General features: G+C 38.7%; 3 protein-coding genes across 6 annotated transcripts in view; 1 reads left to right on the plus strand and 2 right to left on the minus strand.

Moving 5' to 3' along the window:
• Window positions 1-180: 180 nt before the first annotated feature.
• Atp6v1d (ATPase H+ transporting V1 subunit D) lies at window positions 181-16737 on the plus strand. Its single transcript, XM_052185591.1, has 9 exons — window positions 181-339; window positions 4036-4153; window positions 7793-7872; window positions 9650-9717; window positions 10220-10264; window positions 12588-12691; window positions 13446-13512; window positions 14552-14630; window positions 16116-16737. Exons 1-9 carry the CDS (start codon window positions 299-301, stop codon window positions 16255-16257), a joined length of 744 nt encoding a protein of 247 aa, XP_052041551.1. The 5' UTR covers window positions 181-298; the 3' UTR covers window positions 16258-16737.
• Window positions 16738-19450: 2713 nt separating this feature from the next.
• Window positions 19451-115898, minus strand: Pals1 (protein associated with LIN7 1, MAGUK p55 family member). Of its 3 annotated transcripts, XM_052185593.1 has the most exons (16): window positions 115736-115898; window positions 109423-109605; window positions 68345-68427; window positions 65317-65841; window positions 52687-52895; window positions 46750-46827; window positions 46285-46431; window positions 44700-44861; window positions 43215-43292; window positions 37192-37375; window positions 35978-36049; window positions 35426-35497; window positions 30282-30449; window positions 29207-29409; window positions 27816-27926; window positions 19451-22679 (listed from the first exon to the last, which is right to left on the minus strand). In XM_052185593.1, the coding sequence occupies exons 4-16, from the start codon at window positions 65681-65683 to the stop codon at window positions 22503-22505; spliced, it is 2028 nt and encodes a 675-aa protein (XP_052041553.1). In that variant the 5' UTR covers window positions 65684-65841; window positions 68345-68427; window positions 109423-109605; window positions 115736-115898; the 3' UTR covers window positions 19451-22502. The 3 variants fall into 3 exon arrangements, with proteins under 3 accessions (XP_052041553.1, XP_052041554.1, XP_052041552.1); XM_052185594.1 differs by lacking the exon at window positions 109423-109605 and having other exon boundaries at window positions 65317-65604; XM_052185592.1 differs by lacking the exon at window positions 109423-109605.
• Window positions 115899-137022: 21124 nt separating this feature from the next.
• Window positions 137023-144179, minus strand: part of Garin2 (golgi associated RAB2 interactor family member 2) — a 20102-nt gene continuing 12945 nt past the window's right edge. For both annotated transcript variants that reach the window (XM_052186781.1, XM_052186782.1), the window contains 2 exons: window positions 139031-139059; window positions 137023-137087 (listed from right to left, as the gene is read on the minus strand). In XM_052186781.1, coding sequence (XP_052042741.1) covers window positions 137023-137087; window positions 139031-139059 — 94 coding nt within the window. The remainder of the gene's footprint in view (window positions 137088-139030; window positions 139060-144179) is intronic.

Consider the following 144179-nt stretch of genomic DNA (forward strand, 5'->3'; position numbering starts at 1 on the left):
ACGCTGAGTGCCGGCGACTCGCCGGAGGGAGGGGCGGTGAAAAGACCCGGAACTCCGGACCTTGCGCGCTTCTACATCCGGGCATTTCTAAAGCTCAGCCCTCTCTTCCCCGCCCCCTCTGTCCTCACGCAACAGGAACAGGAAGTTGGAACCGATTTCCTGGTTACCTCTTAGCAACGCAAGGGGTCACGTGACACAATCAGCTGACTCCGGTGGAGGAAGGCACTGTGGTGACTAGTTCTGGAGCTGTTGCAGTCCCGGTTGTCTGGCTGGGGGCACGAGCCGAGTCGCTGTCAGAATGTCGGGCAAAGACCGGATTGAAATCTTCCCTTCGCGAATGTAAGTTAAAGAATAGGACAAGCGACACCATGTTCAGGCACTTCTTCCTGGAGCGCATCCCTGCGTACCCTTGGCCACCAGCGAGGTTCCTTGTTTTCTGTGTCGCTCCTGAGCTTTCCGCAGGGTCTTCTGTGAGCTCCGAGCGAGGCTTCTTTCCGCTCCTCCTCACCTGCTCCTTCTGAGTCAAGAGGCTGCATCCAGAAAGTAGTTCTAGTCCACAGGAAAGGGGGTTCACCTGCTGGCAGTTTTTGGAGGTCGATGTCTTTACTCACTCATTCCACACAGAGTTTACATAACTGAGCCGTCGCCATCTCTGCCTCTCAGGGCTCATCAGTGCTGCGGGTTGAGAAGTAGAAGCTAAGGTGATCTGACAGGAGCTCTCAGACGCGAAGTTATGTGATGGGAAGCATATAGAAGGCCTCTAAGCCAGTGACATTGTGTCACCCTCTCGCAGCTGTAGGTTTCTGTTTTTGTTCCCGTCAAATGTCACCTGCTGTGGGAAGATATCCCTGCATTTCTGGGGTATTCCTACAGCCTTGTGATGACTTCACTCTTTATCTCTAACAATGTCACTCATGACACCGTCACACGGATATTTATTTGGGCTGTCTCCTGGATGAAGGAGGCATATTTTTAATGCCTTTCTGCACAAAAATGCACAGAAAAAATTTGTTCCTTGAACCCTTGCCTTGGGATGTGCCCAGTTGCAGGCTGCCTTTCTGCTTTGGCCTAACATCTTTGTTAGGAGAAATGGCATTTGTAAATGAAAACTAAGTTTTCTCAAATACACATAATAACTTGTGGAAAATAAAGGTTATTCTTATTTGTGCTCTCATCTTCAGTTGTCTCTGAAGAAGGAAACCAGATTTTACTTCGATATTTAGTTCTTTTCATTGTGGTCCTGTTTTGGGGCCGGTTTAGGTGTGTGTGTGATACTGTATTGTTTTCCTCATCCTATGCTTTTTTTCTCATGGATCTGAGGACTCTGAAATAGTTATATTTAAACCCTACAGTGAATTTCTGTCTTTGCCAGGGTGTATGTAGTTCTGAATGAATGAAAGGGTTTAATTATTATTTTTTTAAACCTTTTAACCTTTTCTCCACTGACATTGAAATGGCAGGTTATATTTACTGTACCCAAAGATCAGGACTACCCCAGGGTGATCTCAAAACCCAGAGTGTAATGACCTCATCCAAACTTTACTGAGATACCAGGTTCCAACATGGCTTCTGGAAACACAAGGCTATGCTCCTAGGATGACCACAGTTCTACCCCCCAGCCCCCAACCCCAACTATAATACCAATGAGTAATATCTCAGAGGCAGAGCTCTTGCCTGGCATAAAAAAGGCCTGGGGTTGAATCTTCAACACCTAAAAGTAAAAATAATCATGCCTGCCTCAAACAAATAAAACTCAAAGCTGACAGAAGAATTAAATACTTGTTTTAGGTAACACCTGATTGATAATAGTTCCTAGACCTCTCTTTGGAAGAACATTTATCAAAAAGGGTATTTAATTGAATATATAGTTTATATAACTCATACATGTGTCGGGGATCTGGGAGAATCCTTCTTTACAGGGTAATCAACGGGAAGGACAGGTCTCTGTGTCTCTGAGGGAAGCTAGAATCCTGACTTCTGTAACTGTCGGAGAGCAGGCACAGTTGACACAACCCCAGGTGGACTCAACCAGCCCTTCTGACTCTCACTTTTCTAGTCTGAGTGTTACTTATTCTCTTTAAAATGCCCAGGTGTGTCTGTGTGAGCCACTCACCTTTGCTTTGCTGCCCATGGTCTCACTGTTAGAAATAATGTCTGACCATATTTAATCACTATTCATAATGCTGACATGTTTTTATTTTTACTTTGGAACTTTTAATTTAAGACTACAAGGTGAAAAATGGGCTTCTTTGGGCTCAGACAGGAGAAATGATAGGTTTGTGATCATGAAAACTGTTATTTGAGAGCACTTGGCTTGATGGTTGGAAGGAAGTCAGGGGTGGGAAGTAAATATTTTCCCCAAAGCTTGACAGCAGGTTCTTTGTCATATAGTCAAATGTCTTTGATTCAGCAAGAGACAAAGTCATTGTTTTAGTTGAAGGTCAAACTTCTTGTTTCTCTGGGGGTTTTTGTAGGGCTGAGCAGCTCTGAAACAGAAAAGAGCAGGGTTAATAGCTGCGGTCCAGATCACACAGACCTGATTTTAGTTTTTTCTTCCTTCCCTTGGTGGTATTGTCCTGTGGAATGTTGCTTTCTTTCATGTGTCACCATAGAACACAAAACAAGTTTGGAAACAGGAGGCTCAGAAGGGATGTGGTTCAGATGTTAGAGCACTTGGCCAGCATGTATGGTGCCCTGGCCTTCACTTACTAAATCTGGGTGTGGTGGCACATGCCTGAAGCAGAGCAGGATCAGGGGTTCAAAGCCAGCCTGGGATACATAGACCCTGCCTTAAGGGGAAAAAAGCACAAAAACTGGAGTTAATAGAAGTCAGGTATATCTTTTGTAAGTGTTGAGCAGGTCACCCCTAACTCATTATTATATATCCCAGACTGGCCTTCAGCTTCCAGTCTTACCTTCAGGTCCCAAGTCCTGGGATTACAGCTCGTTACCACTCCATATGTTCCAGTCGCTCTTAAGTCTCAGTAACTGAAAGCTTCCTATTTGCAGAGGTGTAGTCATCTTGAATGACCTTTACTTTGTCAGTCAGTTCAACCATGAGCTCCAAACTTGGAGGAATCTGCAGTGCTGGGATCAACCTAAATTTTATCTTAACGTTCTTCCTGCCCCCGCTTCTTGTGTGTGTGTGTGTATTACATTCAAGTACCTGGGTGCATGTGCCTGTGGAGGTCAGACAGGATGTCTGGTTTCTTTTTCATTTGCTTTCCCCTCTTTGCCTTGAGACAGTCTCTTATAGAACTGCAAGCTTGTGGTTCAGGCTAGGCTGGCTATGAAGGTGCTCTCAGGATGTCTGCCCACTAATGCTGGGGTTACAGGCACATACAGACACACCCGGCTTCCTCCTGGGTACTGGCTCTTTAAGCTCAAAGAGCAAATGCCCATACACACTGAATCATCTTCCCAGCCCCTCATCCAATGTTTTGAGTCTTAATTCTGGTATGTAGTGTCAACAGTGCAAAATGTTCAGTATACACATTGCTTGGGCTGGAAACTGAACCAGCTTCACTGGATTAGACTCCGGTGAGAGCGGTCACTGCAGTCACCCACTGCTAACTACCTCTCAGATGGAAATCTGTTCAGGTGGTATAACGCAATATCTTTTAGGGATGCAGTGTGGAACTGGGGTCTAGTGCTCCTAGGTTTAAGCCTTCTTTTGAGTCTTGGGTAAGTCACTAGAATAAAATCTTGTTCAAATTCCTGCCTGCCTGATCTTCAGTGATAATAAGATCTTTGTATATGACTTTATTGCCACAACAGTACTAGAACTATATCATTGTGGATAAAGTGTAGAATATACAAAATGAAGTAGTAAAAGAGTAAGCTCATGTTTTTCCTCAGCCTTGTTTTCCAAAAAAAGCCATTCCTAGTTTCTGTGAGCACTTTGTAGATCTGTTCTTTGCACCCGAATAAGCACATTCAATTCCTAGTTCATATAAAATAGCATAGATCTCTCATAGTGGTATTTGTTGCATCTTTTAAGTGGTGACAATAAATGTTTGCTTTTGTGTTTTGTAGGGCACAGACCATCATGAAGGCTCGATTAAAAGGAGCACAGACTGGTCGAAATCTCCTGAAGAAAAAGTCTGATGCCTTAACTCTTCGATTTCGACAGATCCTGAAGAAGATAATAGAGGTAGAATGAACTTAGCTTGGAGCAGGCTATCTACCTAATATACATCTAAGGAAAATAAGTATGGCCTTTGGCAGTTATATTTTTCTTCCGTCCACCTCTCACCCCTCCCTTCCCCCTCCCCTCCCTTCCTCCCCCTCTCTCTTCTTTCCCTCCCTTCCTTCCCTCCTTCCTTCCTTCCTTCCTTCCTTCCTTCCTTCCTTCCTTCCTTCCTTCCTTCCTTCCTTCCTTCCTTCCGGTGCTGGGAATTAAACATAGGACTTCATTTATACTAAATATATACCTTACCACAAAGGTAAATATCTCCTTCCTAATTTTTCTTGATATTATTTAAATCAACTTTTCTTCTTTCAAAAATAATACCTCTATAATAGGCATAATAATATAGAACTGCTGTGTACTATGTAGGTATATGTATACACAGAAATTTAAGTTTCAGAGAGTTCCTTATAAAACCCAAACTCTGTCATGTCTGCAGAGCTACGTAATCAGATCTCTACCACGCCTGCCTCTTTCACCTCATGTGGAGTGCTCTTTCTGATGTCCTCTTCCAGGGACTTTTCATTATTTTCTGTGATTAAAATGCTTTTACTTTTTAATCTTTTTTTTTTAACCTTTCTAAATTGAGATAGGGCCTTGCTCTGTAGGCCAGGGTAATCTTTTGCTTCAGTTTCTCACTGCTGAGATTTCAGGTATAAGAGATTGTGTCTAGCTCCCTAGAACTTCATTTGGCTGGTTTCTCTGGTCATTCTGATCTCTTCAGAGAGGCTGTTGCTGGTCATCCAATCTGAAGTGACTACTATTTTTACTTGTGTCATATCTCTTCATTTTATCTTATGCTGCTACACACTACTGTGTGATATCTTATTTAGTGGTTTCACTCCTACTACAGAATTTAATTTCCAGGGAGTAAGGACTTGGTCTTTTCATTACTCTATTTTCAGTGCCTGAAATAGTGCCAGCACATAGTAGGTTCTGTTCAGGTTTTTTTTGGGGTGGTGGTGGTGGTGGTGGTGGTGGTAGTAAATTGTGTATTATACGAATAGTATATAAATCATACAGAATCATTCTCAAAACTAAAGGTTCCCTTGCTAGGTTTCTTGCTTCTAGCAGTCCCATCTTTCATTTTTCTGAGTTAGTTTTGACACTTTCTAAATATGAATTTGTTTATTGTAGCTTTTGTGCATATGCACTTGCCAGAGCACATGTGTGGAGTAAGGTCAACTTTCAGGAGTCTCCATGTATCTGCTGGCCAGCTGGATGGTTCTTGTAGCTCCACCTGCTGTCTCTGCACAGGAGGACTGGGACCACTCTGATTCTGAGCATCTCTTTTCAGGATTCTGTTTGTACTATATAGTTCTGGCTGGTCTAGAATTTTTTTAAAGAATTATTTATTTAATGTATATGTGTACACTGTAGCTGTCCTCAGACACACTAGAAGAGCATCTGATAGCACTGAGTGCCTCCAAAAAGAAGCTTTAACAGCACACCTGAAAGCTTTAGAACAAAAAGAAGCTAATACACCCAAGAGGAGTAGAAGGCAGGAAATCATCAGACTCAGGGCTGAAATCAACCAGGTTGAAACAAAAAGAACTATACAAAGAACCAACAAAACCAGGAGCTGGTTCTTTGAGAACATCAACAAGATAGATAAACCCTTAGCCAGACTAACCAGAGGGCACAGAGACAGTATCCAAATGAACAAAATCAGAAATGAAAAGGGAGAAATAACAACAGAAACTGAGAAAATTAAAAAAAAATAATCAGATCCTACTACAAAAGCCTATACTCAACACAACTGGAAAATCTGGATGAAATGGACAATTTTCTAGACAGATACCAAATACCAAAGTTAAATCAGGATCAGATAGATCATTTAAACAGTCCCATAACCTCTAAAGAAATAGAAGTGGTCATTGACAATCTCTCAACCAAAAAAAAAAAAAAAAAAGCATAGGGCCAGATGGTTTTAGTGCAGAATTCTATCAGACCTTCAAAGAAGACCTAACACCAATACTCTTCAAACTATTCCACAAAATAGAAACAGAAGGAACACTACCCAACTCGTTAGTTTCGCTGATACCAAAACCACACAAAGATCCAACAAAGAAAGACAACTTTATACCAGTTTCCCTTATTGAATATCGATGCAAAAATACTCAATAAAATTCTTCCCAACTGAATCCAAGAACACATCAAAGCAATCATTCTCCATGATCAAGTAGGCTTCATTCCAGGGATGCAATATATGGAAATCCATCAATGTAATCCACTACATAAACAAACTCAGAAAAAAGCCACATGGTCACTTCATTAGATGCTGAAAAAGCATTTGACAAAATTCAGCATCCTTTTATGTTTAAGGTCTTGGAAAGAACAGGAATTTAAGGCCCATACCTAAACATAGTAAAAGCAATATACAGCAAAACAGTAGCCAACATCAAACTAAATGGAGAGAAACTACTGGGCCATCTCTCCATCCCTGGTCTGGAACTCTTTATGAACACCTGGCCAACCTTGAACTCAGATCTGCCTGCTTCTACTTTCTAAGTGCTGGAATCGAAGATGTTCAGCACCGTGCCTAGCCCTTCCTGCTTTTATATGGCTTCTGGGGATCAAGATATAGAAAGTCATTAGGTGCTTTTACCCACTGAGCTGTCTCTCTGACCCCAGTATTGTACATACACATGGATCTTAAAATAACAGTAGTATTAAGTTCTATAGTATTTTTGCCTTCTCCCTCTCCCCTACTCTGTGACATAATACAGACAACTTTTTATATCAGTACATAAATCTGTCTTAGTCTTTATAATATGGTATTTTATTGTGGGTAATGGAATTAATGATGTGGCTGTAGTCCAGTATTTAGTCTTAATAGTACCTTGGGAGGAGGAAATGCTTAAATCCTTTTGTGCATATATGCTGACATTTTTCTAGAAAATAATTTTACAATCTTCTTCCAGGGTATAGGTTACTGCCAAGATTTAATGCTAATTTATAATTAAATTCTGCTTGTTTTCATACATCCTTCCTAATGGGTATTAATGAAGTTTCTACTTGTTGCCAATCTGCTGTGCAGAAGTGTTGTCTTCAGTCTGTGCTATTTTCAGTTATGTGTGAGCGTTTACAGCTTTTCATGGTAACTGGTAATTTGATTCTCTTGGAGAGTTTCTTTTCATTTGAAAAGGTCATTATACATTCTGGTAAATGTATAAAACACTAAAACTATTTTCTTCATATTTGTAAATTAAAGGACAATTGTAGTGTTTTGAATTCCTTAGATTCAAACCTAAGGATTTATATGTGTTAGGCAATGTTCTTCCATTGAACTTGGTCCTGTGCTTTTTAGTCTAAACAAACAACACAATTAAAGCTCCTTAGGTTTTATTTTGTTAAATACAAAGTTCGCCCTTTGTCTCCCCTCCCCACTTTTCTTAGCCTGGATCTCACTCTCAGACTGGATAGAGCCCGTCATCAGGACTATGACCAAAACTGTTCAAAACTGGAGTTTTCTCATTATCAAATCAGTTTTTTTGATGCTGATACTTTATAATTAGCATAAAATACTGATGATTATTAAAAGGAATTATGGCATGATTTTTGTGTAAGCTCTTGACTGACTGTTGCCGTGTGCTTTCTCAGACTAAAATGCTGATGGGTGAAGTGATGAGAGAAGCTGCCTTCTCATTGGCTGAGGCCAAATTCACAGCAGGGGACTTCAGGTAAGATGACAAAAAGGTGTTTGAAAAGGCCCACATTGCCTTCAAGTTCAATTAATAAAAAACTATATAAAGGGCTGGTGAGATGGCTCAGCGGTTAAGAACACTGACTACTCTTCCGAAGATCCTGAGTTCAAATCCCAGCAACCACATGGTGACTCACAACCATCTATAATGAGATCTGATGACCTCTTCTGGTGTGTCCGAGGACAGCTACAGTATACTTACATATAATAAATAAATCCTTAAAAAAAATTATATAAAGACAAAGCATATAGTAATAGGAATACTTTACTGTCATAACCTTAACTGCTTCTACCTTCCTTATAGGTAATTGCCTCTTCCCTTCCTAATGGTTTGTTATAAGTGCCAAGCACAGAATACTTGCTATTTTGAAGCCCATTTTCATTTAACATTTTGCCCTGTTTTCATAGGTTTGTATCTAAGAAGCCTTATAATTTATGAACCATTTCTCCTAGTGCTGAGTCTGAGTTCAGTCCTAGGTTTTTGAATCTGAGGGAATGACTGTGAACATTTTCATGTTTCTAGGATACAATTTTGTTGAGAATGGAATCCATTATTGAGTTGGGAGCTTTATGGCTTTTATCACGTCATTATGGCTTGACAAAGCATGCATATCGGTTTGAAAATAGATTATGCCAGTTTATTCCCTCATGATTCTCTTAGTAACACTGTGAGGCAGATAATGGTGTTACTTAACTCAGTTTAAAGTGAAAGTGTTGCTGAGAATTCTTGGCTAGACGGAGGTGGAAGTGGTTTTCTGGACTTCTTAGTGTTCTTTGTGATGACACAGGCCCTTCCTGCTATAGGAGCTTGTCCTGCCATGGCGGCCTTACCCCCGTGGGCCCTGACGCTAGTTAAGTGGCAGGTTTCCCTGTCTGCTAGTGCAGTAGAAAGATGTAGTAGGGGAATATAATTAGTTGCTCTGATTTTTCCAGCAGAAGGGGACCAACAATAGTTCTTTGTTTTTCTAACAGATGGTGAGTTGGATGATATCAGAAGAAAGTTAGGATAAAGATTGTAAATAGTAGCTTCACCAACTGAACAGCAAACCTAGAAGGAGAGAAAATTTTCTGCTAGGAATACATCCTCTAAAGTCACATGTCCACTCAATGAAAACACAAGCCATTCCCATACTTTAAATTTGCTTATCCTGAGGCTAGTGAGTTAGCTGTTGTTAGTTCTGCACTGAGGGCCTCCACTAGCTTTGTTGAATTTTCTTTTCTGGAATAAAGATGATTACTGGGGCCTGAAGAGATGGCTCAGAGGTTAAGAGCACTGGCTGCTCTTCCAGAGGTCCTGAGCTTTGTGTGTGTGTGTGTGTGTGTGTGTGTGTGTGTGTGTGTGTGTATGTTCTCTGTGTTCAGTGACACCAGAAGAGAGCATTGGATCCCATTACAGATGGTTGTGAGCCATCATGTGGTTGCTGGGAATTTTGAATTCAGGACCTCTGCCCACTCCGGCTTAAAGATTTGTTTATTGTTATATCTAAGTACACTGTAACTGTCTTCAGACGCATCAGAAGAGGGCGTCAGATCTCTTTATGGATGGTTGTGAGCCACCATGTATGTGGTTGCTAGGATTTGAACTTAGGACCTTCAGAAGAGCAGTCAGTGCTCTTAACTGCTGAGCCACCTCTTCAGCCCCCAGTAATCCAACCCTTGACTTCTTATTCCTAGTTTCAACCTCCAGTGGGTCCTTATAGAGTCATTTTTGCAAACAAGACTAAATAAAGACTCACTCTTTCTCTCTTTTCTAGCACCACAGTCATCCAAAATGTAAATAAAGCCCAAGTGAAGATCAGAGCAAAGAAAGACAATGTAGCAGGTAAGTGACCAACCCTAATCCTTGGAGGAATAAAGGTGACAATTTACAGCTAATCAGTTGCATGACAAATCCCCAGTTTCCCTTAAATTAGGAACAAGCTGATGGCCTGTTAAGACTTTAGCAACCTAGTTCTAGTACTCAGGATAATTTGAATTTTGAGAAGAAGCAAACTCTTGAGAAGACACATTCTTAAGTATATTACTTGAAACCATTTATAGTTCTGAACTTAATCTCTCTTTTTTTTAGTATTTGATTTTGCATTTCTTGTATATGGTACTTAGTATAGAAAGCAGTACCCTTTTAAGGAGGCAGAGGCTGGCTGATCTCTTAAGTTCTAGGCTAACCTGGCCTACATAGTAGAATCTTGTCTTTAAAAAGAAAAACAGCTTGCCTGGGCTACATAGTCTGCTCCAGAGGAACCAGACCCAATGGAAGAAAAGAAAGAAAAGTACATCTGGCCCAGTCTGAGTCCAGATACACATCTTCATTATCTTTCTCACAGGTGTTACCTTACCAGTGTTTGAACATTACCACGAAGGAACTGACAGTAAGTGCAAATATCCTAAGATGTATAATTCTAACTGAGAAATACATGTAGTAGCAGTCATTTACTGTTTAAAAATATGAGGCTTTGTTTATAACCAATTCACTACTTAGACTTCTGCACTGCCTTTTTGCTTAAACTGCATTTACCATGGATTATTTATAATTTCTGGTTCGTGTCTTTTAAAAGAGTAAGATCTTATGTTCTATGACACATTCTGAATGCTGGATCTTTCTAGATAGTTTTAACTCACTCTAAGCTTTTTGGAATTTTCCTTTCCTAATTTAGCAGGATTTGTGGGGATAAGTATCATTTGCTTAGTTGTTACAAAGTAACTTTTTCTCATATATTCTTTCTTCTGCCACTTCTGTCTCATTGGTTCATGTACTTGTTCACTGAAGTGTACAGAATGATAAATGTGGCTCATATAATAAAGTAATAGTCACCTGTACAGAAAGTTTCCTGTGCTAATGGCATTGGCCACGATTAGCATATCCACCAAGCTTGTAAAGTGGTGAAGTTTCCCCTCTAGGGCTGGTGATAAGCTCTGTGGTAGAGCTTGTCTGGCATGTGCTCAGTTTTGGATTCCATCTTCAGTGCATACCTCTCTCTCTCTCTCTCTCTCTCACACACACACACACACACACACACACACACACACACACACACACGTCTACGTCTTCTGTCCTTCCATCTCCAGTGCACACATGTCACACACACACACACACACACACACACACACACACACACACACGTCTACGTCTTCTGTCCTTCCATCTCCAGTGCACACATGTCTCTCTCACACACACACACACACACACACACACACACACACACACACCCCTTCTGTCCTTACATCTCCAGTGCACGTGTGTGTGTGTGTGTCTCTCTCTCTCTCTCTCTCTCTCACACACACACACACACACACACATGTCTTCTGTCCTTACATCTCCAGTGCATGTGTGTCACACTGTCACACACACACACACACACGTCTTCTGTCCTTACATCTCCAGTGCACACGTGTGTGTGTCTCCCTCTCTCTCTCTCTCTCTCTCTCTCACACACACACACACACACACACACACACGTCTTCTGTCCTTACATCTCCAGTGCACGTGTGTCACACAGTCACACACAGACACACATACACACACACACACACACACACACACGTCTTCTGTCCTTAAATCTCCAGTGCACACGTGTGTGTCTCCCTCTCTCTCTCTCTCTCTCTCACACACACACACACAAACACACACACGTCTTCTGTCCTTACATCTCCAGTGCACACGTGTGTGTCTCCCCCCCTCTCTCTCTCTCTCTCTCTCTCTCTCTCTCTCTCTCTCTCACACACACACACACACACACACACACACGTCTTCTGTCCTTACATCTCCAGTGCACGTGTGTCACACACACACACACACGTCTTCTGTACTTACATCTCCAGTGCACACGTGTGTGTGTCTCTCTCTCTCTCTCTCACACACACACACAAACACACACACATGTCTTCTGTCCTTACATCTCCAGTGCACGTGTGTCACACAGTCACACACAGACACACAGACACACACACACACACACACACACACACACACACACGTCTTCTGTCCTTACATCTCCAGTGCACACGTGTGTCTCTCTGTCTCTGTCTCTCTGTCTCTCTGTCTCTCTCTCTCTCTCTCTCTCACACACACACACACACACACACACACACACACACACACACACACACACACATCTTACTTCTGTCCTTACAGTTACTTTAATAGTCTTGTAAAAATAAAATCTTTAAAAAAACCAGCTATTACTATCCCAATCAGAGAAGTTGTGGTAACCTGCAGGAGACTCTCAAAATTAGGCTTGTGGACCTTCCCTCAGAAGGGGAGAGTAGGGATTAGATCCTTAGCCGAGATTGTAGCCATCCCTCATGCATTTCTTTTCTAGCTCTACATGGTGGTTTCTGGGGGAGCTAGAATAAGAGAGGATGGAGGACCAACTTGAAGCAGTGTCTAACTGTGCAGCTAGCTATGAGGAAGTTAACCATGCTAGGGGGAGACTTTCCTGTGAGGCAGCTTTTGGGGTCACTACTTCTCTAAGTAACTCATGCCTCTATAATATAAGCCCAGTAAACTCATTGGTTCACCAAGCAATTCTTAAGGGGGATTTCCTTGGTCTGTCACTGGCACCCTGCTGGGTAAGTAGATACCTGCTCATGCGAGCTGGGAGTGGGCAGTTTTGTGATTGGCACTTGCGTGTAACAGGAGTTAGTGGATTATCTGCTCTCTAGTTAAAAATGTTGTCTGACTGGCTCTTTCAGGCTATGAACTGACCGGCTTAGCCAGAGGTGGAGAGCAGCTGGCTAAACTAAAGCGGAATTATGCCAAAGCAGTGGAACTACTGGTGGAACTGGCTTCTCTGCAGGTGGGTCGCATCACAGAGTGCCCAGCCCGGCTTCTGACAGTCATGTGGGACACTCAACTCAAATGATCCTGTGTGAAACAAGCCTATTGATCTGACTTCTGAAGTGGTGGCTTCTTTGCTTCTTATTAATAAAATGCATGTGTTAGTGGTAAACTCCACTCTGTTAAATAAGAACAGTAATGGTCAGTACCAGACTTAACACAAATATAACATGGTTGGTGTATGCGTCCAGGTAATACATATCTAGGCTATGAGGGAATGTTTCTCCATGGGAATACCTCTAGTTCTATAGAAATCTGAAGTGAATTTCACTTTCTTTTTTTTAATTGAATATAGTCTTCATTTACATTTCAAATGCTAAAACTTTTCCTGATTCCCTCCTCCCAGAAAACCCCCAACCCCTCCTCCCACCCGTCTCCACATATATACCCCTCCACCTGACCCACTTTCACCTCCCCCCCTCGATTTACCTTTGTTGTGGCATCTATTGAGCTTTCACCTGACCAAGGACCACTCCTCCCACTGATGCCAGACAAGGCCTTCCTCTGCCACAGTTTTGGCTGGAACCCTGTGTACCCCTTGGTTGATGGCTTAGTCCCTGAGAGTCCTGGGGCATCTAAGGCAGGCTGAAAAGAAGTTAGTTGTCTTTTGGGTTACCAAATGTTTTATACAAGTATAGTCTGAGTAGAGCCAAGTGTACAGGAATGGCTGATCATGGAGATGTGCTTGTTATTAATTTGTCCTTTTATCTTAGACTTCCTTTGTTACCCTGGATGAGGCCATTAAGATAACCAACAGGCGTGTAAATGCCATCGAGCACGGTGAGTCAGTGCTGGGAGGTGCTTTGTTCGTTTCCTTGTCCTTTCCTGCCAACCTGTTAGGCAGCTAGGAAGCAGCAGCACACCAGGCTGAAAGGGAAGACTGGCCTCTGTCACAGTGAGAAGTGTCCAGCAGCGTGAAAACATATGGTGCATCCTGAGGGAGTTCCAGGTTACCCACTGTCAAGCTCCTCTGATCACCATGCAGTTACTGGAGAAGTATTCTGTTCCTTAAGAGCCTTGTGTTTTCTTAGGTTCTGTCCTTATTCTTTAAATCTTCACCTTTAGGCTATTGTCTCATTTTGCTATATTCTATATCTTTTATTCTATTATTTAAAACAGTACAGTTATGCTAACAATGTTGTTGGCTGAAGAACTCAATTTCCACTAAAGAAACATTTATTCAGCCTTGGGTAAGAAAGGAGCAAAGACTGAAGCAAAGAACTTCTTTCAGCTGGTGCTCTAAGTTCTATTTAAAAATATTTATGGACATTATTACTTGGTAGTGCTTTTGGCACAGGCTAGGCAGGTATTCTATAAGTGAGCTACATCCTTGTCCCTGAAACATACTTCTTGTCTGCTGTTTATAGTGTCAGTCTGAACTCCCACCAAAACAAAATGAATGAGGTTAATAGTTCTCAAATGTGGGGCGCTTCCATTCCAGAAGGATAGTATGGAAAGCAGAACTGAATTACACATACAGCGGTCACAGCACTAACATAGGTCTCGTGTATTTTAAGGTAACATCTGTGGCTTACTGCTATCTGTCTATGTATACTTAGAGTCCATTATTGGATCTGTTTTGGCTCAATATGGTATCTGTACATAGAAAAGATACTGGAAGGGTACATACCAAAATATTTATAAGGTAATTTTATTTAGCTCGATTACATCTCACTTTTTTTGTTTTGTTCTCCAAGTTTATTGCATTAAGTGTACATTAATGCTACAATTAGAAAATAGTAAGTACTAGTCAGATAAATACTGGGGATGTTTTTAAAGGGCCGTCAAGTTCTCACATACCTATGTTCTTAAACTCCAGTCATCATTCCACGGATTGAACGCACCCTTGCCTATATCATCACAGAACTGGATGAGAGAGAGCGGGAAGAATTCTATAGGTTTGTTGAAATTTGCACTTACTAGGTTTTTGTTTTCCATATGTACAGTTTTGGTTTGCTCAGTGACTAATGTACTTAGTATTCTTTTGAATAAGCACAGTTGGTATTTTATTTTGTTAAATAAAGAGCCAGAAATAAACTTTGGACATATGGCACTTGCTTATAACCCAGAACTCAGAAGGCAAGACTGTAAGCTGCTTAAGGCTGTCCTGGGCTACATTAGAATATACACTCAGAGGAAAGAAAACTAAAAGAAGAAATTGTAACAGTAGTCCCCTTTGCCTGCATTTGTTTTTCCATTTCAGTTGACTCTGGCTGTGGTCCAAAAATGTGAAGTAGAAAATTACAGATCTAATATTTGGGTTTTCAATTGTATGTTCTTCTATGTAGCATGAGACTTTGCGATCCCGTGCTGACAGGTGAAGCATCCTTTCATCTAACACACCCATCCTGTACACTGCCTGCTGTCAGTCACTTAGTACATGCCCGTTAGTTAGCAGAGCAGGTACTGGCTGTCATGTTACAGTGGTGCTGTGTTTCCTTTAAGAGATGAAAGGTTTTGACTTATGGCAATAATTGTTAATCCTTACTATAATTAATTTTCAAATTAAACTTTATCAATTTTTAACTACATTTGCTTTAGTATACAGATAGAAAGTTTAGTTACAAAGGGCTGACCACGCATGAAAAAGCATTATATACACACTTTTGGATCTGCAGGTCTTGGGATGCATTCCCTGCAGAGAGCAGAACTACTATATTTTCAAAGGCTGTGGAAAGCAGTGTCATGTTTTGCATATAGATTAAACATGGTTTAAAAATTTATGCCTCTCAGAAAAAGTAGTAAGACTATTCTTTAAAACAAAAGAGTGATTGGGTTGGTTATTTCTACATAAAACCTGAGATAAGAAACTAGAATGGAGCAGCCATCCTGCAAGCAGTATTGCACCTTGAATATGTGTAGGTAACAAAAAGTGCTTGGAAATCCCAGTGGGTGGACCACAGCCCTGGAGAATTAGCACTGTATGTGGTGAGAAATAATGATGCCCACTGGCTGTTTATGAAGATTTAGAGCAACGTGGGGAAAGCCATAGTAAACACAGGGATTGTGCTCTAGGGTTACATTCGGGGAGAGCAGGTGAGAGGTGTGCTGAGGGAAGAATGCTGGTCTTAGCTCTTGCAGCAACTCAGTGTGGTGTAGAATTGTAGTTATCATTAATGTTTAGGGATGCAGTGACTCAAAAATGTAAAAGTGGAATGCTCAGAACCTGTTCCATTACCGAATAGATTTCAAGTTTTACTTAATATAGGATGGGGTATAGGACTACTGCAATCAGATCTTAGTGTTTTTCTCAGACATTTTGAGATGAGTTTTAAATTGAAAATGAAAGTCAGAATCCAGTTTTCCGTGTTTATTGCCTAGTTACAGAACCTGAAGACATTTCTTTGCACTGAAATAGCATTCAGAAAGCCCCCTTCTTACAGGTTAAAGAAAATACAGGAGAAGAAAAAGATTATCAAGGAAAAATTTGAGAAGGACTTGGAGCGGCGGAGAGCAGCTGGAGAGGTGGTGGAGCCTGCCAACCTGCTGGCTGAAGAGAAGGATGAGGACTTGCTGTTCGAATAGCTGCTCTTCTGCTCCCTTCAGACTGAACATCAGCTCCATTTTAACTCTGTGTAGGTTCGGTATGTGTGGATATTTATTTTGGCATAAGAATTTCTCTGGCTGTAAGATTTATCAGAATGCCTTGTGAAACTTTTTTCTGCATCATAATTCAGCAACCTGAGATTTGTAAAACCTGCCCAGTAACTTAGAGTATTTCCTCTGTGAAGTGTCACACCATTCTATTCACAATAGTTTGACTGATCTGCCAAGACTTTAGGAAATACTGTAACATTAATGGTCTCAGGCAAATGCTGAGAGCAGCTTTCCTTCCTCCCCACTTGCAAGCCTTGCCGCTGGTGTCCGAGGCTGTCAGCCATTGTGTTCCTGTGGACTCCTCAGCTCTACACCTATTTTTATTTGTATGGTATGTCTGTGTGTAATGGAAGCAGTTCTTCCCATTTAAATGTGACTTATGAACAGAGTAAAATGATTTAAAAACCACGTCATTTCTTTTTCTTTTTGAGAATTAGCTAAGAATAGTGATTGTGTCCTTACGCTCAGATCAGTGACCTTATCACCACCCTAATGTGTTACTAGATTTACTTTGAGATAGTTACTGCATTTTGGGCTACAAATTAAGTGATCACGAATACTACATAGGCTTCTTAATACTTCCTTTCTAATCTAAGAACACGGGCTGGAGAGATGGCTCAGCGGATAAGAGCACCAACTGCTCTTCCAGAGGTCCTGAGTTCAAATCCCAGCAACCACATGGTGGCTCACAACCATCTGTAATGCTATCCAATGCCCTCTTCTGGTGTGTCTGAAGACAGCTACAGTGTACTCACATACATAAAATAAATCTTAAAAAAAAAAAACAAAAAACACTATTCATTCCTATTTTGGACTACTAAGATAACTTTTTGCAGTCTTAGAAGCAATAGCATTTTGCTGTTTTTTATGAAGATGAGATGCCAGTGGATAGACCAAGTGGTGTTTTGAGATTATTTGTAAAGGTACTAAATGATTCGGTAAACATTTAGGACGATTTGCTAAGTACTTACTGATTTGTATCTCAAGAATCACTAGAATTTTTTTTTTAAAGTAGTGCTAGGGAGCCTACTCAGGGCCTCATGCTAAACAAGTATTTAAGTCACACCCCCATGTCCAAAAATATGTGTTTTAGCCCATTCCATAGAGAAAAGATTTGAGACAGGGTGCCTAATTGCTTTTAAATTAAAAAGCTACAAAGTGGTGATAGTGAATCTAGAAATTAAGCCAAAGTAGTCAAACTTAAGTTTTATAAACACTGTGTGTGTGTGTGTTTCCTCTGGATGGAACTACAGTTGGGATTTAGGGGCAGGCACCTTCATCCATTTAGCCATCTCACTGACCATAAAAGTTTACTCACTTAAGTTTTTGTTTTTTGGTATGTGCAGGAGGACAACCTTTGGAGCTGTTCCTTAGGACCTGTCCATCTTTGTTGAGATGATCTCACTGGCTTGGAACTTGCCAAACAGGCTAGACTAGCCAATAAGCTGTAGGGCATCCCCATGCAGGAATTATAAGCATGCACTACTGGGCAGTTCTTTTCTACGTGAGTTCTGGGGTGGAGTACTGAACTCATACCCTTTTGGCAAACCCTCGAGTAATCTCCCTAGCCCACAAGCTTTTTATCCTTTACATTTTTCCATATTTAAAATTCTAGGTATTTATGAGCAAGATAGAGAGCCTGTCTTAGAGGATCTCATTTGTAGGAAACCAGATGTAGCTCAAAGAAAATGTCAAATTCATGTGCACACACCAAAAAACAAAACAACCCTCTTCCCCAAAATTAAGTAAACTTCTATGGTCAGTGAGATGGCTCAATCCCACAACGTGAGTTCTATCCTGGGACCCACATGATGAAAGGAAAAACTGACTTATGTGAACTGTGTGCAGTGACCTGTGGCACACACACTCCACACAGTAACATTGAACTGTTAAGCATGTAACTTCCATGAGGTGTAAATTGTACCATTTCAGTTGTGCATATGGAGAAATCAAGCAGCTTCTTTAGGCTAAGTAGCATAGGTGGCATGAATCCAAGTCAAGGGAATCTAGATTTCACAGGCATAATCCTTGAGCTAACTAGGCACTGCTTTTAGTTTGAAGATAGCCACATTTATTTATTTATTTATTTATTTATTTATTTATTTATTTATTTATTTATTTATTTCCATTTCTTTGAAAGTGTTGGACCAAAGGCATTTAGAGTTCTCATGTAGCTTTAGTTAAGCTCTGGTGTATTTGCAGATAATTTCCTATTGAGATACCATCTTATTATTATGCTCCAGGGTGGTCTAGAACTCAGCATCCTCCCGCTTCAGCCTCAGAGTGCTGGGATTGTAGGCAAACACCTTCACATTCAGCTAAAACTAGATGGCTTTATGGTTTCACATTAAAAAGTCAAGATTAAATCGTGTTTACATTGTTGAGTTTGGCTGGGAGTGGGAGTGAGCTGAACCAAAGGATCAGGAGTAAAAAGGAAAGCTGCAGTACTTCAGGTTGCATATACATCGTTAAAACTTTGTGATGTGACCTTTGGGAGATAAACAGCTCGAGAAGTAGGTGTAACAACTTACATTCTCTCTCTCTCTCTCTCTCTCTCTCTCTCTCTCTCTCTCTCTCTCTCTCTCTCTCTCTCTCTCTCTCCCCTCTCTCCCCTCTCTCCCCTCTCTCCCCTCTCTCCCCTCTCCTCTCTCCTCTCTCCTCTCTCCTCTCTCGTTTTTGGATTTGGTTTTTTTCGAGGCAGGGTTTCTCTGTGTAGCCCTGGCTGTCCTGGAACTTACTCTGGAATTAAAGGCGTCCACACAACTTTAAGTCAGATACTTTCAATACTTTTAAAGGCCAGGGAGGGGTGTGGTGCATACCTTTAATGTAAGCACTCTGGAGGCAGAGGCAGAACTGTGCGATCCAGGCCAGTTTGGTCTACAATTTAAGTCCCAAGAGTCAGGACTGTGTATTAAGACCCTGTCTCAAAACAATAACAAAAAGCTTATTTGTTCCAACCAATAAACAGGACTATCTATGTCAATAAAGGACATCCTACATTTACACTGTAATTTGTATTCCATTTAGAGTTTCCAGCAGTGTTGATCCTGACAATCCCTTGGAGAATGATCTGCATGTATACAAACCTTAGATATAAACATAAAAGAAAATGTCAAGTGGCTTTTACAATTTGAAATATAGGTTTACTTTTTATTTTTATATACATTGTGCAGTATATCTCAAAATAACGAGTGCAGAAACAAGACAGTACAAAGAGGATCAACAAATGTCAGTGGCTACCTTCATTAAGAATAAATCCCTGGTTTATACTTTCCACACATTCGAAAAAATTACATTCAAATCATTCCTTATCAATATTAACTCCTTAGGCCACGAGAGAAGGAAAACAATCCATACACTAGATTTTCATCGAAAGCTAATCTGGACCAGTCTAAGTACTAACATCCTATTTATTCTGAAGTATGAAAATCTAAGAAATGAAGGTACGTCCTTGTTTGGATTTCCCCGAGGACATGTTACTAGCTGGTATTACCTACTTTGTTTTTGAGACAGGGTCTCATGTAGCTGATGGTAACTTTGAGCTGCAGATTATTCTGTTTCCACTTTCCAAGTGTTGGGATTACACTCATGAACACCCATGCTGGCTTTCTGCCACAGCAGAAAGAGTTTTGTGTATGCTAGGTGATACTCTACCAACTGAGCTGTGTTCCCAGCCAACCACAATATCATTTCTATAAGTGGCTAAGAATTCCCTGGCACGGCAGTTTCCAATCAGAATCTCAGAGGGATATGAAATTGAATTGGCCCTAATGGCTATACTATCACATGTAAAACAAGGCTTTTTGTTTGGGTTTTTTTTTGTTTTTGTTTTTTTTTGTTTTTTAAGCACTGCTTAACTTTTCACTGTTTAGGGACTATGTTGAGCATTAGTACATTCATCACCATTAGGATTTACAAAGCTCAGGATAAACACTATCCTACCATTACTTACAAGTAAAGAAAAATGATAGGATCTCACTGACCTTGAGAATCTCAGTCTAAAAACTACATGATGGTATGGCATGGGCCTGGGTTTAGGCTCTGCTGTGAAGGTCTGTGTGAGAGTCTTGATAGCACATAGCCCCACTGTCACCAAGTGGCATTGACACTAACTTAAAACTTTACTCAAATCCAATATTCATCCTTCTATCCATGCTTTTCTTTCTCTTTAAATTTTTTTTTTTTATTTTTTTCAGACAGTCTTCATGTAACTCAGACCAGCCTTAAACTCTAGGCCTTCCTATAGGGTTACAGGTATGCACCAAGTCTCACCAGTCAGGATTTTTAGTTGGCATGCAGATCACAAAGATCTACTGACTACAGACTACCTTTCATTCCTGAGGAAAAAATCCAGAGAAAAAAATGAAAAGATTTAATCCTTTAAGTGCTAAGTGAATTGACCTTCAATGCTGACAAGGGTGTGAACCTTGCAATTTTCCAGCTGTAAACTGGGAGTGTTCAGACTTGAGACTGTATATAGCATTCCTTCCCTCAACACAAAAATGTGCTTTTATTCCTAAGGAAAATTATTTTGAAAGTATTTCTAATAGACATACTTGCCAGCCAACTACAAAAGCCATGCAAAACTGAACATAAAAAGACATCACAAACACTCTGCATTTGTTCCAATAAGATCCAGAAGAGAAACCAGACACAAACAGCACTAACAAGACATTAACACCAACTGCTTGTGCTAAGTGGCAAGTCAGTGTCATTCCAGTGTTTAACTTTGGGAACATGAAATTCTGTAGCTACATAAAATCAAGACATTCACATTTGAGGTTGGTTGTCACACAGAACATTTTCCTTAAAGGCTTGAGAAGACTACAAGTTAACTTTCTGTGTGGATTTGTAGACAATGAATTTTAAAGCTATAGCTAAAGAGACAGTACAAAAATCCCATTAGCATGAACATTTAAGATTTAGCAAGCTTCTGTATTTCAGTCACAAGGAAGACTGTTAGGACAAAAATTTATCTGTACACGCTTAATAAAACTTTCCTCTGATGCCCTTTTCTAAGATGCTCAATGACTTCCTTCTGATCTCTAGGTCAGTTGTCAGTATTTCCTCAGTGTGTATGTATGTATAAAACTTTAGTCCAATGAAGAACACAACTATTTATTAATCAATTAACTATCAGTATACAGTACAGATTTCCAGTTTGATACTTACATATGTAGCACAGGCCTAGATATAATTCTGTGCTCAGATATGAAAATGCAGAAACTGTCAAATGTGTTATGATCTTTCACTGACATAAAAATATTTGCATCACAAGAAAAATTAATGGTCAACATAGTTTATATGAGCTCTTTATCAGAGCAAGGAGGTCAAGGCTATCAAATCACAATTGACTAAAGTAATTCAGAAAATTCTATCTTTTAAAAATGTCAGCATCTTTTGTATACTTGTAACTACACTGGAGGCTGCATTCTCAGTCACAAAAACTAAGCTAAAGGGCTGGACTAATTTTTTTATTTTTGGTTTTTTGAGACAAGGTTTCTCTGTGCAGACTGGAACTCACTCTGTAGACCAGGCTAGTCTCAACTCAAGAGATCCACCTGCCTCTGTCTCTTGAGTGCTGGGATTAAAGGCGTGCACTTCCATGCCCAGCAAAACTGGTACTTTTAATGGAATGTTTTTCAGAATGAAAAATATAACCAATAAATTTAAACTTGAAAAGTTGCTCCAAACTAAAGTGGCACCTTTTTTTCTTTTTTTTTTAAGAGAAATATTTCTGATTACTAAGTTAGTTGTTTAAGAAAATACTGTTATTCTCAGTGCACAGAAGCACAGCCCCTTCTCTCAATAATCCCATGAATTCATTGAAGTTAAATGTTAAGTAATATTAATATTCATAACTGTGTGACAATGGACTATTATGTATATACATACATGTTTTTATAGATATCTGACCCAGAGGCAAAGAGTCAGAAAGGCGAAAACAAAAGGTTTTACCAAGATAAATCCGAAATGCTCTGAAGAAAGTTTCCATTTTAAATCTCCAAACAAGCCAAGGCCCCCTAAAGCAATGTGCAGGAAGTGTTGTGTACAAACTGCCTAATGGACCTTTCTTACTAGTTTAAGAGATTAACTCTGAGTATTAAGACTATCCTCCTGTTGGCGATTTGCCAAATAAAGTTCATGGTGACAACTCAGAACAGCCATTCCCTTCACCTTAGCCAGGTGGACGGCACCCACTGAGGTTCTGTGTCCAGTTTGTTAATGAGCCTAAGCAATTCCTGATAGGCTTTATCAAGATCTGAATTCACAATTGCAGTGTCGAAGTAGTGGCCATTGTTCTGCTCCATCTCTCTCGTCTTCTCAATGATCTCCCTTAATTCTTCAGGCTGCAAGGAAAACATAAAGACTGAGAGTTCAGAACACAGGATGAGTCAGGGGCCACTACATAGCTTCCCTGTCTGATGTAGACTCGAGTGCCTTCCCAATCCTTCTCTTGAGCCACCTTGGTACCATCAGCATCTTCAAAATTCTTGTTTAAACCCTGCTTTATAGCACATTTTGTTTTCATGTATTTTCATTTTATCTTTATGCCTGAAAAACATGGGTGATTACCTTGATATCCCTAAAAACTTTAATTTTCAAACATTTTAGAACATCATAAACTTTAGCTAAAAGTAGCATTGGGACTGAAGAGATGGCTCAGCAATTAAGAGCACTACTTGTTCTTATAGAGGACCCAGGTTTGATTCACATCATCTACACAGTGATGGTTCACAACTATCCCTAATTCTTGTTCCAGGGGATTTGACATGGCCGTCTGACCTTCTACGTAACTGTAGGCATGTAGTACACAGACATAAATGCAGGTGAAACATCTATACACATAAACATAAATCTTTTCCAAAAGTAAGTAATATCTAATATGGAGTCCAACTTTCTAACTAGAGTCAATGCCTCTAAAACATTCTTTACAAGAACGTTTGGTTTTGCTAGGGCTAGTGATGCACATGTTTAATCTCAGCACTCAGGATAGGTGGATCTCTGTGAATTTGAAAGCAGCCTGGTCTGCACAGTTCCAGTCCACCCAGGGGTACACAGTAAGACCCTGTCTCAAAAACAAGAACAAATATGCCTTACCTGTACTACTTTAGATAGAATTAACATTATGGGAAAATTAAAGGATTGATATATTGTGTAATCTTTTCTAAGAAAATCTTGTATCAATCCTAGATTTAATAACATACTGGGACAATTTAGACTCTTTCAATGTACAAAGGATATTCTCTCATTCACATTCTCTCTGTCTCTATTTATCCCCAGGTGCCTAGAATTCTTGTCCTTCTACATCAAGTACTGGGATTACAAGTATACAACAAGGGCACAACTAAAAATATTTTATTTGTTATTTAATCCCCCCCCCCAGGAATTTTTTTTCTATATGGCTCTAGCTATCCTGGAATTCCTATGTAAACAAGGCTGGTATCAAACTCGTAAGAGATATGCTTACTTTTTGCCTTCTGAATTCTGGGATTAAAGGTGTAAGCTGCTAAGATTAACCTACCCAGGCCCTACAAAGGAGAGTTTTAAGATGTAAAAACATAGAGGCTACTTTAGAATACTGAGTAAAGTAAATATTTAAATGGAGACAAGCCAGTGGCAAGGCTATGTGCAAAATTATCCAGAACCCTGCAATCATCCGGCTCATGGTCAAAAAACGGAAATTACCCCAAATCCCCCTTGTTGATTTAGATGGCTAATTAAACTTCAGACCAATGTCTTGTGTGATTTTTAAGTTTGGGCCCACAAAATGATTGCACTCAATTGTAGAGGAAAACACAGTAAAAGCATGACAGCTCTGGAGCAGTTTTAATTTGGAATGCTGTGATTTAAAATGCTGAAGATCTATGTTCACAGCAGAGACCTTATTGTAACCAAGCACTATGACAGTTTTGCTGAAACCTGTCTACTCAATGCTTGAGATCAGTTGTCAGCAAACTAAAAGCCTGAAATCTAGGGCAGATCCAAAACTGACAGTACATACGTTCACTGATGGTTTATATTTTGGACTGAGTAAGCAACACCATTACAAAGATTCGTGTTTACCCATTAGTTACGCGATAAAACTACTGTAAGAAATAACACTAGACATACATATATAGTGGACTAAAAGGTGGTATATATAATATAAAAGGTATATTATATATACCAGCCTCTAGCCAGCAAGTGCAAAGCAGAAACTTTTACATTCAGAGAGGGTGATGGGCCATAAAATAAAACTCACATTTCAAAAGATTGATATCTCTTTGGATCTGTTCTCTGACAACAATGGAACTGTAAATCAGTTATGCATTCTTTAAAATCACCAAATAGTTGAAAATTAACATTTTAAAATAACCCATGAATTAAAGATAAAAGTGACAACAGAAGAAAATACTGTAACAAAATAATTAAAAAAATTACGGATGCAGTTAACAAGTTGCTTACAGGAAAATTATGACAAATGCCTACATTTGAAAAGAGGAAAGGCTTAAAGATCATGAAAGGTTTCATCTTCAGAAGTTAGAGCATGTGTGAATTAAAGTCAAAATGACGGAGAAGTGATTTAAATAGAAAAGACAAAAAAAGACAGAAGCTCTTGGGTTTTCTAAAGTAATCTCAATCTTCATAACAGTCTACACAGTTTCTACAGCAAAGACTAATGGGGGAAAAGTTAACAGTTTTCTTGAGATAATAGTTCACTACACTTCACTAATTTAAAATATACGAACCCACAGTTTTTCTTATGGTTAGAGTTCTGCAGTTAACACCATAATCAACATTAGAAGATTCTTCACCCTCACTTGTGGTGACTTGAATGAAAATGGCCCCCACAGGCTCATATTTTGAACGCTTGGTTCCCAGTTGGTACAACTATTTTAGGAAGAATTAGGAGGCATGGCCTTGGACAAGGAGGTATGTCACTGGGGCTGGGCTTTGAGGTTTCAGAAGCCCATACCAGGTCTTGTCTCTGTCTGCCTCAAGTATAAACTCTCAGTTACTTCTTCAACACCATACCTGTTTGCCATGCTCCCCACCACAATGGTTATTGACTCAATCTCTGAAACTGAAAGCAAGCTCCCAATTAAATGTTGCCTTAGTAATGGTGTCTCTTCATAGCAATAAAATATTTATAATGTAGTAGCCATTAACCTTGTTTTCCCATTCCTAAGGAATTACTAAGCAATTTATGTCATGTATTCAGATTTGTCTGTTCTGGACATCCTAAATGTATAGAATCATACAACTTGTCTTGGACAGAGCCATGTTGGGGTGTCATGCCACAAGGTAGGAACTTGACATTGGCCAAGGACCATTCCTGGCTTCTGGCAGGAATCTGAGGTTAGGGCATAATAGGTAAGTTACAGCAGGAATTTTTATCCTAGGGTAGAGTGCTAAGAGTGTACTTGACATTGGTCAAGGTGAACTTTTCCCAGACTACTCTGAGCATGTCAGGATCCTGCTCCACCTAGGGCGGAGCAGCTCAGAGTGAAGGTTAAGCTCTTCGTTCCTCCAGGTCTACAAATTCCTGAATTAAGCAGGTGACCCACCCAGCTGCCTGAGCAGTCGAGACAAGGACCGCCAGGAGAAGCCAGATGACTTTGCTGGAACTCAGCCTGGTGTCTGGGGGGAGGGGCTTGCCCAGACTGTTAAAAGGTCTGACCGAGATTAAAGTTGGGGCCTCGATCTATAAAGAATTGTCCTGACCTCGGTTCTTTTCGACCCTTCCCCATCTATCCCTCAGCTTCTGTTCGTTCTAGCAACCCAGTTCGTAGTAGCTGCAGAGAGCTACGGAATACAACATGGTCTATTGAGTCTGAGGTTTTTTTCAAATAGCATCTAGTATTTTTAGGTTTACCCCTTGTTGTATTAAGCACTGGGACTTCATTCTTCTTTATTGTCTGTTTTTCAAGATGTAATAATAAAAGTTAAAGTGCCAACACAGTGACTCAGCAGGTAACTGAGACCTTGACGTGTGCTGTGGCACATGTAAACCCCCAACCATCATACAAACTATTTGTACTGTGCCAAATAACAGAAAAGACAGACTTTTCAACAAAAATTGCTGGAACAATTTGATATCCATATTATTTAAAAAACAAAACTTCCCTGTCACATTACACTAAGACTATGAATAATTTAACCAAAATACAGAAGCTAAAATATTTAAGAAGAAAACACAGGATAATGACTTTATAATTCTTTTAGCCATGTATAAAATTCATTAGCCATAAGTGGAAAAGTGATCTTCATTAAAATTAAACATTTCTCTGGCAGGGTCTTAGGGCACATGCGTATACTCCCAGCACTTGGGAGTCAGGGAATGGCAGGAGGATTGACAGTTTCATATCATTCTGAGCTACACAGCAAGATCCTGCCTTACATCCAAACCCAAAAAAGCCAAACAAAAACTTTCTCACCATCAAAGGATGTAGTCTAAAAAAAAAAACCAAAATAACCAGAGCTGGAAGTGGTTATGTATGACTTACAACCCAACTCTGTGAGATGTAAGTAGATAGATCTCTATGAGTTCAAGGCCACTCTGGTCTACAAGCAAGCTTCAGGCTCTATATCTCAAAAACAAAGAAAGAAAAAACCAAAACAAAAAGCAAACTGAGATCTGGAGGAAGTTACTGCAATATATTACATGTACCAAGGGGATACCAATACAGCTCAGTGGGTACAAGTGCGTACTCTGCAGCCTTCTAAGTTCAATTCCTGGGACCCATGCAAAGACGGAAGGAGAGAACCAATGCCAAAAAGTTGACCTCTGACCTTGATATCCATATCATAGCACACATGCACCCACCTACACAAATGTACACATACATGCACACAATATGTACACATACACACATAATAACAAATAATACTAATAAACAAATACACAAGCAATTTAACTTTAAAATTATAACAAGGCTTGAGGCTGCACAGAGGAATATGCTCAAATGTTCACACCAAAAGATTTTCATTATTTTCAGGAAAATGCGGATGAAAACCATGTGTATAACACAGTCTCCAACACATCCAGTAAATATCTAAAATAGTTTAAATGCTTTCCCCCCTTTCTGTTCCAGATCATGTGGGAAAACAAAGAGAAAAATAAAACAAGGTTTGGGTGGAAAAGTAGCACTCAATTCTGGAACCCTGCAAATGTGGAACGGCTAACAGAAGTTTGCTGTGACCTTTGGAGTGGGGAGGAGGCGGCCCTGTCAGGGGTATGTGGAGATTAAAGGGTTTTACGACATTCTAGAGGGACTCTAGATCTGAGGCTAGCAGTTAGAGATGTGTGGGGAAGACAGGAGTAGCCCTGTAATATGGAGAGCTGCCATCGTTCAGCTAGCTGCAGCTGTGGCAGTTTGGGGACAAGTGACAGAGATATCAGCTTGATAGCTGATGCTGTACAGCTTTGCAGCTCCAGCAGCTTAGGTGAGGGTGGAGTCTTGCCTAATGTCAGCGATGACACAGCACCATGACAAGTTTACCTTTGGGTTTTTGCCTTCCTTGGCTAACAATGCCCGAAGTCTCTCTTGTGAAGGTGGTGCAATGAAGATGATATATGGTTTCAAATCTGAATTCCGGAGGGTCTTCAAGGACTGTAACAAGGATATTTGGGTTGTTAAAATATCTGCTATCACTCAAACTACTTCTCAATAATATGGATTGTTAAGATGTCTATAAATGTTTCCAAGCATTTTATCATAAATAATTCATACTATCTTCATTCATTGTAAATGTATTTAAAATATAAATTCATATATATTACATTAGCCTAGTGTTCTAGATACTGAAATAGAGGTAAAAGACATTGAAGGGATTACAACTGTATGATAATGAATCACGTGCATTATAAAACAACAGTAAAATTCATTTTTGAGGAATTAGAATCCAGGCAATTGTCTTTCTAGGTAAAGATACTAAAAAGCAAAACCAGAGAGAAAAACTTCCCATATAGAAGCCAAACACTCCCATGAGAAAGCAGACTGTATGCATTAAGACCTTTGGACTCACACTGTCTTGACTCTGCATTATTAATGTGCATTTTCAAACAGTAGTACTCTAACAACTGATTATATACATGCCCTTTCCTAAATGAAGAAACATTAACATGCTAAACTACTTGAAGTCTTGTGGTAATATTTGTTAATCTAAATAAAGAATTCTGAAAGAAATAAGTTTCCTTAAATAAAATATTAATGGTTGAGATAGCACAAACCTCTGCCTCTGCAAGCCAAAAAACCAAACAAGCAAACAAAGGAAAAAAAAAAAAGAATTGCTATTTTAGCAAGCCATTTTAGAGTCAATTCTGTCTATGTACATCTACTTAATGCACACTTGATTTTGTGGTTTAAATTGGTATCAGCAAGAGACCCAGCACATTAATCAAAGTTCTGTTAAAGCTGAATTGTTTATAAAAAGCAAAAGGTTTCCACAGCAAACACCATTTTTAAAATAGGAATCTAAGACGTATTGGCTAGCAATTTTGTTTGGCTTACTCTGTCAAAGAGGTGAATCCAAGTTTTATTACTCAGACAACACTGAGCTTTCACTGTGACATTTGTGAATCCTTGAAACAACGGCTTTTAGCAACCTAAGAACAACTTTCAAATTTTCTAGTTTTTCTCAGATCAAAAACTATTTTCTGAAGACTTTTTAAGTATAGTCAGTACCAGAGTTAACTGTATTTTAAGTTTCTAAAATATATACATGTTGAAAGTGAGATTCAGCTACATATTCGACTTTACAAAGTGAATAGAAAATCACAAGAGGACTTAAATAATCTGTCTCATTCTTGGATCAAACAGTTTTTACTAGATTATCTTACAAAATATGCCCTCCAAGTTTAACACTCTAAAAATCACAATTCTAGTTGTACCTGTGTTCGAAGACTTAAAAGACATATTTTGCCAGAGTTGATTACTTGTCGTACAGAATCTATACTGGTTCCATACAGATTTTTCTCAAATTCACCATGTTCAATGAACTTGCCAGCTGCTATATCTGCTTCAAATGTTTGCCGTGACACAAAGTGGTAATCTCTCCCAGCTACTTCATGATCTCTCCTATTCCGAGTTGTATCTAAGCAGACAAAATCAGATAAAATAATAAACACAATGGTCAGGAGGGATGGATCAGTGGTTAAGAACATGTACTGGTCTTTCTAGAAGATCTGAGTTCAAGTCCTAACACGCACAACAGGGAGCCTACAACTGCCTGTAACTCCAGCTCCAGGGTAATGTGCAGTCATCTTCACAGGCAAGTGCACTAAAATGCATATAATGGTCCCCCAACATACATATAAATAAAAACAAAATAAATCTTAGTAGTAGTAGTAGCAGTAGTAGCAGCAGCAGCAGCAGCAGCAGCAGTAGTAGTAGCAGTAGTAGTAGTAGTAAATATGGACCAGTGTGGAGGATAATCAACTCAGGAAGATTTTTTATTTTATAACATAAATTATGAAATAATGAAGAGGAAATGTTAAGGAGCCGTGTGTTTATTACTGTTCCTAAGAAGACTACTGTTGCTATGAAGTCATGAACAAATACTGTCTATTGTGTTTCAATGGTTAACTGTAGTTACCATGATCCAGTTTGTTTATACTGTAAACCACTGCCAAGTCATCATGCCTTAAAGTTTATTTCTGATATAGTAGGTACCATGTAATCTTACAGTTCTTTTCAGAAATTAGTTTTAAATTTTTATCTTCAATATCAGTTTAAAGAATCAAGAATTGTGTTTTCTTTGCAATAAGGAAAGGAGCCTAAACTATAATTTACTTAGAAAATGCCTTAGTGCCATACACTTAGGAAAAATTTAAATTCCTCAAGAACAACCTTTAATAAAAATTTGACAAGTTTGGTTAAACAAATTTCCTTTTGTTGACACTGTGCCAATAAAGTGAACATTTTCCTGTGTAGTTAAAATTCTGAGAAAAGAACAGGAAAACTTACGAGGAACTGCAGATGCAAAGCGGTCTTTTTCTTTGTTCATGAGTCTCTGGCGAAGTTCATTCTGGCCACAGTTCTGTGGACCAATCAAGATGATAGGTCTTTTCCTATTTGCTGGCTGATGGTAAAGTGACATTTCCTCATATGTTAAGATCTCTTCATTGTCATAATCTTTGGAAAAAAAAGAGTTAAGACTTTCAGATACCATTAGTGTCATGTCATAAAGATGTACTTTTATATAGCGAAGTTTCATTGGTATTGTGTTTTTTTGAGGTAGGAGCCTGCTCTGTAGCCAGGCTAGCCTCAAACTTTAGTGATGCTCCTGTCTCAGCCTTCCAGGTGCTGGGATTATGGTATTTAAGTCAACATGCCTAATTTAAAAATAACTAGTTTGTAACACAGGAGACTGCCAAGGGATATATTTATGATAATATGTGTCATTTTCATAGTTCATAGGGTTATTCTTAGGATCAGATATAATGGAGAGCAAGTATGGATAAACATTCACATACAGTACAAGTAGTATATATGAGCGTGCTAGAGTGCTTGGCTGGATTTACAGAACTTAAAAAATAAGTCATACTTGTGATATCCATCCTTTAATACAAGGAGAAGAGTAACATTCCTAAAGCCCAAGATGAAGCCACAGCTATCAAATCAGAAAAAGTGTAAGCAACTGGCAGCCTGGCATGCCCTAGGAAGAGCACCAGTCCCATGAACGGGGGCAACCTTTTAGTCTAGCTAGTGCTCAGCATAAAGTAGCAGCCCAGACTGTATTTGTTTAAATTCCAACTTGACTGTTGAGTTAGCTGTGACAATTTAAGCAGAAACTTTAATATCTGAATCTGAATCTATTAGTCTGCAACCTCAAAAAATGTACTGTGAGGTGAAAGCACACCATTTATTGCCATGGAGCACAGCAGGTACTTTAAGCAATTAGAAAATTGCTTCCTTTCTTTTTTTTTTTTTTTTTTTTTTCCGAGACAGGGTTTCTCTGTGTAGCCCTGGCTGTCCTGGAACTCACTCTGTAGACCAGGCTGGCCTCAAACTCAGAAATCCACCAGCCTCTGCCTCCCAAGTGCTGGGATTAAAGGCGTGCGCCACCACGCCCGGCTAATTGCTTCCTTTCTTAAAGTCATTTTCTTTCTTCTGAGCTTCTTCAAACATGTACAATCAGTCACCCTGGTATCACTCTGATTTCCCCACTTACTCATTGCCACATCTGGGAGCTTCAGATTTGCCAAGTATCCTACAGTATAGGAGCTCTCAGAGCTGGCTTGATCAATTTGGGTCTGCTTCAAGGAATGAAGTAAGAGGTGCTAGGATGTGGCTCAGTAGTACAACACTTGCATGAAGCCCTGGATTAATTTCTCAGTATACTGAGAGATTCGAAGTGGAGGCAGAAAAGAAAAAAAAATGGGCACAGGGGAAAAGTTCCTGAACAGAACACCAATAGCTTATGCTCTAAGATCAAGAATTGACAAATGGGACCTCATAAAATTACAAAGTTTCAGCCGGCTGTGGCACATGCCTGTAATCCCAGCACTCTGGAAGGCAGAGGCAGGCGGATTTCTGAGTTCGAGGGCAGCCTGGTCTACCGAGTGAGTTCCAGGACAGCCAGGGCTATACAGAGAAATGCTGTCTCGAAAAAACCCAAAAAATCAAAAAAAAAAAAAATTACAAAGTTTCTGTAAGGCAAAGGACACTGTTAAAAGGACAAAACGGCAACTGTCTTAGTCAGGGTTTCTATTCCTGCACAAACATCATGACCAAGAAGCAAGTTGGGGAGGAAAGGGTTTATTGAGCTTACACTTCCACGTTGCAGTTCATCATTAAAGGAAGTCAGGACTGGACCTCAAGCAGGTCAGGAAGCAGGAGCTGATGCAGAGGCCATGGAGGGATGTTTCTTACTGGCTTCCTTCCCTTGGCTTGCTCAGCCTGCTCTCTTATAGAACCCAAGAGCACCAGCCCAAAGGTGGTACCACCCACAAGGGGCCCTCTCCACTTTATCACTAATTGAGAAAATGCCCCACAGCTGGATCTCATTGAGGCACTTCCCCAACTGAAGCTCCTTTCTCTGTGATAACTCCAGCCTGTGTCAAGTTGACATAAAACCAGCCAGTATAGCAACCAACAAATTGGGAAAGGATATTCACCAACCATACATCTGATAGAGGGCTAATATCCAATATATACAAAGAACTCAAGAAATTAGACCCCAGGGAACCAAATAACCCTATTAAAAATGGGGTACAGATCTAAACAAAGAATTTTCACCTGAAGAAATTCAGATGTCCAAGAGGCACCTTAAGAAGTGCTCAACACCATTAGTCATTAGGGAAATGCAGATCAAAACAACCCTGAGATTTCACCTCACACCAGTCAGAATGGCTAAGGTCAAAAACTCAGGAGACAGCAGGTGTTGGCGAGGATGTGGAGAAAGAGGAACACTCCTCCACTGCTGGTGGGGCTGTCAGATGGTACAACCACTTTGGAAATCAGTCTGGTGGTTCCTCAGAAAACTGGACATGATACTTCCGGAGGACCCTGCTATACCTCTCCTGGGCATATACCCAAAGGATTCCCTGGCATGCAATAAAGACACATGCTCCATTATGTTCATAGCAGCCTTATTTATAATAGCCAGAAGCTGGAAAGAACCCAGATGCCCCTCAAAGGAGGAATAGATACAGAAAATGTGGTATATTTACACAATGGAATACTACTCAGCAATTAGAAACAATGAATTCACAAAATTTTTAGACAAATGGTTTGATCTGGAAAATATCATCCTAAGTGAGGTAACCTAATCACAAAAGAATACACATGAAATGCCATCTCTGATAAGTGGATATTAATTAGCCCAGAAGCTCTGAGTACCCAAGGCACAAATAGCATAACAAATGACTCCCATGAAGAAGTATGGAGAGGGTCCTGATCCTGGAAAGGATTGATCTAACGTTGGAGGGGAATATAAGGACAGAGAAAAAGGAGAGAGGTGATTGGAGAATGGGTGGAGAGAAGAAGGTTTATGGGACATATGGGGAGGGGGCATCTGGGAAAGGGGAAATCATTTGGAATGTAAACAAAGAATATAGAAAATAAAAATATATAAAAAAAAAGAAAACAGGGCTCATCCCCAGACTTAATTCTGTAATGTACTAGTAAATAAAGATATTAATCACAGCTTTAGTCAGTAAGATTAAAAACTTATTGAATCCTTCTTAGTTACATAACATGCCAAGCATAAAGAATGCTTGCCTTAGAAAGCAATTATTGAAGCTGATTCAATTTTAGATTCAGTAGTGTACAGAATATCTAATATTTCTAGCTTGGGGGTGTATGTGGCAGCAGCAAACGCCTGGTGGATCTGAGTTCAAGGCCAGTCTAGTCTACAGAATGAATTCCAGGACATCCAGGGCTACACAGAGAAACCCCATCTTGAGAAACAAACTAAATATCTAATAATAAATTTTTCTTTATTAGCTTAATTTATGCTGTATATAAATGCAGAGATAATATCTGTCTATTGTATGAATGCATCACCTGTTATTTAAAAAGTCTATGGCCTATGGCTTAGGCAGAAAGAAGGTCAGACATCCAGGAGGCAGAAAGAATTCTGTGATAGTGCCAGATATAGGAGATTCACCCAGGAAGATGTGACAAGACAGATATGTGCTTCCACATGGCAGAATGGAGATTAAAATAAATGGGTTATTTTAAATTATGATCTAGTCAGAGAAGAGCCTAGCTATATGGCCAAGGTATTGGTAAATATATTTTGAGTCTGAGTTTTATTTCTGGGAGCATGAGGATGAGAGGAAGAACCAGAACTTTTACACATAAATGCTTCACATTCTTAAGAAATAAGCCTTGCAGACTTTTAAACAGTACTGCTTCTGACTTTAATCTGGATTTTCTAATGTGTACCAAAGCAGAGCTAAGAAATTCAAATGCAATGAAGATCAATCCAGAAGGTAATGCATCCAGAAAATAAGACTGAATTCATAAAAATGGTAAGCAGTGGTGACGCCCAGCTAGATTGTAAGTGTACCAATCAGGGCAACAGCTGTCAGTCAGGCACAGCTGACTGCTGTCCCAAGAAAACAAGCCCAGAGGTATTAGGACTTTAAAACTTTCTAATCTTAGCATTCTGTCAAGATAAAATAAATATTCCCAGTCTTAGCCAGTAAATAGTGTGCTCTGTAGAATGACCTGCCTCTTTAAGATACTCTAGACAAATTATTCATATTTTACCCAACATATTTTGTGTGTATAAAAAAACTGTTAGCTGAAATACCCAACAGCAGGGAGACAGAACCTGAAGAGACCACCTCTAGTAAATAGACATGGCCCCCAGTGAAGGGATGGGGCTACCTACTGATCAAAAAATTTTAATCCAAAATTGTCCCTGTCTGAAGGAAATGCAGGAACAAAAATGGGGCAGAGGCTGAAGGAAAGGCCATCCAGAGACTGCCCACCATATGATCTATTCCATCTGCAGATACCAAACCCCCACACTATTGCTGATGCCAAGATGTGCTTATAGACAGGACCCTGGTATGGCTGTACTCTGAGTGGCTCTGCCAGTGCCTGACTAAGACAGATGCAGATACTCACAGCCAGTCTTTGGACTGAGCCTGGGAACCCCAATGGAAGAGTTAGAGGAAGGACTGAAGGAGCTGAAGATCCGATTGCAACCCCATAGGAAGAACAACAATATCAACTTACTGGACTCCTCAGAGCTCCAAGGAACTAAACTACCAACCACAGAGTACACATGGGTAGGTCCATGGTTCCTGTTACATACGTAGCAGAGGACTCCCTCATCTGGCATCAGTGGGAGAGGAGGCACTTGGTCCTGTAGAGGCTTGATGCCCCCGAGAAGGGTGACGCTAGAGGGTGAGGCTGGAATGGGAGCACCCTCTTAGAGGCAAAGGGGAGGGAGATAAAGTGTAGGGGGGTTATGGAAGGGAGACTAGGAACAGGGATAACATTTGAAATATAAACAAATAAAATGATTAATAAAAATTTTGTTAGAGACAAGTAATAATTTCACAAATAACTTAAATAGAAAAAAAAACCTTACAGGAAACAATATCACAAATGTCATAAATACAACTGCTATTTCTGAGATTAGAACTTACCATCATTTTTATTGGCGTTATATAAAACTTTTTTCCTCTTCTTTTTATTCTTCTTTGCACACCACAGTTTTCCTGTTGATCAATCAAAAATAGTTATGAACCTTGTATCTGTGTACTAAAACAATGCTATTTCAAATTGATTTAAGATTTATTATGCTGTTGATAACTTTTTTAATTTATCATTTTCTATTAATTACACATTTTAGACATGTGTAGTATTTTCATCTTTTCGTACATCTAAAGATAATGAATTTAGCCTCTTCGATTACTCCTTCAATGCCTATAACACCTTTCTTACTTGACAGTTCCAGTGTATAAATTCGACATAGTTCCAGATGAAAACCCAAACACTTGCTTTTTTTTAAATTTGATATATTTTTTATTTACATGTCAAATGATTTCCCCTTTTCAGCCCCCCCCCCACTCCCCAAAAGTCACATAAGCCCCCTTTCCTCCCCCTGTTCTGGTTTTGCCCTATACTGCTACACTGAGTCAAAGACTCGCTTTTACTAATACCAAATGTAAGTGTAATAGCAACTGTAAGTGCCTAACCTGATTTTTCTGGCTCCTTATCTTCTTCTATAGTTTGCTTCATAGCTTCCCTTTGCTGCTGAAAGCTTTTGCCTAATAACACAAAAAGAAAAAACAGAAGGATAAACATTTTTTAATCAAACAGAAAATACTAGAAGTAATTTCATACTGCCTTCCGAGCCCTTCTGCCAACATAAGAATAATTCAGGCTAAGACACATAGCCTATAAATACCCCCTTTAAAGAGAAGGTTTATTTTTAATTATCAAGTTTCAGTCAGTCTTTCTAGTGTAAGCTTGAAAAGGTTTGTTTTGACCCTGCTTATCTAATCATATGTTTTATTTATCACTTATTATAAAAAGATGAACAATACACTAATATCAGAAAACTTAGTAGTTCACCTTTAAAAAAAATTCCAATGAACATTGCTATGAAAATTTTCAATGACCTTTGTAGTACCCTGCTAGGACATATAATAGTTCTCATCATTGAGGATTATCTCAAATCAAACACATCAATTCTAGACATTAACTGTCAAGTAGTACACAGGCATTCATCATGTTCTGATTTCAATACACCATTCAAAATACTTATTTTAATTTATTATTCATAAATGTGTGATAATGATCTATTTCCTTTCAACCTCTGTTACCCATGGCACAAATAAATATACAACACAGTTTTCCTTGATGGATTAAGATTTTTTGTTTTGTTTTGTTTTTTGAGACAGCATCTCACTATGTATCTCTGCTGTCCTGGAACTGGCTCTGTAGACCAGGCTGGCCTTGAACTCAGAGAGACCCACCTGCCTCTGACTCCTGAGTGTTAGGATTAAAGCCATGCATCATCACACCAGGCAAATGATATATTTATTTTTATTTTATGTGCACTGGTGTTTTGCCTGCATGTATGTCTGGGTGAGGGTATCAAATTCCCTAGAACTGAAGTTACAGACAGCTATAAGATGCCATGTGGGTACTTGGAATTGAACCTGGATCTTCTGGGAGAGCAGCAAGTGCTCTTAACCACTGAGCCATCTCTCTAGTCCCTAATGGATTACGATTTTAATGTAAAAGGTTTTTAATGTGATTGATCTTCATCTTCTCAGTTCTCTATCTTAAAATAACCCCGGGAAGGAGATGCAACCGATTTTGATTCCCGGCCTCTGCACAATTAAATGCAAGTTCTACCACTGGGCTTGGCCCTCAGTCCTTTAAATGCTTTCAATCCTCTTACCTGGAACAAGTCCAGCGAGAGGTTGATTATCTTCATCTCCCTCTCTATAGGCCTGCCACCAATTTGGATCTTCTTGACTGATCACATGAAGTATATCTCCTTTTTGAAAAGACAGCCCTAACTCTCGACACGGAACATAAGGGTCATCTGAGGGATCATAGTCAAAATGAGCTTTCACATGGATCTGAAACATAAAGAGGGTACAAATAAGAGCAAAAATAATAAAATGGTAAAACAAAATATCCAGTAACGTATGTGTGACATCAGTGCAGAGAAATGAACTGGAAAGACACTTAGTTAAGAACAGCACTTCATGGTAGCATTTGTTTAGCTTATCTATTGACATCTCTGTAGACTTAAAGAAGTAGGGAGTAGTTCAAGCTTCGTGGTTGTTAACAGCTAACAAACTGAAGTACAGAGCTGCCTCAAAGGCAGGTAACCAGAAGAGAAGCAAGCAGTCTGACCTGTGAACACAATGATCCTCAGTAAGGCATGAAGCTTCTGAACCACCACTATGAGAAAAGGCAGATTAGTGTCACCATGTACCATTAGTGTCAGCTTCCGTGCATCTGTCATAGCTAGTTGATTTGATGACCAGTATAGCTGTGCCTTACCTGCTTAGTGTTTCTTTTAAAAGTGCATGTAAGTAACATGTTCCACACTGAGAAATGGTCTAAATCAGAATGATTACTGGGAAATTTTTTTTTACCTATTTGATCCAAAACTATGCGATCCATTTATAGAAAAAAATATGAAGGAATTGGGTATTTCTAGATATGAGGAAAATATTTATGCTGGGTGTGAGGTTGACTACAAGATGGGCAGGGGCTAAAGGGGACATAGGTGGGGATTTTAGATGAAGTGACATTCTGGTTCTTTGGGTGGTGTTTACAAATATGGTAAAGATACTTATTCTAATTTTAAAGTAGGGTCCTATTTATCTAACTAAGATAACTTTATCTACCTTCTATTCTTGACATGAAGATAGACATTAGATTAAAATCTTGAATACTTAGTACCAAAATGAATTTTAAAATGTTCTGTGGAACAGCAGGGAATCAAAACACAGTTGAACGGTGCTTAAAAAGAACACACATACAAATTATCAACTCAGTATAAGAAAAATAGTATGAGCTGGAATTGTTTTAGAAACTGGGTGAAAAGTGCTTCCAAAATCTATTTAAATTGTTACCTTTTGGGAGATGTGTGTCCCCAAACTCTGGGAACCAAAAAAAAAAAAAAAAAAAAAAGTAAAATTTTAAGTCTTACTACAAGTAGTGGAAATTACTTTAATAGGCTTTGTAGGCCTACCCAACTGGGTGATTTGTCAGGCTGATTTTATTAACTCGTTGTCTGAAAGCAATACCCAACAGTTTTATGCAAAGTGTATTGCTGGAGTACCACTACAGATATTTCTCAAAAGGCTGAACTTTCATTCTTGTTTTTGAGACAGGGTTTCACTGTGTAGCCCTGGCTGTCCTGGAACATCATATGAAGATGCTGGGATTAGAGGCATGTGCCACCACCAAAAGGCTGAAATAAAGAAAATATCAAAAAAAAAAAAAAGGAATAAAAGCTTTAGAGCCTGGAGACTGAAAAAAAAAAAAAAAAAAAAAAAAAAAAAAAAAAAAAGACTGAACCCTTAATGACCCCTCAGATAGACAGTTGGGTGTTAGATAGAAAGGTCTTGTGACCTTATCTTCTGTCCTCTATTACACCAAGGGAAGTCAAAAGACAAGGGAGGGATGAACATAGTTTTATGATCTCTTCCAATGGGAAGAAAGTCACTGAAAGATGCTTTTCAATTTACTCTAGGCTACCCAATTCATTTTCCGGTTATCCTAATTTAAATGGCTGGTGATATGAAGGGCATGTAGCAGAGGACCTGCTGTGTTTACAGGACAAGCACATCTAGACACATCTGAAATGTGTCACATGAAGCTGAGCCTTTTATTTCCTAGTAACTAAAGGTAGAAGAAGTCCAATGGCCTCCACAGGATAGGCTACTTCTTTTTAATTTTTTTCCTCACTAACCCAGGCTACCCTCTAACTCACAGTGATTGTTTGATCTCAGCTTCTCAAATGCTGGGACCAGTTATGAGCCATCATTCCTAAATAGTTATTTTCACTCTTATGTTTGTAAAAACAAACATGGCTATGCACACCTTTAATGCCAACACTTGTGAGACAGAGAAGAACTCTGTGAGTTCGAGGCAAACTGGTCTACAGAGTGAGTTCCAGAATGGCCAATACTACCCTGTCCCCAAAATATAAAAATAACCAACAGCTGTGAAGAATGAATTATTTCAATACTCTGATTTTACAGTTGCTGAAAACAAGTGATGACAGACAACATTAACTAAGAAGCAGCAGCATCAATACAGCATGCTAATATTATCTATTAAAGTAGGTTTAACAGGCCAGCAAGATTCCGCAGTGAGTACAGGGGCTTGCTGCCAAACCTGATGGCCCAAGTGTGATTCCTGGGACCCACATGGTAAAAGGAGAGAACTGACTCCCCGATGACCATAAAAATGTTGCAGTGCATATGTACCCCTAAAAAAAAGTGTAACTGTAAAAGAAATAACTTTTATTAAAGGTAATTCCAGACTGCATGAACAACAGAAAAGAAAAGCTGATAAAATATACTTCAACCTCTGACACTCATTCTCAAGAGACAAAAATCATTTCCTGAGAAGGGATGGGTTCTCAGGAGCACTTAGAGGAGAGTATGTTCCAACCCTCTCGTATGCAGAGCCCCTTTCACACCTGAGGCTTATTTACAAGACACATGGGAAGGCATAGCAAGCACAGAGAATGACTGAACTCAGAGGCCAAGTCTGTTTCATCATGTCTCTTCCTACAGAGAATTCTAAACAGAAAAAAGGTTGCAAATGCAACATCGACTGCGATATATTCTGGAAAAAATAACAGAAAACAGAAAGAGTCAAATAAAATGACACACCTGAGGTGACAAGAGAGAGAAAAATAAAACTGGTCTTTTTCAAATAGTTAAAATTTTACAAGAACTAAAAATAATAGATGTAGAGGTAGATATGAGCAAAGCACAATGTTATACATGTATGAAAGTGTTATGATAAAACCTCTATTTGATATGATAACTAAACAAAATAATGATAAAAAAGAGTAACAAATATATAAATAAAGATCAGGCTTCCATGTCAACCTAGGAACTTAAAGCCTAGTTTTTAATTGCTTATGATATAATGAGTATGGTGTACCATTTATGGTCTTAGTGTCTGCAGAGTCAGAGGCTTACCACTGATACTGTTAGAATCTTTTCATCCTTTTGGACCCAATACTGACGAGGGGTTATTCCCAGCCTCTCCCAGTTCCTCAACTGTACATTTAAGGAGTCACCGAAAAATTTATGTTTCTATGGAATTACCTATTTTGGATATTGTGTGTTTAACTCCTACACCTGATAAACAACTTCAGCAAAGTGGCTGGTTATAAAATCAACTCAAGCAAATCAGTTGCCTTCCTATACTCAAAGGATAAGCAGGCTGAGAAAGACGTTAAGGAAATGACACCCTTCACAATAGCCACAGACAATATAAAGTATTTTGGTGTGACTCTAACCAAACAAGTGAAAGATCTATACGACAAGAACTTCAAGTCTCTGAAGAAGGAATTCGAAGAAGACCTCAGAAAATGGAAAAATCTGCCATGCTCGTGGATCAGCAGGATAGTTAAAATGGCCATCTTGCCAAAAGCGATCTACAGATTCAACGCAATACCCATCAAAATCCCAACTCAGTTCTTCACAGAGTTAGAAAAATCAATTCTCAAATTAATCTGGAATAACAAAAAACCCAGGATAGCTAAAACTATTCTCAACAACAAAAGAACTTCTGGGGGAATCAGTATTCCAGACCTCAAGCAATACTACAGAGCAATAGTGTTAAAAACTGCATGGTATTGGTACAGTGAAAGGCAGGAGGATCAATGGAATAGGATTGAAGATTCAGAAATGAACTCACACACCTATAGCCACTTGATCTTTGACAAAGGAGTTGAAAACATCCAGTGGAAAAAAGATAGCCTTTTCAACAAATGGTGCTGGTTCAATTGGAGGTCAGCATGCAGAAGAATGTGCATTGATCCATTCTTATCTCCATGTACTAAGCTCAACTCCAAGTGGATCAAAGACCTCCATGTAAAACCAGACACATTGAAACTAATAGAAAAGAAACTGGGGAAGACCCTTGAGGACATGGGCACAGGGGAAAAGTTCCTGAACAGATCACCAATAGCTTATGCTCTAAGATCAAGAATTGACAAATGGGACCTCATAAAATTACAAAGTTTCTGTAAGGCAAAGGACACTGTTAAAGGGACAAAATGGCAACCATCAAATTGGGAAAGGATATTCACCAACCATACATCTGATAGAGGGCTAATATCCAATATATACAAAGAACTCAAGAAATTAGACCCCAGGGAACCAAATAACCCTATTAAAAAATGGGGTACAGATCTAAACAAAGAATTTTCACCTGAAGAAATTCAGATGTCCAAGAGGCACCTTAAGAAGTACTCAACACCATTAGTCATTAGGGAAATGCAGATCAAAACAACCCTGAGATTTCACCTCACACCAGTCAGAATGGCTAAGGTCAAAAACTCAGGAGACAGCAGGTGTTGGCGAGGATGTGGAGAAAGAGGAACACTCCTCCACTGCTGGTGGGGCTGTCAGATGGTACAACCACTTTGGAAATCAGTTTGGTTGTTCCTCAGAAAACTGGACATGATACTTCCGGAGGACCCTGCTATACCTCTCCTGGGCATATACCCAAAGGATTCCCTGGCATGCAATAAAAACACATGCTCCATTATGGTTACAGCAGCCTTATTTATAATAGCCAGAAGCTGGAAAGAACCCAGATGCCCCTCAAAGGAGGAATGGATACAGAAAATGTGGTATATTTACACAATGGAATACTACTCAGCAATTAGAAACAATGAATTCACAAAATTTTTAGGCAAATGGTTTGATCTGGAAAATATCATCCTAAGTGAGGTAACCCAATCACAAAAGAATACACATGGAATGCCATCTCTGATAAGTGGATATTAATTAACACAGAAGCCCTGAATACCCAAGGCACAAATAGCATAACAAATGACTCCCATGAAGAAGTATGGAGAGGGTCCAGATCCTGGAAAGGATTGATCTAGCATTGGAGGGGAATATAAGGACAGAGAAAAAGGAGGGAGGTGATTGGAAAAGGGATGGAGAGAAGAAGGTTTATGGGACATATGGTAAGGGGGGATCCGGGAAAGGGGAAATCATTTGGAATGTAAACAAAGAATATAGAAAATAAAAATAAAAAAAAAAGAAAAAAAGAAAAACAAACAAACAAACAAATAAAAGTAAAGGCCTTGTGATTGCCGTAAGTTTTCCAAGGTCCTCTATTTTGTAGCATATACTTACACTTCAGCCCTTTTTAATCAAATAAGATCTCAGTGTATAGATAGATAACTATGTTGTATTTTCAAATTATCACTGGTGGCTGTAGCTATTTTTAAGTTGGTTTTACATTTTGGGTCTTATAAATAATACCGACATGAATACTCATGTATGACTGATTATTCTCTAAGTATTTGTTTTCAATTCCCTTAAATACGTACTTACCAGGAATTTCTGGGTTGTACAATAATCAAGTCTATCATTTAATAGAGCTCTGCTAAATATTTCACATAGAAACACACCAGAGTAATGACTTACACATATTTGTAAAAGTACCCTTTTTTATGTGACTGAGCAAACCTCAATTATAACTGAAGATAAACAATGCTAATAATAATAAGTCTAAAATTATTGTATTTTTATGTATTTTACTTTTAAAAGTTCAAAATTTACCCAATTTTAAATGTTGATGTTTTATACTTAAATATAATTACATGATTTCTGTTTTTATTTGAACATACTATATTCAGTGAAGTTTCTGATACAGAAAAGTAGAAGACTAAAGAATAAATATTTTAAAATTACTTACTACAGTTTCTTTGGCAGGAGGGGGCTTGATCTGTTGACTAGGAATCAGAACAAATGTCAAAGTACCATGCATATCAGACTGTAAGAGAAAGGTTAAAATACTTTAAAAATCATCTATGATCTTAAAACAGGATGCAGAATTCCCTAAGTCCTATAGGAAAACATTTCCCAGTCCTAGCTATTTTCATTATTTAGTCTTCTTGTCCACTGTTTACTGTATTGAGCTGTGCAGCTAGATTTGTAATTACTGCCCAGTACAGCACTAGCTGTATTCAGACATAAGCAGCCTAGACAGCACTCTTCATAGCTTTTCATATTGACAAAACATGAAACAGTGCTCAATGCAAGACAGTACCAATCAAATGGGCTATGAGTGAGAGATTTGGTGGAAATAGGGATATGGACATTTCCTAGCTTTTACAGTAGATATCAGCAGGTAGCAGACATACTACTGTAACACTTCATGTTAAATAATACACAGTGGTTTGTAGACGGGAGTACTGGCTGTTGCCATAGGAGAATCACCAAAAAGATCAGTCTGGGCTATATAATGAGTTTTACTTCAGACCTTGCCTCCAAAAAAGAAATAAAATTGTAATTTGTGTTGTATACAATATGATTAAACATCATTTTCAAGACACTTAGGCTAAGCATGGTGGCTCATGCCTTTACTCCCAGCACTTAGGAGACATGGACAGGTATATTTGAGACCAGCCTAGTGTACATAGTGAGTTCCTGGCCAGCTAGGACTTCATAGTGAGACATCAAAACAAACAAACAAACAAACAAAAGACAGTTCATCAGTTAAGAACACTTGTGGCCCTTGCAGAGGATCTCTGTTTGATTTCCAGCACCCATATTTTGGCTTACAACCACATGCAGCTCCAGCTTTAAGGAATCTAATGTCTTTTCCCGACTTCCTCAGATACCAGGCATGTATGCAGAGCACATACAAACAGGTAGGCAAAATACCAATAAGGCATAAATTAAGTAAATCTTAAAAATTATCTTCCTAAGAAGGTAATTAGAAGTGAGTACCTAATTATAATAGTACTGCACAGCAGAATGTGCTCAACACAAATGTGTAGCAGCTATCTCAGATGACAGCCATTAACTACATAATAAATCTTGTTCAACTACAGCTAGTGAGAATAGGAAACTGAGTTTTAATTTAATTCATCAGGCATGCTCAAGGTCTACAGACACACATAGAAACAAATCTTTAAAAAGTAGTAAAAGTAAAAATAAAACATAATAAAGCTCAAAATAAATAAAAATAAACCCAAAACCAAAAATATAATAACAAAAATTGACAAATCCTGTGAAAGTTCGGCTAAAAACCACCTTACATTCACCAGTTATTTTTAAAAACGCTCTTTAGCACTCCAAGTCTAATAACAAAACAAGCTGTGAGGTGACTGGCACTCCAAGTCTAATAACAAAACAAGCTGTGAGGTGACTGGCATCCTCCGCAGCCTGAGCGTACCAACAAGTCAAAGACCTCGTTGACGTCCTTGCCCCGGATCTCGATGCCGTTGACCTCCAGGACTTCATCCCCTTCGTGCAGGAGCCCGCTCTTCTCTGCGGCGCCTCCTTTCACTATCCGGCTGATGATGACAGAATCCATCTCATTGCGAACTGTGGCACCCTAAAAACACCCAATATCTAATTTAAACATAAAAATGCAATTTTTTGTTAAACATTTCATTTTTAAATTTTATTTTTTAAATCTAATAAGACTAGCCCTTAGTTTATCTTAAGAAAAAAAAAATCCTCACATTGCTACAGTAACAAGTGTAATTGTAATATGAAAACTAAGCATTCCCATCAAACATTTCTGTTTCAGAGACACTTTATTCATTAGAATTCTGGAGTACACAAATTTCTGAAGCATATAATAGCAGGAAAAAATATACTCTGAATTTAAAGACATAAAATCAAATTCTGCCCCCTCCATGGATTCTAGTCCAACATCTAGAAAACATCTAGGCATAACTAATTAACACAGTAACTAACTATAAAGAATTTTTTTTAATTCAAAATATAATTAAGGGATAAATAGCAATATGGCTAACTATGCAAATGTTAAACACAGCTGCATCCAAATGTATTAAATACTTATGTTTATTATACAAACTGGAAGAAAAGTGGGAAAGTGTATACTCAAAAGCCAGAACAGTAAAATAACTTATTTTCAAGGGCTCAATGGTTAACAGCACTTGTTCCTGCAAAGGACACAGACTTTCGTTTCCAGCACCCATACTGGACAGCTTACAAAGCCCTGTAACTCAAGCCTGGGGATCCAACTCCCTTTTGTCCTCTGCAGGCACCTGCATGCATGTGGTACTCATAAATGCACTCAGACATATACACATGATGAATAAACACATCGTTTTAAAAAACTCCTAATTTTCTCAAGTATTTACTTTTAATACTGTCAAGACTTTTCCTTTTGTTCTCCAAGAAGGAACTAGTTACATAAAGTGCTTATGCATTCTTTTTAAAAATTATTTTTATCACACTCTAGTGTGGTGTGTGCGTGTCACTGTGCATGTGCGTGCTGGACATCTTCAATCTTTCTCCATCTCATGTTTGGAGCCAAGTCACTTAACCTGGAACTGACTGATCTGGTAGGCTGGTGGCTAGCCTGCAAACTCCGAGAAGTCTTCCTCCCAGTGACAGAGCTGGATTACAGACACATGCAGTCTTTCCTGGCTTTTCACATAGGTGCTGGGTCCACCCTCTCCATCCTCATGCTTGTGTGCCAAGAATGCTTCACATTCTTGTGCCTAGCTCCTAACGACCAGATTTTCTAAGTAAGTTGGAAAATTAGTTTTCTCTTCTCGATCCTCAGTAAGTATTTCCTAGGTTATTATTTTTTATTAAATTATGAGAAAAGGTAATGAAATTAGTTTTTCAACCAAATAAGGGTTTTGAGCAAGAGCATATTATAATTGCAACAAATTAACTCACAAAGAGAAACATCTCCAGGAACATAATGGGAACTTCAACTGTACACCACGAGGTCTTTGCATAGAAAACAATCTTAGATCAGACATGAGAACACTTACCAATGGAATATCCCGAGCCTTTTCTATACGAACTATTTTTACAGTTTCTCCCCCATAATGGCCGATACTTTCATAAACTCTCTCATCTGTAATGGGCTCTAGCTGCATTTCCTGCTCAGCAACCTTATCATGGGCCAGTAAAAGTGCCTGTTTCAAAGAAACACACAGTACGAAAAGTAAGAACATGACTTATTTCTATATAGTTTCCTCATGCACAGAGTATTATGATCAAGTCTGTGAGAGCCTAAAACACCACAAATATGTAAGGGACTTTTGCCCAGTTTTTTAAAATAAGCTATTTGAAAACATACTTTGTATAGTTTTACATATGGAAATGTATAACCCAGCAATAATTACTTTGCAGAGAGGGATACAAACTACATGACTAGGTCTTGTCCAACTCTAGGAGACTGATATAAAGAAATGAACACTGGAAACATAAACAATATTCTGTCCTTTTTCTACCTGAATATGTGGAGCATTCAACAAAGCAGCTAATTCTTGTCCTTCCTTCTGATGGACTGGCTTTAAGACAGTTTGTACCTAAAGAAATAAAAAAATATTTTCCTCATTCATAGGAATTAGCAGTAGCATCTATGCAGGAGAATATTTTTAAATGAGAAGAAAATGGCAAAAAAAAAAAAAAAAAGAAAAGAAAAAAGAAAAACACTAAAGAAACATGAAGGAAAAAATATTTTCCTAGAGATCTTTCAATCTTATTATAGATAAAAAATAACATTCCTTTTATAATAGCATACTTCAAATATCATGGTATTTACAACTGCAAATGAACTGTTTTTGAAAGTTTCTTCTAACACAGAATAAAATCCACTATAATAATTACATGACAGAAGATCTGCCTCCCCTGGTAGTTATCATTCTACTTTAGGGATTTAAATCCTATGTTTCAAGAACTACATTAAAAATCTGAGATGAAAATTTAAAGTTACAGATTTACAAGATAAATATCATGCTGGACAGTGTTTCCTTACGATAAACTCCTAGTTACAATAGGTTTTTCAGGCCCCTGTGTCTTTCCTCATGGGCAGGCTGGCCTCCATCATGTAAAGCTCTTCAAAGGCAGACCAGATGACCTCAATCCGGGTCTGCACTTGTGATCTTTCTTTAACACTGCTGGATGGCTTAACTAAGTCACCATATGTGTTTTCTACTTTAAAAGAACTATCTATTATTAATGTCATGATTATCTAGTCTTCCTATTAAGAAATTTAAGTATTCTTTCCCATTTCCTTGGTTTCTAACTACATGAACTAAAAATTAACTCCATTTATTGCAATTTTCAATCTTCTACTGATAAATACTGAGGCAGATATGTTCCTCTGTACACTACTTTCTCCCAAAGATTATCCTGTGTACTCTTACTGTTTATGCCTCTTTTTTGCCTTTGTACCTCCAAACTCCCACTTTAAAATGGTCACTGCAATAAAGTAAACAACAAAACCAAAACCATCACTATTATTTAAAGTATAAGCATAACCAATGATTAAAACAGGAATTCTATATCCTTTATGGTTATTTTATTAGCAATTCCCCAATTAAAATTTTCAGATGATAAAATGAGGACCAATTTTGACCACGACATGCACACCAAAGCAATGCTAAGGGCTGAAGAAATGGCTCCACAGTTCAGGGCTCTTGCTGTTCTTATAAAAAGATTGATGCTTGATTCCCACACATACAAATATAAAATGCAATACTTAAAAACAAAACAAAACAGGACAGTGCTGGGTGTGGTGACACATGCCTTTAATCCCCTCATTCCATAGGCAGGAGGATCTCGGTGAGTTCCAGATAAGCCAGAGCTAACCAGCGAAACACTGGTTAATAAACAAACAAAATGCAGTATTGAAACTACTCTGTCCTCTAGTTGTGGTACCTAAAATCTTTAGGTAAGTAAAAGCTGATTTTAAAGACACTGCTTTCCTTTTGAAACTTTATTAAAACTAATCAAAGTTAATTTGAAATCAAATTAACTGACCAGATACTTTTTGATTGCTGGAGAAAGCAACTCTGAGAGGGAAAAACAGTTTTAAATAAAAAAAAAAAAATCAAGACTTTATAAAGCTACAATCAACTCAGTAATATTTTATGTGAAACACTTTTTTTTCTGTTCACACTTTTAAGTCAGTTCCTAGGCATCTCTGACATTGTTCTACCTATGCTAGTGTCAGCAAACATCACTTCAAAGCCAAGGGAACTGAAATAATGTTCTTATATGTGACCTGCCCCCTCCCACTGCCCAATGAAAACAGATCTGACCACATGTTTCACTAAAAGCAGAGAAATGGCCAATGACTACACAAAAATAGTGTCAGCAATCATGATGGAAAGGCAAATTAAAACAAGACATCACCACATCACATATCTGAGTGTCAGTAGCCAAAAAGGTGACAAGATGTTTTAGTAGGTAAAGGCACTTGCCATCAGGCTGACAACAACCTGAGTTCATTTCCTAGAATCTACACGGTTGAAGGAGGGACCTGACTCTTTGTACATACTCACACCACAGCATGTACACACTCACATGCATATACTCACACTCTGCAAAAAACAATTAAAAAATAGATCGGTAATAGAAAACAACCAATGTCTCTGAATAGATACCTGATTAAACACACTGTCACCCAGTCTCAGAAAGCATCCCAACCTGGGACTGGGACTTGGAGGACTGGTCACATGCCTATCATTTGTGAAGTGTTTGGTTTAATTTGACACATGCACAGAATAGATGAATCTTACAATTAGATTGAGCAGAGGACATCAGACACTGCCAAGGTTTGAATGTGAAATGTCCACACCGACTCGTGTTGGAACATCTGATCCTCCAGGTGGTGCTGTTGGTTTTGTGAGGCTAAAGATGTAGGGCCTACTTGGAGGAAGTGGGCTGCTGATGGCTATGTGTGTACATGTGCCATGTACAACTTTGCTTCTAGCAACTCTATGTTTCCCAACTACTAAGGCAATGTAGCCTGCTGCCCCACATTCTTTCTGCCACAATGAGCTGTCCCAATGCCATGCCTTCACAGCCAGAATAAACTATGTCCTCCCAAATCCATGAGCCCCAACAAATCCTCCCATTCAAGTTGCTTTTTTGTCAGGTATTAAGCCACACTGATAAGAAAAATAACTAATGCAGACACAAAAGAGTAGATATTGCCTTCAATATTCATAAATGGCAAATTAGTAAAACAGAAACCAGGTTTGCAAATGACAAAAGGGGCTAAAGAGTTGCTCTCTTCAGAACTATAAGTGAGCTTTGTGGATAGAGGATTATTTTAGTAACTTGGGTATCAAACACCCATATTTGATAATTGCAAACTATATCTCAATAAAGCTGGACATACTCTATGTATATAACTATTCCTCAGTATCACCCAGAATTAGTTATAGGAACTCTTGTTTCATACCCAAAGCTAAGGTCACTTAAGTTTCTTCTACTAAAGGGCAAAGTATTTGCATTTAACTAATATACCTTTCCAACCATGTACTTTAAAATTTTTTCTAGTTATATCTAATGTGTAATAGTTGTACAGTATTTTTTAGGGAATACCAAAGGCGGAAAAAGTCTGTGTTTGGTAGAGATTTAGATTCTTTTAGCAAACAAAGCTGAATCTGAGGCTATGAAGTACAATGATACCAAAGGACAATTATACTTCATTTTGATTTGTACAGGGCCAGCGACTGAATCCAGAGCCTCACAAATGCTAGGCAAGAACTCAGACACCAAGCTCCATCCTTATCCCTGGGGGGTATATCTCTTACACCTTTTACCAAAATGAAATCATATTGTTCAAATTGGTTTATGAAAGTATTATATAATTTTTGATTTGCGATTTTTAACTGTGAAACATAAATATGACCACTGTCATCCTCACTGCCTGTCTCTCAGCCATCTAGAGGATCAAGTCTAAGCTCCTCAGCACTATCACCTGACTCTCTCCTCTTTCCCAGCCCTCGCATCATTCATGCTTGCAGGGTTCATCACTAAACCATTGCTCTGCACACATGACATAATGTCTCCCTCAATCACTGTGCTCATGCTACCACTGTCTATCTGTCTGTCTCACACACACATATTTCAAATTTAAAAAAAAATATAAAATTCTATTTCTTGACATGCTGGCTTATATTTTACTCCAATGTTTATAGATAAGCAAAAGTTTGTTTAATGAAATTCAAGTTATAAACCTTTTCTTTACAAGTATAATAACCACAAAAAAGCATGAGATAGTTTCTTGTGTGTATATACACATGTATGTACTTTTGGTTTCTGAAACACAGTTTTACTACATATGATCCCGGCTAGTCTGAAATAAGCCCATTCTTTGGATTTCCTTTTGATCCTTCTATGTTTACCTACTAAGTGCTGAGATTGCAGGTGTCTAATCATTACTCCCATAAAAATCCTTCTTTTATTTATTTTACTGTTTTTGTGGTGCCAGGGGTTTTTTATCCAGGGCTTTGAGGTGCTACACAAATGCTTTACCAATAAGCTACACCCTCAGCCAAATTTCTTCTAAATAAAACTGCCTGGTGGTAGTACACACCTTTCACCTTAGCACTGGGGAAGCAGAGGTAAGCAAATCTTTGGGTTCAAGGCCAACCAGGTCAAAGTAATGCTATTTCAATTTCTGTTTTTTTAAAAAAGAAAATTTCAGTTAAGCCAATTAAATTACCTTAAGTAAATAAATTTAAAAAGCTAGAGAAATGATGTTTTAAATTTAATTTTTTTTAATTAAAAAAAAACTGGAAATTTGTATTTCCTCATTGCTAGGGAACCGAACCTAGGGCTGCATATGTGGTAGACAAGTGCTAGAACATCAAACTACACCCAGTGCTCAACAATGCCTTCAATGAAAAGAAACCACACAACGAATTTCAACAGTGAAAGGTGAGCTCAAAAGCCATGAGCTGGTGGCACAGGCCTTTAATCCAAGCACTGGGAAGGCAGAGACAGATGAATCTCTCTGAGTTTGAGGCCAGCATGGTCTACAGAGCGAGTTCCAGAAGTGTCAGGGTTACAAAGAGAAACCCTGTCTTGAAAAACCAAAAGGGTGGGGGGAATACCTCAAGGAATAGTAGTCGACCAGCTCTTTGAGACTCTGGTAGATGGCCAGTTTCCTTTCTAGAAATATGTCCAGATGTCACTCTGCCCTGGGCAATAGTAGACTGCTCTGTCACGCTGTGAAGCCTTCACCATCTTAGGCATTTCAACAAGGAAAACATCTCCTTTTAGGTCCCTCAAATATAAAGTATCTTCTAATCTAATGTATACTATTGGAAATTGTACTCTGAGTTCCTTTTCTATCTTGTATGTGGATTCAATGAAATACATTTATTTGATCAATTTTCAGAATTATTTTTGTAAAATTAAAATAACATGAAATTCTCTAACAATGACAATGTATGTCCCCAAATCTGAGCTTGTGTGTAACACTTTAAAACCTTCAACTTGAAAGATGGCTGCAGATATATTAAACACTGAACATCAATTAGAATCTGATCCTGGAATTTAAAAGCAACATGTTAACAAAAAGAAACTTTTACACAACAGTAAAATTACAAAATCTGGGCTGGGGAGATGGCTCAGTGGTTAGGAGCACAGGCTCCTCTTCCAGAGGACCCAAGTTTGACTGCCAGCACCCAAACTGCAGTTAACAACCTCCAGTCCCAGGGGATCAGACAACCTCTTCTGGTCTCTATGGGAACTGCATTCATAAGGTGTACAGATATACATGGAGGCAAAACACATATACACATACAAGTAATAAAAATAATCTGCAACATTTATACCATTTTCATAACTAAGATCCCCAAACTTTCAACATATAAATATATCTTAAAGAGTTATATATTTATAATCACTGATTATTAGAGATTATCATTTTATATGAGTTTATAATGCATAATGGGTAACTTAATAAAACCATACTGGCCCTGGTTCTGGAAAGACTCAGTGCAAGAGTATAGGGGAATTCCAGAACAGGGAAGTGGGAAGGGATAGATGGAAGAATAGGGGGACGGAAGAGGGCTTATGGGACTTGCGGGGAGTGGGGACCCAGAAAAGGGGAAATCATTTGCAATGTAAATAAAAAAATAAATAAAAATAAAAATGAAAAAAAAATAAAACCATACTAGAAGCATTAAGATCTATACTTATTTTATATACAAAATTAACTCTTTATAATCAGTGTATTAGCTATGTCATATATATTTTCAGAACATGCATGCAACAGTTTTTTTCTCATTTCCCATTACAGTATATTAGCAGGTGACCACTACCAATGACCTCAAACAATAATCTCATCAGTCTTTTTCAATGGTCCACTTTTGTGACTAAAAACTATTTTGTAGATGCCAACAGAATGCTTAGGCACGTACCTCTTGTACAAGGTCTTGTACATTGGCGATAAGAGGAAATGGAGGGCTGGCCTTGTTCATGTGCACTGTGACAGCATTGTGAATCTTGAATGCATTCTGAAAATCTCTATTTTGTACAAGCTGTAAAAGCAGTGAAATATCTTCCTGGCTCTGAGAATCAACCAAAGTGTGTTGGATATGTTTAAGTGAAGAGAACAAGTCTTCAACTTCTAGTAAGAGAAGAAAAGTTATCCCAAAATTAACTGTTTTGGTTTAAATTTGATAAGTTTTAAGATAAAATTTCTTGAACCAGCAAAAAAAATATTTTTAGGGAAAAAAGTTCACATATATTTTAAGTGTTATTTTACCAACATTTCATAAAACTCATAAAGCTATAAAACAGAATAACTTGCATTTTAGAAAAGCATTTTAATTAGAAAAATATATTCTTACTATAAAAACAAATGAGGGAATACAAAATTAAAGTTAAGAATATCAATAATCCCGTTATCTAGAAACATTTCCTCCCCTTAGCATCTTTGCATCTTTTGTCATTAACAGAATATTTAATTGCATCTCCACACCTCTATTGTTAAAAGAACATAACAAGTAATGGGTCCATCATATTTTACATGGCTAATGCACAACTGATAATAATCATTAAAGTTCAACATTTAGGATGCCTCCATTTTAACTATCATAGCAATAATAAATATTTCAGCATAAAATTATTTATATCATTGCTGCATATAAATCTGTAGGAGATTATGTTAGCACTATCAGAAACAGGTACTGAAGAGATGGCTTAGTGGTTAAGAGAACTGGCTGCTTTTCCTGAGGACCTAGGTTTGATTCCTAAGCACCAACATTACAACTCACAACTGTCTTGTAACTCCAGTTCCAGGGGATATAACACTCTATTCTGTCCTCTAGATGCACCTGTCTTATATATGGTGTACAGACATACACACAGGCAAAATATTCATACATATAAAATAAATAAATGAAAAAATTAAATTCTTAGAAATTACTTAAGATTTGACATTTTAAAAGCCACTTGTTTTTAGTTTTTCCTAATTTATATAACATTAATAATACTACCAATATTCAATATTATTTGCAAACCTTTGATTTAACAGGAGCAATGAAGTGTATGCATACTACTAACACCTTAAGGTTTCTGCTGCTGTGATAACACACCAAAATCAAAAGCAACCTGAGGAGGAAAGGGTTTGTTTCACCCTACACTTCCAGAGAACAGTCTGTCACTGAGGGAGGTTAGGATATAAATGGAAGCAGGACAGGAACTGAGGCAGAGGCCATGGAGGAACACTGTTTACAGACTTGTTTCCTATGGCCTGGTCAGCCTGCTTTCTTATACCCTGAAGGACCAACAGCCTGCCTATATCAGTCACTACTTAAGAAAATGTATGGCAGATTTGACTACTGGTCAGTCTTATGAAGGATTTTCTCAATTGTGGTTCCTCCTCAAAGAACTTGCTTGTACCAAGTTGAAACAAACAAGCCAGCAAAACCAACTACTTTAGTTGAATGTGTGTGTCTCCTAAAATGTTCCTGGCCTGTGTGTGTTTTATGCTTATCGGGATACACACACACAGCATGGACGCTGTTTTGGGTAATGATTAGGCCCAAGAACCCTTAGTAGTTTCTCCCCTGCTTCCCAATATGGCTGTGTGTGTGTGGGCTACATAGAGAAACTTGGTCTCAATAAACAAAACAACAACAAAAGGATATATAATTTAAGACTCAACCAAATTAATAACTTTACTTATTAATTATTTATCTATTAAATATTTATCTAGTATCTTTAGAGTGATACAGAAAAGCATTTAAGTAACTTCAAAGAAAAGGTATGAAATCTACAAAGCACTTAAGATAATGGTTCACAGTATTAAGAGAATAACATTTACTCCCCAAAGTGGAAGGAGTCTTATTAAGAATGTTAATAACTGTTAAGAGTCTCAGAGTAGTAGTCTGGGAAATATGAAAAGTGAGGATCCTTGGGCCTGGCAGCTGACTGAAACCAATAAGCAACCTCTAGAAGGGAACTGTTTTTCAGAGTCTTTTCAACTCCAGGGAGAATGAAGTTATTTTAAGATTAAAACAATGCTGGAAGATTTCTTCTGTACACCAAAGCTACTGAACAATGACATACTAATAATATTTTTTTAAAAAAATGTATATTTTCATCTATTTGTTATAATTACTGGCATTACTTTGTTGAGGTTTGGTCTGTTGCTATGCACTGTAATGCTAAATACTGCCTCCCAGGGTCTGGTGGTTCCAGGGATGAGGAAATCCTTAAGTATACCAAGTGATACCATGTAATCTTGTTTCTTAATTTAAAACTATCAGTTGAATAAAGATGCCTATAGCTTCTAGCTGGGCAGAAGACAGGGATGTAGGGCTTCAGTTCCTGGGCTTGGGGTCTGAGGCAGGACCACTAGTTCAAGGGACAGAAGGTGGAGAGAGAAAGACGCCATGGGGTAAGGGTAAGGGATCATGAGAACTGGCCATGAGGGTTGGCCAGCTAGAGTAAGAGTGGTCCAGTGAGAACAATGCAAGTCCTTTCTTGGGGTTATTTACAGGGAAGTAGACAAAACAGCCATAGAGGATTGTTATCTGCCCAGCTCTAATTCTGTTTAAGGCTTATTATAAATATAAAAGTCTTATGTCTTTTATCTGTGAAATGAATAATCAAAGGTGGGGTAGAAACCCCAATTAATATTAAATATTTACAACATTACTTCATACTATGTAGCTTTTCAGAGTTTTAAAAAGGCCAACCTAACCATACAGTGACACTGATAATTTCTGTAATTTAATACTAATTATTCATTAGAATAAATTCCTAAGCTAAGATTACTGATTGCAGAAGTATTTAAAAGACTTTGATACACATTGACAAACTGCCTCCCAGATTTATAGCAATGTACACTGCTACAAGGAATGATTGGAGTACCTACTCTGGAACATACCAAATTAAGGATTACTGATCGGTTATTCTTTGGTGAACATATTTTTACAAGATATGACTATTTGTATTTCTTTTTTCAATTAGTTTATCTTTAATAACTGATATTCCTGCAGTCTTAAGTGGAACACACTGAAAATAATTTTATTTTATTATGCTAGAACAATAGCTTTTAATCAAAAGTATCTATAAAATAACTAAAGAGTAGGGTAGAGAGATGGCCCATAGCACAAACTGTTTGCTGTACAGGCGTGAGGACCAGGGTTTTAGTCCCCAGTATCCACCACTTATCTGGCTCTGGTACACAGGCCATGCTGGCTACCTAGATTAGTTGACTTGGCAGCCTCTGGGTTTAGCCAGGACCCTACTTCAGTAAAATGAAGTGGAGAGCAATTGAAGAAGACATTTGGATGTCAACCTCTGGCTTCCACACATCATGTGTACACATATGTACAAGCAAACATATAAACACACATTTATAACCTCCCCCCCAAAAAAACTGCCAAAGAAAAATTTAAAAGTTGTATGTTTGGTGACACATACCTTTAGTCCTAGCACTAGGACTTCTGGGGGCAGAAGGCAGGTAGATCTCTGAGTTCAAGGCCAGCCTGGTCTACAGAGAATGTTTCAGAATATCCAGAACTATATAATAGAGACTTTGTCTCAAAAACAAATAAGATACATGAAAAGAAATTTTGTAATTAGTTAGAGAGATGGTAATTTTCAATTTTGAAGAAATTAGTAGGCCTTTTCTGTTGATGGAATTGGAAATAAGAAATATAGGTTCCAAAGAAAGGTCATATCTGGTCAGTTTTTCCATATTAATTCTAAGGCTATTAAGTCCATGTATCAATTTAAGACTCAGAGGGGAAATCATTCTGGAGCTGCCTTTTGCTTGGGGGAACTTGAGAACATGGTAAGATCCACAGGTACAGGCAGCCGGAGGAGGAGGAGGAGAATACATCTGGAATTTAGAAGAGGCTCATGATATGTATGGGACCTATGTACATTAAAGAACAAAAGTAGTAGCTGGAGAGATGGCTTTGGGTGAAGAGTACTGGCTGTTTTTCCAGAACTTGGGTTCAATTCCAGCTCCTAACTGTCTCTAAGTACAGTTCCAGAGAATCAAATGCCTTTTTCTAGCCTCTGAGGGCACAAGGCACATGTATGATACACGGATATACATGAAGGCAAAATACCCTCACATAGCAAATTCAAAAGAATGACATTAGTGAGAAACATGAGAACTATACTTGCCTATAAATTTCACCTAGGTGAAGATCAATTTAAACTTGTTCCAAATAGCGTTATTTACACCCATACAGAAGTCTATCAAGACCTATTCATTCTGGCTTTTCTTTAATTAGCAAAAGCTATTCACTAAAACTCCAAAATGCACTGTGTTAATCAATTTCACCCAGAGTAAAGGGAAACCACTTGCACTCAAGCTCAGCCTTTATACTCGGATGTTATCAACCATCATTGAAGCACATGAAGTGTTACTGTGCTTACTGAGCAGTATGACACAGTGTTTATTGTATATGTACTTAATTTAATCATCATTAAAACCTTGAGCAATATTTCTCTCTGTGTGTCTATTCATATATATTTTTGAAACAGGGTCTCTTATAGCCCAGACCAGCCTGGAACCCACTAAGTAACTGAGTAAAACCTTGAAGTCCTTGATCCATCTCCCAAAGCTGGGAGGAGTGCAGAACAGTGCTTGGTTTTGGAAAGGATGACATAAGCCTTATTGAAACTAGTATAAATAAGTCAATCCCTTTAAAGGATATCTAAAATTATAATGCATTTGCTTATAATAAGTTTGTCACATGAAAAGTAATACTTATGTATGGCTTTAAAATGATAAATAAAATTTGTTCATTACTTTTCTAATGAACATGAGAAAAGGTTTTATCTCTGAAATTAAGAATGATGTAATAATTGGTAATTAATTCTATGGAGAGAAGAAGACCCTCTTCTCTCTTTTTAATTCACAGCTTTCCTATAAAGCAGCTCTTCATGTCTAGATTAAATTCCTCAATGCTACAATTTGATTAGTTCCTCCTTACTTGATTTCATATAGAAAGTATATTACGTTCTCAGTATCTAACCTAACATTTCATGTGACTTAAATGATTATAATATATGCTAATAGAAATCAAATATATTGGCTTTGGGAAATAATAATCATAATCATACCATTCACACAAATCCTTAAATTCACCTCCTAATGTTTTTTTTTTTTTCCAGTCTTGGCTTGCTCCTAAGAATAAAACATAGAGTGAAGACTCTAACATAGGCAACAGCATCAGGCATGTGGGCACAGCCTTATAGTTCTAGGTTTCAGAGGTGAGAGGCAGAAGCACGGAAGCCGAGGGCTAGCATGGTCTACACAGGGAGCTCCAGGCCAGTCTGGGCTTCATAAGGAGACTTCACAAAACACACAAAACACAGGTTAAAATAAGAAGCAAGGGTCTATTTTCAAATATTTAAGATTCTGGGCAACTATCTGAAGCATTTTAAAATTTTTATTTCTATTTATATGTATGTCCCTCTGTGAAGCTATGTACACATCTGTGATAGTGCTCTCTCAATCATCTCTCTCTAGCCCCCAGAGACTTTTTATCCTATCATCAAGATCCCCAGGGATCAAACCCAAAGCCTTGCTCACTCTGAGCAGGTGCTGCACTGGAGTCACACTCCCAGACCCTCTTCTCTCCTCTTCTCTCTCTCTCTCTCTCTCTCTCTCTTTTTTTTCTTTTCTTTTTTTTTTTTTTTTTGAGTAAGGGTTTCTCTGTGTGGTCCTGGCTGTCCTGGAACTCACTCTGTAGATCAGGCTGGCCTCGAACTCAGAAATATGCCTGCTTCTGCCTCCCAAGTGCTGGGAGTAAAGGCATGCACCACAACTGCCCGGCCTTTCTTTCTAAACTAAAGAACATACAGTTCAGATCTTTGAACTTTGGTTTTTAGTAGACTAGGTTAGTATGAATTTGTTTAAAATTATGAGAAACTTAAGACATATCCTGAACAGTAATTAATCATTAATAAGTTACACTAAATTTAAAAAACGTTAGAGATTTTAACATAATGCTTGCCTAGCATGTGCCAGACGTTGTTAACTTAACAGTGCAACAAGTAAAAGCAACAACAAAACTTCCAAATACAAGTGTACCACTTGTTTACATACAGTCTTCTATTTGAACCTCACGAAAACCTTAATACTGAGGTTCAAAAAAAAATAAATAACTTGTCCAAAGTCAATAATAACTGACAATAAAAATTACTTAAAATTGAGAATGAGCATGAGTTGAGTCTCCATACACTCACAGGAGTCATTAAAGATCAGGAGAAGTCATCGGTCCTCTAGAAATGGAGTTACAGGTTGTTTTAGAAACCTTCCACCCTCGCTCGGCAAGAGTAGTAAGAGTTCTTAACCACTGTGCCCTGTCTAGCATTTAACACACCATAAAAAGAAGCAGCAAATTTTTGCAAAAGGGAGAGAAGTTACAAATTATTATTACTTAATAGAACCAAATCTCAGGTATGTGCATTTTTTATTTATTGAAATTGAATGCTGTAGCACTGAATTACTTTTAGTAAAATTATGTTGAACCAAAATTTATAGGAGTATGCACATAATCCAATGAACTGTTAAATCTTCAGGGACACTGTAATTTTAGTGATCTCACTCAGAAACTTCTCAAGTGGTCTCAACACTTCAAACTATTTTCAATCAGTTAACCATTTTATTTGTAGAAGGAAATAACAAATATCCATGAAAAAAAATGGCTAATTGTTTAGAAGTACCTAGAACAGGGTAAGCAAACATTTGATAGTAAAAGTAACTTTAGAAGCTAATGTAAAAAAGAATGATTGGCCCTGAATTTTTACTAGCTTTAAAGAAATCTTATTTTTAAGAGTTTATGACAGTGAAACAAAATTGTAGTATCTATCTCATGATATCAAGTCAGTTTATGTTAGAAATCTGAAAGAGATGTTACTTTATTTCATTCTTTATTCACCCTTATTTTCTTTGCTTTTATCTTTATTTTCTTCACATTAAAACATGTGATATACAACAGGAGACTTTAAACACAAAATTCAAGAGTTTCCTATATAATTATCAAGCAGCTCATTGTGTGTGTGTGTGTGTGTGTGCCCTTTCTTGCTGTTCTTCAAGGACAGATCAATTACACAGTCACACACATACAGAAAGCAGTTTTCTCTAGCTTATTCCCTTTATTCTGCCTAGTTCTCTACAACCCTAGCCCTAAATTATATAACTGTTAATACAAAACAAAGGTGAAATACATAACCTGAGAATTATCTGGTTCTATCTCTTTCTATTTTAACCTACACTTTTTTTCAGGATTTCTTTTACAAGATAGTTTACTTTGATGATAAATGAGGACAAAACAATCATTTTATTTGTGATAAAGCAAGGTTTTGAATACACATCAATTTTAAGGAAATTTTAATCAAAATTCTTATAACTTTTAACAGTATTATTTAAGAATTCTAGCTGCTTTTAAACAAATTCATTTATCCCTCCTGAGTATTTTCTGTATCATTCCACTTTTGTGAACGTTTATTATTATATATTACCAAATTTATATATACAATCATTAAAAATAATCTTCCTAGTCACACTTTAAATTCTTAAGGAATGCTTTGTCTACTCACAGATAAATGATGTGTCCTTCGGAAACTGAAGGTGTCTTCTCAAAGAAATAAATGAGTGGCCCTGTTCTTCCCTCACTTATAAAAACATTGTTGTTTCTGGCTGTGAAGAAGGCTGAAGCCATTTCCTGTCATGTGTGTATTAATTAAGATACTGGCAAGTGGACACGTAATTTTAAGGGAGTATTTCTGTTGCAGTCTGATGTGTAAGCAGATTATTAGCAGAGAAAAATATTTGATACACAGTATTACATTTCTTTAGAAATATTTTTTAATTCTTGCACAAAATGTTGAGTTTCATTCAGATTTATTAAATCTTCCAAGAAATAAATTACCAATACCTGGCAATATATTTCAATTTAGAAAATAGGTAAAACAGCCTTAAATTCAAAGGCCACATAAAGGCATTAATGAAAACCACAGTGGATTATAAATTGGAAGAAATAATATTTGTCTTTTAAACTTGTAGAAATGGAATTCATGAGTAGGAACAGAGAAAAGTATAAACAGCCTGATTCGAAGTAATACCAAATGGACAATTACATTACTCTTAAAAGAATTCAAACAGGAACCACATCAATCCAGGTTAAATGAGGGAGGGAGAAATGGTAAGAAATGACAAAACAGGATAAAACATTTCTATCCTAAAAAGCCCTTAGGAAGGGAAACATTAAAATTCAAATAAAAGCACTAAATACTAATTTTTCCTACTGTAATTATATCTGAGGATATGCAGCAAACTTTACTATCTCTGAACACACTATTGGAATAAACCTTGAACAAATTCTGTCAGACCCTGACCAAGGAACTTCCCCTACTTCTAAGACTTGCTGAAATCCTCCACCCCTACTTTGAAACTCCACTCCCTTTCCCTCACCACCACCCCCTCAGTCACCCACTGTCACCAGCATCCTGAAAGCAACAACATGATAGCCCGATTTGGGAGATGGGGCAGCATTTGGAGGCCAATAAGTTTTGAAAGATAAAATGGCCTTGTCTGGACTAACAACTCCATGAAGTCCTTGTCTGGACTAACAACTCCATGAAGTAAGACCGTATGTAGCCCCCTGAAGCTGTATTTAACTTCCCATTCCTACCTTCCCCCATATAAACCAGAGTACACCCTTCCCACTTTGCTGAGGTTAGATGGATTCTTTTTTCCATCTGTCTCTTTATGCTGTCCTAGAAGTCTAACACACATTATTTAAGCACAGACATTTTAAATATGTATTTATACAAAATTTATCAAAGAAAAGTAAATGAGATACAATAGAAACTGTTTCATATTTGGAATAAAAAGACTCATGAGAGAACAAAAGTAGCATGTACATGATGCTTATAGGCAAATTAGGGTTAGCCTAAGCCCTGGCCAGGTTAGTGAAGTGCAAGCTAGATGTCACTTCCTATTCAAATCTCTACTTGCTGCAGCACAGATCAACTCTAGATGTGGCAAATTCAAATATGATCCTCCCAAGTATTAGCTTGATGTCTTAAGCAAGTGATGGGATGGAAATTCAACTGTTGTTTCTTTTGTTTTGTGTGAGACCACAGCCTGTTGTCCTGGCTAGTTGGAACTCATGATCTTCCCACATCAGTTTTCCAGCAGTTAGGATTACTGCACTGATACTGGCTACTGTTTTTATGTCTGAAACAGACCATAGAGGCCCTCTTAACAGGATTATTATAGAAATGGTATTTGCTAAGGTACCTAACAACAGGTTTCAACAAGCACAGGAATGGTAAAGTGACAATAATGTAAAAAGCATGTTTTATTACATCTAAAATTAAAAAATATTTTATTACATCTAGAAAACAGTAACTATAAGAAATAGCACCTAGCTTTACAGTGAACACAAATTAATGCATAAAACAACATTTCTTAAAATGATTTATATTGGCTCCTAACACATCTCTGTGAGGATCAGTGAATGCAGGAGTAAAATTCATTTATTAAATGCTCTACATGTGAGAATATGCATCTGCCATCACTAATCAATCTCATTAGACCCATGCTGCCTGCTAACATAAAGGCTTGAAGAAATTCTTCAATAAGGAGGGATTTTAACCTAGGATTCTCATGTTATTTGGGCACAGAACTTTTTTGAATGTAATTCATATCCTAGATCCAGGTTTTTATTTTTTATCATGCAATAGAATTTAGAGATAGTAAGCTGATCCCACACAAGCAATTCCTGTTTATCTTATTGACAGTTATCAAAAACTAGATTTTAAGATGTAGTTATCTTTATTATTATTCAACTTTATTTTATAGTAGTTTAATAATTAAAAAAACTGTGTTGATATAAAACATACTGGCTTGTAGGCATACTCTTGAATACTGATTAGTGCGGGAGGGCCCAGAGCACTGTGGGCAGTGCCACTCCCAGGCAGGTGGTCCAGGGCTGTGCTGTAAAACAAGCAGAGCAAGCCACAGAGAGCATGCCAGTGAGCAGCTCTCCGCCATGCCTCCTACCCTAACTCCTCTCCATAATGTACTGTAATCGATACACGTAAACTAAGTAAATCCTTTTCTCCAAGTCACTTCAGTTATTGTGTCTGTCAAAGAAAGCCATGAGGACAGAGAGTGGTCCAGGAGCCAGTGCTGCAGTGACAGACCTGACCATATTGCTTTGAGAGAGCTGTGAAAACTGGAACTTATGGCTGGAAAAGCCACTGAGTGCTTAGGGCATAACAGGCTGTTCTGTGGCAGGAGAAGAACTTTTTTGAATGTTCTTGGAGGAGAAGAAAGTCGAGGGAAAGGCAGACAGATAATGGAGGACTGGCAAAGGGAACATTGAGAATCTCTCAAAAATTGTATCAGAACATTCTGGTCATAGTTCCAAATTAGGAGTCTGTGATTTCTGGTTGTTGAGATTGATGAATCAGCAGTGATTTGGTGTAAGAGGAAAATCGACTAGTTGGCTCAAGTTGAAAAAGAGGCTGTGACTAACAAGAGACCAGCAACACCGAGGTGAGATTTTTCTGGCAACTACTTCTTCAGGGGAACACAATAAAACTGTGGTACCAGCTAAGGCTGCATCTCAAGCTGGAAGCTGAAATCAGCAATGTGTAAGTCTCCCAAATGGTAACTGATTTTTTTTTTTTTTTTTAAAGAGAAGGTGAGAAGAGGAATGCTTACAGTATGGGATGGAGTAACCTCTTCTTTTTAAAAAAAAAAAAAAAAAGAATTATTTATATATATGAGTACATTGTCCCTGTCTTCAGACACACCAGAAGAGGGTATCGGATCCCATTACAGATGGTTGTGAGCCACCATGTAGTTGCTGGGAATTGAACTCAGGACCTTTAGAAGAGCGACCAATGCTCTTAACCTCTGAGCCATCTCTCCAGCCTGGTAACTGATTTTCCATGGCATAAAATTTCAAGATTGAGACCTGGAACCATGTGTCAGGATTGGAATCCCTGAATAGACTCTGAGAAGCCATTGATTAAAGGTGCACCTCCATTGCAGGGGAGACCCCTGAATATTGAGAGATGTCAACCAGTACCATGGAGTAACTACCAAGGCCAGCTGCACCTATAGAGTGGGACCAACTTGAGCTTACGAGACAAGATGTGTGTTTTGCAAATGGCAGAGCTAAGAAGCTGAGATGCCGAAGGCTTTAGTGCTCAGAAGATCACAAAGGAGTCCCAGATAGTGGACACTAAGCTGACACCAATGAGTTTAAAGTTTTGGTTTGATTTCATTGTAACTGTTCAATGTTTCTTCCCTTTTGAAATGAGAAAGTATATAACTTGGTTTTGGTTTTACAAGAACACAGTTAAGAGATTTTGGATTTTTAAGAACTTGGGCTTTTAAATTGCAAGAATTTTAAAGATTGTGGAACTTTTAAAAGATGGATTGTCTCATACTGTGATATTAATACTTACATGATATCTTGAGGACAAATAAGGAAAGGTTATGATTTTAATAGTATTTGTATATCATGTTGGCAAAGTGTCAATTGTGCTGGTTTTCATTAACTTGATATAAACCTATATATTTAAGAAGAATCTACACTGAGGAAGTACCTCCATCATATTGGCCTGTAGGTGTATCTGGGGGCATTTTCTTAATTAATGGCTAGTGTGAGAAGGCCCAGACTATGGTGGGCAGTACCACCATTATACACTATGTTCCTCAGAACTGCAATACTCCTCCCAAATTGAAATGTTCGTTCTAAGAAGGAAAAGGAGGATCAAAAAGACACATGTCAAGGAGAGCAGGAACTTAAAAGATTCAGGCCCCTACCCAGCAGTGAAAGGGGATCAAAGACTTATTGGGGAAGACAGGAGACACTGGGCAGGTAACCTGCCTGAAAAAGAAATTCAGACTGTCAAGCTATCTGATAGCTGCATGGAGGACGTCAAGCAGTTAGGGGAGTTACTACCCACTCTGGGATAGACTTTCTGGCCTTAACATTATCTTTGCTGCTTGTTAAGTAACCTTTCACCCATAGTTTTGTTAGCAAGCCCAATAAAAAGCTCACTGGTTCACCAAATTGGACACTGGGTTAACTGATACTGTCGCCTGTTCTGGTTCCCCTTCTGGGATGAATAGATGTGTGTTGCATCTCCTCAGAAACAGCAGCCACCCCAGCGGCTGCTCCTGGGCTGTTAAAAATGGCAATTTGAGCACACAAGTCATGGCAGGCAAGCCAAGAAGCAGTTCTTCTCTATGTTCCTGCGCTGACTTTCCTTAATAACAGACTGTGACTGGAACATGCAAGCCAATAAATCTGTTTCTCCCCAAGCTGCTTTCAGTCCCGGTGTTTATCACAGCAATAGAAAACAAACTAGGACAATATTTAAACCATTGCTTTTCTGTATGTGACTGAAATACAAAGAACTGATCTTAGTGTTGAACTCAGGTCGCCATCACTTACACCCTCTTAAATCAAGCTCTTCGAATACACATTTTCGTTAAGGTATCAAAAAACCAAAGCGAAACATACTGTGCTATTTTTACTTACCTAATATTTTCACAGCATAGTGAGGACTTTCTAAAACAATTCCTTCTTCTGTGTCAAATATAGGGTTATCTATTCCAGTCTTTGGAGGAATTTGAGCTAGTTTCTTAAGTCTCATGGAAGAATTTAGGTCAAGTTCTTGCTTTTTCCCTTCCTCTTCACGCCTACGTCTCATATCCTCCTGCTGCTGTCGAATACGCTCTAACTGTGCACTTCTTCGCACTGGCATCATTCTGGTGCCCAAATCTCCAGGGCAGTCAACAGCCATCTCTCGATGCTTTGGATATTCCTCTGGTGATGCAAGATCAAGATTTTTTATTCCGCTGTCTGATTCCTCTGTTACATGCCCATTCATATATGATGTTGTCATGGTTATCTAGAAAAACCTGTACCACTTTTTATATATCAAAATTTTCTATAAAGCCAATTCTCTTGATTCTGTAGTATAAAATCCATGTTACTTCAAAGAAAGAAAAATAACTTCTCATATCACATAATAATGCTATGAAATGTATCCATGAGGGAAATCTAAGAGGGAAAGATGGAGGGAAAAGTGTAAGAATTATAATATAAAACAAACTTTACATAGCCCATTTCCAATTTCTACACAATATAGAGAATATCTAATAGGTGCTTAATATAGTTGGTAATACAGAATAAGGTTATTCCTTTCATTTTACAATGCTGAAGACATGAGATATTCTTTTAAAAAGTTGGATCTCAAGAAGCACACTATTCAGGTTTACAGCTGAGAAAATGGATACACTGAAAAGTTTAGCAAAGTGAGAAAGTGAAATGGTTTCCTATTAATTTTGTAGAGAATAGGTGCTTTGTGGATAGAAAGACATTACAACAGTAACTTTAAACATCTCAACTTTATGCTTAATTAAAACACACAGAGTTAGTTACCTGTGTGAACAACTGACTATAATTTGGTGCACAGCACAGGCCATCTTAGTGGCTAACTTGAAATATAGAAAAGTATTTCTAGGTAAAACTATTTTTTTAAAATGGGTTTTGCAATGAAGACCATGCCCAAAGAATAATAAGGTTTATCAAGCAAAGGTATCCAAGGACAAAACTATATAGATTAGAAAAAGACTACATAGAATATCAGCCTTTATCACTGGTAATATATAAAGAAAATTAAAATGAACTTTACAAGGATTCATTTAGAGAAAATATCATTGCACGTATAGCCAAAGGAGCATACAGACAGGTAAACTGAACTTTCATTTTCCCTCTACCGTATTTCCTAGCTTGCTGTTTAAGGACAGCCAATTTTTCTCTCAACCTGAGTAACTTAGAAGACTAACTTCACAGAACTTCTCTTAGTTTTTAAAAAGATAATGTATACAAGTTATAAAATATAGATATGTACTATTAATATTAATTTGACTCTATGTTAAGAGTCCTCCAACATAAATTAAAATAAAAACATATTTTATTCAATGGCACTAGCTTTTTATCAACCCACTTAGGCATAAATATGCAGGCTGTTTATGTGTGCAAACCCACACATTAAATTTAATTAGCTTCTTCTGCCCAGGCTTTAAAAATATTTACACTAAAGAGCTTACTGCCTCCTTGAGCTGAGCATCGTTTCAGCAAGTATGCTTGGAGCACAGAGCTGACTCAGTAAAATCCAAGTTCTGACAGTTTTCCTAATACCAGTCAACCTTCTTTCAAATGTCCTTACAATGAAACTGGGGGAAAAGACAAACTATTTAATACAATAAGCACCTACCTAGGCTCTAGAAGAAGCACTAAGGTCAACAGTCAGGAAAATACATATGAATTACACCAATGATTAAAATGACAAGAATGACAAATTATCCTCCATCCAAACTCTAAGTCTTATTTATAACCATGTGACCTACATATAACTACTTCATTTACCATTAAATTACCTTCTTTACCATGAAAATGAGAGCTATAAAATTAATATTATGTGATCCTTAGGCTTTCTGTGTTAATTACGAAAAGTATAAATTAAACTGGATAGAGTTTATTGTTTTCATTGTAAGTAAACAAATTTATGTAGGAGTTACTATACTGCTATGGCTAATTTTAAAAACCTAGGAGTTTATACATTTCTAAAAATGAACTCTTAATTTTTTCATTTATAATGATTGGATATTTAAAAAGTACATCTATTCACCATGCTAAATCATAAAAGAAAACTATAAATCATTATCTGGATCAGAATTTTCATGGTTAGACTGTTATCATTTCACTTGTATACATGGATCTAGTCTTATTCTCAAAAGATTTTTGCAACTAGTATCAATCAACTTAAATTCTATTTTAGTTCTCTCTCCTAAGTGTTTAGTTTAGTGAGAGACAGAAAAATAAATTAAATGACTACTTTTCTCTGGTTTTTCTCATCAGATTCCAATGCATTAGAAAACATTTTCCTTATATGTCTTATTTTTACATGTCTAGTACTTAGCATAATGTGATAGAAAAAAAAGTCCAAGAAATATCTGTTCAATTAAACTTAGACTATTTTAAGTTCAAAGAGGACACAGACATCTAAAACAGGGTGACAAGAAACAAAGGAAATATAAGGATATAGTTCTTTGTGCTGCATTTTGAAGTACAACTATCCATACAGAAGTAGGGACTGTTGCAGATAAATGGCAATTGTATGACCAAATGATACAAATGGCAGAATCCAAAACTCAATACCAAGAATCAACCATTTGTATCAAAGCTAGGAAACCAACAGTTTACTGGACAAATAGTTTCTTATATAACCTTAAGTTTTAGGCAGAGGGAGATGGGAAAGACAGATTTCATATACATGGATATGTTCACTGTCTAAGTATAGTCTAACCTCATCTTCCCTGACCCTGTTCATCTTCCCTTCTCTTTTCTAGCATGTAAAGCCCTTTGACCAGCAGCTGGAAAGTCTCATTTCAAGTGATCAGCATTCGCCTGGCATTTTAAGAGGCTGGACTACGTTTCCATAGAAACAGCTTTGTCAGCTAATACAGAACTCAGGCCAAGAATAGTGAAAAGAACTTACATTATGCAAACTGGAAAACCTTGTTTTCTATCCGTGTTTCTCTTCTCTGTTTCCCCCCCAATATTCAGGTTAGCTTTCTTATTCTGAAAAACAGAAAAGGAAATAATTAAGTGTAAAAGTATGCAACTAACCAAGTGTAAAAGTATGCAGTGTTTTGTGGAGAAGTGAGAAAAAATGTTAATTCAGCATAGCATTCATTTTTACAGATAAAATTTTTTTGCAGTTATAAATGCATACTACTATCATCCCAGTCATTGACAGATATTAATTAAAATCAATGTTGTTATATATTAGTGTTACTGAAAAAAGAAGTGGGGCTGGAGAGGTGAGGGTGGCTCAGCAGTTACAAGTACTGGCTGTTCTTCCAGAAGATACAGATTAAATTCCCAGCACCCAGAGGCAGCTCACAACTGCCTGTAACTCCAGTTCCAGGGATTCAACACCCTTATACACACATAGATGCAAGCAAACACCAACGCACCAATCTTTCCAGGTCCACTCTTAAGTATAAACCTAAAACATACACATCATCTATACATATACAATCTGTACAATAGTACAAAAATATCTATAGCAGTATTATTTAACATAGTGAAAGCAGAGAACCTACAAATGTCCATTAACTGATGAATGCATAAATAACAAGGTATAGATACATACAAGAAATACTGAATAAAGAAAAAAAAGAAATATTAAAACAGACTATATCAGAGATAAACCTTAAAAACAAGTTTAAAAAGCCTGTCATGATGGGCAAGCATGGTGATAGATGCCTTTAATTCCAGCAGGTGGATCTCTGTGTCAGGTCAACTAGGGCTATGTGAGACCCTGTTTTTGGTGCTGTCAGTGTGTGTGTGTGTGTGTGTGTGTGTGTGTGTGTGCAGGGAGTGGGGGGGGGGAAGCATCTAGTCCAAGAGAAATGGTTCAGTTGGTAAAGTGACTACCATGAAACAGTGAGAACCTGAGTTTATATTCCCAGAACCAACATAAAATGCTCATCATAGCAGCGAGGGTCTAAAAGGCCATAGAGTTTTGGGGAGTATCAAGACAAGGGGATCCTTGGAACTCCTTGGTCAGCCAACCCAGACAAACTTATGTACTCCGGGTTCAGTGATAGACCCTGTTTAGAAACTAAGGTGGAGAGGGATTTAGGAAGACATCAAACATGGATGTCTCCACTTACACATACAAATGTATGTGTGTATACCGACACAAACATATATCCCAAAAGTAAAAAGCTAGCAACAAAAGCCCACATACTTTATGATTCCATTTATTAAATGTCTAAAATTGATGGGATCATAAAGATGGTGGTTGCCTAGGAATTAGGAAGGTGGGTAAGAGAATTACAGCTGGGGCTGGAGAGGTGGCTCAGTGGTTAAGAGCACTGACTATTCTCCCAGAGGTCCTGAGTTCAATTCCCAGCAACCATATGTTGGTGGCTCACAACCATCTGTAATAGGATCTTATGCCCACTTCTGATATGTTTGAAGACAATGACTGTGTACTCATATACATAAAAAAAATATTGTAAGAGAATTACAGCTGATTGTGTAGGTTTCTTTAGGGAATGATATAAATTATTGGTGGTGTTCATATAGTTCTGAATATACTAAATGTTAACAAATTATACATTATCATATATATGAGTGAACTGTTGGCCTGTGAATAATATAAAACAACACAGTGAAGTGATACTAAAAACAATTGTGATTGCTAATCTCAGTGGTCAACCTGACACACCTGGAAAGCAGAAACTCCAATTGAGGAACAGATTCCATCAGATTAGCAACTGCTAATGATAGTTCATTAGCAGTAGGGTAGTTCCATCTTTGGGCAGTCGGGCTTGGGCTTTGTAAGGAAGGTAGTTGCGCACAACTGGGGGAACAAGCTAGTAAGCAGTATTCCTCCTAGATTTTTTTGCTTCAGTTTCTGCCTTTGGGTTTTTGCCTTGAGTTCCTGCCTTGGCTTACCTTATTGATGGACTGTAAAGTGTAAGATGAAAACAGCCTTCCACTAGGCTGTTTTTGGTCTCTGTATTTACCAGCAACAGAAACCAAACTAAAACAACAATAAAATCATTAAAATTGAAAAGACTCGCTGACCTAAGCACTGAAGGAGGGTATGGAGAAACTGAAGCTCCATTTGACAGCTCATAGGATTCAGGTCTCTCCGTCTACTATGTGGGTCCCAAGGATGGAACCTGGGTTTATAAAGCTTGCCAGCAAGCACTGGGTCTTCTCTTCAGCCCTACATAAACTATTTTTAAACCTCACTAAACTGAACACTTAAAATAAAAATTTAATGTAAGTTTTGCCTATTTATCAATTTCAAAGAAAAAAAAAACCTTATACACTTAAGAAGGCATCTCTTAGAGATAGGTATACAGCCCAGTCACTAGAATTCTTCCTTAGTGTATATGCAATTCTGTATTAAAATGCCAGGCAACCTGCCCCCCAAACAAAATATAAAAAAGAAAGAAAAAAAAGGAGCTATTTTTGTTATATGTGAGATCTCTCTCTCTCTCTCTCTCTCTCTCTCTCTCTCTCTCTCTCTCTCTCTCTCTCTCTCTCTCTGTGCCTGTTTGGGGGGGGGGGGTTGTCACAGACAGACTCCTGTAGCTTAGGCTAACCTAGAACTCACTGTATGGCTGACAGTGACCTTGAACTCCTAATCATCTCATTTCTACCTCTCAAGTGCTGGGTTTACAGGTGTGTGGCATATGCTGGGCAGAAACAATTTTTTAAAAAAGACCACTGCAAAAAGACTAAATTCACATCATATAAAGACCCTATTTACCTGCTGAGGATGTAGCTTAATATGGTCTATCATGTATTTAGCAAGCATAAGCCCTGGACTCACTCCTAAACACACATGACTCAACTTATTCAACAAATACTTAAGAGTTTCAGTTTTACAAACATTCACTTAACAATCAATGACTCCTTCACCCCCTTCCTCAGAAAACAAAAACAAAAGTCAGAAACAAACACAAACAAACAAAAAACCCACAAAAACAAAAAACAAAGATCTAACCACATCCAAAACGAAGTAAATACAAGTCAAAACTGAAATACAGGGAAGTTAGTCACACAAGGTATTAATTCAAATTATTACTCAGTAAAAATGGCACAAATTTAAGAAAATCAATCTTCAAGATACAACTGAAAAAATTCTTTTGCTTCTTTGCTTTGAGACAGGGTTACATGTAGCCTAGGCTGACCTAGAATCTGCTATGCAACTGAGGCAGACTTTCAACTGATCTTCCTGCTTCCTTTTTCCAAGTGTGTGGACTACAGGCATACTATTCCTGGTTGGGAAACTGGTTCATAAATTACAAAAGGAAAGACACTTTCATTGTTGTTTTGAAGATTTCTATTTTTATTATTTTTAATTATATATGTACACACACATGCATATATGTATGTATGAATGTATGTATGTATGTATGTGCCAGTTTTTGTGGAGGCCAGAGGCATCAGATCCTTGGAGCTGGAATTACAGATAGTTGTCAGCCATCTGATAATGGGCACTTGAAAGAGCAGTATATGTTCTCAACCACTGAGCCACCTCCCTAGGCCAGGAAACCTTTATAAAGAAATATTCTTTAAACATCTGAAGTAAACTGAACTTGATCAGCTCAACAGCATACTAGTAACTTAATAGGTCAAGTATAAATAACCTGGGTTTATTTTTTAAGTACAGCATAGTCTTGTAAGGTCATCTTTAAAACTTGACATAGTTTAGGTTTCTGATAGGTGAATATTTACTTATTATCATTCCAAAGAACTTATTGCTATTTGCACATCATTAAAACTATCTTAAGACATACAATGCTGGGAAGTTTATAAATAGTGGAAACAATATTCCATTTAAAAAAATTTTAGCTGGGCACCATAGTGCACACTGGCATTTGGAAGGCGATGGAGGAGGATCAAGAGTTCAAAACATAATCCAAGCTAGGCATGGAGGCTCATAGCTGTAAAGTCTTGAGTCTTAAAGCAAGAGGATCCCTGTGAGCCTGGCCAGCCTGGCCAAACAGTTGTGAGCCACCTGATAGGGGTGCTATGAGTGAACCTGAATCACAAACTAAGGATCAGTCTCAAAACAAACAAACAAACAAACAAACAAACAAACAAACAAGAAACCCAAAAAGTGCAAAGTAAAATCAAATAAAGATTTCAAGAAGGACTAATGGTGACATATATCTTAAAGCCATAGAATCTTCTGTCTTTGTGGACAGAAAGTTTTAAGATTCTTGATGCTCAGTTGGATACCAGTAACAAGATGTCATTTAGACATTCTTCCAATATAAACCTTCAAAGATTTAGCAGTATTTACATTCCTGTATGAAATTATACATATATAAATTACATCTGAACTCAAAGAGTTAATTTACAAGGTCCTTATTCTCCTTCTATGATTCTAGGTCATACAACTGCCTTGATATAAAATAAAATAATATAAACCAAATTGCTAAGAAAAATACTGCTATATTCATAATTTATAAAAATCAACCCAAAATGGGTCAAAGATGTAAACATTAAGACCAGAAATTCTAAAGTTATCAGTATTGAATATGGGGTGGGTGAAGAGAATTAAACAGTCACAATAATCTTTTGAGGGATTTACCTAAAAGTACAGGCAACAAAAACTAACATCAAACTAAAAAGGTTACTACAGCTAATGAAGCAACTGACAGTCAGCCCCTCATATGGACAAACAGTATTTGTACAACATATATAAAGAAAGCTGAGTATCCAAAATGTTTACCAAGCCTAACTCTATACCAAGAAAACTCCAAGAAAAACACAGTTACAGGGCTAAAGAGAGAGATGGCACAGTGGGCAAAGTGCTTGTTGTGCGAGCATAAGGAACTGATTCAAATCCTCAGCACTCACATAAAGGCTGGGCAGTGCTCTGAATGTCTGTTTTCCAGCTTGGATGGGTGGGAGTAGGCACAGACAGGGCACAGTGGTCAGTCTGGCTAAAGATGAGCTCCAGGTTCAGTGAGAGACCCTATCTCAAAAAGTGGCCCGGGGGTGGGGAATAATAGAGGAAGATAACTGACATTAGCCCCTGGTCTCTACCTCAGTCCACATAGCAAGGATGCACATATATGGATCATACACACAACAGTTTCAATTTAAAAGAGATGGACAGAAAAAATGGAACACATATATAATACTATTTAGCTTTAAAAAAAAACTTTTGCCACTATATAAACATGGTATCAAAAATGCTATGCTAAGTGACATAAGCCTTGCACAAAAGACAAACACCACATGTCCTCACCCAGATGAAAATTTAAAAAAGCAGACATTTAGGAAAAAAAGCAAAGAATAGAATGTCCATTAGGATACAGGAGGAGTGGAATGTGGACCTCCAAGGACACACAATCTCAGGAAGAACACAAGAGAAATCCCTTTTGAGGTATTCTAAATAGTACAGTGAATACGGTGCACAATAAAGTATTATACATTTCTAAATTGCTAAGACAATAAATTTCAAATGTTTTCACTACAAAACCTTTAACTTAGTGATAGGGGATGGTCCCTGGATCATTCAATCAAAAAGGGGAGAGGGAAATGCTAAGTATTTGAGGTAATGTGCATATTATTTAGCTTGATCTTTCATTCTGTATTCAATAACTTAGTGGTTACTCTATGCTCCCAAAGTACAGCCAACTATAACCTATAAATTTAATAATTTAAAGCAAATGGTAGTAGGAGTTTAAAAAATTCATTCTCGGGGAACTGTGTTATCAGAGAACTGAAAGAACATATGGCAGATAAGCAGCAGACAGCACAACCCAGCTTCTCAGTGACTTAGAAGGGAAAGAAAACAGCCCTGTGGTGAGCGGGCAACAGAAGGCATGCTCTGTATGGACTGCAGGGATCTGAGACCCAGGCGTTTGAGCTCTGGCACTAACTCTGCCCTGGGAATAAACCAAGCTAATCTGTTCAAAGTAAATTTTCTACTGCCAAGGGAACTTGAGTTTGGTGCTACTTGCTATGAGCCAGCAAGAAAAACTGAAAGTCAATCTGACCCACTCTGATGGTGACCCAATGGTGAGCCACACATATATACACACAGAGAGAAAAGGGGACTGTGTCTCAGCTTTTGCCTTTTCCAGGGAGCTCACAGTCAAAGAATCACAGAAAGAAATGCAGATTGGTGGAGGTAAAGAATGGCCATTTCTGCCTGTATAATCTAAGCAGAGATAAGACTTTTTGTTGGTGTTGTTAAAACCTGCCTCTCCCCCTTTTTAGTATTTGCTGACAGATAGTTGGGTTCTTATTTTCACTACATGTATATGCGCATATAGACATTGTTAGATATATATGCTCATTATCCTGGGTTTTGTTGCTTCTCTTCTAATAGTAACTATCCTCCACAGATTGAATGAATATATATATATATATATAATTGTTCTGGGTTTTGTTGTCACTTTTTCTCTTCCTTTCTTAATTCTTTTATTTGTTCCATCTTTCATTCTCCCTACTCCCTTTCTAAAATTACAACCTTTCTTTCTCTTGCCTTCTCCCTTTTCACATTTAAAATACTCAACTTTTGCTTTTTATTTCCCATTTTCTTCTGTCAATTGTTTTTCTTTATATCTTAAAACATTTTAGTTTTTATTATGAGAACACATTCCTGTTGTTAGAGTTGTAGATGCTATACAGCTACAGGATTTACTTTATTTCTGCACCTTATTCATTGTTATTCACTGCTAATCCTACTAGTTTTCTGGCGATGGGCTCAAACACAACACTTTAAGCACAATACTTTGCATACACTGTATAAATTCTCTGTTGCCAAACTATATTCATTGCTAAGAAATAACAATAAACTACTCTATACATGATCTACACTTGCTCAAATGTCAATGAATACTTTAACCCAAAAGATTAGGGAAGATAATCAATCTAGGTCTGGGACAATGGCTCGGTGGGTAAGAAAGAGCACTGGCTGCACAAGCATAGGGACCAGAATTCAGATCTCAGGCACCTGAAAGCCACCTATGGCTACATGTGCTGTGATCCCCGTGATGGGGAACAACACGGAGGGTCAATGGGGCCCCCTGGCCAGCTAGCTGGAAACAAACGTCAGTCAAGCTCCAAGTTTGCTGAAAAACTCATCTCAAAAGAACAATGCAAGAGAGTGACAGAGCAGGACACCTGATGCCCTTCAGCCTCTACACACACGTGCATTGGACACTAGCACATACACAAACCATGCACTGTAGTGACTGGGCTCCAAGCAGGCACGGAGGGGGATGCCAGAAGATATTGTTTTCTATTGAACATAGTTTTCTATTTTTATACAAACAAAATGACTTTATTATGTGGGGAAAAAAGTACTTGCAATACCTTCCTGACACCATTCCTCAGTTTAAATATTAAATTAGAATATCCCTGGACTGCATTATGTCAGTATTTGAATTTGCAAACTGGTACAACCACTTTGGAAGTCAATCTGGCGGTTCCTCAGAAAATTGGAAATAGTTCTACCTGAAGACCCAGATATACCACTCTTGGGCATATACCCAAAAGATGCTCCAATATACAACAAGGACATGTGCTCCATCAAGTTCATAGCGGTCTTATTACAATAGGCAGAAGCTGGAAACACCCCAGATGTCCCTCAACTGAAGAATGGACACAGAAAATGTCATTCATTTACATAATGGAATAGTATTCAGGTATTAAAAACAAGGACATCATTTGCAAGCAAGTGGATAGAACTAGAAAATATTATCCTGAGTGAAGTAACTCAGACCCTTTTGGGTACACTGTATATTATGTACTCACTGATTAATAGATATTAGCCAAAAACTATAGACTACCCAGGACACAACCCACAGACCGTAAGAAGTGTAACAAGTAGAAAGGTCTAAGTGAGGATGCTTCAATTCCACTAAGAAGGGGGAAGGAAATAATCATGGGAGCAAGAGGGAGGGAGGAACTTGGGTGGAAGAGGGGAGTGCAGGGGAAAGGGGAACAGGATCAGGTATGGGAGATAGGAGAGAAGCCATGCCAAGAGAATGAATGGAAATAAGCAGCATAGGGGAATGGGAGGACCCTCTAGAAAGTACCAGAGACCTGGGAGGTGAGAGACTCTAAGGACTCAATGAATGACCTTAGCCAAAATGCCCAACATTGAAGAAAGGGAACTTGAAGAGCCCACCTCTAGTAGATAGACAGGGCCTCACGTGTAGGGACAGGGTTACTAACCCATAGAAAAAATTTCTGATCCAGTACTGTTCCTGTCTAAAAACAAAAATGGAGAAGAGACTGAAGGAAAGGCCCAACTTAGGATTCATATCATGGTAGGGCATCAAGGCCTGACCCTATTACTGACGCTATGGTGTGCTTACAGATGGGAGCCTGGCATGGCTGTCCCCTGAGAGGCGGTACCAGCAGTTCACTTAAACAGAAGCAGATACTTACACCCAACCATGGGACTCCCATGGTTGAATTAGGGGAAGGATTGAAGCAGAAGGGGAGAGAGACTCCATATAAAGACCAACTGTCTCAACTTACCCAGACCCCAGGGAGCTCCCAGAATTTGAGCCACTAACCAGTAGCATTCACGGGCAAGTCTGAGGCCCCTGGCACATATATAGCAGAGGTCTGCCTGGTCTGGCCACAGTGGGAGATGTGCTTAATTCTCTAGGGACCTGAGGCCCCAGGGAAGGGGAGACCTAGTCAGGAAGGAGAGTACCCCCTCTAAAGTAAGGGGGAGGAGGAATGGGATGAGGAACTGTAGGAGGGAGGGACAGGGGGAGGCAATAACAGGAATATAAATAAATAAAATATTGAAATTGAAAAAAAAAAACCCTGCTGTTTGGGGCAAGAGAGACGGTTATGTGGTTACAAATACTGGCTGCTCTTGCAGAGGATCCGGTTCTATTCTCAGTACCCACATGTAGCTCACAACTCTAGTCCCAGGGCACAGATGCTCTCTTCTGACTGTATGCATGCAGTATACAGAAATACATGCAGGCAAAACATCCATACACATAAAATATAGATTAAAATGCAAGCAAACAGCCGGGCAGTGGTGGGCAACGCCTTTAATACCAGCACCTGGGAAGCAGAGGCAGGTGGATTTCTGAGTTTGAGGCTAGCCTGGTCTCCAGAGTGAGTTTCAGGACAGCCAGGACTACACAGAGAAACCCTGTCTCGAAAAAACAAAACAACAACAACAACAAAAAATACGAGCAAACAAAATACAACATGCTATTTGAATTGCTAACTTAAGCTTCATAAGAAATCATCTAATAGTACTAGAGAGGCAGCTCAGTGTTTAAGAGCACTTACTGTTTTTGCAGAGGACTAAATTCAGTTCCCAGCACCCATATCAAGCAGCTCATAACAACCTGTAACCCCAGATCATATTTATCTGACACCCTCTTCTGTGTTCTGGCATTCACAGGCACCAGGACATAGCATATAAAAATACAACAACAACAACAACAACAATAATAATAATAATAGATGACTGATGATTGGAGGATGATGATTGGAGGATGAGGAGGAGGAAGAAGAGAAGAAGGAAAAGGAGGAGGAAGATGATGATGATAATTATAGAAATTATCTAATTCATTTTGGTTTGAGACTGTGATACAATTTCCAGTTTGCAAAATATACTTCTACCATTTTGAACTCTGAGTTTATGTAAAAGTGAGTTTTCAGTCAGTAAAGTCAAAATACTGATCATTTCTGAAAAAGCATACTACTCTATTCCTATGGTATCCAATATTCAGCCAAGATTTCATTCTTGGTGATCCTGAGTCCGCAAGCTGCAGGCCACCTGGTTAAGAAGGCTTTACTGTTTCTGCTGAGGATATGAGTTGGATTCCTAGCACTCAAGTTTGGTAGCTTATAACTCCCTGTAACTTGAGCTCCAAGGGCTCTGATTCCTCTGGCCCAACAGGCATCCATACTCACAGTACAAACCTAGACAATGATAATTATACATACACAAAACTAAAATCTTCTTTAAAGATTGAATTCCTTACATTAAAAATAAAAAATCCATCTCCTTTGTCTTTATGTTTGTTTTTGTTTTTCGAGACAGGGTTTCTCTGTATAGCCTTGGCTGTCCTGGAACTCACTCTGTAGACCAGGCTGGCCTCGAACTCAAGAGATCCGCCTGCCTCCACCTCCCAAGTGCTGGGATTAAAGGCGTGCGCCACTACCGCCCGGCTCCTTTGTCTTTAATAAATGGTAAAATTATATGTATATACAAAATTATTTTAAAATAAACTTCCTTATGATTTATTTTTGCATTTATCAAAGCAAATATTTGATTTGTAAATGTATCTTATATACTAACATGCTGAGGAATGGCAGGAGGTAAATATTAAGGTCTTTGTTTTCTATAATTAACTATTATGTTCCTACAAGAACAAACCTTTTATATATACAATAAAAAGCAGTATAATATACAACAAACAACAGTCTCAAGAGTGAGCATAGGATAGTATTCATTAATGTTGGGAGGTATGCTGTTATATAATGTTATATGTTCACATCTAGGCTGAAATGAAGACTCACAAGTATAGGCTGGCCCTGCTGGAAACACCTTGGATTTATTTGCTTGAATTAATTGTTGGTCATTGTTCATTCTGAGACTACCTACTGTTGCCAATTTCTTCATGAACCTTCACATTCATCACGTCAAATAGGATTGCATTAGGAAGGTGGCCAATAGACTGAAGTTTTAGCCAGAGCAATAAAGTGAGAATAAAAACTACAGGGACATGAATAGCAAGAGTTAAGCTATCTCTATTTAAAGAAAATAGGACCTTATGTTTAAAAGACACTCAAGATTCTGCCATACGACTTAAAGAACTATACAAGAAGTAGCAAATAAACATCAACATACAAAAATCAATAGCAACAACAAAACAGCTTTCTTATAAACACATAAGGACTTTACTAATAGAAATCAGGAAAAGAAACTCATTCATACTAGTATCAGCAGTAAAATACCTAGGAATAAACCCAAGGTCTTAAATGATCTATACAATGAAATGTGTAAATAAACACTGAAGAAACTAAACACACCAGAAGATAAAAAGATAACCTAGGTCCATGAACTTGCAGAATTAAAGTTGTTTAAATGGTCATCTGTCCCCACAATAAATAATAATATAATTTAAAATGTTATAACAAAAATTATTTTGCCGGGCAGTGGTGGCACACACCTTTAGTCCCAGCACTTGGGAGACAGAGGCAGGCGGATTTCTGAGTTCAAGGCCAGCCTGGTATACAGAGTGAGTTCCAGGGCAGCCATGGCTATACAGAGAAACCCTGTCTTGAAAAACCAAAAATAGCAACCACTTTGGAAATCAGTCTGGCAGTTCCTCAGAAAACTGGGCATGACACTTCCTGAGGACCCTGTTATACCACTCCTGGGCATATACCCAGAGAATTCTTTAGCATGCAATAAGGACACATGCTCCACTATGTTCATAGCAGCCCTATTTGTAGTAGTCAGAAGCTGGAAAGAACCCAGGTGTCCTTCAACGGAGGAATGGATACAAAAAATGTATATTTACACAACGGAGTACAATTCAGCCATTAGAAACAATGAATTCATGAAATTCTTAGACAGATGGATGGAGCTGGAGAACATCATACTAAGTGAGGTAACCCAGTCTCAAAAGATCAATCATGGTATACACTCACTAATAAGTAGATATCAGCCTAGAAACTTTGAGTACCCAAGACATAATCCACATATTAAATGATGTCCAAAAAGAATGGAGGAGTGGCCCCTGGTTCTGGAAAATTAGTATAGGGGAATTCCAGAACAGGGAAGCGGGAAGGGGTAGATGGAAGAACAGGGGAGGGAAGAGGGCTTATGGGACTTACGGGGAGTGGGGACCCAGAAAAGGGGAAATCATTTGAAATGTAAATAAAAAATATATCAATAAAAAAATTTTAAAAAAGAAAAAAAGAAAAAAGAAAAACCAAAAATAAATAGATAAATAATTTATTTATACAATTATTATATACTAGTAATTTAAAAAAATTATTCCCTAATATCACAACAGCTCTTCCAAAGCAATTTTGGATACCAATTCCTCTTAAAATTAAAAAGAGTGTGTGGGTGTTTTGTCTCCATGTACATCTGCATATCATCTGTACTCAGGGCCCACGGAAGCCAAAAGAGAGCATGAGACCCCCTGGCAGTTGGATGCAGGCAACTGTTAGCTGCCATGTGGGTACCAGGAAACAACCCCAGGTGCTCTGAAGAGCAGTCAGTGTTTCCAGCTACTGGCCATCATGGATGCCAATTCTTAGTCAGTGGTTATTCTTACTCTCACCACCCACTATTGCCAGGGAAATGCTACATGATAACTAGGCATAATTTTGAGTGTAAGAGTTGCTAGTAGTTGGGTATTGTTGTGCATGCCTTTATTTCCAGTATTAGGAAGCAGAAGCAGATGGGTCTCTGTGAATTTGAGGTCAGCCTGGTTTATATAACAAGTTCCAGGCCAGCAGGGCTACATAGTGGGACTCAAATCTCAAAAACAACAGTGCTACTGGCATCTGCTCTACTGAGGTCTGAATGCTTAATATGCTGAGGACAATGCCTCACAAGAAATACTTATCTAATACAAAATGTCAATAATGCTAAAGTTGAAAAACTCAGAGTTAAACACAGAAATAATAACTAATATTCTCTAATATAAACTCAAAATCGAGGCATTTGTACATCAAGTAGTGTTCATATATTATGTCTCATATATTAAAAAAGCCAAGGTACCTAGCTAAACACTAAGTGCAAAATTTTTACCTATGGTGTACCAATGCATTTATTAAGAGTTGGTTTTCAAATAAGTGCTGAGACTGACTGAAAAGATCCTCATAAATTTAAGACATTGTTTTCTAAAGTGTTCAAGAAAGAACTTCAAGGTACACCCTGGCAATGAAAGGTAAATATACAAGTTCACTTTCATCTTGAACTTTTAGAGGTTCAGGAAAACAATATGCACTGATTTGTTTGCAAAACAAAGAACAGGGCATGGTGGCCTGAGCTTATAATCATTGCTTGGGGCATTAATAATACTTAAATTTGTAGTTTTAATTGAGAATTGTATTTAAAGTACATAAAGTACAGTGCTCTTCAGAGAGAATGTCATAAATGTTAGCCATGGCCATGAATTATTTTGTCCATGCCTGTTTTTTTCTTTTCCTTGTTTGAGTCTCCTTTTCCTTCTCTTTGAAGACAATTTGTTATGCAGCTCAGGATGCTTTTTTTTTTTTAATATTTTTATTTTCTATATTCTTTGTTTACATTCCAAATGATTTCCCCTTTCCTGGATCCCTCCTCCCCATATGTCCCATAAACCTTCTTCTCTCCATCCCTTCTCCAATCACCTTCCTCCTTTTTCTCTGTCCTTATATTTCCTTCCCATGCTAGATCAATCCTTTCCAGGATCAGGACCCTCTCCATACTTCTTCATGGGAGTCATTTGTTACGCAATTTGTGTCTTGGGTATTCAGGGCTTCTGGGCTAATTAATATCCACTTATCAGAGATTGCATTCCATGTATATTCTTTTGTGATTGGGTTACCTCACTTAGGATGATATTTTCCAGATCAAACCATTTGCCTAAAAATTTTGTGAATTCATTGTTTCTAATTGCTGAGTAGTATTCCATTGTGTAAATATACCACATTTTCTGTATCCATTCCTCCTTTGAGGGGCATCTGGGTTCTTTCCAGCTTCTGGCTATTATAAATAAGGCTGCTATGAACATAATGGAGCATGTGTCTTTATTGCATGCCGGGGAATCCTTTGGGTATATGCCCAGGAGAGGTATAGCAGGGTCCTCCGGAAGTCTCATGTCCAGTTTTCTGAGGAACCTCCAGACTGATTTCCAAAGTGGTTGTACCATCTTACAGCCCTACTAGCAGTGGAGGAGTGTTCCTCTTTCTCCACACAGGATACTCTTAAACTTACTAAAAACTACTGCCTCAGTTGCCCTAGTGTAGAAATCCCAGTCATGTGCTACCATAGCTAGACCAATCACTTGATTTATTATTTTTGTGTTTGGTCTTTCCATCCAGATTATAAACAACTGATGGTGAAGAGGGCACAAGAGATCCTTGTGTTTACAGATAAGCACCAGGGAAATCAGGAATGTTAAATGTGGGGTCGTCTCTTCAATGGAAGAGATGTGCACAGAAAGACCTGCTTAACACCCAGCTCTAGGCCACATCTGACTCCCCCAGACTCTTCTGCTTACCCCAGATTCTTAACTCCTTATCCTTTGAGCTCTGTTTCTCAATGGGGAACACATATATTTTATTCCTTAATGTGTATTTATTTTCTTATTTAGACCCCAATATACAAGGTAAAGCAATTTATTCAGCAGTAGTTTTGTTTCTGCTCTGTATCTGCCCTGCTAATGTGAACCTTTTCTTTTTAAAACTGTCACACCTACAGAGAGTTTCAGCAGTTAAAAGCACTTGATGCTCTTCCAGAGACCTCAGTTTGATTCCCAGTACCCACATGCTGCTTCACCACAATCCTTGACACCAGTTCCATTGGATTTGATGCCCTCTTCTGACCTCTGTCCAAAGAGTACCAAGAACGCATGTGATATATGTGCAGGCTAAATACTTATATTTAAAATAAAGTAAATAAATCTAGTAAAAAAAGTAATTAAAATTTAGTAAAAAATTTAAAATCTATCACTAAGTATTTGTATAATGTTGGCTAGTGACTTGAATTTTCCTGGACCTTCTGTCTTCTATTTAAACAAAATAGAAATTTAAAAAGGGGGGGGGGGGACTAGAGAGAGCACTGACTGCTCTTCCTAAGGTCCTGAGTTCAAATCCCAGCAACCACATGGTGGCTCACAACCATCCGTAATGAGATCTGATGCTTTCTTCTGGGGTGTCTGAAGATACAGTGTATTTACATATAATAATAAATACTCTTTTAAAAAAAGAAGAAAGAAAAGAAGCTGTTCAGCCTTTGTTTTTAGGTAGGTTCTCACTGTTTTCAGGGCTGACCTGAATAGGCCAAAGTGATCTCCTTGCCCCTATGTATTACTATGGACATAACAGTTTCATATCCATTATATTACCTAACATTTATAATCCTTGGATGGTAACTCAAATTTTATACAGAGCACAAAGTAGGCAACTATTTAAATAGCTTATGTAAGCACTGACAGAGGCACGGTACAGAAAAAGTAAAGCAGTACCACTGTGTGCCTAGTGTAGGGCCAAGAGCTGACTATACACTCTCCACTATTCCCTTAATGCCCAAGGTTACACTCAGGTTGCAATGAGGAAACAAGTAGGAAGGGGTTAAAAGTTGCCTCTTACGTCTTTTTTTCAATGTTTAGGAACAAAATCTCCATATGTATTCCTAGCTGAACTCAGGATGTAGATCAGACTGACCTCAAACTCAGAGATCCTCCTGCCTCTGCCTCTTGAGTTCTGGGATTAAAGGAGTACGCCACCATGATTGGTCTTAAGTCAGAATCTAGAAAAGCCAAGACTTAATAACAAATTTGTATTAATTCAAAGCAAAGCCTCTATAATCTTTACCATTTAAAAAATTAGTACTATTTGATGCTGAGAGAGAAATACTTCTATTTATCATTAAAATTTGTGCCCTCCTTGCCCACAGCCTTTTAAGGGGGGAATTTCAGACCTCCATGCTAGCCACTACTTCCCACCTAGGGTGGAGTTCTCGCCCATTGTTCTTCAAGGACCTGAAGTTTCCTGAGAGGGACCAAGCCACCTGCTGAACAACCAGTTCCCAGCCTTTGGGGGAAGGATTTTCCCCCACTTTAAATTGGGAGCTTCCTTCTTCTTGAACGTCAATTGGTTTGTGAATTGTATCTTGGGTATTCCAGGCTTCTGAGCTAATATTCATTTACCAGTGAGTGCATACCACGTGTGTTCTTTTGTGATTGGGTTATCTCACTCAGGATATTTTTTAGCTCCATCCATTTGCTTAAGAATTTCATAAATTCATTGTTTTTAATAGCTGAGTAGTATTCCATTGTGTAAATGTACCACATTTTCTGCATCCATTCCCAAGAGTGGTATAGAAGGGTCTCCAGTAGTATTATGCCCAATTTTCTGAGGAACCACCAAACTGATTTCCAGAGTGGTTGTACCAGTTTGCCATCTCACCAGCAGTGGAGGAATGTTTTTCTTTCTCCACATCCTCACCAGCACCTGCTGTCTCCTGAGTTATTGATCTTGGCCATTCTGACTGGTGTGAGGTGAAATCTCAGGGTTGTTTTGATTTGCATTTCCCTGATGACTAAGGATGCTGAACATTTCTTTAGGTGCTTCTCAGCCATTCGATATTCCTCAGTTGAAAATTCTTTGTTTAGCTCTGTACCCCATTTTTAATAGGGTTATTTGGTTCTTTGGAGTCTAACTTCTTGAGTTTTTTGTGTATATTGGATGTAGAGTTGGTAAAGATCTTTTCCCAATCTGTTGGTTGCCCCTATTGACAGTGTCCTTTCCCTTACAGAAACTTTGCAATTTTATGAGGTCCCATTTGTCAATTCTTGATCTTAGAGCATAAGCTATTTGGGCTGTGCTATGTGCTTAAGGGTCTTCCCCAGCTTCTTAATATTGTGGTCCTTCTTAGAAGGGGGTACAAAATACCCACAGGAGGAAATACTGTGACAAAATGTGGAGCACAGACTGAGGGAGAGACCATACAGAGACTGCTCCCCCCAGCCTCCTCCCCAGGGATTCATCCCAAGTACAGTTACAAAACCCAGATACTATTGTAGATGCCAACAAGGGCTTGCTGATAGGAGCCTGATATAGCTGTCTCCTGGGAGGCTCTGCCAGTGCCTGACAAATACAGAGGGGGATGCTCTCAGTCAACCATTGGACTGAGCACAGGGTCCCCAATGAGGAACTAGAGAAAGGATCCAAGGAGCTGAAAGGGTTTGCAGAGCCATAGGAGGAACAACAATATGAAACACCCAGTCCCAGGGACTAAACCACCAACCAAAGAGTACACATGGAGGATGCATGGTTCCAGATGCATATGTAGCAGAGGATGGCCTTGTTGGACATCAAGGGAGGAGAGGCCCTTGGACCTGAGAAGGCTCAATGCCCCAGTATAGGGGAATGCCAGGACAGGGAAGCAGGAGTGGGTAGGTTGGTGAGCAGGGGAAGCGGGGATGAGTTAGGGGATTTTGGGGTGTATGTGGGGGAACCAGGAAAGCAGACATTTGAATTGTAAATAAAGAATTTAACTAATAAAAAAAATTGGTGCTTCCCATTAAACAGTGAGCCTTGATCAGAAAACTTGTCTTGGCTCCTTATTTCTCTCGCAAGCCTGTTCTATTTCAGCCCCAGTTTTCCTTCCAGGTGACCTTGGTTCCCGTAGCCGCAGGTAGCTACAAAAATTCTTAGAGTTTAGTATTTTGACTATTTTCTTGAGTCTATTTCATGTGATCAGAGTTCTCTTATAAGAACTTTTTTGTTTAAAAACAGATGAAAAAAATGAAAAACAAAAAATCACAGAATCGAATATTTAATAGCTTGACCTTTTCCTTCTTTCCCCTTCCCTTTCCCTCCCTTCCCTTCTTTCCTTCTCCTTCCCCTTCCCTTCTTTAATTCTTAGAGAAATTTTTTTGTTATGTAATCCAAACTGGCCTGAAGCTTGAAATTCTCCTGCCTTGGGGAGGTAGGTGGTGGGGATAGGGGAAGTAGGGGTGGTGTTTAAAGACAGAATCGTATTAAGAATATGGGCTGACCTGTACTTGGGCCTCTGTCTACTTGGGCCATGAACTACTATGCCACTACCTTCTCTGTCTCAATGCTAAAGCCTAGCTTTGACTCTATTTCTTGAGGGGGGGTGAGATAAAGCTAAAGATGAGATCACCCTTCACTCTTTACAAATTTGGTCACCATTCTGTAACAGCAGTACCATGCAGTGTAAGGAAGCAGGCACAGGGGAACAGTGCCCAAAGACCACAATCCTTTTTTTGCTTTTTCCTCCGGTGCTAAGGATCAAACCCAGAGCTAGGCAACTGCTACCAAGTTGCCATGATAATTTCTTCTAAACCAGATAATTAGGGCCCTCATGTGCTATATATATTTAAGTAAAAAAGTATTTTGTGTTAATCAGTAGGAAATTCTCTTTGTCCACATCAAACACAAAATTCAAGGTTTTTGGAGATCTCTAAGACCTCCCACTCAAGATGGGAATTAATTAGGAGCCATACAGTATCAAAAGTATCAAATGCTTGGTTACTTCAACTGTGCCATTATCACCTTCAACTCTGACATAATAAAAGAGTGAATGTACCCCTAAAGTTTTTTGAAAAATGTACTAGAGGAAAAGGTATTTATGCCATTTTCAAGCACACTAAAAATGGATTTTTAAGCATGTAGCTTTAGATGACCCATAATATGGCCTTTCTTGATTGGTATATAGCTACCAATCAAGAATATATAAGCCCTAGAGGATAAGAACAGTCTAGACAACATAGCCAATGTAAGAAACAAGATAAAACCAGTTACTTCTGAATACTAAGTTAAACTGTTCAGATTTCTCCCTTAAGCACCAAGGGATTATTGATAGCCAAGGATAGTACAAAATGACTTTTCAGGATATAACTATAAAGTAACTATAGCTGAGTAGAGGAAAACGTAAGTGGAGTAGCTATTAATGACAATTATTTTCATTTTAATTTTAATACTTCACACATGAACAAGTTAAGCAGCAGAAGGAATAAAAAGGGTAATTTTAAAGAATGGCTATTACAAAGGTTTTGATATGGGGAGTTAAGTATAATTCTAAAATACTTAGTGTAATAATTAGACCTAGGAGAATTTTATAGAACTTTAAAATGTGGAACTCAAGAGTCAGGCATCCTTTTTCCCATCCCCAAGGAAGAGGAAGGATGGGTTAAGTACTGACAAGAAGATAACAAATTCTACTTTTAAAGTATCTCTCATGTTACCCAAGTTCTCTTCTTCTAGTACTAGCCTGAAAATAAACTTTAAAATACAAATTTAAGAAGCTAGGTAGACACATGCGTTTAATCCTAGCATTTGGGAGGCAGAAGCAAATGGATCTCTGTGAGTTTGTGGCCAGCCGGGTCTAGATCCAGTTCCAAGATAGTCAGAGGTACATAGTAAGACCCTATCTCAAAATATACTCCCAAATCAAACCCAACCCCCAAAACAAACAACAACAACAACAAAAAAACCAAACTTTTAAAGAGTGTTAATTCCTACTGGCTACATTAACAACTTTATGGCAAACAGGACTTATTACGTGATGTAGTCACTACAGCTACGCTATGAGAACTCACTGTTATGGGTCTGCACTGTTGTTCCCACAAAATATTTGTTAGCAGCACACTGGTATCATGGTTTGCAAAGACCAGTCAAGATTTTTCACGAATAGGATGATACTTTGGGGCCAGAAATTTTCTGTGATGAAAGACTCATTGCTGCAAATCATGGAATGTATTATAAATCTTCAAGAGCACCAGAGGAGTCTCCTCCTCCAATGACTGTCACCATGACTGATGGGTAAAGATGTGTCTATGGTAACTTGATTATCAAAGGAATGTTATGAAGTGGCCTCCCACCTGCAGCCTTCCCAGTACTAATCTCATCTGTCCTGTGCCTTCAGTTTTTAGATGGCGCCCCCTGCAGCACCCTCATTTTTATTCAGAGGCAATTTACTTCATATCTCTACTTGCTACCCAAACTATATGGACTGAAGGCCAGTGCTTGAGAGCTCCCCCTACCCTTTCAGTGTGTCTACTAAAACTAAACAAAAAACTAGGAGTTTTAGCACAATGTTAATTGTTGGATCAGGCACTAAAAGGGACTTGTTTCTAAGTAATTTAAACATTCACATCTTACATTTAGATTGCTTAAAATTTTTATTATCACTTGTGTGTGTGTGTGTGTGTGTGTGTATGCACACGCGTATGTTGGGGGGGTGCACATCACACCTACTGGAGGTCAGAAAACAACTCTGTGGAGTTGGTTCTTTCCTTTCACTTACGTAGGTTCCAGAAACAGCATTCAGACTGCCAGGTTTGTGCAGCAAGTGATTTTTCTTGCAGAGCCACCTAGCTGGCCCAAAATGTTTTCCATAGTGCACTGGAAATGCAATTTCTTAGTCTTATCTCCACAAATTCCTTAAAATGTAGGCAAAATAGACACTCCTTTTCCTAAATAGGCACTGAATAGTTAGTTCATAGGTGAACATTCCTGTGGCTCCACAATGCTGTTTCTAAAGAACAGTAAGTACCATTCAGACTGCATGCTTCCTTGAAAAGTCACATAATTACACTGCTCTCCTGCTTTTAAAATATGGTCAAAGAATATCAACATGTTTTGCTCAGCTGATTGCTTCATACTATCTGCTAATGGATCTCAATCTTATTTTACCACCTGACTTCAGTCACATTTATTGTTCAAGGCTCCTAAAAACTGAGCTAATAAGGGTGCAGAGACAGTCCTATGGAGTAATGTTAGAAATGTGATTCGTTCCCTACTAGCCATGAAAAATGAAACTAAGCTGCCAACATTCCAGCTTCCAAGTGATCTTACATTAAAAAATTACTCTCTATTCTGTATTGTTCCAACTTCAACATAAATTGTCAAGGTGAGCCACTTGTCTCAACCAGATAAACTTTTCAATAAAGGCCACCAGAGACTGCCCTACCTGGGGATTCACCCTATGAACAGTCAACAAACCCCGACAGTACTATGGACGACAAGAAATGTATACCAAAAGGAGCATGCCATGGCTGTCTCCAGAGGGGCCCTGCCAGAGCCTTACAAATACAGAGGCAGATGCTAGCAACCAACTATTGGACTGGGCGTGGAGTCCCCAATGGAGGAGCTGAAGGATGGTCCAGAGGAGCTGAAGGGGTTTACAGCCCCATGGGAAGAATAATGATTTTGGCCACCTAGATGCCCCAAGACTCCCAGGGACTGAACCATTAACCAAAGGGCACACATGGTTCCAGCCCAAAATGTGGCAGAGGAAGGCCTTGTTGGGCATCAGTGGGAGGAGTGGTCCTTGGTCAGGTAAAGGCTCAACAGAGGCTGAACAAAGGGAAACCGAAGGTGGGGGGGGAGGGAGTGTGTCGGGTGGAGGGGCATATACATGGAGGCAGGGGGATGGAGGAGGGGAAGGAGTTAGGGATATTAGGGGAGGGGGATATCGGGAAAGGTTTTGCCACTGGCAATGTAAATGAAAACAATATTCAAAAAAATTAAATAAATTAATTTTCTACTATCTCAAAAATCATTCAATAGTCTATTAAAATATCTATGTCTAGTATTTTTATACCAGACAATTTGAAATATATATTTTAGTTATAAATTTAACATATTCATAGCAAAAGAGAAATAAGATATTACATAAGTATGTTTGTAATCTTATATACTTGGTAACTACTTTTCTTTGTAATGATGTCAAATTCTTCCTTGTGATTCTATATTACTTTTGAGAACTTGAGGTATTATTAATATTAGTTAATATTCATATCTTCATTTATGTTAATTTGATATTAATAAATAATTATTACATATGAAAAATAACTTATAGCTCTAAAAAGTATATTAAAAGTGTTAACAGACCAGCTGATCAACAAACTAGCTATCCCTCCCCCCAACCCCCATGGTAAAATCTGAGCATCTTGAAAATCATTCCTGTAATACCCTAAATATACAGAGCTATCAATTTTAATGGCATTTCATACACCCCAGCTCCTCTCTTCCCATGCCACTCCACCTTCTCTTGCATGGTTTCTCTGAGCTCAGTAACTCAACCTCAGTCATGCTCTTTGTGGGTCATTTCTCACAGTGCTGCCAGATTTAACTTTTCTCAAAGCACCCCAATTACCATCACAGTGCTCCTTTGGAAGATTTTGTAGCCTCTTTCCTTTTTAAAGCTACTGTTTACTGAGGGTTAAGTATGCAACATTCACTCACTGGGCTCAATTCCTGGCATGCATAATCTAAACTAAACCTCACAGCAGTCTCTTTGTTGAATTGAGTGCCTTTAGCAAAGTACAAACTTTGTGCCTGAAGTCTGATTCCAGCCTACTTTACATTATTAGCCAGTAGGACGGTTTGAAATTCCTTAGCCTGACACTTTTGTGATTTCTTTTGACTTAATCCTAAAACACATTCCTAATCTGTTTCTTTTCCCAACTCCCAAATAAAATTATTTCCCATGTAATCCTTATAAAATTCCCACCTCCGTATCACCAATATATTGTTTTTTATACTCGTTAAAAATGTTAGTTTAATTTTTCAACCAGTTAAGTTTTTCTTTTCCACTGGGTGTCTTCCACAACCTACCCTGCTAAGGCACTTCTGTGCATGCCTTTGAGGCACCATGCATTTTCTACCTTGGAATTAGATTTTTTAATGCCAAACTAGATGGCCAAGTAGATTCCAAGCTCTGTCATGGAGTTAATGTCCAATTTGTATCTGCTGCTACATACTGTGTGCAATACAATGGTCCTCCTTGGGTATATTACAGGCTCCAGTCTGCTTTCCAGTTTCCATTGTGAACAAGGGTGAGTAACACGGAATGAAACAAGAGGAAGGAAAAACTATTCACAGAACTTGTATAATTTATGTTGTGTCATAATAGTTTTTTAAACTATTATATATTGATTTCTTACTGTCCCTAACTTATGAACTAAACCATAAGCATGTTTCTTTCTCTGTCTCCCCGCTCCCTCTCTCCCTCCCCCCCTTCAGTATTTTACAGGGCTTGGTTTTATACTCAAATTCTTTAGGCAGCATTGGGTATACCAGCATATGTTCCATAAGAATAAGGGAGACTACATATACTGCGTTATGTATAAATAAGTAATCTTTTGTCTGAGCATCTTTGGCTGAAAAAAATACTTATTTGGGAGGAAGACAGGCTTACTATGCACATCCTCATTCATAATTTTACCAATATAGTTAAATCAACATGTATTGCTAGCAAATGGTGAGGTGTCCTTAAGCCTAAAATTAATTTTAAGGTTAGATTACTATTTATCAAAGTCATATGTATGGGGTTAAGTTATGACCATTCTTCCACTGAATGTATTTTTCCCTTTGAAGTAATGAGCAGTGATGCTAAGTACCACAGGAGTAAAAGTAATGAGAAATGGTTATTTTTTAATATCTCTCTGAGGACACTGTTTCTAAGTCTAAAATTATATATTCTTGTAGGATGACAACATACATATCAGGTCAAAGTAAAACAGCCTTAAGTTCCAAAAATATTAAAACAGCCTTAAGTTCCAAAAATATTAACAAAACACAGATATTATTAAACTGATTTGAATTACAGCAACATCTAACAAACTGTTAAGTATTCATTAAAGGAACTCTATTCTCCACATCCTTTTTTAAAAGGCAGTCCACTGTTTTTATTTGCAGTCACACTGGGCTAAAAGAAAACTAAAACTACAGCAAATAAAGCAGTTTACGAATAAAAAGAAATAAAGTGTAGCTAAGGGTATATCCAATAGTAGCAAGCATGACTAGCACACATTGGCCCCAGTTCCCAGCAAAGAAAAGAGTATGTATACATAAACAGAGAACACAAGTAGAATACTATTCATGACAATGATAAATGTTAAAAGCAATCAAACCAATTTAAAAAAAAAAAAAGGAAAAACCAAAAGAACAGAACTTTTTCCCCCCAGACAGGGTCTCTGTAACCCTGACTGCATTGGAATTTGCTATGTAGACCAGGCTGGCCTAGAGCTCAGACATCTACCTCCGTCTGTTTCCTGAGTGCTAGATTAAAGGTGTGTACTACAACATCTGCCTATGAACAATTTGTTATTAAAAAGTTAATCTCAAGGCTGCTGTCTGATATGCAAAATTATGGGTCCATGTCCTTGTCAAAATTTTATCAATACTGCCAGAACAGCTCAAACCCCAAAGTACCAATTAATGGTTGATTTAATGATTAAGTATTTCCTTTTTATATCAGTACATATGAACTGTATAATAGTTTACTGTACAACACGGTACTGTATCCATATAACAAGTATACAAATAAATGTACTTCTTCCTATCACCCCCCATTATAATCAAGTCTTTAAAAAAATTACTTTTATGAGTCTTTTGCCTACATATATATGTATGTGTACTGAGTGTGTACCTGACGCCTATAGACTCTAAAAGAGGGTGTCAGATATCCCAGAACTGGAGTTGCACATGTTTCAGCCACTGTGTGGTTGCTAAGGCTTGAATCTGGGTCCTCTGGAAGAGCAACTAGATCTCTTTACCCCGTGCCATCTCTCCAGCCCCTATAAGCAAGTGTGAGAGCATACGTTATGTACTACTCACCTTGTCCTTATGGACTTCATGTACTACTTACATGTCCTACCTGCAGGCCAACCAGATGGCCTTGTGGGTAAGGCACTTAACTGTCAATTCTGATGACCAAACAGGGTTTCATCCCTAGACCCACAAGGTAGAAGGAGAGAACTAACTCTCACAAGTTGTCCTCTGACCTCCATATGCATGTCACGGCATGCATGCACCTTCATACACATATACAATGGTAATAATATAAATAAATGTTTTTAAAAACATCTGTCCTATTTATTTGCTCACCTATTTTATATGTGTAAGTACTTTCCCAACCAGAATGCAATAATCGGTAGCAATTCCAGTCTTCTATATTGGCTCTTCTAGATCCTGGGGAGTGCCAGGTACACTCATATTAGAAACTCAGTTAATTGCTGCATTAAATTCGAAGGAATCGTTAAGTTTCTGTAAGGATACAGAAAGTATTGATACTGTCAACTTGGTAGGATTTAGAATCACCTGTGGGGAATGATCTAGATTAGATTAATTGAGGTGGGCCATCAACCACTGTAGGAGGCATCATTCTCTGGGCTTGGGTCCTGGATTACATAAAGAGAAGGAGGCTGGCTAAGCACAAGCATTCACTGCTTTCTGGTCCTTGACTACAGATATAGCTATAGCATTACCAGTTGCCTCAGGGTCCTATTGCTGTTAACTGTCCTACAATAAGGAAATGTAATCTCAATTATGAGCCAAAAATAAGCTTTTCCTTCCTTTAAATTTCTCAAAGTATTTCAGCACAGCAAACTAGAAAGTAACTAAGACTGAAGAGAAGAGGAAAGCCATACCTATCACAAAACATTTAATAGCTCAAAGAGAAATATTTTCCAAATTCTTTAATGACAATTGTAGCAAAGTAGTTAAGTGATACTACTATAGTCAAAGCAGTATTTCACACAATTACTTTACATTTAGAGCTTTAATCTGCAGCTGCGATGTATGTACAATCATAGGACATACAGCTATATTGTATATGTATGTCACCACACGCCAGAAAACTTAAGACAAAAAGTACAAGTCAGCATTTCACCTCTTACCTGAGGTCTGCCTACTTTTACTCTTTCAACTGTTTCACTGTGAATTAATCTTCATATGTCTAGCAACATGTACAAAAATAGCTTATACATACATTATGTACATATACATGTCACTTTTATGACATTACCTGAAGGCCACCTACTCTAAAAAATGAGAACTGGCTCTCTAATATTACAGTCATTCTTCCCAAAAGTTCTATATCACTTTTCAGTGAAACCACTCATATATCCCTGCTTTCTCTAAACAAGAGTTCTTTTAAAATATTTTTAGTTCATTTTATTTTTTGTCTGTATGCATATTTTCCATGCATGTACATGTGTATACATGTTCATGCCTGGTGCCTACAGAGGCCAGAAGAGGTTATGAGCTCCTTGATGACTGCAGGTACAGACAGTGACTACAGTGAGCCACTAAGTAGGTGCTGGCAACCAAACTCAGGGCCTCTGGAGGAACAGCCATTGCTCTTAACCTCTGAGCCCTCTCTCCTGCCCCAGAAAGAGTATTTTTAAAGGTTTACTCTGGTAACTTTCCAGGTTCTAGAAGGCTGACTTCATAGACACCATTATCTTATGTTGTCTTGTCCTCCAATCTTCCACAGCATTGCCAATAGAGAATTATCCACTAAAGGAAGCAAAGAATGGTTGGTTGGGTTTGTTATTTGGTCATACGAGGGCTGGGTCCATTCAGGTCACAATTCTCATCATGTGGCCCCACTCTGACCTCTACAGTTGTAGATTAATTCTAGTAACTAGTGCCTTTGTTCCTTTAGACCTAAGTTCAACAGGCTTTCAGCTGTTGCTATGTTTGGAGTGCTTTACCATTCTTTATTGATTTCCTTATGGTGAACAATATCTTTGTAAGCTTTCATTAAATTTTCTTCTATTCCTGGGCCTGACTTTGCCATCATTATATAGATTATAATAGAAGCATCTTCTGAAAGTGCAGCACTGAGAGTCATTATTAACTCTTCATCCTCACCTTGGGACATTCTCATATCCTTTCCTTCTTTGTCTATTCTCTTTCTGAGTGTCCTCCAAAAGCTTCCTGAGAGAGGATACATTTTATGAGGTCTTGACTGGCCTGGTACCAAAGTAGATCACATTCAGAGATATTCTTTTGCTTCTTTGCCTACAACATGAACTCAGCTTCATCCAAGAACTGCCTGGCATATGCTGGACAAGTGTTCCACCACTCAATGACATTTCCAGCTTCCAGTGACATCTGGCTTTTTATTGTTCATCCCATGGAAATATTTATAGTGAGAACAACCCTTTCCCCAACTACATAAATAAAAGGTGATATAAGTAGAGAGGCACTAAAGGTGGGAGCAGGTAATAGAAGAGGATACAAGAATACAAACAAAGGTAGTATGGCACGTATGCATGAAAATGCTATAAAGAAACCCATTACTTTGTCTATAACTTAAAAAATAAATTGGGGAGCTGGGCATGATGGCACACGCCTGTAATCCCAGCACTTGGGAGGCAGAGGCAGGTGGATTTCTGAGTTTGAGGCCAGCCTGGTCTACAGAGTGAGTTCCAGGACAGCCAGGGCTACACAGAGAAACCCTGCCTCGAAAAAACCAAAAATAAATAGATAAACAAACAGACAAACAAACAAACAAACAAATAAATAAAAAGGGGGTGCTGGAAGGATGATTTGCAGTTAGGAGTGCTTCTTGTTCTTCCATGGAATCCAAGTTTGATTACTAGTATCCATATTAGGCAGCTCCTATAAACCCAGCTCTAGAGGATACCGTGCCCTCTTCTGGCCTCTGGGGGCGCTAGCACACACAGGGCTCATACAAACACTATACGTACACTCATACAAACACTATACACATAAATTTTAAAAAATTAAAAATTAGTTTTAGGGGCTAGAAAAGGGGAAATCATTTGAAATGTAAATAAATTATATCGAATAATAAAAAAAAATTAGTTTTAAAAAAGGTGATATAAACATTTAAAAAGTTTTACTTTCCCATTGTTTTTGTATTGTTGGTATAACTGACCAATAATGTTCACTGTTGGGAACTATATATTGAAATAGACTTTAAATATTGTTGATGCTACTTAATATATTTTAAGAAAAATTTCTACCAAAAGTAATTTATTAGTTCACTTAAGAATTATTCCCCCCGAGGTTAAGATCTCTGGGGGCGCAAACCACCAGGGGTCTGCCTGCGCCCAGGACCTAGGCAGATAGGCAGTTCGTTTGTGTGCCAGCCTGTGTCCTACATGGGGATCGGCACAGGGAGTGACTCCTCACCTCCATCTTCACCTGCTGGAGCAGAAAGACAACACCAGGTACTGAGCTATCTCGAGTTTAAGATCTCTGGGGAGGCAAGCTGCCAGAGGTCTGCCTGTGCCCAGGACGTGGGCAGATAGGTGGTTCATCTGTGTGCCAGCCTGTGGTGGGGCCCGTGTCCTACATGGGGATCAGCAGAGGGAGTGACTCTCAGCTGCCATCTTCATTGACTGCCGGAGCAGAAAGGCAGCACCAGTACTGAGATATCCCAAGTTTAAGATCTCTAGGGGTGCAAACCGCTGGGAGTCTGCCTGCACCCAAGACTTGGGTAGATCAGTGGTTCACCTATGTGCCAGCTGGTCGTGGGTCCTATGCCCTACGGGAGTGATCATCATATGGAGGTGAATCCCTGCCACCATCTTCGCTCCATGACAGAGCAGTAGGGGAGCACCAGGTTCACTGAGACAACCCAAGTTTAACATTGCTTGGGGCAAGACACTGCAGGGCTCCAACGGCACACAAGAGGAAGGCAGCACATCAGCAATCTGTGCCAGGGGAAACCCAGTCATCCAGTGTCACAGAAATAGCCTTACAGGCTCACAGGAGGTTGAAGCACCAGCCAGTGACAACAAGACCAACTAACACCAGTGAGAACTAGATGGCTAAAGGCAAAAGTAGGAACGTTACTAACAGAAACCAAGGCAATATGGCAGCATCTGAACCCAATTCTCCAACAACAACAATTCCTGGATACCCCAACACACCAGAAAACCAAGATTTGGATTTAAAAATCACTGGTCATGATGCTGTTAGAGGAACACACGAAGGACATAAATAAATCTCTTAAAGAAATTCAGGAGAAAAATGATCAAAAGTTAGAAGCCTTTACAAGGGAAACATGAAACTAATTTTAAAAAGTTCAGGAGAATATAGGTCAAAAGATGGAAGCCAATAGGGAGGAAATGCAAAAATCATTTAAAGAAATACAGGAGAACTTTGGTCCACAGGCTGAGGTCATGAAAGAGGAAACACAAAAATCTCTTAAAGAATTACAGGAAAACACAAACAAGCAAGTGAAGGAGCCGAGCAAAACCATCCAGGATCTAAAAACAGAAGTAGAAACAACTAAGAAATCACAAAGGGAGACAACTTTGGAGATAGAAAACCTTGGGAAAATCAGGGGCCATAGATCCAAATATCAACAACAGAATACAAGAGACAGAAGAAAGAATCACAGATGCTGAAGATACCATAGAAACCATGGACTCAACAGTTAAAGAAAATGCAAAATGCAAAAAGCTTGTAACCCAAAACATCCAGGAAATCCAGGATACAATGAGAAGACCAAACCTAAGGATTATAGGCATAGATGAGAGTGAAGATTTACAACTTAAAGGGCCAGCAAATATCTTCAACAAAATTATGGAAGAAAACTTCCCTAACCTAAAGAGAGAGATACCCATGAATATACAAGAAGCCTACAGAACTCCAAACAGACTGGACCAGAACAGAAATACTTCCCATCACATAATAATCAAAACCTCAAATGTACTAAACAAAGAAAGAATACTAAAGGCAGTAAGAGAAAAAGGCCAAGTAACATATAAAGGAAGAACTATCAGAATTACACCAGACTTCTCACCAGAGACCATGAAAGCTAGAAGATCCAGGGCAGCTCTCATGCAGACTCTAAGAGAACACAAATGCCAGCCAAGATTACTATACCCAGAAAATCACTATAGATGGAGAAACCAAGATATTGCATGACAAAACCAAATTTACACAATATCTTTCCATAAACCCAGCCCTACAAAGGATAATGGGGGGGGGGGGGAACACCATTACAACGAGGGAAACTATACCCTGGAAAAAGCAGGATAATCTTCTTTCATCAAACCCAAAAGATGATAACCATTCAAATATAAAATTAACATCAAAAATGACAGGAAGCAATAATCACTACTCCTTAATATCTCTTAACATCAATGGATTCAATTCCCCAATAAAAAGACATAGACTAACAGAATGGATACGTAAATAGGACTCTACATTTTGCTGCATACAGGAAACACACTTCAGTGTCAAAGACAAAAACTACCTTAGAGTAAAAGGCTGGAAGACAATTCTACAAGCAAATGGTCTCAGGAAACAAGCCGGAGTTGCCATTCTAATATCAGATAAAATTGACTTTCAACCTAATGTCATCAAAAGAGACATGGAAGGTCACTTCTTGCTGGTCAAAGGAAAAATCCAACAAGAAGAACTCTCAATCCTGAACATCTATGCTCCAAATACAAGGGCGCCCTCATTCATAAAAGAAACTTTACTAAAGCTCAAAGCACACATTGCACCTAACACAATAATTGTGGGTGACTTCAACACCCCACTCTCCTCAATGGACTGATCAGGAAAACAGAAACTAAACAGGGACACAGTGAAACTAATTGAAGCTTTGGACCAAATGGGTGTGTGTGTGTGTGTATGTATGTGTGTGTGTATATATATATATATATATATATATATATATATATATATAGAAACACATTTCTTCCCAAAGCAAAAGAATATACCTTTTTCTCAGCACCTCATGGTATCTTCTCCAAAATTGAGCATATAATTGGTCACAAGACAGACCTCAACAAATATAAGAAGATCGAAATAATCCCATACCTCCCATCAGATCACTATGGAGTAAAAGTTGTCTTCAATAGCAACAAAAACAACAGAAAGCCCACATATACATGGAATCTGAACAATACTCAATGATACCTTGGTCAAGGAAGAAATAAAGAAAGAAATCGAAGACTTTTTAGAATTTAATGAAAATGACGGCACAACATACCCAAATCTATGGGACACAATGAAAGCAGTGCTAAGAGGAAAACTCATAGCCCTGAGTGTCTCCAAGAAGAAACTGGAGAGAGCATACACTAGAAGCTTAACAGCACAACTGAAAGCCCTGGAACAAAAAGAAACTAATTCACCCAGGAGAAGAAGACAGGAAATCATCTGGAATAACTGAAAAACAAAATTTTAAATTTAACTTTAATTTAAACTTAATAACGGATATAGAAAACTTAAATATTCTGGAGCAGTTCAGGTATTTTATTCTATTTTTTATGCCACAATTTTAATACCATTTAAATGCAGAATAACCATGGGTGCCTCACTTAAAGAGGGAGATAAATTCTTCTTTTCTCTGTATAGCCCTGGCTATCCTGGAACTCACTCTGTAGACCAGGCTAGCCTTGAACTCAGAAATCCACCTGCCTCTGCCTCCCATGTGCTGGGATTAAAGGCATGTGCCACTACTGCCAGGCTGGGAGATAGGTTCTAAGAAGTATACCATTAGACAGATCATTATAAACACCAGAGAGCATAAACAGGAACTTAGTATAGCCAATTCAATGTGGACATTTGATCCAATCAAAACAAAGGGTAAAGATACAATGCCTAAGGCTAATGATGGTGCTGAAGGACTGTTCTATTTTACTGTAAATGTATTTTTGAAAATAAAAAAATACACATTAAAATATTAAGGTACATTATAGTATAGCAAATACATAAATCATTAGGAGTAATTTTTTCTCATTTATGCAACTACATTGCTATATGGTTATATACAGCAAGTACTGTGGAAGGTTTGTTTATACCAGCATCATCATGAACACAGAGTATGTTGTGCTTTGTTACAGTAGCATTAGATGACATCAAATTTTCAGCTCCATTATAACCTTATGGGACCAATATATGGTCTGCTAAACAAAATATTGTTATATAGTTCATGAATGCTTTTAATGAAAAATTATATTCTAATTGAGATATACTATCAGTATAAAATACAGTCTGGATGTCAAAAACTTGTTACTTTAAAGATTTAAACTATATTAGTTTTATATTTACTACATATTGAGATAGTCATAATTTTGATATACCCTATAAGACATACTATTAATTTTCTTTCTGCCTCCCTCCCTGGGGTGACTACTCCTGAGCTACCCCTCCAGATATTTCTTTAGTTTAATTTGGGTATTTTAAATGATGCTCTAGCTACATGAAGTGATAAGATGTAAAAGCATGTGAAAAAAAAACAGTATTTGTGTACCATCTACTTCTGCAAATGCACACAGTTTATAAAGTTATTAACAAAAACTGGGAAGACATATGCAACTTTTTTGAGGTTTTATTTTTATGTGTATTAACATTTTGCCTGCGTGTGTGTGTGGGTGTGTGTGAGAGAGAGAGAGATGAGAGAGAGAGAGAGAGAGAGAGAGAGAGAGAGAGAGAGAGAGAGAGAGAGATAGGCTGGTGCTTTAAAAGGACACTGAATCACTTGGAATTAGTTACAGACATCTGTGAGTCACTGGGTACTGGGAACTGTTGTTTTGTAATTTCAAAACTAATATTAACTTTAAAAAATAAGCATAGAGGTTTTAAATTTCAAGAGCGACACCAACACTTAAAGATATATCAGGCTAGGGATGTATGTGGCTTAGGGGTAGCAATTTCCTGTGTGTGAGGATTTGGGTTTGATTCTCTCTGGCAAAAAGGTCAGATTCATAAATTCTAACAGCATTCTGTTATCATCTTAATGACTCACTCTAACAAGGGGAAGAGAAGCAGCCCATCAGGTACAAGCACTTGTGCAAACATGATCACCTGAATGTGATCTCTGAACCTACGTAGGGTGCAGAGAGAGAACTAAGTTGTCCTTTGACCTCCACATGCAAGTCACAGTACACATTCACCTGTACAGACACACACCCACCTGTAGTCTAAGTAACATTTTTTGCAGATCAATACCTAAGATGACTATACTGTTAATCCTATAAGACCCTCCACACACACCATACAAACACAATAGTGCATATTTAAAAGATACAATTAAAAAATACTCAAGGAATTCTAGTTATTAAACTCGCATGGTTATTGCTTTGTTCTAAATGTATTCACTATGTAGTCTCTCCATTCCCTCCAATTAATCATTTCCCTTAACACATGCTTACATAAAGTTTTACACCTCTAAAACTTTATTACAAGATATTTCAACTTCTTAACTAATTTACAGTCTACTAGAGAAAAAACATTTCAAAGGTCAGTAAATTCGTAGATGACTACCTCTATCTAGATGGCTGGCTGGTATACAAATTAGAAATACTGGGGGAGGGGGTATTGCTTTGTCAATGAAGAAGTACCAAATAACCCGTTTAGAGGACAGGAATATTAACCAAAATGAAAACTAATAAAGACACAGCAAGACTAATCTGTAAGGTTAGACTGAGAAAATTGTAACAATATATTGGATTATAAAGTGAGGATGTGTCACCAGAACAGGAAAAGAATCTTGACAAAGAAGATGGTGAATATATACATATGTCACCAAACAAGAAACCATGAACTTTTGGTACCATGGTATTACTGAGAGTACAAACAATGCTCTAGTTTGCAAGGTCTTAGAGGAGAGAGCAGGAATCTAGTCTAAGTAACATTTTTCGCAGATCAAGTAAGATGACTATACTGTTAATCCTATAGTTAAACGGAATTGGTTACACTTTTATTTAAGAATGTTAAGTACTCAATTGGTACAAAACACTTGAAATAGTCACTGACAAGAAAGAGATAACTAAGGCAGAATTCTTGTCCTTTGTGTTTGGCTGCTGTTGTTTTGAGACAGTCTTATGTGGCCCAGCCAAGACAGCCTGGTACTCACTCTGCAACTTACACATTAACTTGTGGCTATCCTTTACTGCCTTATACCCTTATATTTAAAAAACCTAAAATCGACCACTGAAATCAAATAACAAAAACTCAGTACAATGTTAATTGTTGACCACTGTATCAGAACTACGGAAAGAGAATCCTAGGAGAACTAGCATAAAAAGAAAATATGGGGACTGGAGAGATGGCTCAGCGGTTAAGAGCACTGACTGCTCTTCTGAAGGTCCTGAGTTCAAATTCCCAGCAACCACATGATGGCTCACAACCATCTGTACAGTTATAGTATACTCATATACATAAAATAAATAAATTAATCTTAAAAAAGAAAAGAATACAAAGCTCAAATGATTCATTCTTCGAAGTAGTAACACAAACACATTAATACTAATAAAAATAAATGCTTCTCAAATTTCAACTCTCCCAATTAAAAAATATATGGAATAAGCCATCTTGAATCTCAGCACTCAGGAAGCAGAGGCAGGCTGATCTCTGAGTACAAAGAGAGCCTAGTCTACATAGTGAGTACCAAGCCAACCAAGGCTACATAACTAAGAGCCTGCCCCCCCTCCCCAAAAAGTAAACACATGAGAGGCAGAGCTGGGGGAGACAGTATACAACAGCTTATTGCTAAAGAGTTTGCCTAGCATGTAAAATCCCTAGCACAGGAGTGGGGGGTTGGGGGTGTGGGGCATATATAGTAAATATAATATAGTGGGAAACTCCAAATAATGTTTGAGAGTCAAACAGAAAAGCTGTGTAGAATTTGAATTTATGACATAAGTCAACTGTTTAAGGTAGAGCAACAAACTATTTTCCCCTTCCAACTTTTACTGCAGAGAAAAATACCTGACCTTGATGTACAATTATCTCATCACTGAATCTTGGGATTATGACAACCAATTCAAATACTCCTATAAAGTTACTAAAGCAAATTATTAACAATTATCTAATCTATTTAAAATATATCTAAATATAATGGTAGTCAGGAAGCTGACTCAGTAGAATCACAAGTTTGAGACCAGCATGGGATACATAGTAAACTGAAAGTCAGTTGGGGATATACAAGAAGACTGTTTCATACAAAAAAAAAAAAAGCAAAAACAAAAACAATCCAAATAAAAACCCAACAACAACAATAATAATTTAAAAATATAACTAAATACAACTCATTTCTATCATCATCCTTCACTATACCAAACCTAGCTCATATTCTATCTCCCACTTATTTTTTTTTAACTTTTATGGAGACACAAATATATACCAGAAACTGTTTCTTATTCTTATTTTTTTATTTTTTATTTATTTTTTATTTTTTCGAGACAGGGTTTCTCTGTGTAGCCCTGGCTATCCTGGAACTCACTCTGTAGATTAGGCTGGTCTCGAACTCAGAAATCCGCCTGCCTCTGCCTCCCAAGTGCTGGGATTACAAATATGCACTATCACTGTCTAGCTACTGTCTCTTATTCTTGATGCATCATCTTAGATAACTTTCAAAATAAAACCTATGAGTTAATCACCAGTATAAGTTTATACTGATGTCAACAAAATTAATTCAGAACACGTGACACTCCCACTTCAAATTTCTGGCCAACCTAAAACAAACAGAATTGTCACTAGAAAGATAGCCCATTACATTTGTACACAATCATAAAAACCTGAATTTGATCCCCAGAACAGAGACAGGCAGATTCATGGGCTTGCTGGCTAGACAGCCTAGCCTAACTGGTAAGTGGCAGGCCAGCAAAAGACACTGTCTCAAACAGTAAGATGGACAACTCCTAAGGAACAATACCTGAAGTTGTCTACCCTCCACATACGTGAACCCACAAATACACACAGAGTTAAGAAAAAGAAAGTGAACAGAATTGCCTTCAATTTCAAATTCTTGTTGGGCAGTGGTGGCACAGCCTTCAATTTCAGCACTCTGGAGGCAGAGGCAGGCGGATTTCTGAATTTGAGTTCAGCCTGTTCTACAAAGCAAGTTCCAGGACAGCCAGGGCTACACAGAGAAACCCTGTCTCAAAAAACCAATCCAAGCCAAACCAAACCAAACTAAGAACAAAAAACAAAACAAAAAAAAACAAAAACCCAATTTCATAGTTTATAGGATTAAAAAGACTTCAAATATTAAGTCAAAGTTAAAATTTGAGAAAATTATAAAAATGGAATTAAGTATATAGTATGTTCTATCCTGAACTGTTTTTCACAATAAACTTCTTTTAAATTTCTTTTAGATTTTGGGTGTACGAATGTTTTTCCTGCATGTATATATACAGATCACATGTGTTCCTGGTGCCCATGGAGGTCAGGAAGAGGCTTTAAATCCCTGGGAGTTAGATGGTTATGAGGTACTACACTGGTCCTTTGCAAGAGAAGCAAGCACTCTTCACTACCAAGATCTCTCCAGTTAAATACCACTAAATACCCAACATCAAATGGTCTCTTTCTCATTCCTAGAGATTCTCCAGTTCTTCAGATAGCAAGTGAAAATCTTACAATTTCCATCTCCCTCCATCTATCCACAGTATGGTGCAGAGTTCTCTCCATTTCAGACGTCAGCCTTATGTACTAAGACTCCTGTGATTCTGATCATGCAGCTATTTATTATCCATGAATCCCATGATCCTTCCTCAGGTTCAAGAATTTGTCAAATTGTTAAGGAACTCAAGAAGGTATTTTGCATATAATCTCTGGTTTACATAAAAGAATGCAATTTAGGAAATCCTCATAGGAGAGATGCAGAGGGGAAAGCATGCAGGTAAGAAGACGTCCAGTTCCGGTGGCTTCTCCAGTGCACCACTCTCCTACATATACCAACCCAGAAGATTCTAAATGCAATCAGTTAAAAGTATTTTTAATGTAAGCTTTATTTTCACAGCATGATTGATTTAATCACTGGCTACTGGTAACTCTACTCCATCTTAACTCCTCTGAGGTACAGAATTAACCTCTAATCATCCCTTGATCTTTCAGGTGGCCAGTCCCAACCTGAAGCTATTTAAGAGTCCAGGCAAGAAGTATGTCATTGCAACAAAAGACACTCTTATCACTAAGGAAATTCCAAGAGATTTAAAAGCTCTACGTCAGAAACAGAGAACAAAGAGCAAACACATTTCTCATTACATCACTGCCACACTAAGCAGTAAGATACTCAGATAAAAAGACATTGTTTCTACCCAGAGCAAGCTTAATTAGTAATCTGCTCAAGATTCTTTACTCTAATTCAAGTATATTTTGAATACCAAGTAAGTTGAAGGTATCTTTCTTCAAAATGATTGTAATCTTATCAAAAAGACAATGTTAAGTAAATCTTAAGTAGGCTACACTACAAAGAAAAAACAGGGTTTGAGGTTAAAATGAATTTCCAATCTTCACTATCACTTACAATATGATTTTGAATAAATTAATTTGAATCTCAATTTCCTCATTTCCCAAAGAGAGAATTCTGGTTAAAACTTGGAAATGTGGTTGGTAATACTTAAGGATGAGATACAAAGGCAACCAACATAGCTTAGCACATCAAGAGATGAAACAAAGAATAGCACTTGAATTAAAAGTTAGGGGAAAACAAAAAACAAAACAAAACAAAACAGAAAAAAAGCCGGGCAGTGGTGGCACACACCTGAAATCCCAGCACTTGGGAGGCAGAGGCAGGCGGATTTCTGAGTTCGAGGCCAGCCTGGTCTACAGAGTGAGTTCCAGGACAGCCAGGGCTATACAGAGAAACCCTGTCTCAAAGAAACAAAAACAAAAAACAAAACAAGAGTTAGGGGAAAGCAAAAATCCGCCTCCCCCCCCCCCCAATGGCAAAGGTGAGCTAGAGGAGCATTTCAGAGGTTAGAAACATTTTCTGCTCTTGTAGAAGACCTACTTTCAGTTCTAAGCACCCATGCCAGGCGGCTCAGTGACTATAACTCCAGCACCAGGGTATTAAACATTCTCTTCTGCCCAAGTTCCGATTTATGAGTACTTTACTTACATATGCGCACACCCACACCTATTTACACATAATTAAAAACAAACAAAACAAAACCCTTTTAAACTTCCAAGAGCCAACCAGTAAAATGACCAGGCCTAACAAATGGAGTTCACTCTTTAGGGTCAACATGGTAAAGAGAACCAGCTCCTGAAAGTTGTCCACAGATCTGCATACTTAGCCTGTGGAAACATGAATGATACCACAGCCTGTGTGTGAGAGAGAGCGCACACTCACATGCGCCACACACATTACTAAACACAGTATTTTAGATCCCCCAATAAAATTATAACAAAGTTAAATACCTATTAAATTTAAATGAAATGTTTCTTCTAAAACTCTTATTTCCTAGACTGATTTTTTTTTTTGAGGGGGGTGGGCTGACTTAAAGGAGAGGTGTGTAGGCAAAACCTAAAGGTCAAATCAAGCACCCACACACCCTTTTTTTACAGGTGCAAAATAAAGACCTTCGAATCAAGACAGACTACATTAGGACAATGATCCCAAAAGACTACAAAGGATCACATTTATGCTGCTGTTGATGTAAACAAAACCTTCGGCATATAAAAGTGTAATATGTACAGTATAATTATGTGTAGTATGCGTACTTGATAATGGCAACAAATTATACCACTGGATTGTTTTTATTATTTATACAATATTTCTAGTCATTAGAGTCTTATGCCTACTTATAAAAAATGCTTACTGTGATGAAGTATGTTTTGTTGAAATGGCAGTAAATACTGTATTCAGAAGTCTCAGAGTAACTTACCCACACCATTTAAGTTTGTGTAAGTACTTTGTGACATTCACACCATGAAAAAAATTATGAATGATATATCACATTTTTCAGAACATACACATGTCAGTAAGTGATGCGCAAATCATAAAGTTTTATTAGAATATAGTCATGATTGTTTGGATAACTACCCTTGCACTCTAACAGCAGAACTGAAAACCTATAACAGAGACAAAATGACCCATGAAGTTTAAAATATTTACAGAAAGTAATCTTCCCCTGCCTTATGAGATCAAAAGACAACCTAAGAGGCCTCAAAGCCTTTATGTTTAGGGTCTTTGAGCAAATTATTAACTAAAAAAAGGAACCATAAACTTAAAAAACAAGAAGGCCAAATATTAGAATTACTGTTAAATATTTGATAAACTCAAATTTTGAAAATTTGTTAAACAGCTCAATTATTAAGTTACTGAAGTCTTAATCTTCACAACTAAGCTCTCCTCTGTAGTTTGACAGAAGAAAACTTTTCATAACTCAAAATATATTTAATGAGGACACAGGTTTTTCTATTCACCCACTTTTCATGAAGGTATTAAGCTCAAAAATCTAGCCTTTATTTTATATTTTACTTCACTTTTTAATGTACTCACTAGCTAGCAAGCGATCTACTCTGACCAGCCCACAAATGTACGTGACTTCTAAGATATTTTGGTATAAAGAAATAGAATGGATTTTGTTTTGATTCTTTAAAATCCCTAAGTTTTCACGATAAATAAAAACTCTGAATTAAATAATTTTGTCTTTGTTCAAAATAAAAACTCACCAGCTGGAAACAGTTGTACATACATACCTTGAATCCAGTATTCATGAGGCTGAAGTAGGAAGATACTGAGTTTGAGGCTAGCCTGGGCAATACTGTGAGATCCTGTCATTCATTCATATATATAATGCATAGTATAACAATTTATATTACTGGAATTTTTTTTTACTATTTATACTATACTTCTAAACACTATTTTAGGGACTACTCTTACTTAAAATATATTCATTATACATTTAAAATTCATTGTCTTAAAGGAACAGTTCCACATTTTTTACCAATAGACTGAAGTAAGATTTTTCAGACCAATACTTCTCAAATTTTCTCTGCACTGCAATTACCCCAGTTTTCTTTTAATTCTTCAAATGAGTATTTGGTGTCCATATGCTTTTGTATGCTCTGCCTGGTAAACTCCTTCCTGTGTATGTATGTGGGAGGGTGTTTGTTTGAGACAAGATTCATTCTGTAGCTAAGGCTGTCTCAGAAGTCACTTTGTGGCCCAGGCAGGCCTCAAAGGCAATTTTCCTGCGTCAACCTTCCATGTGCTAGGATTACACGATGAGCTATCACATCTGACTTGAGCAGCTTTTCCTCAAACTTACTCACACAGAACTCAGTTCCTTTGTGTCACATATGCAGGGGCATAATTATAATTTTGTTCTGTCCTACCTTCTCTGCTGAATAATTCACTGACCTATGGTAAGGACAGGGATATCAAGCCAAGCACTGGCTGGTTTGTATCATCACTACCTTTTTGTGTAAGTGAGCTCTGACACTTCTCAGGTTAAAGCCTAAGTAATGCTAATGAAGGAACCAAAGAGGCAACTTTGTACTTGGGACAACTTCAGTACTAGTCCTGACTGTAATGTAACCTGGGAGAGAGTACCTCATTACTACTGCATTACTCACAACATATCCCTGTCATCAAGTGATGCATGAACCATAAAGTTTTATTAAGAGAACTAAGTATCTACAGCAGAGGGCTTTTTGGTACTTGCAGAAATTATCACGTGTGCAAGCTGAATCTATTTCTTTATCAATCTTAAATTCTTACTTGGATGGCCTCATCCTTTATAGGGAATACAATTTCTTCCAAGGCATTCCCTGGATTCTAGATCTTAAGATACAAATTGTTAGACCTTTTTCTTTTTACTTTGTTTTCCCCCACCTTAATTAGAACTTTACTTTGAAATTCATAGGCAGTTGTAAGAAAATATACAGAGCTCCTAATCTTTGCTAACCTTGGTTTTCAACTACAGTACAATATGGTTAAGTCCATATTTTCATAAAGACCCTTGGCATAGCCCTTTGAAGATTACACCTATTCCATGGGATGCCTGTAACCTCTAACAACTAATCTGTTCATCCATTCTTTTATTTTATTTTACTTTATTCATGTATTTATTTTTGGTTTTTTTGAAACAGAGTTTCTCTATGTAGCCCCAGCTATCCTGGAATTTGCTCTGTAGACCAGGCTGGGCTCAAACTCACAGAGATCCACCTGCCTCTGCCTTCTGAGTGCTGGAATTAAAGTCCTATGCCACACTGCCTGGCTTCTTTATCCATTCTTAATTCTGTCAGTTCAGGTACATAATGTAAGTGGAACCACATAGTAACTTGAGAACCCCCTCACCACTACCACCACCACCACCACCACCACCACCACCACCACCACCACCACCACCCTCCTGCAAGCAGGATTTGGAGATTAATCCACATTATGTCATGTATTAATCTGCTTCTTTTTACTGCTGAACATAATCTCCTGGGATGAGTATGCCAGCTAAATTTTTTTCCCATTGGGAGATATGTATTTTAATAGGAATTAAGTTTCTATCAACATCTGTATTAAAAAAAAAAAAAAAGAAAACAAGCCAGCCTGGTCTACAGAGTGAGTTACAGGACAACCAGCGCTATACAGAAAAACCCTGTCTCAACACTATCCCCAAACATCAAAAACAAAACAAGCAAATAACAAAAACCATAATTCATGTTCTAAAGCTATTTTAACATGTCTAAAGAACCCAGTGTGAAGGATATTTGACTACAGTGATACATATAACATTTTCTTTGATCACCTTGCAATTTTAAAGGAGAGTCTACAAACTCCATTATGACATTTTAAGTCCATGACTGAGGATGGCTTACCTGATGCAAGCATGAGAACTTGAGTTCAATTCACTGAATCCACATGAAAACTCTAGCTGTTGTGGCTCTCACTTGGAAGATAAAGATAAGATCCCTGGGGCTCTGGTGCCAGCCAGCCTAGCTTAATCACTGTGCCCCAGGCCACTGAGAGATACAATCTCAAAAACACAAGGTGGGCAGGTCCTAGAGAACATCAAAGGTAGACCTCTAATACAGATGCACATAAGCATGAACATACATTTGTACAAAGCATTTTTAACATGCAAAACACACATAATTGTTAAGAGATCTTTTTTGTTTTTTTGGATTCATTTTTTTTTTTTTTCCGAGACAGGGTTTCCCTGTATAGCCCTGGCCATCCTGGAACTCACTCTGTAGACCAGACTGGCCTTGAACTCAGAAATCTGCCTGCCTCTGCCTCCTAGAGTGCTGGGATTACAGGCGTGCGCCACCACCGCCCAGCTAAGAGATCTTAATTCTCCTAATTTTATACATAATTTATAATTTACCCAAATTTATTTTTTGTTTAAAATAATCCTAAAACATACTAGTGTAATTCAACATTGGAAAAACTAGTATAAATCATGTTAATAGACTAATAGGGGAAAAAGAAATCATGGTCATCTCAAGAGATGCAGACAAAATATGATAACATTTGACAACCACTATGACAAAAAATTACTTCAATAACCTGGGAAATACCAAGTTTCATTTAGTTTGAAGAATCCATAAAATGGCCTATTTTTTAAAAGTGAAAATGCAACGATCTCACTTCATAAGAATATCCTTTTATTTATCCTAGTCTAAACCATTGGAAATCCTAGCCAGTGTAAGTTTAAAAAAAGAAAGAACAAACTTTAAAATAAAAAAAAAATCATTCAAACTAAAATGAATTTTCTTTATATTACAGCTCTTTAATTAGAAAATCACAATATACCAACCACTACAGTGTTGGGGGGGGAGGGGAGAAAACCAATAAATGAGTCTAGGAAAAAAAAATCAGGGGCTAGAGAGATGGTTCAGCAGTTAAGATTTATATGTGGTACTTTTTCAGAGGAACTAGGTTACCAGCACCCACATTGTCGCTAACTGTCCATAACTCCAGTTTCAGGAGATCTGATGTTCTTTTCTGACCTTGTGACATACTTGGTGCACAGGCACATATGCAAACCAAATACATTTATATACATATGTATTTGGCATACATTACATATATATATATTTGGCACCAAATACTTAATAGGCTCAGCTATCTGGGAGACTGAGACAGGAAGATCACTTGAGCTCAGCATTTCAAGGTCAGTCCAGATAACAAACACTGTATCAAGAAAGGGGGATAGGTGGTCGTGCAATGATGCATGCTTATAATCTTCAGTACTTAAAGACACTGAGGCAGGATTTGTAAGTTCAAGACCAGGTTGGGCTACACAATGAGATCCCCATCTCAAAAGACAAAATAAAAAACAAAATATAAGGTGAACTTATACAATTTAATTGAATTATTAATAATTAAAATTTAAAAATTAAATTATTAAATTGAATTATTAAATTATTAGTTTCTATTTAATTGATCATAAACTAGAAACTATTTTAATTACCATTTTGCCATTTATAATAGAATAAAAAGACTGAAATACTTAAAGACTTAATAATATGCAGAATCTATTTGTTGAAAAATTTAAAACTCTCATAAATAAAATCAAGAGCAAAATTAATGAGGAGAAATGCTGTGTTATAATTACTAGATAGACTCCAATACAGCTTAGGGTTAAGCAGTTATCCAGATGCTCAAGACCCCAGCTTCAATTATTAGTATCACAAAATTAAATATAAATAAAAAAAAATTGACAAGATGAAGTCACCAAAAGTCCAGGCTGATTTACAGATGAATCAATTCCAATCAAAATACCAATGTATTTCTGTTGCTATCAACAACCTGATTCTAGGTATTGTATGGAAAAGCAATGGAACTAAAACAACCACAGTGAATTTGAAAAGGGATACTTGGAGTATTCACATTACTGTTTGCTAAGACATATTTAATATTCAATAATCAAGACAATGTATTATTAGTAAAAGACAAATAGATCACTAGAAAATATCAATACTGTGCTGTTCTGACAAAAGCTTTGGGCATTTCAAGAGGTCCTCAAGTGTCATGAAAAAATACAAAAATGAAACTACTTGTATTTTTCATTTTATATTAAAATTAATGCAATGGAACACAAATCTAAGTGTGAAATATAAAAATATATAACTTGTGGGAAAAAGTAAAGAAGGCTCTCAATGAGCCTAGGTGAGGCGGATTTCTTCAGATGCAATATCTCAGATCGGATCCATAAAATAAACAATTGCTCATTTGGACTTCATCAAAGTTTACAATGTCAACACTTCAAAAGACAGATATGCAGATGAAAAGGTTAATAGGTTAGGAGAAAAATCTGAGCAAATTACTTATCTGATCAAAGAAAAAGAACTGTAAAAAAACTATCAAAACCTGGGTTGGGGGTTGTTTATTTTGGAATAAACAAATCCAAAAAAAAAAAAAACAAAAAAAAAGAGAGAGAGAGAGAGAGAGAGAGAGAAAGAAAGAAAGAAAGAAAAAAAGAAACAGCAGCAAAATTACAGCAAAAGTAGTGGCTCTTAAGATATTCTAATGATTAGGACTTGTGAATATATTTGGTTATGTGTCAGTTTAATTAGGTTGTTAATCAGCATCTTAGACTATGGAGATTATTCAGGTGGGCCTAATTATCATGAGTCTTTAAAAGGAGAGAGAGGAAGGGTGGAATCTGGGGAAAAAGATGCAACAGTAGAAACAGCTTCTAGATGGGAAAAAGAAGCTGGTGTGTTTGAAGATGGAAGAGAGGAAGCCCCCAAGCAGAGGAATGTGCTTCATTTCCAGAGGTAGAAAATGGTAGGAAATGGATTCGCCTATAGCACCTGGAGGATGCAGGGCACAGCTCTGATAGGACTTTAAATTTAGCCCAGGGGACCTGTCAAGCTTATGGAATTAAAAATTCTTAAGTATGTGATTCTTTAAAGGCCATTGTGTTTGTGGTACTTTGGAGCACTCTAGAAACCTAGCACACCTAGTATACTTAGGAAATTCTCTTCAAAGTAGCTGAACCACTTTCCATTCCTGCCAGCAGTGTATGAGAGTTCTGTAGTTTTATATCAGCACTTGGTAATCAGCCTTTTTCATTCCAGCCATTCTAACAGGCATATATATGTCATTGTATTTTTAAAATTAAGAGTTCTCTAAAAATTAATAGTGTTGAATATTGTTTGATATGCTTATTTGCATGCACTGTTAGTGAAATAACGAAATTCTTTGATTTCTTTGAAATCCGCCTGCCTCTGCCTCCCAAGTGCTGGGATTAAAGACATGTGCCACCACTGCCCGACAACTACTCTGTTTCTTGACTGTGCCAATATATAAAATTTTAATCTTTTAAAGAAAGGAAACAAATACATAATTTCTCATCCAAATGATCAGAAAAATTTAAAACTGACAATGCTAACCATGGGCAAAGATAACACTTCCACTCATAGAGTAAATGCAGGGGGAAAAATCATTTGCCCTCAAAGGATAACCTGGCTGTAACCAATCAAGTTAAAAATGCACATCAAACTGCTGTCAACAGTTCCCTTTGCAGGTGGTATACATCTTGGGAAAACACACACTTTTCAGAGATACACAGAAGTATATTCATTAAGCACTGTTTGAAGTATTTAAAAAAAGAAAAAGAAAAGAAAAAGCTTCAGAAAAGAAATAAATTGTATAGTTATTAAAAAAGAAAGAAAACAGAAAAAACACAGACAGAAGTGAGGAGGGCAGGGCATACAACCCTGGCAGTAATTATTAATATGATGTGGAGAAAGTAATTTACTGATTTAATTAACAATTAGTAAGGAGCTGGGCGTGGTGGCACATGCCTGCAATGCTGAGACTTAGGAGTCTGAGGCAAGAGAATGAGGAGTTTGGGCCAGTCTAGGTTACACTAACCAGGTGCAGGGCTACAAGCCAAGCAAGACGCTAGGAGAAGCGGGCAGGCATGTGCAACAAGGACACCATTAGAAGAAGACCAAGGCAAGTATGAAGCACTTACTTCAAACTCATCACCTCTTCCACAACCCTAATTTGTCCCTGAGACCTGAAAATGTTCTGTACATATACAAGATTACTTCTAACTTAATGATTCTGAAATTCAGTAAGTGTATAATAAACACTCTGAAATCAGGAAAACATCGGAGAAATAGGACACATTAATATACTGATACATAAGTCAGACCAATTTTTCCCCAAAACATTTCCAAATTACTGTTCACTGTAACATACATGAAAAGAAAGCATGAAAAGTTAAAAGAATATGCTAAATATTGTCATCTTAAATTTTTTGAAAGTCTGACTGTTGTGACAGTTAAATGTAGGTTAACTTGGTAAGACTACAGTGCTCACTTGAGTCCAATTTGAGCGCAAATGTTCATATGAGGGTAGTTTGTGATTAATATATATGATCCATCAAAGGACTTCAAGGAGGTTATTCTTGACTATGTGAGTTTATTAATGCATGCAGTGCACACATTCCCGGAGAAACCTCAACAGAAGAGAACACCAAACAGTGGCTGAGAACTCTGGTCTACACAGTATCTTAAAGAGTAGAAGGATTTTATTCATGACAAGACAGAAAGCAGATTTGGTTTTTGGCTTACATAGGTGGGGAACTATGGGTAGTGAGTCTGAGATTTTTAATCAGATCACAATACAGCAGGCTAGATGGAGGGCTCAGCATTAAAGTTTATATACTGCTCTGGCAGAGGAACCAAGTTATGTTCCCAGCACCCACAATGGGTGGTCCCCGAGAGTCTGTAACTCTAGTTCTAAGGGAATGCAATGCCTTCAGCTTCCACTGGCAATGTCCCGCCCCCATGCACATATAAATAAAAATAAATCTTTTTTTTTTTAAATTACAATTCCAAAATGACATGCATAGTTAAGCCACGGTACCACTTTGGATAACCCTTAGGTAGAATTATACTAAGTCTCTCATCTATTTTAACATTCTAAAAAATATATCACTATTATTTGCCAAATTCAGGGTGATGACTTTTAGCCATTCGTGGCAAATTTACTAAATTTTTAAATCTTTTTATATCTTTGTTTTACCTATAAAGCTCTTTGAATTTTAATGTAAGCCTGCTACAACAGTTTAGAATGACCTTTAAAACAAGAAATTCTGTCCACAGAAATACTATAAACACAGCTCATCTTCAAGAAAGGATAGTTAATTTTCATTCCCACCAATACCTATACTTAAAAGACACCAGCACATCACATAATTTGTTCCTGTTGCAAAATTTAACAAGTTATTAATTTCTGGCATAATTAAAAAGTATAATTAGAATACTATCATTAAAACATGACTGTGCCTTATTAAAACCTGAAATACCTTCCACCTTATCCGCTAAATCAAAACTTTAGAATTCTTGCTACACTGGCTTTCAAAATGTAAATTCTTGAAACTCTAAATTAGACACAACACACTAAAAACCCTCTTAGGTGCTGCACTCACTTTAGAGTAGAGTGTCATGGAAAACCTTTCGACCGAATCTAAATTCCACACACATTACTGTGTGTCAATCAGCTGGACAGAAGGTGAGTGCTATCCTTAGTAGGTTACGTAATTTACAATAAAGATCGTTCCAAGCGGCATTCATTGAAAGTAGCTTACAAGCATTTTCAGGCTTCAAAGTTCAACGGACAATCTCCGTCTAAGTTCTGAGAAAGCACTACAGACACCGGCTTTTCTTTAGCAGTGGTCACAAGGAAGCAGGAACTGTTTATCTGAAGAACGCAATGAGTAGCAGAACACCAGGAGCTGACTCAGGCACAGGAACGCTGGCTGCATTCCGTCTTCCACGGGAAAGTGTTTCCCAGGCTGGTTCCCCGATCCGGCCGGGGGTGGGGTTAGGGAGAGTCCCAGGGACTCGCGAACTCCGGGCCTGGGCGCAGCGAGACGACTCCCTGCCGTGGCCCACGCAAGTCCGGCGGCGGGGTGGCCCGCCACCGCGCCAAGGTGCGTCCCCGGCCCAGGGAGCCAGCCGGCACGGCGCGGGGAGCGTTCCTCCGAGGGACAAAGGTTGGGCTGACACCGCGGCGCCGGGCTCGGCCTGGGGGCTCCCCAGGGGACCCTCGCGGTGCGGCGGGTCTGGGAGGGGGTGCGAGCCCCGCCGCCCCTCCCCCGCCGCACTCCCGGGAACCTGTTGATTAAGATCGCCACAGCCCGGCCGCTGCGGGTCCGCCCCTTACCTCCAAGCCCTGGCAGCGGCCGATCCACTCGCTCTTACTCGCTCCTCAATGCAGCTCAAGCGACAGCCCTCGGTCTGGCGGCCCTCAAAACACCGGATAAAGAATCCAGAAACTCCCGATTCCCCCCACTGCGGGAGTCTTCAGTCCCCGCCCCCTCCCCACCGCCAGCCTCCTCCGTCGCCGCCGTCGCCAGCGACTCCTCCTCGAGGCCGCGCGAGACCAGCCCCCGCGGCTGACGCGCGACCGCGCACGCGCCCCTGGGACTCTGGCGCAGCGGGCGCGCCTATCCCAGGCCGTTCCCGGTGCGGTCCGCCCACGGCCGGGAGAGAGGCTGGAACGGATCGTCCAATCCGGAGCGCGCGTGGGGAGCGGGTCCGCTGATTGGTCCGCCCTGTTTCCCTGGACGCTCGGGCGCGCGCACTGGCGCGCCTGGAACTGCGGAGCGCTTATTCCAACCGCTGAGTCGCTTCACCGCCTCAGCTCCACCGGGGTCCTGGCCTCTGTGCGGTCGCCGCACTTCCCTGAGACGGACGCGGAGGCCGCTAAGGCTCGACCGGCCTGGCAAGCAGTCATCTCCCGGGGAAAATCCGATTCCCTTAGAAGAGATTCTTGTTGCCCTGTCAGGCACGTCAAAAATGCTAATGCTCAAAACAACCGTGACGCCAACACCTGGATGAGTATAAAGTCCCACACAATTCCCTGATTCCACAGACAACTCGTTTCTGGAAACCAGGAAGGATGTCACAGTTGTCACAGAAAGGATTGGGAGTTACAGAGGCTAGTCCCAGCGCGAGTTCATGCTGTCAGGACATACCTATGCCACCATCTGGGAAGGGAGGACACCGAAAGTGCCAGAGAGTGTGTCCACGAGGAACAGGATTTGGAGCAGACAGAAAAATGTCCTATGCAGAAAACTCTTCTGGACCAAAATCCATTGCTTCAGCCTGTTGAGTTTTCTCCAGGGGCACGCGTCGCAGACGACTGTCCCTCAGTGCCTTCTTACGTGCAATTAATCATGTCTTTATTTCCACCCACCGTGGTTTTTAAGCACCATTCTCAATACACCCAGGCCCCTACTTACTCTTGTCCTCCTAGGTTGTTCGTATCCCCAGGGAGCACTATGCCCTCTGAAGTAAGCACACCATCCGTTCAGGTGCTCAACATCTCTTTGGATCCTACGCTTCCTGGATCATCAACTTCAAATCTTACTGACATTTTATTTAAATATTTAAAGTTGTTTATTAGTATTTGGTAAGACAGCCAAAGACAAAACTTTTTCTTTTTTTTTTTTTTTTTTTTTTTACATAACACTAAAGACCTCTTTCCTTCTGTCAAACATTCCTCAGTGGACTTTGAGTACAGATGGACAACTTCCAAATATATGTAGCTGAATTGTCTGTTTAACTCATCTTCACAAAGAAGTGAGAATTTGTGAACTGCAAGTAAACTGTCTCCAGAATTCCTAGAAACTGTTAGCCACAAAAGGTTAGTGAGTGTTGACATTCCTTCCTACCTTTTTTTTTTTTAATGCATAAAACATTGTGTAACAAGTACTCTAGTTCCTTTTTTAAAAAGTAGTTCCCTGCCACCACCAACCCCTCTTTGGAAATGTTGACATTTTAGCTAGCTTACTCTCTTTTTGTTTGTTTGTTTTTTGTTTTGTTTTTTTGGATTTGGGTTTTTCGAGACAGGGTTTCTCTGTATAGCCCTGGCTGTCCTGGAACTCACTCTGTAGACCTGGCCTTGAACTCAGAAATCCGCCTGCCTCTGTCTCCCAGAGTGCTGGGGTTACAGGCGTGTGCCACCACCGCCCAGCATCTAGCTTACTCTTGTTGTGAGGACTGTTCTGTGCATGGTAGTGTGTTTGACAAAATAGTTTCTGTCCATTAGATTCCAGGGACATCTCCCTTTCAAAAAGTGACAAAAGATATTTACAGATATTGAGAAAGGGTGGGAGGGAAAATCACCTCCAGTTATGGACCACATCTAGCTTTTTGAAGAAATGATCTCTATATGTAGTGTTCTTTTTTTTAAAGATGTATTTATTTTTTATTTTGTATATATGAGTATTTGCCTGCATTTATGTATGTGTACTACCTGCTTGCCTGGTGTTGGGTACGGCAGAGATCTTTGGACTCCCTGACATTCAGATTGCAGACAATTCTAATTCACCATTTGGGTGCTAGGAACTGGATCCATGTCCTCCTCAAAAGCATCAAATACTATTAACAATTACCTTTCCAGGCTCATAGAAAGCGTTTCTTGTCATACCTTCCAATAGCCCCATCCAGACAGCTTTCCAAAAACTTTCTTCACAAATGCACACCCCTGCTAGGTAGGAAACAGTTGCGTAGGTTTCCCTCTCTATAGGCTCCACTCTGATAAAATGATCAATCACTATTAGTGTGAAGCAATGGGACAGCTGCTACTCTGGATGGGAAATTCCTTTATAAAGTACAGTAAAATTTTATTATTTTGTATCCTAAATATAGTTTTATTTCTAAAAAGAGAAGACTGTGGAAAATATGAAATCTATTTTTTGGTAAATAGAACTTTTTCCAGAACCCCCAGATCACACTAATTCCTGGTCCTGTATGCCAAAATGGGCACTTGGAAGAGTGGAAATTATAAAAACTGCGGGCAAAGTGATGAGAGTGTTATTATGTGGATGTGTGACAAACCTTCCTGGACTTAAATTTTCTATGTGTGATTTAAGAGGGCTTTTGTTTCTGATTTTATGACTGGTAACTTCTGCAAGTGGAGTCTACCATGGACAGTACAGAGTTAAGACAATATAACATTCATCCCAAAGTGGAATAAAATAGGTAATCAGTAATTTATTTAAAAACCTCCTGTTTGAAGAACTGTTCATCCTTGTCAGAAGGCAGTCCTCCTGCTGAGTCACCCTGGCTGATTTGTAACTACCATTATGGATGAATAGAGAAAGCCAAACTATAAAACCAACTGTAAGAAAGAGAACAACCACAGGACACTTTAAATTTGGGGGAACATATTAGCATTGTATTTCAGCCACTGTAAGAAGTCTAAAACCTAAAATCTCAAATTTCAAGGTGCTACTATTTATCATTATTTTTGCAATTTTTAATCATAGGCATTATCTTTTTTGTCTAGTAAAAGAAGTTTTCAAAACTGAGTTAGTTGCATAAGCATTTTTTTTTTCTGAAATAGGTTCTCAATAGATAGCCAAGGACATCCTTGAACCTGCAATTCTTAGCCTTCCTACTGCTACAATTATAGGCTTGTGCTACCATGCCTGGCTTTTGCTTACTTATTTTTAAGTATGAGCTATAATATGTAATACAGTATTGTAATTTCAAACTGAATAAGACAAGTTATGAAACAACAAATTTGTTTCTAAGCCAAAACTATTAAACCGTTGCTCTCATGTAGAATAGAAAGTTCTGCTGTCTGTGATTAGCATTGACTCATTCAGAGTAGCATTGTGCTGTAGGAAACTGCTGATAGACTCTGTTCTGGAGGAGATCACAGAATAGGAACAAGGTAAATACAAACAGTAAGAAAGTATGGAAAATGAAGTCAAACAATCAAAGAAAGATAACGTTCATGGCAAGAGGACCTTCACTAGCTAATAGGATAATAGGTAGTTGAGATTTTTATCAAAGGCTACAAAGTTTTGATAGATTGGAGAAATAAGTTCAAGAGCTCTGTTGTACAAAACAGTGACTATCCTTAATCATGTATGGCATACTTGAAAAACAGAATGAATTTTAAGGTTCTCACCACAAAACATAAGCATATAAAGAAATGTTAATTAGCTCAGTTTGGCCATTCTACAAATATATGCTCATCTGAAAACGTTATACATCACAAATTTATGCCATTTTCATAAATTAAAATTTTAATTAAATTTAAAATAAAAATTAGACTGCATTAGTCACTTCTCAGCACTGAGTCAGAATAACTGAGAAACACAGGGAAACCTTGTTTGGGTTCAGCGTTTCAGTCCATGGGTACTTATCATCACCCTTGCTCTTTGGCCATACTCACAGGTGTGGAAACATGTGGAGCCTCTCAGGTCACAGATGACAAGAGGCAGAGCAAGAGAAAGAGTGAAAGGGTCTGGGAACAAGGGATACTCTTTGAAGGTTATGCACCGTGGCCAACTTCTTCCACTAGGTCCTATCTACTAATAATTTACCTTCAATGTTCTTTTGATGCATTTATCAATCTATTGATGAAGTTGACATCCACTCAGGGTTGGGTTTTGAGAGGGACACTGAGGCAGATTGATCTTTTGGGTAAGAGATTTATTAGAAAAGCTATTAATGCTATTGACAGACAACAACATGGCAGGGCCTTCCAGAAGTCAGTCTCCAAGCCGTCCATAGGAGATAACATCACAGGAGCTCTATTGAAAGTTCAGGTACATGCAACACAATGGGGTTTTTTTCTTATAGGTCTCCAAGGAAGGGGGAGGTTTCATAGTACTGCTTGCAGTTAGACTGTCTTCATTTTCTGGTGGCTGGGAGGAGAGGGCTCCTGCATTCCATGGAGGGAATTAGTGGCTCTGAGGATGCATGGAAAGTGGGGGAGGGCACATTTAGTTAAGGTATACCCACTATACCTAAGTCCTGTGATGTCTGGCAACCTGAGGCTTTAAACCTCTTTAAGGAAGTGGGAATTGAATTAGGACATTTTCTTGTCTCTTGCAATCAAGTTACCTGTGGAGTCTGTTAAGGAGAGATAAAAGAGTTTGCTATTTCCTTTAGAGTAGGTGTAAGAGAAAGGCTACTGTAGGTAGGTGTGGCTTTTGATTAGACCTTACCTCAAAACCTACCACCTTCATGATTCAGTCATCTCTTAATTGTTCCAAAAAGCTGGGAACCAAACTTTGATCCCATGGCCCTTTGGACAGGACACTTCATATTCAAAACACAACAGACATAGCCATTTGTCTAAATTTGAATGACATGTACACAGGGAATCGAAGGCTGGGTTTATTAACCCCAGTATAAGATGTTCAATATTTAGGTGTTCAATGTTATGAATCAATCATTCATAACACCTTCATTTATACATTTCTTAGTGGCCCTGTAGCAAGTTAAGGACATTTAGCTAAATAAAGCATGTTCTATGAAAAAATTTTATTCTGGAGAGAAGTAGTAGGTAAATCTGGAACTTAGAAATTTTCTGATGAAGATATGCTTATGACTAAGTTTCGAAAACCAAGTTCTTAAGAGACTGTAAAATTACATATATCTTTTCCTCATCAATTTCCCAATCAAATTTGTTTCATCTGCACAAAAATATATAAAATAGCTCATGTTAGTATGTGAATGTCATGTTAGTATGTGTGTAGGTATGAATAATATATAGCCTAAACCCTCTATTCTCAAACTCATTTTGATTGAAATGTAATTGCATAAGTGCTACAAACAGCTTTTGTGTCTGGCATGGTGATATATGGCCCATGGTCACAACTATTCCAGAAGCCAAGGCAAGGAGATCGTTTGAACCCAGAAGTTAACACCAGCCTAGAAAAGGGAGAGAGAGAACAACACCCAACTAGTTTGGATAAGAGCTTTCTTAGTTTGTGTGAGACTCTAGGTCCCATCTCCAGCAGAGGCAATATGATAAGAGAGTTGGAACAAAAGAAACTACATCAAGATTAGTATGTGAAAGAAAGCTGTTTTCTGGGAAAGACTGGAACCCCTTCCTTAGCCTGACATCCTCTATGAATAGAGTTTATGTGAAACAAAGCCACAAAATTCAAGCAGGAAGGGAGCAGGACAACAAAGGACAGGATGGCCACAAGCTCTGGGGCCCCTTTCTCAGCTCACCAGACCACTTCCCTGCTGGGGAGACCTTTTTGATTTCAGTCACCAATTTCGTTTCATACCTACCTTGACAGCAAGGACTTTTTCTCCATCTCTTCCTGGTGGCTGAGAGGATTCCCACCTACCCAGTGCGTTCCCACCTATCCAGTGTGTTCCCTTTAAACCTCAATAAAATTCTCCTTGAGCTCCCTTTGAGTCAGTGTCTAAATTCTTTTATTAATAAGGCTAAGAGTCTACAAAGGGAACTTAAGTTTCCCTGGTAACAACAACAAAAGCAACCCCCAGTGTTTGGCTGGGCTTTGTCAATGCTTTAAATTCCATCGACTTGTTAAAGTTAGGCAAAGGTGTGTTTGGCTCTTCATCTGGGCTTAATATTTTCTATTTTTCTCCTCTGGGATCTTTTTTTGTTTGTTTGCTTTTGTAAACCAAAAAAAAAAATTATAATTTATTTTATGACTGATTATTAAGATCTTCAAGATGGGGTCCTAAAAAAATGACTCAACAATTAAGAGCACTGACTGTTCTTTCAGAGGACCTGGGTTCAATTCCCAGCACCTACATGGCAGCTCACAACTGTCTGTAGCTCCAGTTCCAGATCTGACCCCTCATGCAGACATTTATGCAGGCAAAACATCAATATACATAAAATAAACATTATTTATTTATTTATTTATTTATTTACATTCCAGTCATTGGTTCCCCTCCCACAGTTCCTCAAGTTCCAGATCTGACCCCTCATGCAGACATTCATGCAGGCAAAACATCAATATACATAAAATAAACATTATTTATTTATTTATTTATTTATTTATTTATTTACATTCCAGTCGTTGGTTCCCCTCCCACAGTTCCTCAGCCCATTCCTCTTCCCCCTTGCCTCCAAGAAGGTGCTCCCCCTACTAGACCTTCCCCTTCCCTAGGGTCTCAAGTCTGTAGAGGATTAAGCACATCTACTCCCACTGAGGCCTGACCAGGCCGTCCTCTATTGTGCTTGTGCCAGGGGCTTCAGACCAGCCCGTGTAGTGTATGCTCCTGGTTGGTGGCTCAGTCTGTGGGAGCTCCCTGGGATCTGACATAGTTGAGTCTGCTGTTCTTCTTATGGGGTCACTCTCCCCTTCAGCTTCTTCAATCCTTCCCCTAATTCAACCATAGGGGTTCCCAGTTTCAGTCTAATGGCTGGGTGTAAGTGTCTGTTTCTGTCTCAGTCAACTGCTGGTTGGGTCTCTCAGAGGCTCCCATCCATAAACACACCTCAGCATCAGTACTAGTGTCAGGCCGTGGTGTGCGCCCTCACCCCCATGAGCTGGATAGCAAGAAGTTGGGCTAGTCATTGGACCACCTTTTCTTCAGTCTCTGTTCCATTTTTGTCCCTGAAGTTCTTTTAGACAGGAATAATTCTGGGTCAGAAATTTTGTGTGTCAGTAACCCAGTCCCTAACCCTGAGAGGCCCTGTCTATTTACTGTAGGTGGACTCTGCAAGTTCTCTCTCCCCAGTGTTGGGCATATTGGCTAAGGTTACCCCCAACTGAGTCCTGAGAGTCTCTCACCTCTCAGGTCTCTGACTAAATTAAAAAACAAAACAAAAACAAAAACAAAACAAAACAAAAAAACCCTTCAAGATGAACTGGATGCTGAAATAACTTTGTACTTTGTTCCTTCACGAGCCCCATGTCTGTGTCTGTCTCATTTGCCCTGCCCAGGTAGTATTTTGTCTTAGCCTTGGCATTCAGTAACATCCCCTGACCGTCGCTGGGTAGCACATTTGCATGCTGATTTCTGAAGGTGGCAGCCTTACAGCCACGGTGGTATCACGTAGTACATCTGATTGCCATGTATCCCAAACAATGTTAATGCCCGTTCTTTTCCTGGCTCTGCTGCCAAGACCAAGACTTCTCTATACTCTTTACACGTGGTTCTTCTCTTCCTATCTCATTAGAACTTCCTTTGTGGATTGCTTTTTGTCTCCTCAGACGGTAAGTCTGGGGTGTCTTAGAGTTCTAACGTTAAACAGTTCACTCCTCTCTGGATTTGAATCACAGCTGCAATGCCTGCCATGCGATCAGAGGAAAGTCATTTATTTCTCTGGGATTTAGCTTACTCATTTATAAAATGAAAGTAAAAAAAAATTGGTATCTTCTATACTGGCTCTGAAGATTAAGTGAATTTATATATGTAAGTTGTTTAGAGCAGTGGCCAAACACTACATTATATGTCTCTATTGTTTGTATCATGTTCTGTGTGTTGCTGTGGATCCAATGACCAGGCCTTGTGCATAGACGATTGCTCTACCATTATGCTACATCCCTGGCCCCATCACTATGTTCTTGATTATTTACTCCCTTGATGATTTCATCTGGTTTCATGGCTTCAGATTCTATCTAAACACACTAAACTTCTAAACTCCAAATATATCTATAGTCTGGAGTTCTACCTTGAGCTTCATGTATTCAATTGACTGCTCATCATCTTCAGTTGATATTCTAACAAGCATTGAAAAATTAATGTGAAAATTATCATTTCTGTCTAGTTTCTATTTGTTCAGGTGCTCCTTCACACTGTAGATAAAAACCATCATGAGATTCTGTTATATCAACCTTCAGAAGATACCAAGGTGAGGAAGATGGCTCAGGGTGGAAGGGTGTTTACCTCCAAGCTTGACATCCTGTGCTTGATCTCTGAGATCCATGTGGTAGAGGGCGAGAACCAGATACCACAAAATAGTCCCCTGACCTAGACATGTTCACTGTGTCACTGTCACATATGGAAGGGCAACAAGCACATAAATAAACACACACACACACACATACACACACACACACATATACACACATATATATATACATACATATACATTTATATTTAAAAGCTATCCAGGTTGCAACCCTGGTATTTCCAATCCTGGTGTTGTCCAAACCATCACCTTTTACCTGGATTATTATGGTAACTGCCTTCCCATTAGTAGTTTCTCTTCGTAGTGTAGCTACCAGAAAGCTAAATAAAGAAGATGAAGTCTGTTGTCACTCTGCTTCAGTACTCTCTGGGTCAACATGGTCATTATTTTCCCGACCTCGGTTCTTACTACCGTCGCCCTTTCTTGTTTCACATCAAACACATTGCTGCTCCCGTTGCCTGTCTTGTTTCAACAGCTTGTATCAAAGGCTTTGCATTTGATGTTTCTTGTGCTTGAAGTAGTCTCCACATGGCTGCTTTGCTCCATCTGGGTCACATTTCAGATGTTCCCAGCGAGGTCTGTTGCATACTAGATAAATAGCAACATTGTCCACACTGTCTCCTACAACTCCCTTTTTAGTATCTCCACTATTCTGTTTTTTTTTATATATATACTTATTCACACCTGATGTGCTGTATATTATCTTGACTCCCCAAACGAGACTTGTAGGTACTATAAAGACAAAGATTTAAATTTTTTCCTTATTATTTTTAGATTTCTATTTTTTCTTATTATGTATTCCTTAGATATTTTTTATTTTTATTATTTTAGATTTCTATTTTTTCCTTATTATTTTTAGATTTCTATCCATATATTATAATCTGATACACAGTACTTAACACATATTTGCTGACTAGATTATGACTGATGTAGCCATGAATATGTAGAATAGAGATGTTGAGTCAGAGACAAACCTGTTTTGTCATGTTTGGCTTATGATGATCTCATTTCATAAGAATATTCTGCATGAGGGTGGTTGCTTCCACCTCCTGTCTCCTCCATCCAGTGTCAGGAAGTAAATGAAGTAGACAGTGGCGAATAAGGGAGACTATTTATACTTCCCTGCTTCGGTGCTGTGCTCCACGGGTTACTATAGCTACTATAATTTAATTATACCTTATTTAATTGGTATAGCCACAAATTGGAAACCAAAACATCCCTTCTGAAGACAGACTAGATGACTAATTATTTGCACTTTACTGTAGCTCTAGAACGTCTGCATGTTTTCGGCAAGCTAGAATATCTTGTTTCTAATATATACCAATTCTAAAAGCTTACAGTGTGAAGTTTCAGCAGCTGTATCTGTTCTGTAGTCATGAAACAGACTAGGGCAAGTCCGGTTAATTGTGAATTTTTGATGGAAATTACAAATCAGGTATGAGAAGCAAATCTACCTTAAACTTGTTAAAATCTGTCAGTGGAAGCTGACATAGTACACAGTACAAACTTGACACAGGAAGCCCTAACCTTCCCACTGTGAGAGACCCCAGAAGAATTTCAATAGGTTTTGACTCTCAAGCAGGGGAGGGAGACAGGAGCATCCAGCTTCCCTGTGGGGCTTTCCCTAGAGTTGCCCATGGGAGTAGACAGGGTTTACTCTCTCCAAAGGAACTTTTAGAGGACTGTTTCAGAGCAGTTTGTGACTTTAAATTGTTTAAATCAAGTAGATGTAAACGATGTGTAGCTCCTGCTAGGGCTTAACTATAAACAAGTGCTGGGAGAAAGCTTGAAGGCCTCATGGACCCTGGGTAAGCTGAGCAAACACAGCAAAGCAGAGCAGGGTCAGAGCATTAGAGAGCTGAGAGCAGCTGGGCAACAGAAGTGAAATGCATTGCTCTCCCCTCCTCTTAGGTTATATATTTGTGTATATGTATGAACACACAGAACATCTTGATAGAATGCGTGAATTTGCCTTAATGGAGACAAGGGTGTTAAATGATCTCATAAAATTACAAAGTTTCTGTAAGGCAAAGGGCACCGTCAAAAGGACAAAACAGCAACCAACAAATTGGGAAAAGATCTTCACCAACCCTACATCAGATAGAGGGCTAATATCAATATATACAAAGAACTCAAGAAGTTAGACCCCAGGGAACCAAATAACCCTATTAAAAATGGGGTGCAGACCTAAACAAAGAATTTTCGCCTTAAGAAATTCAGATGGCCAAGAAGCACCTTAAGAAATGCTCAACATCATTAGCCATTAGGGAAATGCAAATCAAAACAACCCTGAGATTTCACCTTACACCAGTCAGAATGGCTAAGGTTAAAAACTCAGGAGACAGCAAGTGTTGGCGAGGATGTGGAGAAAGAGGAACACTCCTTCACTGCTGGTGGGATTGTAAGATGGTTCAACCACTTTGGAAATCAGTCAGGCGGTTCCTCAGAAAAATGGGCATGACACTTTGGAGGATCCTGCTATACCTCTCCTGGGCATATACTCAGAGGATTCCCCGGCATGCAATAAGGACACATGCTTCACTATGTTCATATCAGCCTTAATTATAATAGCCAGAAGCTGGAAAGAACCCAGATGCCCCTCAATGGAGGAATGGATACAGAAAATGTGGTATATTTACACAATGGAGTACTATTCAGCAATTAAAAACAATGAATTCATGAATTTTGTAGGCAAAAGATTGGAACTGGAAAATATCATCCTAAGCGAGGTAATGCAATCACAAAAGAATACACATGGAATGAAATCATTAATAAGTGGATATTAATTAGCCCTGAAGCTCTGAATGCTGAAGATACAATTAGCATATCAAATGATTCCCATAAAGAATGAAGAAGAGGGCCCTAATCCTGGAAAGGCTTGATCCAGCATTGTAGGGGAATACCAGGACAGAGAAAAGGGAGGAGGAAAGATAGGAGAATGGATGGAGAGAAGAGGACTTATGGGACATATGGGGGTTGGGGGGACTGGGAAAGGGGAAAGCTTTTAGAATGTAAACAAAGAATATAGAAAAAAAAAAAAAACTTCAGTTAGCAAAGTCTCATAAAGCACCTGAAAAGTTCATAAAAAACAGACAGGGCAAGTTCTGGCAATAAAATTAGGGAGAGATGTTGTGATTCACTGTTGCACACAAATGTATTCTTTCTGTTTGTGTACGTCAGGAAACCAGAAGCAATTTTACCGGGTGGCTCTGGTTTATGGCTTCTCCTAAGGTTATAAATCAGGGTGGCAGCTGAGACAGTCATCTGCAGGCATGACAGAGACTTAAGGGTGGCTTTCACTCTCATGACTGTATACTACAGACACTACTTCTTGGCCCTTTGCCTTTCTCTTTGGGTGACAATAGCTCTCTCACCCCAGAACAAAGGATCTAGGAGAAAGAGAGACCAAGGCAGGAACCACAGGCTTTTTCATTATTTAGTCTCAAAGGCCAGTCACTAAATCTCACCCACAGTCAAGGGAAATGGTCAGACTCTGCCCTTGAGGAAATATCAAGTATTTGCAACCATATTTGGAGGCTATGGTTGGTTAGTCATCTGGTTTGATTTGTTTTTATATTTTTTACTTGTTAGAGAAAATTTACCACTAAGCTGTCCCCAAGTCTTGAGAAAAAGTATTATATCTGTGACCTTGGAACATTTTGCTCCCTCTGAGCAGGCAACCATTGGAATTATGTAGATAAATCAAATAATAGCAGACCATTATCAAAATATTTTTGGCTCATATTCATGTAAATAAAGTATATAATCTGCTTCCATTCCAAGCCCCACCCAACTGTCTACTATGATTCTGACAGAAAACCCTTACCCAGTCCTTTCTTTTAGTAATCTAGGAAATGGCACACTTCCACGACAGATTGCTTTACATCCATAACTTAGCATTTTTGATATGGCACTTTGTCAAAAGATATCATAAGTTCAAATAAGCATGTAAACCTCAAATTTCAAAAATCAGTTGCCTTTGTCTTCAAATTCAGTCCCTAGATAGCTTAAAAAGGTTATTTTGGCCTCAGTTTTCCCTTCAGAAGTTGTCCCCCATACCACTCCTGGGAATACACCCAAAAGATGCCTCACCATGCCATAGGGTCATATGTTCCACTATGTTCACAGCAGCTTTATTTGTGATAACCAGAAGCTGGAAACAGCCCAGATGTCCCATGACAGAAAATGTGGTTTATTTATACAATGGAATACTACTCAAATATGAGGACATCCTGAGTTTTGCAGACAAATGGATGGAATTAGAAAATATCATCCTGAGTGAGATAACTCAGACACAAAAGGACAAGCATGGTATGTTCTCACTAATATGTGGATGTTAAAATGTACAGAGTACCCAAGTTACAGTCCACAGAACTCACAAAGGTCAACAAGGTGAAGGGCCCAAGTGAGGATGCAGTCCCAGTTGGGAGGGAGAAGAAAGCAATCACAAACGGGGAGGGAGGGACCTGGGAGGGAAAGTGGGTGGGAGGGAGTGGGGACACAGTGGGGAGAGAGGAGAAAATGATCTGATATTGGGTGAGGGAAAAGGACTGAAGCCCTGAGGGCCAGCAGAAGGAAGGGAAACGGGCAACCTTAGGAGATAGGAGGTGGGGGGATCCTTCAGAATGCACCAGAGACCTGGGAGGTGAGAGCCTCTCCGGACTCAAAGGGAGGGAGGGACCTTAGATGAAACGCCTGACAGTGGGGAGAGGGAGCTTACCACCTCCAGCAGGAAGACAGGGCATCAAGTGAGGGATAGGATTGCCATTCCACAGTCACAACTCTGACTCATAAGTGTTCCTGTCGGAAAGAATTACAGGGATGGAGATGGAGATGGAGAGGAGCCTGAGGAAAAGAAGGTCCAGTGACAGGCCCAAAGTGAGATCCAGCTCAAGGGGAGGTCCCAAGGCCTGACACTATTACTGAGGCTATGGAGCACTCACAAAAAGGGACCTAGTATGGCTGCACTCTGGAAGACCCAACAAGCAACTGAAAGAGTCAGATGCAGATATTTGCACTTGACCAGTGGAGAGAAGCAGCTGATCCCTGTTGTTGGATTAGGGAAGGCTGAAAGACGCTGAGGAGAAGGGCAGTCCTGTAGGAGGCCAGAGATCCCTCAAACACTGGACCACCAAACAGGCAGCACACACCAGCTGACATGAGGCCCCCAACACACATCCAGTAGGGGACTACCCGGTCTGTGTTTATTCAGAAAGGATCCACCTAACCCTAAAGAGACCTAAAGAAGCTAAGAAGGAAGGAGGGCTCAAGGGTGGATGCTTGAATCTCACACAAAAGGGGAAATAAAATAGTCATTGGATGTGGATGGAGACAAGGGAACTTATCTTTTGAAGATATGGAAACATCTTTTGACTAAAGTAGCTACTATATCCATATATATATTTGTTAATAAAATATTTAAAAGTGGGAATGTTTTATTTCATGTAAGTTAGACTTGTTTTGTTTTGTTTTTTGTTTTTTCAAGACAGGGTTTCTCTGTGTAGCCCTGGCTGTCCTGGAACTCACTCTGTAGACCAGGCTAGCCTCGAACTCAGAAATCCGCCTTTCTCTGCCTCCCAAGTGCTGGGATTAAAGCTATGCTCCACCACCGCCTGGCGTAAGGTAGACTTTAATAAGTTGATTTTTATTTTTTTGTTGTTTGATTTTTTTTTTGTTTTGTTTTTGTTTTTTGAAATAGCACATCACTATGTAGCCCTTGTTGTCCTGGAACTAGCTCTGTAGACCAGGCTGGCCTCCAACTCACTGAAATCTGCTTGCCTCTGCCTCACAAGTGCTGGGATTAAAGGTGCGTACCACCACCACCCAGCAATGTTTATCCTTAAAGGCAGTATATAATTATAGACTAAAACAATGAAGTTCTATAGTTTGGATCTTGAATGGCCCCCAAAGGTCCATGTTTTGAAAACTTGGTCCCAGCTTTTGGTACTATTAGGAGGTAGCTGACTTGTAGATAATGGAAGAAAATAAGATCCTTGCAGGTGATGGTGATTTGAATAAGAATGCCTCCCGTAGGCTCATAAATTTAAATGCTTGGTCTCCAGTTGGTAGAAATGTTTGAATGTTTGGGAATGATTAGGTGTGGCCCTGTTGGAGGAGGTTGTTAGTAGGAGCAGTCTTGGAGGTTTTATAAGGCCAAGTCATGTCATTTCCTCTTAGCTCTCTCTCTCTCTCTCTCTGTCTCTCTCTCTCTGCCTTCTGCTTGTTGCATATGGATTAGATGTAAGCTCTCAGCTACTGCTCCAGCACCTTGCCTGCCTGCTTACCTGCTACCATGATGATCCTAACTTCCTGGAGCCATAAGCCCAATTAAATACTTTTTCTCAGTAGCCCTGATTATAGTGGTTGTCACAGCAACAGGAAAGTGACTAAGATAGGGGTGTGCCCTTCACAAGGATGTTATGACTATTTTCTTCCTCCTTTGCTGTTGCTTCCTGGACACCATGAAATCAATTTCTTTACATGTTTTCTCACCATGATATATTGTCCAGCCCCAGGCCTCAAGCAACCACAGACTGAAACCTCTGAAACTGTGAGCCAAAGTTTATGTTTTCATTTATTTTGTTATAGTGACTGAAAGCATATGTACACACTGTGCATACATGTGCAGTGCATGCAATGCTTACAGACAGGAGCTTAGCATAACTGTCTTCTAAGAGGCTTTATCCAGCAGCTGACTGAAACAGTTACAGAGACCCACACCCAAACATTAGTTCAGGCAATCTTGTGGAAGAATGGGGGAAGGATTGCAAGAGTCTTAGGGAATAGGAACTCCACGGGAAGACCTACAGAGCCAATTAACCTGGGCCGATGGGGACTCATAGAGTTGAACCACCAACCAAAGAGCATGCATGGTCTGGACCTAGCAGATGTGCATGCAGTTTGGTCATCTGGTCCTCACAATTGGAGCAGGGACTGTCTCTGACTCAGACTCTGTTGCCTGCCTTTACATCTTTTTCCTCTAGCTGGGCTGCCTCATCTGGCCTCAATGGAAGAGGATGCATTTAGTCCTGATACACCTTGATGTGCCAGGGAGGGTTGGTACCCGGGGAAAATGGTAGGATAGAGTGGTAGGATAGGACTGGGAGGAGGAACAGGAGCTGCAATCAGGGTGTAAAGTGAATAAGGGGAAAATATTCCCTTGTACCACTTTGCAGTCATTGTCCTCCTAATGAACTGTGCCCCAGATAGCCACCGACCTAGCTTATAAATGAGTTGTTTTCCAAATCTTTTAAATTACCTTAGGTGTTCTTTGACTATCTGGCCTCTTACAACATGTTGCTATGATTGCAGCATTGAAGCATTTATTAGTAGTTTGTGTCTTGGGGTTGCTAAGTGCTATGGCTGTATGAACATACCACAATTTGTTTAACTACTAATCTGTTGATGGCTAATTGGGTGGTGTCCAAGTTTTTCCTGCTACAAACTAACTACTGTAATCATTTGTGTATGAGCCTTGTTTTGAACTTAAATCTTGTTGTGAATGTGCTTTTTATTTTTCTTTGGTCATCTGATAAGAATGTCTTAGGTTTGTAAGAATTTTCTGATCTATTTCTAAGGTCCTGTATAGCAGTAGCCTTTTGAAGGACCCTTACTAGTAATAACCAGTCATAGTTAATAGTATCTTTCTTTTTTTATATATATATTTTTGAATTTTTTGTTAATTATTTTTACACACTCCATTTTTTTCGATATAATTTATTTACATTTCAAATGATTTCCCCTTTTCTAGCCCCCCCCCACTCCCCGAAAGTCCCGTAAGCCCCCTTCTCTTCCCCTGTCCTCCCACCCACCCCTTCCCACTTCCCCGTTCTGGTTTTGCCAAATACTGTTTCACTGAGTCTTTCCAGAACAAGGGGCCACTCCTCCTTTCTTCTTGTACCTCATTTGATGTGTGGATTATGTTTTGGGTATTCCAGTTTTCTAGGTTAATAACCACTTATTAGTGAGTGCATACCATGATTCACCTTTTGAGTCTGGGTTACCTCACTTAGTATGATGTTCTCTAGCTCCATCCATTTGCCTAAGAATTTCATGAATTCATTGTTTCTAATGGCTGAATAGTACTTCATTGTGTAGATATACCACATTTTTTGCATCCACTCTTCTGTTGAGGGTTACAATGCAATACCCATCAAAATCCCAACTCAATTCTTCACAGAGTTAGAAAGAGCAATTATCAAATTCATCTGGAACAACAAAAAACCCAGGATAGCTAAAACTATTCTCAGCAACAAAAGAAAATCTAGGGGAATCAGTATCCCTGACCTCAAGCAATACTACAGAGCAATAGTGTTAAAAACTGCATGGTATTGGTACAGTGACAGGCAGGAGGATCAATGGAACAGGATTGAAGATCCAGAAATGAACCCACACACCTATGGCCACTTGATCCTCGACAAAGAGGCTGAAAACATCCAATGGAAAAAAGATAGCCTTTTCAACAAATAGTGCTGGTTCAACTGGAGGTCAGCATGCAGAAGAATGCGAATTGATCCATCCTTGTCTCCTTGTACTAAGCTCAAATCCAAATGGATCAAGGACCTCCAAATAAAGCCAAACACTCTGAAGCTAATAGAAAAGAAACTGGGGAAGACCCTTGAGGACATCGGTACAGGGAGAAGGTTTCTGAACAGAACACCAATAGCGTATGCTCTAAGAGCAAGAATTGACAAATGGGACCTCATAAGGTTACAGAGTTTCTGTAAGGCAAAAGACACCATCAAGAGGACAGATCGGCAACCAACAAATTGGGAAAAGATCTTCACCAATCCTACATCAGATAGAGGGCTAATATCCAATATATATAAAGAACTCAAGAAGTTAGACTCCAGAAAACCGAACAACCCTATTAAAAAATGGGGTACAGAGTTAAACAAAGAATTCTCACCTGAAGAACTTCGGATGGCGGAGAAGCATCTTAAAAAATGCTCAACTTCATTAGTCATTAGGGAAATGCAAATCAAAACAACCCTAAGATTTCATCTTACACCAGTCAGAATGGCTAAGATTAAAAATGCAGGAGACAGCAGGTGTTGGAGAGGGTGTGGAGAAAGAGGAACACTCCTCCACTGCTGGTGGGGTTGCAAATTGGTACAACCACTCTGGAAATCAGTCTGGCGGTTCCTCCGAAAACTGGGCACCTCACTTCCAGAAGATCCTGCTATACCACTCCTGGGCATATATCCAGAGGATTCCCCACCATGTAATAAGGATACATGCTCTACTATGTTCATAGCAGCCCTATTTATAATAGTATCTTTCTTAGTTTGTCACAGATAATCTATATCAAAGAAATAGTTTATAAAGGAGAAATCATTCCCAAATTGCAAATTGTTTATTTGTACTGCAGATTTTAACACATCCCCAGTAATGGTTTCTTGTTGATGTCATGGGAATCTTTTCCTTGATGTGGGAGTAGGAAAGAAGTTCTTTCCATCTTTAGAACAGCAGGTGAAGGAGGACAAATCCCCTGAGCAGTGAGCCAAGAGAATGGGTAAAACATTGTTCTTTAGAGGAGTTCTGCTAAACAGAAATATGCATGAGTTTGTGAGTTACAGTTTAGCTTGGCTATAAGGCTTCTCGTGTTCAAATCCCGTTTCCACCATTTTCTAGATATTCATATACCTTGAGCAAATATCTTCCAAGCTTCAGTTCACCATCTGCAATGAAGGGAGACAACAGTACTCTATGGTTTGCTGTGCAGATTAACTGAGATAGTATATGAAAAGTATGCTGTAGAATGTCCAGCTGGTTTTAAAACAATTAAGTAGTAACTTTATTTTTAATGTGTAGGAGTGTTTTGTCTGTACACATGTATGTATGTGTACTGCATACATGCCTGGTTGCTCATGGAGGCCAGAAGAGGGTTTCAGATCCTTTTGTACTGAAGTTACATATGGTTTTTAGTTGCTGTGGGGTACTGGGAACTGAACTCAGGTCCTCTGCACGAACAGCAAGTGCTCTGACCTAGAGAACAATCACTCTATAGTCTTTAAGTGGTAACTTCAACAGCTCTTCAGGCAAGGATTGTCTGTAGTTTCCTGGTTTTCCTTTTTTGGCTTTGGGGTTGCTGGGTATTAACGTCAGGGTCTTGCCCATGCCAGCACAGGCAGGTGCCTCTCCAGTGACCCACATGCCCGGACCTATAGTTTCCTTTAAATGAATTCTTAAAAATCTGTTTGCAAATGACACTCAGTAAATTGTCGTTTAGTATCATGTGCTGCCAAATTATGGACTCAATAAATACTCCTTTAGCACCAAGTGTTCCACTAGGACACAAATATCTAAAGAACTCAGTCCTCACAACCAGGGACCCCAAAACAAACAATGCAGGAGACAGAGTGGGGCTGGCATTACAGGAAAGACACAGCGAAGAACAATTTGTCCTAACAAGCCCAGATCAAAGATGCCTTATAAACTGCGTTTGTAAATTGAAATCCTTTTAATTTTCATAGCTCTGTAGCTTCTTTTAAAATACATCACAAACAAGGAAAAAAACACATCTAAAATAGGATTTTAGAAAATCGATTGGCATGGATGTGCACGGAGTGATTAGCCTTTATTTCTGCCACACAAAAGGCTTTGCTGTTTTCCTCCCGCAGAGATTGCCTTTTTCTGAATTGGGTTTTGTTTTTAGTTTAGTAGTTTGTACTCATCTGACAAAAAACACAAAAGTCACATTATTTCAAAGGTCTCAAATACAAAATATATTCTTACATACAAAGTAGCCTAAAAGGTTTTACTTTGAAGTATAAGACTAAAAATTAATACAAATAAGCAATTAGAAGGTAAAATTAGAAGTAGAAAGATACATTAGATGTTATGCACTTGCTGCTCTTGCATAGGACCTGGGTTCAGTTCCCAGCACTCACATAGCAGTTTATAGCTAACTACACAGTCCCTAGTACTATCTACTATAGTCCAGTTCCAGGGAGTTTGATGTCTTCATCCAACCTCCAAAGACATGTACATAGTACCCATACAAGCAGGAAAAACCCTGTATACAAGAAATATAAATATGTCTAAAAAATATTAAAATAAAAAATAAAAAACTTGGTATGTAGATCAGTAGTACAACACTAATGTGTAAAGCCCTGCATTCATCCCCAAATGTTACTGAAAATAAAAGTAATGCTAAAAATAAAATACTAAAACTATTTATAATAAAGCTTTTCTTTATAACTAAAGATCTATGATAGGCAATATAGCTTAGATAAGGTGTTTACTGGCAAGCCTGATGACCTGAGGTCCTTTCCTGGGACCAGTACAGTATAAAGAGAGATAACTCCCATGTAGTAGCAGTAGTATGTAATTCTCTTCCAAGGCCTCACCAAAAGGCCCCTCTGTTCTGTGTCCTGCTGGAATTGCTATCTGGCCTATGGTAGAGTCTAGAGAGGAGTCCACAACAAAGCCCGCCAATTTCTGTTCTGCCTCTTTATCTGCAGTTGCACCCCTAGTTACTACAGACAACATAATGAGATTTATGTTTTGTTTTGATTTTTTTTCTTTGAGACAGGGTTTCTCTATGTGGTCCTGGCTGTCCTAGAACTCACTCTGTAGACCAGGCTGGCCTCGAACTCAGAAATCTGCCTGCCTCTGCCTCCCAAGTGCTGGGATTACAGGCGTGCACCACCACGCCCGGCTGAGATTTATGTTAAGAGTCAATTTATTATAGTTTTCTGAAAGTGTCTCATCTTTCATTTAAATCTACAGAGACCTATATTGAAAACTCACCTTTAGGCCATCCAACAGGTTTCTCCAGTGTGACCTTTTCTGTTTTACTAGACTTGTGTGCATTCCCCTGAGAAAGGGGGACAGATGAGGTACAAGGTTGGGGAGTTAGAAGAGGATTTGGAATGAGGAGAGCCAAAGGGGAAGAGGAGCTCCAGTACAGGCAAATGGAAGAGATGTCATTAGAGAAAAAGAGGGGAAGATGAAGGACCAAGATGAGCGAAAAGGACACATAAGGAGAAAACAATCTGCATCTCAAATTCAAATGATGCTCTAAACACCAGGTGTCTATGCTCTTCACAGGAAGCTCACTGCTGGTTCCCAACCCTGTCCCTTCTGGGGGGGTTTCCTCCCCTTTTCTTTTTAGTTTGGGTTAAACAAGCAGGGAGTGAAGTGACTGCTTAGAAGTTGATTCGTAATCTTGAACAGGAAGATAAAAGAAACTGGTGGGGTGGGAAGGGGATGCAGCATTTCATGGATGATTTTCCTTTTGTTTCTTGAAGCGTTGTCTTTGGTCTCATTCTTTGTCATGTAGGAAGAATACCATGGCCATGGGAAAGCCTACACCCTGGGCTCACTACAAAGAAGTCAGAAAGGTTGAAGAGAAGAATGAAGCCTTGAAAGGTAAGAAATTAAAAATCAAGGAAGGAGAGAAGTGACTTGGGTCCAGGACACAGGTCTAGCTTGGGATCTGCCGTGTCATTGCATGGTCTTGCTTGTAGGCACAGTGTGTTTGAAGTGCTGCTCCCCACAAAACATTGCACAGAAACCCTTCCAGCTGCAGAGGGGTGTGGGAGGCAAACCACATAATTTTGTCCCTAATTGCCATTGCCTGGGAGGCTAGGAGCTCACCACAGAGATCGATTTTCCCCCAGCTTTGGGGAGCATTATTATTCTGGCTTTACCTAGAAATTAGAATCACAGAGGTGTGTTTAGTCCTTGTTTAAACTGAATTTAATAGAATGAAGGTTTAGGATGGGATAGCCTTTGCCTTCTTGAGGTAAAGAGGTTAATTACCATAAGTATGTGAGAGGGAAAATCCTGATTCAGAGGAGGGTAAAGAAGGGGAAAGAAATGCTAATCAGGGGGAAAACTGAGAAACTATATAAGCCTAAGTAAGAAAAACAGGAAGACACAGGAGAAGAAAGAAGAAGAAGCAGGGAGACGTGAAGGAGAACAAACAGGGAAAATGGTTAATGCCTTGTGGCAACCTGCGTGCCACATCACACACCATGCCTGTGGCTCCGCAAGCCCTTTTGCTACTCCTTTGCTGTATCTGAGGTTAGTCCCTCATGCCCAGGACACCCACTTCAAGCTGCCTGCTAGCCTTCCAGAAATGGGCCATCAGCAGCACAGAATATCAGCTTTTAGCATTAATCACTGTCAAAATGCCCTCCTCAGTCCAACAGCCCAGCCACATATAAAGGAAGTGAAGCGACATGTTCATGTAATGGAGAAAGTTGGGTTAGAACTAAAGCCTGAGGCCTCTGACTCAACGTCAGGGTTCATTTGCCTTCCATACCCGCTCTGGGATATGCTTCATGGATTTATATATCCCGGTCACGCTGTCTCCCAAACCATCTTCCTTTGTCTTGCTCCTACAAGTGGACTTAGAATAACTCTGCATGTGTGTGCACACGTGTGGTGGGTGCACATGTATGTAAGTGTGTGTGTGCACACCTATACATGTGGAGGCCAAAGAACAATCTTATGTGTCTCCTTAAGACATGTCCACTTTGATTTTTGAGACATGGACTCTCATGGCCTGAGTCTTGCAGATTCAGCTAGGCTGTTCCATGGATCCTCTGTGTCTGCATAGTGCTGAGATTACTCGTGTGTGTCATTACACCCAGCTTTCTCTGGGATGGGGACTGAATTGATCTCCTCATGTTTCAGCACTTCAGTGCCTGGCCTGTCTCTCCAGCAGTCAGTAAGTCCTCATCATCTCTGTCATCATTGCCATCACCCTACATCATCGGTAGTATGTATCAACTGTGTAACTATGTACTAACTCTATCCGACCATCCACACACCCCTCCAGAGTCACACTACTGACTGCTCCTTACCTCCACCTTGACTGCTGGAAAAGCTTCTATCTGCTCTTTCTGTGTCTGGCATCCCCCAGCTTCCCTTACAGATTCAGTTAGTAGAGAAGCCATTTAAAAACCTGACACTAATTTACCACTTGTTTTTCCTTCAGTGGCTTTTCTTTGGCTAATACACAGACTTATGGCAAGTAACTTGCTTGATATTTTTGTCTAATCTCTCCTGAGTCTGCCAAAGTACTTCATATAAAGTACATGCTCATGTAACCTTGAAGTTGTGCCAGAAATTGTAAATATGACTACAAATGTCTTCAAATACTCTTTTGTTTGTTTGTATTTTTTTCCTCTCTACTTAAACCAAGTTAAATATTCCTGTGTGTTCCTTCCATAGTATTGTTTCATAAGTGCCATGTAGTGGAAGCTTATTCCAGCTCACAGGTTAGAGAGTGGCTGGGTGTGAATGAGCAGTCAGCAAAAGATAAGGTTTCTAATGGCCTGTATGACAGACTACCTCCTCAGGTACATGTTTGTTGTTAGAAATTGAAGATTCTTTAAGATCTGAGAATACATAAATAAGAAATCCCAGTACTCAAACATTAACTAAGTCACCCCACAGTGAGAGTCAGGCTGAAGATGTAAGTAGGAAGAGCAGAGGAGCTGAGTGATTTTAATTTACCAAAAATATTCCCCATAAAAATGTGCAAGGATAGGAGGCCCTGTTGCTGCTGTAGGTCAGATCCACCTTTAGAGCTCATCTTAGAGTTGTTCATGCCTAATCGGTTAGACTCAGGGAACTGGAAGCCAAATGTGACTTGCACACTTGAAAGGGTCTGAAGATGGTCTTGGAAGAGTCTCTCCAGGGTGGAGTGTTTAGAATTTTGGGAAGGCAACAGAAGGCTGAGCTGGAACCCTTTGTTCCTAACCATCTATAGTTACAAGAACTCCGAGTAACTCTTGTCTACTGAAGAGCACACACACAAAAAAATGTGTCTTGGAATTTATTCCTTACCTGAAGTGTCTGAATCAGTTCTTGTACTCCTGTAAAAATAAACAGCAGAGTTCCAAGAGTTGCCATCTTGACCACAAATATTTAGAAAAGAACAGCTGGGTCTGAGATAACCAGTCATTTTCCAAATGCTCTGTGAGTGGTAGTGGCTTGTGCTTAGCAAGCTTAGGCTGTATTGATTATACAGAGGAAGGTTGTTTATTTACAGGTTTTTCAGCTTGGAAAAGCCACAAATCAGATTGTATGCAATGGCATACCGTCTTCTGTTACTGTGTTTCTCACAGTCACAGGTGGCTGGCATCTCCATTCATGGCTGCTCAGCCTTCCCCTCTTGCTGGAGTGCAAGAGAATCTGTTGAGTTCCCTTTAGGTGTCCCTGCCCAGGCAGTCCTACAGAGGTGGCTATGATTCATGAAGGGGTCAGGAAGATACAGTCATTTTAGGGTCTACAGTGGATCTTTCAGGGACTTAAAGTAGTAATTCTTTGGAATCTTCTAAAAACAGATTCTGATAGCTATGCCAATATGTCTCAGGATTTAAATTGAAGATTGAGATTAATGATAAAAAATTATTGAGAGACCAGGCAACACAAAGAAAATGTGTCATACAAAACAGGCGCAAATTAAAAGAGTCTGTTATCCTGGTCAAACCAAAGGTTCACAGCAGTACTGTTCTGTCTGTGAAGGAGTGTAAATGAAGTAAATTCTTCATTACTCTAAGAGCCCTCTATGACAGTGGAGAAAAACTTGATTCTTTCATCTTTTATCCCATATAGATTTAAATAAAATGGTAGTGCCCAGGGAAGGACAATATTCAGCAAGGTCATGATTCACTTTTTAAAATTTTTGCATTCTAAAACAAACAATTATAAAGTGTCCCTGAAATTAATGGTCTTCAGAAAGAAAAATAACATAGAATGTATTCATCTACCTCACCTTCCTGGCTAAATCCCACAAATGCCCCAGGAATGAAGCTTAGGTGAGTTCCATTCTGTTCTTAAAATATTACATTTTTCTTTTTTTAATTAGCATTCTCAAATTAGACACTAGCTACTAATTATGTTCTTAGTACAAACAGGCAGCAAAAAGGAGCCCATGGTTTACTAAGCCAACTATTTTCCATACAAATATGTCCCATGAGACAGACCTCAAGAGGCTTCCTTAAAATAAAAATTTAGTTTTGTTTTTCTTTTTTCATTTATTTCTTCCTAGTAGTTAGGAGATTAATGGCATAGAAAGCTAACAGGGAAAGGCTTAACGAATTTAAGATTTGCTAGATTACAGTATTTTTGTATTTTAAAATTCCATTATTTCTCTGCTTATGTAGTGACACACACCATTTCAAATGATCATATAGTGAATCTGACAAAACCTATACTCTACAGAGAACTTTTCATCCTGTTAGCTTTGTAATTTTTATTATTATTAAAAAACAAAACAAAACAAAAACAAAACCCTAGCCAGGAGTAGGCCTGAGTTACAGGACATTAAGCCAGGGCTGCATAGTGAAATCCAGTCTCAAAACCAAACCAAACAAATGAGAGAGAGAGAGAGAGAGAGAGAGAGAGAGAGAGAGAGAGAACACAATAAGTGTTCCTGCTCAGCTCCTTGGGGGCAGGAGAAATGGCTCATGGCTCAAGCATTGGCTGCTTTTCCAGAGAACATTGGGAGACCCAAAGCCATCTGTAACTCCAGGTCCAAGAAATAGGATGCTCTCTTCCCTCCATCCCTCTAGCCTTCAAGAGCAGGTGGGAGGCAGAGGCAGGCAGATCTCAGTGTTTAAGGCCAGCCTGATTTACAAAGTGAGTTACAGCAAGGGCTACACAGAGAATCTCTGTCCTAAAAATCAACCAATCAATCAACCAATCAACCAAAAACTAACAAAAGCAACCAACCAAACAACAACAACAAACTAAGTGTGCTGGTGAGATGGTCTGGAAGGTAACCTGCTGTTAAGCCTGAAAAACTGAGTTTGCTCCCCAGATCCCACATGGTAGAAGGAGAGAACCAGTTCCCACAAGCTGCCCTCTGACCTCCACACATGCATCCTGATACATTCACTCCCAACCCCACCTCCACTAAATTAATGAATGAATATAAATGTAAAAATCATTTAAAAACAAAACAAAACAAAATGCTGGGTGTGGTGGTATAGGGCTTTAATCCAGAACTTGAGAGGCAGACAGAGGCGGATTTTTTGTAAAGTTCAGAGCTACCTAGTCTACATAGCAAGTTCTAAGCTAGCTAGAAATGCTGTCTTAAACCAAACCAAGCCAACCAACCAACAAACAAAAAAATTCTATGAGAACAAAACAATGTACAGCACTTGCCTAGCATGTACAAAGCCTTATGTTTAATCCCCAGAATTGAAGGAAAAAAAAAAAACAATTGTGGGTAGGAGAAATGATGGCTCAGAAGTTCAGACCTCTGTCTACTCTTGCAGAGGTCCTGAGTTCAATTCCCAGCAACCACATGGTGGCTCACAACCATCTGTAATGAGATACGTTGCCCTCTTCTGGCTTACAGACATACACAAGCAGGAAGAATGCTATATAAATAAATAGATAGATAGATAGATAAATAAATAAATAAATACACCTTTTTTTAAAAAAAAAAAACCCAAAATTAAAAGCTAATATAGGGAACTAGAGAGTTAAGATCTCAAACCACTCTTCCTGAGAACCTGAGTTTGGTTCACAGCACTTCAGCTCCAAGGAATCAAGTTCCTTCTGCTGGCTTCATGGTCAACTGCACTCAACATGCAATAACCTCAATAGACTCACATGCATACACACAGCTGGAAGTATCTTTTAAAAAAGAGTTAATCTAATGCTGAGGGAAGTTTTAGAGCAATGAAATGATTTTGTGAACATGCCACAAAAGGTACATACCACATACATTCATTAAAACCCATAGAATTTCATTCTATGAAGTATGACACTTTATGTTGTAAACTGTCAAGTACAGCTATTTAATAACAACACATCAATATTGGTACATTGATTATAACAGGTTAGTGAGGAAACTGGAGAGGGGAAGGGAAGTGGCTGTCTCTGCTCATTTATTCTATAAATTGAGATCTACACTGAAAAGTAAAGTTTGTCTTAATTTTTCTGGGCATGCAACAATTTCCATTGTAGAAGAGCAAAGAAAAAAAATGCCAATGTAAACAGCCTTAAGAGTTTAGATTCTAATTCATGGTGTGACTGTGGAATGTTATTACTGGCACTGTTGTGCCGTGAGAATGAGATAAACTAGAAGGCGGTATCAGAGTATCCCGGCCTGACCAATTTGACAAAGTTTCTAAGTTGGATGGATTAATTTACATCATTATAGGAAGACAGCTGAGGATTTTCTATTAAGCCCACACTGCTGAATAGTAGTGAAGGCTCTGTTCCCGACTGGCAGGGAAATGCACTTTTACCTTCCTTCTCTATTTCTGACCAATGGTTTCTGTTTCTGTCTTCTTTATTGTCCATTTCTCCTGCTTGTTGTAAACTTTCTTCCTGTATCCTTTAGCAGACCAGAGTTACTGGAAGCGGTTCAGGTCATTACTTAATTCCACGGAGATAACTCAGATTTCCATCAATAACAGATCAGGCAAACTAGGCAATAATGGTTTACACCCGTAATCACAGTGATTTAGGAGGCTGAGGCTAGAGGATTGAGGATATGAGCCAGGTTGGGCCATCTAATAAGTCCTAGGCCAACCTGAGCTGCATATTGAGACTTTGTGCTAAAAATGCAAAATTTTAAAAGGTTAGGGACATAGCTCAGGCAGAGTTCTTGCCCAACATGGAGACCCTATATAGAGTCAGTTCCCACATACATGAGGTGGTAGGACACAATGCCACCAGTGGTCTGGGGGACATTCATTTATTTTAATTATTTCTCCATCTCTAATAGGGAAGTAGAATTTCCTGGGGATGGTAATAGCATTTCTCACAGTGAATCATAAGAATGTATACCTAGCCTCTAGTCTAGGAGAATTCCTACAGGGAAACTCATGAGTTTGAGTTGACAGTTTTTCCTTTGACTGTAAAATACACATACATTCCCCTACCTACATGCTAAACAAACAAAGGTAATTGAAAAAAATTAAAACCTCGAGTATTTAGTAACAGTGCTAAGATAATTATACCTAAAGTCTTCAAGATGGGAAGTGTCCCTCAATGGTAAACTGTGTTGTTAACTTGTGTGAGTCTCTTGCTTCAGTTGTCAGTACTCTTTCCCCACAAATCATCAGCACAGAGTCTAACATTTATCATATAGATTCAAATTGATCTGAGTTCAAAAGAATGGGAAAGCGGGAGCCAGCAAAGGGGAAATCATTTGAAATGTAAATAAAGAATATATTGAATAAAAACAAAAAAACAAAAACCTTTGCCTGGGTGAAAAAAAAAAAGAATGGGGAAGCAAAAAGAAATGTTAGTCAAAGATTTATTCTGTACCAACAAAATAAGATGAAAAAGAATTATTTTTAAAACCAAAATAAGCTAGAAGAAAATTATATCATTGCCTCAGTTCTACAGGAAAGTTCATTTGTTTTGTTCATTGAAGCAACAAAAGTAATTTTTAGTGGCAGAGTGTGATTCATTTGCTTGATAATATTTACCAGGCACCTTGAGTGCATTAATAATGAGGGAATAAATAGTAAAAATAATCAAGTTCCTGTCCTTTGATGCGCTTTATTCTAGTGGAAGAGGCAGATCATAAACAAAATATATTATGCCAGCCAGGATGTGCCGAGGTTAAATCTGAGATGATGGGGAGGGATGGAGTGAGGCAGAGCAGTGATCTGAGGAAGGCAAAAAGGAACAGTGTGTGTGTGTGGCACTTGAGAAGACAGCTAAAGTGGGAAACTCAGAGAGAATAGAGTTCTAAGCTGTCTAATAATTACAAATATCTGCCAAATAAATCACTTTAAATGGACACATAAATAATATACATATATACATATAAACATAATGGGAAAAGAAAATACATTATCTTTCTAAATAATTGATGGAAATTCATAAAATTTCCAATTAAGTTATTTCAAGACAGAAACAGTAAATTGATTTTAGGAGACAACATACACTTGGAAATTGTGCATTGGGTCTGAAAGATGGCTTGGCCTGTTAAGGCACTTGCCACCAACCCTGATAACTTCTG

This window comes from Apodemus sylvaticus, chromosome 6, assembly GCF_947179515.1.
Source record: "Apodemus sylvaticus chromosome 6, mApoSyl1.1, whole genome shotgun sequence".
Lineage (NCBI taxonomy): Eukaryota > Metazoa > Chordata > Mammalia > Rodentia > Muridae > Apodemus > Apodemus sylvaticus.

Coding starts and splice junctions, on each gene's coding strand:
- Pals1 (XM_052185592.1), bottom strand. CDS start 65,683: ATGACAACATCATATATGAATGGGCATGTAACAGAGGAATCAGACAGC. Junction 46,828..52,686: donor TACAAGACCTTGTACAAGAG/GTACGTGCCTAA, acceptor TTATTTCTTTAG/GTACAAACTGTCTTAAAGCC. Junction 27,927..29,206: donor TTTTAAGTCTTCGAACACAG/GTACAACTAGAA, acceptor TCCTTGTTACAG/TCCTTGAAGACCCTCCGGAA.
- Atp6v1d (XM_052185591.1), top strand. CDS start 299: ATGTCGGGCAAAGACCGGATTGAAATCTTCCCTTCGCGAAT. Junction 10,265..12,587: donor TTACCACGAAGGAACTGACA/GTAAGTGCAAAT, acceptor TGGCTCTTTCAG/GCTATGAACTGACCGGCTTA. Junction 13,513..14,551: donor TGTAAATGCCATCGAGCACG/GTGAGTCAGTGC, acceptor CTTAAACTCCAG/TCATCATTCCACGGATTGAA.